At 33.2% G+C, this 144,179-nt stretch overlaps 4 protein-coding genes across 11 annotated transcripts in view; 1 reads left to right on the top strand and 3 right to left on the bottom strand.

Annotated features, from left to right (window-relative positions):
* LOC143067048 (galactoside alpha-(1,2)-fucosyltransferase 2-like) overlaps positions 1–15,246 on the bottom strand; it is a 17,827-nt gene extending 2,581 nt beyond the window's left edge. The window contains exons 1-3 of one of the 4 annotated variants that reach the window (XM_076240036.1): positions 12,862–12,972; positions 6,768–6,806; positions 1–2,352 (exon numbers count right to left, since the gene is read on the bottom strand). The exon at positions 1–2,352 is cut by the window's left edge and continues 2,581 nt beyond it. In XM_076240036.1, coding sequence (XP_076096151.1) covers positions 1,404–2,352; positions 6,768–6,806; positions 12,862–12,881 — 1,008 coding nt within the window. In that variant the 5' untranslated portion in view covers positions 12,882–12,972 and the 3' untranslated portion in view covers positions 1–1,403. Of the gene's footprint in view, positions 2,355–6,767; positions 6,807–12,861; positions 12,975–15,074; positions 15,091–15,127 lie in introns of those variants that run through there. The other 3 variants (XM_076240037.1, XM_076240039.1, XM_076240038.1) reach the window with 3 other exon arrangements.
* Positions 15,247–24,090: 8,844 nt separating this feature from the next.
* LOC143067046 (elongation factor G, mitochondrial-like) lies at positions 24,091–56,534 on the bottom strand. The gene is made up of 19 exons (XM_076240032.1): positions 56,380–56,534; positions 55,406–55,462; positions 53,519–53,641; positions 52,698–53,035; positions 51,796–51,912; positions 49,734–49,807; positions 49,258–49,334; positions 47,540–47,697; positions 46,346–46,427; positions 45,651–45,791; positions 41,646–41,747; positions 41,069–41,263; positions 40,305–40,387; positions 39,769–39,838; positions 38,273–38,365; positions 37,553–37,628; positions 34,873–34,941; positions 29,562–29,722; positions 24,091–25,069 (listed from the first exon to the last, which is right to left on the bottom strand). Exons 1-19 carry the CDS (start codon positions 56,446–56,448, stop codon positions 24,893–24,895), a joined length of 2,262 nt encoding a protein of 753 aa, XP_076096147.1. The 5' UTR covers positions 56,449–56,534; the 3' UTR covers positions 24,091–24,892.
* Positions 56,518–66,814, top strand: LOC143067047 (uncharacterized). Of its 3 annotated transcripts, none has more exons than XM_076240033.1 (2): positions 56,518–56,624; positions 65,033–66,814. In XM_076240033.1, the coding sequence occupies exon 2, from the start codon at positions 65,039–65,041 to the stop codon at positions 66,215–66,217; it is 1,179 nt and encodes a 392-aa protein (XP_076096148.1). In that variant the 5' UTR covers positions 56,518–56,624; positions 65,033–65,038; the 3' UTR covers positions 66,218–66,814. The 3 variants fall into 3 exon arrangements, with proteins under 3 accessions (XP_076096148.1, XP_076096149.1, XP_076096150.1); XM_076240034.1 differs by lacking the exon at positions 56,518–56,624 and adding an exon at positions 56,710–56,796; XM_076240035.1 differs by lacking the exon at positions 56,518–56,624 and adding an exon at positions 56,948–58,450.
* On the bottom strand, positions 64,306–122,308 carry LOC143067045 (uncharacterized). 3 transcript variants are annotated; one of them, XM_076240028.1, is made up of 29 exons: positions 121,973–122,308; positions 112,947–113,000; positions 112,278–112,331; positions 111,430–111,516; positions 111,018–111,038; positions 110,724–110,750; positions 110,179–110,225; positions 109,237–109,341; positions 108,571–108,626; positions 106,350–106,463; positions 103,941–104,013; positions 100,828–100,858; positions 98,307–98,411; positions 97,590–97,790; positions 96,799–96,900; positions 96,550–96,606; positions 95,854–95,948; positions 94,308–94,374; positions 90,552–90,704; positions 89,678–89,743; positions 87,987–88,091; positions 86,733–86,882; positions 85,860–85,943; positions 85,110–85,295; positions 83,997–84,251; positions 70,273–70,398; positions 68,910–69,099; positions 67,533–67,741; positions 64,306–64,853 (listed from the first exon to the last, which is right to left on the bottom strand). In XM_076240028.1, exons 1-29 carry the CDS (start codon positions 122,285–122,287, stop codon positions 64,710–64,712), a joined length of 3,279 nt encoding a protein of 1,092 aa, XP_076096143.1. In that variant the 5' UTR covers positions 122,288–122,308; the 3' UTR covers positions 64,306–64,709. The 3 variants fall into 3 exon arrangements, with proteins under 3 accessions (XP_076096143.1, XP_076096144.1, XP_076096145.1); XM_076240029.1 differs by having other exon boundaries at positions 112,283–112,331; positions 121,973–122,305; XM_076240030.1 differs by lacking the exons at positions 64,306–64,853; positions 67,533–67,741; positions 68,910–69,099; positions 70,273–70,398 and adding an exon at positions 71,546–71,688.
* Positions 122,309–144,179: the final 21,871 nt, after the last annotated feature.

The following is a 144,179-nucleotide window of genomic DNA, read 5'->3' as shown; positions in this document are numbered from 1 at the left end:
AATAAAATAAAAACAAAATTATATGTCTTATATATCAATATCAACATGATCATAAGTAAAAATAATACAAGCACAATATTATGAAAATTATATATACCAATAGTAGCACCATTTTTATCTTTAATTCATTTGTTCAAATAACATGTCAATGTGAAATTGTTGGCAGAATATTTTAAAACTAGAGGCTCCCAGGTGCCTTAATTGCTCACCTGGTAAAAATATGTAACATGTAAATCATTAGCATGGGTGGCAGTCGTCTTTTAAACACTCAGTTATTGTGATAAGGCGAGACACAGATCCCCTTAGTCAACATTTAAAAAAAAAGTTTTAGGTTATTTTAAGAAAATAAAATCTGTAATAATATCTATCATTGTAGTTCTTTTCTTGCTTATCCTTTTTTTTGCTATTTTACAGTTTTTCTTTATAAAAAATTGTATTCAATAAAACTGTCAAAAAAGGAAATAAATCAGCAATAGCTCAACACTTCCAAATTTCAGTTTTGTTGATTTATTTATAGATTTTATTTTGCTGATCACTTTGTTGGAAAATGATTTTTTTTCATACTTTTCAAGAAAATAACATTAAATCAATAAATGCAAAAATTCTGGAAAATTGCTAGTTACAGAGTCAATCCACTATTTTTTTTCAATTTATGATATATTTGTAGATCTTGGTTTGCTGCATATTTTTTTAAAACACTTTCTCTTTATCTTTTACAGATTTTAAAGCTAAATTAAAAAACCACTAGAACTTATAGTGATCCCTTCCCCCCTGAAAACAAATAAATACAATTCAAGGCTATTAAAGCAGAGATTCAGATTGAAGTTGTACTAGCTCAGTAAAGTCAGAGCATCATGACTCTAAAATATCCCCATCCCTCCCCCTTTTCCATACATCCTTGCTATGGGTCATTGGGCCTTTAATCTTGCAAACATATTAACTGTATGGGCAGATGAGCTTAAAGTAACTTTTCCCTTAATTTTTGAATCTCCACGCTCCAATGATTGACATAACAATTAAACAAGCCTAATCCTGACCAGTTACATTGTACCATACATACATGATATAAATAAAGTTAACATAATTTCTACTTTGTTTAATGTTAAGCTCGGAATGATCATTTGCTATATGTTCTGTTTTATATAAATTAAACTGAAGTGTATATCTCTGAAATGTCGTATGTTACAACCTTTAATGTTGCAGATTTTTTTATCCCCTCTTCTGTCATCCCTCAATACATGTGCTACAGTGTCAGCTACACCTATAGTTCAACAGGAATCTCAATACAAGTGCTACAGTGTCAGCTACACCTATAGTTCAACAGGAATCTCAATACACGTGCTACAGTGTCACCTACACCTATAGTTCAACAGGAATGGCACAAACTTACAGATAAGGAATGTTTATAATGGTACCCAGTTAGGTGGATAATAATCTGGTTTGTTTGTTGTGTTTCCCATGACAGTGTTTTCTCTTGGGTAACCATGGAAATAGATTACAGTCCCACCAGTAAGGTAACCAGCCCACCAAGAAAACGATCCGGCTGACATGATCATGTGATCCATACTGCCTAAAATAGCAAGATCTAAATACCCATTCAAACTGGCTGAGTAATATGGGGAATAATATATGTCTGGACCATCATCTAAGTTATCCATGCTCCAATGATAATCATTTGTGCATATGATAAATAAGACATCAGTGTACTTTCTCCTGAAGTAATTCATAGCCCTATAAAAGTAGGGAATATGAGGAACAGCATACCCTTTCCTATTCTGTCGCACTAGGTCACCCCGTCTTACATGTACTCCTATAGTCACTGCACGCTCTTTGTTCAGTTTTTTACGAGTATCTGCTAGGAATTCTTTTGCTTTGTTTGCGTACTGAGGTTTAAATATAAAATGTTTATGTAATAATTCTGCTTTTACATCGTCAAAGTATTTGAAAGACTGTAGATATCCCTGTATATATGACTTTTCTTTAGGATCCAGTTTAGTAAGTCTTGGAGTATAATAACCCGGTCTGTATTCTGTCAATATTCTACTATCTTTAAAGTCCGACTTTCTACCCATTTTTATAGGTAAATCAAAACAATCCCATAACCCAGTACCTTCAATTAACACTGGAGTTACATTGTTACGCTTAGCAATGCCTATCAATGTGGAATATTCAAACATATGGTTCCCTGTTCTTCCCCAGAAGGTAACAGTAGCAGCTCCTTCGTTTCTCCTCAAACTTGCCACTTCAACTGTGATTCCAGTACTTGTTGTTGGGGTTCTCAAACTGTACATAAGGAGAAGTCCTACTCCTATCAACAAACCACACAATAGTGTCCATTCTTTTATTCTTTTTCTGTAAAACAAAGAAAAACATAGTTAACAAACTTCACAAAAAAAATGCTGTTAAAAAATTACATCTCATGTTAAGAATAATTTTGTTTTGGGGTAAATTTGTCAATTAGTTTAGTGTCCATGTTGTACAAGTACTTACTAACACAGAAAGTTTAAACAAAATTATTTAATTCTCTTTGAGTAAGGAAAACAGAATATTTTTTGCTAAAATAAAGTCTCTGTAAATGTACTGACTCTAAGTATTGGTTGGCTTATTCTAGTAATGCCGGTTTGGCTCAGTATGCTCATATACAAGTTACTATTCTGTATGAACAAAAGGAGATGTACAGTAAACATACATGAGGGAATCATTACACCAATTAAAAGTGTGTAGGCTCTTAAGAGCTAATGTCGCTCACCTAGATCTATGAGTGTTTTCAATAATGGACACTGTCCAACATTGTAGACTAGAACAGTTCAGAATAAAAAATTCTGTTTTTGTTGATTCTGTATAGCTGATAATTTTTTTCAAATAAATTTGGCCATATAGATACAGAAGGGAAGGATTTTTGTAAAAGTTTAAGGAAAATGACAAAGGCAATGGACAATTCACCAATTTCATGCAACAAGTGATAAGAAAAGATTACTTGACCCTTTGAGCATGTTGAGCCAGGCAAGCTAGAAAATCAAAAGACATCCAATCCACTCTGGATAGGATTTCACCTGTGTTATAAGGTAATTGTATGGAAATGAGGCTACATGCAGGATATTCATAACATTATTTGTTTAATTCAAGGATTTGTAAAGTATACAAATCAGTTTAATTACAAAATAATTATAGACAGAAAAGAAAATCATTTTTTTTTATAAAATAATAGACTATGCATATACGAGAAAATTAGCAATAAATGATTTTATTCTACTCAACACTGAAAAATGTATCAATATATTTATATGTAATTGATAAAAAATATATACAATGTGTATGTATATAGTTTTATACCATTATTATTATACTGTCTTTGGTTATATAAGCGACATTTAGAAAAAAGGATTTGAAAAAAATGCAAGGCTACATCAGACACATATAAATATGTATATGTCTCTGGCTATATCAAAAGCTAAGTCATGTAAGTAGTTATATAAATCATGTTTGATAAGTGAAATTCACTTAAATTGATAAAAGATATATACAAACAGGTTTAATTATGAAGTTCTATACCTGTTCAAAATTGGCTGGATAAACTGTGTATAATATTAATAAATAATATAATTATCAAAGTGAAAAAGAATTAAAAAAAAAATGTGGCAAGATTACCAATGTACAACTCTTCAAAAGTGACCAAACGACACAGAAATCAACTGTAACAGCTATAGGTCACTGCAAAGCCTTTAACAATGAGTAAAGCATAGTCAGCAATAAAAGGCCCCAAAATCACAAATGTAAAACAATTCAAGTGAGTAAAACTAATGGCCTAACTAATGCTAAAAAAAAAGAACAAAAAACAAATATGTATAACACCATGTACATGTACAAAATGTATACTTGAAACAAAAAACAAATATGTATACCATCATGTACATGATGTACAAAATGTATACTTGAAGAGAATTTGGACATCAACCTTAGTACAGAATAAACCAAGCATAAAATACAGATCAGACTCCCTGCTTTTAACCGTCTTCTGAAAAAAAAGAACTTAAAAAGTATGAAACAAAACTCATTGAAGCTAAAAGATAAGAGTGACCATCTTTTTTATAAAGATTTATACTGCCTAAGAGGTACACCATAAGACCAAGGTGAACTTAAAATAACAGGGGAATTGTATCAAACATTGAATAATATGAATATTCTAATTATAAAATAATAACTAAAATAAAAAACATAAAATCAAACAAAACTAAATGTCTAAAAAACTCTACATATTAAATCATAAACATTACTGTAGCTGTTATTCTTTTTGAAACCAATACCATTTTAGCTTTTTTTTTGTATCAAAATATGATTTTTTTTATGTTTCTAAGAGTAATAATGATTTATTAAAATTCAAATAAAATTGATTTCTAAATGGTACTGATTGTGATTAAGCATGCACATCACTCATCAAGGAAATATATAAATATATAAAAAATGTAGCACAACAAGCATTTTCATATCAAAATTAATAACTTGTCGAATCAGTATTTAAAATATGTGATAATGCCCTCAAACCCCAATTTATAATTATGTTAACATGAACATGTATTTTTTTTTTTCTTGAAGAATTGTTTATCATTATTTAAAGTAAGGACAATTTATTTAAGATGTTGACACATGTCATGTTTATCAGGGCTCTTAACTGAAAATCATAGGGAAAAGTTGTGGCAGATCTAGGAGTGTTTTAAATATAATTAATATATCAAAGGGGCATACACTTTTTAAAATCATCTTTTGGAACTGATTTTCAAACTTGTCCAAGACATTGACCAAATACACTTGAGAGTGCTTACAATTTAATTTCTATAAATATAATAGAATTTTCTTTCTTTGGAACATAACTCTTGTCCCAGAATATGCTAATAGAAATCTTTAATATAAATGTCAAAACAATCCTGCCAGAAATCTGGGCTTGAGGGCACTTACAATAAAATTTTCTATATAATTACTATGTTCAAGGGACATAACTCTTTTAAAAACTGTTCATTTAAAATTATTTTTGAAAATTGTTCATGATTTCTGATATTAATGTTTGATATAACCAGGTGCTCCCCAGGGCGCAGCTTTATACGAATGCAGAGGTCCAACCCTAAACAGTTGGGGCAAGTATGGACACAACATTCAAGCTTGATACAGCTCTGCATTTGGATTGTGATAAAATTTTTGACATAATTTGAGTTTCGGACACAAAACAAATGCCAAGATCTTACAAATATATTGCGCAATATTGTGCAATTAAAGATTTCTTCTTCAAACTTTTCAAAAATTTGGAATTTGAGAAATTTGGGGAAAAAAAATGAAAACTACTACCACCCCTCCCTCTCCCCCCCCCTTTTTTTTGCAATTAGTCCAAAACCTGACATTTCTTTATACATAATTTACAAGTAGTGTAAGGGAGGAAAATCCAAACATACCCAACATTGTTTGATAAATATTTTTGAGTTACCTCCCTTACACTGCTTTTAAATTGTCTTAATTGTCCATTGACCAAAAACCTAATTTTCCCCTTTTTTTGCCCCTAATTCCAAAACATTTTGAGCCATAACCCCCAGAGTCAATACTAACCATCCCTTCATGGTATGGAAACTTGTGGTATAATTTCAGAGAGATTCATACACTTAAACACAAGTTATTGTTTGAAAACTACAAAAATGATTACTTTTGGGCCCCCTTTTTGGCCCCTAATTCCTAAACCTTTGAGACCATAACCCTCAAAATCAATCCAAACTTTTTACCTTTGGTATTAAACATTGTGGTACAATTTCAGAGATAGAGAAATACTATTACACAAGTTTATATCCTGAAAGTAGATAATACTTGTTTTGGACCCCTTTTGGCCCCTAATTGCAAAACGGTTTAGACCATTATCCCCAAAATCAATCCCAACCTTCCTTTTGAGGTATTGAATCTTTTTATTAAATTTCATAGAGATCCATTCACTTTAACTAAAGTTATTGTCCGGACACCAAATGTGTCTTCAGACAACACAGACACAGATGACGGTGACATCATACCATTATACGAAAGCAAATTGTTTTTGCGGTGTATAACAATCAGTTATATATATTGCAGAAATTGAACAAATAAGAGCACTTAAATGTACATGTATATAGCAATTTTATGTGGAAATTACAAGGGGCATTACTCTATTAAAATAGTTGATCAGCACTGATTTTTTTTAAATTGTCCAAAAGATTTCCAATGAGGAAAATTTCATAAAAATCAGGCATGAATTGTACACTTGATATAAAATAAGGAGATGTGGTATGATTGCCAATGAGACAACTATCCACCAAACTTCAAATAATATGAATGTAACCTTACAACCTTCAACAAAAAAAAAGCCCATACATTATGCTCGGCTATAACATGTATAAAAGGCCCCAACATGAAAAATATGAAACTTGTAATTCAATAGAGAAAACAAACGGTCTCATTCATAACAAAACAATTTATGAAAAACAAATATGACAGATATGAACCAATGACAACCACAAGTTTCATAAAACAATCCTGTATGATGTATCCTCATTAATGTTCCAAAATGGGTTTTCCTATCAGCAACACATATTTTTTTTAATTGTCATTAAGTGGCATCCTATATATGTATACATGTTCAGTTTATGGCAAATATATAAAATTGACTTGAATGATCATCATATTAAACTATTTTTACTTTGTATTTAAGATGAAATGCTTGTTGCTCAAATACTATGTGTATTGATGTGTAAAACACTCACTTATATACTATCCTATAGTAGGAATATTTTGTATACAATCTGAAATTAATAAAACATGCATAACAAAATAGTCAATAAAAATAGAAAGCAACTCCAGATCTTATGGAAAATAGTGTATTTCATATCAGAGTGTCTAAATATAAGAAATAGTGAACTAATATGATACATCAATATGTAACTTTTCATTCTAGCATTATATGTTATCATGAAACCTTTCAGTCATCTTCACTAGCCAAGGGTTACGATCCACTCCCGCTCTCTTCACGTGAAGAGAGCGGACGTGGATCGTAACCCTTGGCTAGCCAAGATGCCTTTCAGTCTACCATGTCAATTAATATAATTATATGTAATGCCATAGGTCTTAATCATTTATTATTAATGAGTTTGTGCCAATAAACATATTAGTATTTGTGTATACATTTACCACACAATACGAAATACGTAGAAAATGAGACAAAGAGCTCCATGTGAATCATTCAAAAATGTAAATGTGTGTGTTTGTACGTAGATCCCTATGTTTACAGAGCGCCACTCAAGAGCTGCGAGGGTACAGTGGAATCCTTGTATACACCCTATAGGGATTAATGGAAATGTGTCACTAACGTATTTACAAGGACAAATCTCAATTCCCACCTCAACACGAGGGAGTGCTAGGACACCGTGCAGAAACTGTTATTATTGTGGAGAAAGCCCAAGAACAGACTACTTGGAGAAAAACAACTGGCTGCACGGCTGGAACAGACAAACCGAAGAGATATTAGCAGATTGATCTCCAGGTCAAAGTCGGGAGCAACTTTGACCAACTGAGGCCCCCAAAGTACAGATTATAGTTTAAACCCAGGTCATGGTACCAGAGATGTGTGTGAGAGGGGATTGGAGGGGATCCTGATCACGAAATCCAGAAATCCAAAGGTTCCAAAATTTAAAGTAATTTAAATCCAACATCCCGAAATTCGACAAAAAGAATTCCCAGATCCCAAAAGGATCATTTCCAAAATCCAGAGATCCCAAGCTTAAAAACACTTGTTCCGGAAATCATGATAAAGGTCTGACCTCCCTCTGAGAGGATTAAAATCACCCAACTTCAGCAGAGTTCCCGAAATCTTTTTTTCCCTGGTGGTCCTTGAAAGAAAATCTGCTGGTCCTCACTATTAATTTCATTGAAAAATACTAAAATTGTGTCAGTCCTATGCAACATTTTGGTGGTAAAATACTGAGGACCACCACTTTTCGCGAACTCTGCGCCAAGTGGTTCTGATGAACATTTACTGACATTTTTTGCACCCCAAGTGAGAATCGAACTCGGGACCTTTAGCACTGTAGCCATGGGTCTTAAACACAATACTGTCATGTATTGTGTCCTTAACTTATGTATCAGAGTTACTCCCTTTTAGTTAGTCACCTGCACAGTTGTTGTTTAACTGACAGTTGAAGACAAAACTTCCCATGTCAACGGAACTTCTCAAGCCAAAAGCTTTTGGATCAAAACAAAAAGAACTAATGGAACGTCAAAAACATCAAAAACACTATTATGACAAAACTTTGAAACCGTTACTGAGTATTGCGCCAGGAGAAATTGTCCGCTTTAAGAAAGAAGATAAAAGTACTTGGGAACCAGCATTAGTTGACACAGAACACAGTGAACGTTCCTATGTGTTACGCGCCGAAAATGATAAACTTTATCGACGAAACCGAAAACACATCTTAAAAACCAACGAAAAAGTGTTTAACAAGGACAATTCACAAAATGACCTTGAGTTTCCAATGGTGGACAATTCAATCGACTGCGAACCGCCAACTGTTGTAAACCACAATCAGCAAGAAACACTAAACCAAGCTTCCACGCCGTCGGACCGAGCCGACAACTGTAACAAGATCTGGACGCATCTCAAGGAAACCTGCGTACCTCACAGAACACTTTGTGTGAAATACAAAAAACTGTTAATTTGTTCAATTCAGTAGTTAATAGTAGTTAGTTACATTTTTCTTAAATTTTCTAGTCAAAGAAAGACATTAATTTTACTAATAATTGATATTCAAATTGTTTAATTTAGTAAATAAGAAATAGACATCTTGAGAACGAACTTTAAAAACTTTAAAAAGGGAGATGTCATGTATTGTGTTCCATACTTATGTATCAGAGTTACTCCCCTTTAGTTATTAAAGCATTGTTAGTCAGCCATTGTTGTATTCTAGACGTACCCCACAAATACCACAAACTCACATATGACTCATATATGTCTCTGACAACCTTAACGGCTTATTATATATCCTTATACGAGGGTAGTAATGCCCTTCATCGTCAGGCGTCAAACGGTCATTTTCAACTACCGTTGGCGTCCAATGGGTTAAATTTTTACTGTGTTTCGTCAAACTATCCTGATCGTTACCGTCATTTTTGAAAAATTTCATCAAAATCAGTCAATTTTCTTTTCGAAAGAAAGTGTACATTTTATAGTTATGCACAACAAAAATACTGTTAAGGGCATCCGATACAGTTTCAAGGGAGTTAACTCTTGGCGCGACGTTAAGCGTTTGAATTCCTGCAAAACGTCACTTTTTGCAGGACGTAATGCGTGTAATGTTCCGTAATAAGAAACGTAATGTGGAAATTCGATGCTCCAATTTCTGTTTCTCCTGCATGCTAACTTCTACGCCATTAATATTAGTGCATTTCATTCTAACAGGATAACAGTCTAATAAAACAAATTACTGTTTCTTTGAGATCTTCAACAAAATATCGCGTATAGTGAGCAATCTGAAGACGACTGACCCTTTGGGTGCATGTCAATTATCATTTTTATTATTATTCATCATCCATGACATTTTATTGCAGCACAGGAAACCAATGATATTTTAAAACTAATACCGAAAATGTGGGTACACGCCGCTAATATAAACAATGATACAACTTTTCTAAAAGAACAAAGTTCTTATTTCTTCCACGTTGCACCTATTTTATCTAACAAAAGGCAATAGCCAACAACATGGTTCTTTTCAGTCATGATGGTCAAACGATTTGTTTAATTTTTGGTGAACATTTTGAGTTACAGGACTTTGTAACTTAAACAGGTTTTTTTCACAGTTCGCACTGTATCTCAAATACGATTTATGACTATTGCTTAAAAATTTACACACTTCTTAGTTATATTAATCTGAAGATCTGTATATACTTTTTGAGGATGTCTGAATGATTCAAAGTTGTGATTTTAGAGTTATTGAGTTTATGACAAAAAAGGGGTTTTCACATGTCGCGCCGTATCTCAGAAAGTATTATAAAACTTCACACAATTTTTAGTTAAATTATTAAATTAGATTCTTAAGATGTGTATACTTTTGCGTGATGATTCTTTAATTCATTTTTGAGTTCTTGAATTTTTATTGAGCTTTAATTTGGGAATCATATAAAACATGTTGTGATATACAAACTTCTTATTGAGCAAGAATAATGAATGAGTCAAGATATACTTAGAATGACTTCCTGTACAACCCCCGTGTTATTTTAAAAATATGTATTATGTTTTTTTCATAAGACGACGGCGTATAATGCACTCGTAGCGCAGCTGTTTATTTTGTTCTTTATATTTTTTTATAAATATGTTAGAGAAATGACGGAATGACAGCAAATACAATGCAATTTCCAATATAATCAATATTTCCAAATGGCATAACTCTTTCAAAGAATAGTTGATATGCACTGATTTTCGAGCGTGTCCATACGATATCAGTTTTATAGAAAGTTAGCAAGAATTGTACACTTGAAAAATTTAATTAACAAGAAGGACCGGAAGGACAGACAGAGGAATGGACTTGCGATATTTTATGTATGCGCTATATGGTGAAAAAATATATAGTTATTGACCAATAAAATTACGCTATGAGAGAAGGATTTTAATCGCAACTAATCCAATCGTTTTTGCCTAATCAAAAAATTTCAAAGTTATAGTTTCATTTTTTGGACAAAAGCATTCTTGAGCAAATTGAGGATTCTCCTTTATAAGATTTTGCTTTTGTTTTCTGACCACATAAAACAGAAGATGTGGTATAATTGCCAATGAGACAACTTTCAACAAGAGACAAACATGACACAGAAATTAATAACTATAGGTCACCGTACGGTCTTCAACAATGAGCAAATCCCATATCGCATAGTCAGCTATAAAGATCAAGAAATGACAATGTAAAACAATTCAAACGAGAAAAGTAACGGCCTAATTTATGTGCTGCAATTTATGTACAAAAAAAAAAAGTTTGCAGGATAATGCTGAGTTCACACGTAATTCGAATTCGATTCGCATTAACTAATTCGAATTAGTTTAATTCGCATTCGAAATGTTTTACGTACTAACGTAAATTCTAATTCGAATTGCAATGCGCGTTAAATTTGATTTACTGTCCAAACGACGTTAACTTTTAATTCGTATCAACAAAAGCGGATTTCTCAGTGATTAAAACGTGAATAAAAGGATTTTAAGGAATATTTGTAATGAATCAGCAGCCAACCAAACAAAACAATATAAATCTAGAGGTCAACATACGGTATGAAATAATATACGAGTGTGTACAGTAAATGTACAAGTTTTAAATTGCCGAGTCTTTAATTTTAAAAGCCGTAAAAATTATCAACAGTCCGTAATAACTTTTCTTGAGATGTTTCTCACTCAGACCACAAACAGAGAGGTATTTGTTATTCACGTGATTTATTTCCGGAAACAATATTACCAATTTATAGATAGTACTTTACAAGCAATATTTATACATCTGAAAAATGTCGCCGGTAATTTGCAGAGCTAACGTCGAAATTGTCTGCCAGCGACGTCGTGCACTTTAGCGCTAACGTTGAGGTTACAAAGGGGGGACGCAATTTTTAAGATAAATCGCGTTTATCATGGAATCAAGCACGGTGACCTATATTTTTTATTTGAGATTACGAAAAAGCATGACAAAATGCAGTTTATGCAGAAAAATGATAAAAATGACATTTTCAGAAACAGTTTATTTCCAATTTTTTAGGTTTAAAAAAATACCACTTTGAGGATCTGGTCCGCAATGACAAGCAAGGCTTGAATAATTGTATAGTTATTCGTGTAGCGATTTATTTTTTTCCTTTTTGTCACTTATCACAGCTTCAGATTGAACCCGATCTTAATAATTTACGACGAAAAATATCTGCTCCAAAAAATTTATAACATTGCCTAATTTTTTTACAAAATTGCACAAATCCCCAATTTTCAGCCTCAATTTTCTCGAAAACAAGCACGGTGACCTATGTTTTATTTTGTGTTTTATTTTATAACTCGCCAAGGCCTACAACATATTACAAAATTATAAAAATGACATTTTATCGAGAAACTGTATCGGATGCCCTTAACGTCATTAAAGAATTTTTACCTTGATTCGTAATGAAGGTACCCCCATTACCAGCCTCTGCTGATACATGATGATGTATATTAAGTTTAACCAGTACTGGTGTCAGTATGTATGTATGTATGTACTCGAGATTCCGCCAATGTAGACGCACCCCTTGATTGACTGCAAGGGTACAGCGGATCCATGTACACTCCCTAAGGATTAATGGAGATGTGTCCTTTACAATATTATCCCACCACCAGAACAATCCCCACCCGACACCGCCCAAGGGAGCGTGTAGGACACCGGGAAGTCTGTTATTATGGTGGAGGAAGCCGAAGTACTCGGAGAGAACCACCGGGCCACTCGGTGGAAACAGACAAACCAGAGAGATATCAGAAGATTGATCTCCTGGTCAAAGTAGGGGACAACTTTGACCAACCGAGGCCCCCAAAGTACCCATTCTAGTTTAAACTCCGGTGTGGGTACCAGAGATGTGTGTGAGAGGGTGAAAATTACCCTTCTGATGTACTGATATTTTTAGCACCCCGAGTGAGAATCGAACTCGGGACCTTCAGCACTGTAGCCATCGGTCTTAACCACTAGACCACGAACTCAGTGATATATCATGTCGGGTGTTGAAGATTGTCGGGTAAAGAGTTGTTCGCTCGTTATATTAGTCACTAAAAGATGTATTTTGCTTTTTTTTTTTAAATCATATTGGTGCAAATCTGAATTAATTAACCTTTTGCCAAACGAGATCATCGTCTTCTCTGTTTTTGGCGTTTTACATTTCTGCTTCTACTGGAAAGATGTTGTGAATCCAATAACAATCCTGCATACCACAAAGGTAAAATATTGGAAACCAGTCAGTATAAATCTAATTGTAAGGTCTATTCGGATCGGAAACGTAAAGCTTTTGAAGGAATTCAGTAAAAAAAGTAAAATCACAAAAAAACTGAACATAGAGGAAAATCTAATCGGAAAGTCCATAATCACATGGCAAAAACAAATAACAAAACACATCAAAAACGAATGGACAAGAACTGTCATATTCCTGACTTGGTACAGGCATTTTCAAATATAGAAAATGGTGGATTGAACCTGGTTTTATAGCGCTAACCCTCTCACTTCGATGACTGTCTCATCAAATTCCGTTATATTTAAAATGATGCGTAAACTAAAGAGACATAATAAATAAAATAGTCAAAATATTGGTACAGCAGTCATCATCGTGTAACAATTTTAAAAGGAACAATTTAACAGAACAACATCAGTACGCAGAATCTATACATCAAGACCATCATGTATTATTTGTGAAGTTCATACGGAATAGTTATCAACAAGGTCTTGGTACCTTCCCATGAACTTTTTTTTAGAAAAAGGACGAGACGTTCTTTGACGGCCCTGGTTCATCAACTGATTTAGATGATATAAGATGGTAAACAAAGTTCCCTTTTTTGTATACTATGCAGACGCTAAATAAAGCTTATGTATTTGTTATTATAGATTCTTAATAAATAAATTTAATTTGAGTTCTGTATTAAAATTAACAAACATTTTAAACATTATTGAAACTTTTCACAAAGAAAAAAAAAAACAAGAAAAAATGCCTATCGTGAGTAGTGTCAGATTAAACTTACTAAGAAACATGAAAATCCAAAATCAACACGGTCTAATTCTTTTAAAACACTGGCAAATTCAATAGCCTAAGCAGCAGTGAAACAAAAACAAAATATCAAAGTTGATCATTCGAACGCGTGTTTAAAAAAGAGAGAGACTGACTCAGGCTGAGACCATTATGTTAGACATTTTGGCAAAACTAAATATGGCACTAAAGGTGTCTCCCAAAATCAGAAAAAATAATAATAAGGGATATGGTTTCGTAATCAAATTGGTACATTTGAAGCGCTATTATGGATTTACTCAGTTCTCAACTGAAGAGTGTTAAAAAACTAAAAAATAAATAATTGATAGCCAAAGATACTGTATGCGAGCGGGTACATTATATGTTGGTAAACTATTCTCAGATACGAGTCAAAAGTTTAAATTTGTGGGCCATTTACAGAATTAACTATCATTATATGACACGGATATATTTTAAATACAATATATACCTAGTCATTGGTCATGATAAGCAAATGTGGTATGAGTGCCAATGAGACAAATCTCCATCCAAGACACAATTTGTAAAAGTAACTTCTATTCTGGTCAAAGTACGATCTTCAATCTTGACTGAGCCTTGGCTCACAACGAACATCAAGCTATAAAGGGCCCAAAAATGACTAGTGGAAAACAATGCAAACGGGAGGTAAACCAACGGTCTATATAAAAGACACGACGGCGGAAACGCTTATGAACCACTTCAACAAACGATCACCACTGAACATCAGTCTGTTGTTTCAATCAAAGTCAAAAACGCAAATCAAAGAAGTTTAAATACATTTGATTTACTTAAGGGCAAGGGTCAACTTGAATTTACTACGAGCATAAGCTTCATTACTGTCTATTCGTTCATGAATTTGCCCTTTTACATATCATTGTATAATTAGTGAGCCGGTCATATCAAAAATTATTTCTCAGTAATGATGGATGTTTTTGAACATATTTTTGGGCTCAAAGTTTCAAATAATTTTTGAATATGCTACATGTTTGTTGTTTCCACCTACAATTACTGACATTTTAGGGTTGGAAGTTACACTATTCGTTGGATTTCAAAAGAACCATTGGCGGATCCAGGAGGGGGGGGTTCCGGGGGTTGGAACCCCCCTTTTTGGACGATCAATGCTTTTGAATGGGAACATATAGTTGGAACCTCCCTTTTATTCTGGGTTGGGAACCCCCCTTTTTAAAATGGCTGGATCCGCCCCTGAGAACTATACCCAAATGAAAATAATAACAAAATGAATTGAAGTACCGTTTTAGATCTGGTACTATTCTAGAGTAATTTTCCTACAGGCATGTTTTAGTCTTGTTTTTCATCCGGTACTATTCTAGCGCAATTTTCCTACCTGCATGTTTTCGTCTTGTTTTTCTGTGCGATAAGCTGGTCTGGTAATATTACCATTTGCAACCTTGACCACCGCCTAACATGTAATAGAACCTGTATATATCCTCTTGTTTATATTAATGAAACTAATTTTACATCTAGTAAGTAATAATTATGTATGTCTACTTAATCTATAAACAGGATGTATATTTTAATACAAAATAGATCAAAATAGTCCGATTATCTGCACCATCGACCCGGCAACGTTAACGTCAAGTTTCAAACAGTTTTAGGCATATCCTTGATTATAAGCGATGGCGACGCTCCAAAAAGAATTTACTATTTAATATGTGTGCAGGGGCGAATCCAGAATTTAATTTTTGAGACCTTTTTGGGGCTAAGAAACATAAAATAAGTGTAATATGCACTTTTAAAACGGTTCCTGGCGTGGGGCATGTATATATTTTATAGTCGCTGTAAAGTGTTAGGGTTGGACATTTTTTATGCTGTATTCTCCCTATTAATTGTATATCAATAAAATGATAGTATGGATCCAGAGCTATGCACTGATATTTGATGTGGGAATTGTCAGTAAAAAATAGACATGGAAAATTCTCGCCGGTTTGTTGTAAGTTAAGTTACCATAACCTCACAGATTTCTAGTTGTAAACAAGATATACGCATGGCTATTCAATTAATTTACAATACGACCGACACGAGTTAAAAAAAAGACATACAAGCATTTTTTATCCAAATATTTGGTTGATATGTTTCACCCCAACAAATTTAAGGGAAGTGAGGGGTTCCAAATTAACCAAAGGCTACGAATGAGTCTGAAATGAAAACGAATTTATGAATGACGGATACAAATGGAGACATAAAGGCCACACCCATTAGACAGGTTGCAGTATGTTCTTGACTGAAAAATGTATTCAATATATCAGTTCGGCGATACAGGCATTCCGGTCAGACACACAAAAAAATACGCCCGTTTTTATTCATCATGTTCATTTAATGCTAAATAATTCTGTTGGAAATTTTCGTTTCTAATAGCAAAAAATTGGACAAGATTATTGTTTTCAATCCAGATACGGCCAGAATTTTTGTTTAAGGCAAAAATCAGAGGCATTTTTTTTCTCTCTCAAATATCTCAGATTTCGGAGTGCCTCCTCAATAAAATGGTTCGTACTTTAGACTTTAAATATATCTAGAGCGTATACTGACTGTGGATCATTTTTTAGCCATGTTATTTTAGAATAGGCTGGGGCGTTTGGGGTTATACATGTTTTCGTAGTTATTAAAATAATATTGCTGTGGGACTTTTTTTTCCTGAGAGTGTAATAGTCTACTTTCTGTTTGGTGGAATACTGAAATAGAGGTCAATATGTTCTTGGTGAATCCTGTGTCGCTCTGAAGGTACCATGATTGTCATCTTCAGCTGGGGGCTGTAACTTGGATTTCAAAATGACTGAGTGACGTGTTTTCGACCCACTGGTCAACTCCACCATGACCATAGCGAATCACATGACTTTGACACTCAGTAAATACCAGCGAAAAATATTTTTATAAGTAAAGAATTGTTGCATAAAAATTAAACGGCAAAGTTCACGAAGTCTAGTCTGGTTAATCATGATGATGTTACAAAAAAAAAGTCTAAGCAAAAAGGGGGGGCGTACGCCCTCTACGCACCCTCTGGATCCGCCACTGCTGTGTCAATGTTATAGAAGTCTCAGTGTCAACGAACAATTTAAGTTTGAATTCGAAATTTCACTCAGTTTGTGCATAACAGAAGTTGCTATTGTTTTAATAAAATTTTCTACACTTAATTTCCCTTTTTAGGCATTTACTTTTGCCTACAAAGTCCAAATAGTAAATATATTCTATTTATATGAAATCAAATATCAATAAATAACAACATACACATTTCCAAATAACCTTTTCCTTCGGAAAACTATTGGGGATTTTAAAGAAGTAGGTCCGGTAAGAACCGATTCTGGCCTCAAATTTCAGGTTCATCTAACGAAAGATTTTGGACACTTTTTAAACACTTAAGTGTCTATTTCAATTGATTCAATTAGTTTGTGTGAGGGATTTTAACTGATTTAGTCTTTAAAAACGCTCCGATTCAAGCTTAAATATGAAAAATCGATCAAATATGCCAAAAAAGTTACTTTTCAGATAGTTTTTGTCAAAAATGAAAGTGGCCGCATCCGTGTTCATCCTCAACCTTTATATATGTTATGTATAATCATCAAATACAACTTACATTTCAATATTATGAATGAACACGAATGCGGCCACTTTCAATTAAGACGGAAACCGTCTAAAATTTAACTAAAATGCTAAAATTGTGAACATTTCGGGAATTTAGCATGACTTAATGATGCTAGTACCCTATATATATATGCATTGTATTGTCAAAAAAAGCCCATATTTATGTAGAAGAATCATTTTACTTTCCAGTAAATAGTTAAAAGATTACATTTTCACAATTTTGTAAAACTGTTATATTTTGGGGCCAAAAAGGGGTCTTACTGAACCTACTCCTTTGACAAAAGAAAAACAGCAATTTTAAGTCTCAAAACATTCTACAAGTGATGGTTTTTTTTTTGTACCTAAAACAGTTTCACATTATGGATGTTGTTATAGTCACACCTACTACTTGTTTACAGAATATGATTGGGCTGATATAACCCATAAAAATATTTTACAGTGAATACTTAAAGTTTATGAATGTCTCGTTGGATCCATCTTGATTTTGTTGTCAAAAGTTCAAATTCAAGTTTCCATATGACACATCTTGTCTTATAATCCGTATGTATAACTTTTACAAAATTTGTTTTGGAAATGTCGTATTTGATGACAAAACGCGTTTTATTCTATAGTCTTAATAGGTCAGGGTGCCAGCAGGAATATATGTAACTCTTAAACAACAGCAATAATTTGTGTATATGATGCCTTTAACCATGTCTAAATTCACAATCACTTTAACCAGGAACATATATATTTTAGATATACTGTTCCCAGCTTTAACCATGTCTAATTTCACATTCACTTCGTTTGAGAATGCCTCTTAAAAAGATGGTCAGTAAAGTGCAAGGTCACAGTACCTAAGATGATGGTGATGGATACCCAGCTGATCTCCATCCAGTGGCAAATTAATATGCATACATTCAAGTCGAGAACATGTTTTGTAATATGAATATTAACCCTGCTTTGTACCAGACCGACACACTGTGCATAACAGAGAGCAACCATAACTTACTACTAGTAGTACTGTGGATGAAATATTTAATTCAAAAGGTAACACTGCCTTCTAATAAATGTAAACAGAAAGATATTTTAAACAAGTGTCAATATTGGATATGATTTCAAATCAGAAATTTAATTTTGCCGAGCTGTTTTAACTGAGTTGTTTTGGCAGCAAAAACTTGAAAAACGTTTAGAATTGTAGGACACCAAGTATCAAGTGACAGCAAAGGCTTTAACAGTGGACACAAGGGTTGTCTTCAGGACTAAATAATACTCCATTAATACTGAATCATGACAAGCCGCCAGATACAAAACGTCACAATTTTTTAAGATTCACAATACATGAATCTAATTTTAATTTTTAGCAATCAGATACAAAACGTGACTATTTCTAAGATTCACGATAAATGAATCTTATTTTAATTTGTAGCAATCAGATACAAAACGTGACAATTTCTAAGATTCACGATAAATGAATCTTATTTTAATTTGTAGCAATCAGATACAAAACGTGACTATTTCTAAGATTCACGATAAATGAATCTTATTTTAATTTGTAGCAATCAGATACAAAACGTGACTATTTCTAAGATTCACGATAAATGAATCTTATTTTAATTTGTAGCAATCAGATACAAAACGTGACTATTTCTAAGATTCACGATAAATGAATCTTATTTTAATTTGTAGCAATCAGATACAATCAAAGTGCTTGTAATCACTGAAGGGTAAAGATCAGTGGGCGTTAAACTTAAGTAATGCACGGCATTATTGCAACAATACAGCTATGGTTGAAGCTAGAATTCTGGACAATGGGAGATAACTATAATTTTTAAAGACGACTTTAACAATAACATATTTATATTATTAAAACAGATATTATATTCCTGAACCTTGCACAAGTTATGTAATTTTCTTGCCAGATGTAACATCGTTTTGTGACTTGAATATCTGAGAATATATTTACATTGATTTTCTGTAAATATTCATAAATTGGATGTATAGAATGTTATGATCAATTAAATGCACTATATTTCGTGTATCAAAAAGACAGTGATGAGCCTTGAAAGATTAAGATATCAAGTTAGTAACCATAGGGTTTTGATTGCATTCCATGCAATCTTTACCCAAAAATATTAACATCTGTTATAATAAACTGCAGGCACCAGGAAAAATTACTCTCAATCTTCTTGTGGAAGGGATGGCCTTATCTTCCAGCATGAAGCTGGAAATAGTTACCTCAGTGGCGAATCAATGGGGTTTCAGGGGTTGAAACCCCCATCGTTTTATGATCAATGCTTTTGAATTGGGACACATGGTTGGAATTCCTTTTTAAAATGGCTATATCCACCCCCTAGACCTATTTGAGTGGCTCATACCAACCACTTGTTTTACAAAGTAAATGGCTCACAACTTCTATTTTGGTATTTCACAATTTATCACAATAAGACATTTTTTGCCAAAAAAATAAATTCTGTTTGAAAAGTAGAGTAATGTAGTTTCTTTCAGGTCTTTTAAGTAATAAGAATGTCCTTTGATGCAAATTCTTGTATGGATATGCAAATTTTCCCGTACTCATTGTATTTTTCAACATTGTCTTCAACAGCAATGTACTAAGCTAAATCAGCAATGTAATAAGCTAAATATCAAGTCTTCAACAGCAATGTAATAAGCTTAATATCAAGTCTTCAACAGCAATGGAATGAGCTAAATATCATGTCTTCAACAGCAATGGACTGAGCTAAATACCATCTTTAAAAGAGCAATGGACTGAGCTAAATATCATGTCTTCAACAGCAATGGACTGAGCTAAATATCATGTATTAACAAGAGGCTGTCACAACGACAGCAAACCGGATTTATTAATATTTATTTGTGTCCTGGCAATATCACAAGAACCATTACTGATGAATGGTGAAAGTGAAAATCGTCAATATCAAATTTGACCTCCATTTTGTCATCAGTATCAACATATTAAAATTTGAAAAGCTTAGATTGAATGGTTCATGAGTAAATGCAACAACGTGAATGGAAACGCCATTTTACAATATTTCAAGAACCATAACGCCTGAACGGTAAAAGTCAAAATCGTCATTATTGAACTTGACCTCTATTTTGTCATCAGTAACGACATATAAAAATTTCAAAAGCTTTGGTTGAATGGTTCATGAGAAAATGCTCGGACACGACTGGAAACACCATTTTTCAATCTTTCAAGAACCATAACTCCTGAACGGTAAAAGTCAAAATCGTCATTATTTAACTTGACCTCTATTTTGTCATCAGTAACAACATATTAAAATTTGGGAAGCTTTGGTAGAACAGTTCATGCGTAAATGCACGGACACAACTGGAAACTCCATTTTTCAATCTTTCAAGAACCATAACTCCTGAACGGTAAAAGTCAAAATCGTCATTATTGAACTTGACCTCCATTTTGTCATCAGTAACAACATATTAAAATTTGGGAAGCTTTGGTAGAAAGTTCATGCGTAAATGCACGGACACAACTGGAAACTCCATTTTTCAATCTTTCAAGAACCATAACTCCTGAACGGTAAAAGTCAAAACCGCCATTATTGAACTTGACCTTCATTTAGTTGTCAGTAACAACATATTAAAATTTTAAAAGCTTTGGTTGAACGGTTCATGAGTTAATGCACGGACATTTGATTGCCGCCCGCCCGGCCGCCCGCCGTACATTCCCAAATCAATAACCGACATTTTTGTCACAAAACTCCGGTTAAAAATAGCTATGGACTGATCTAAATATGTCTTCAACAGCAATGGACTGAGCAAACTATCATCTTAAAAAAGAGCAATTGACTGAGCTAAATATCATGTCCTCAAAAGCAATGGACTGAGCTAAATATCATCTTTAAAAAGAGCAACGGACTGAGCTTACTACCATGTCATAAACAGCAATGGACTAAGCTAAATATCATATCTTCAACTGCAATGGACTGAGCTAAATATTATGTCTTCAACAGCAATGGACTTAGCTAAATATGTCTACAACAGCAATGGATTGACCTAAGGGTGCAATCAACAGTTTTTTTCTATGACGTCACATTTTGAGGGACCATGCATAAGTGACCCTTAGTGGTGGACTGATTAATAAAGATACTTGTATAAAACTAGATATCACTGGAATCAGAATGTTCTCTAGTTTATAATGAAATAAAAATAATGTGTACTTTTAATATATTAAAAATATTCCATCCAATGAACATGGGGGGAAAAAAGGTCTAATTTGAACATAAAAAACTTGAAACCAGGTCATGTGCACACCCATGAAGACAGGATCCATGCACATTTTACATAATCAAAACTGTATGAAATTTGTAGGTTTTTACCTGGCCTTTCAAAAAAATCTTGTTTCAGGGTACGGTTTCCTGCTCCGAAAAGAGCTACAGTGGCTGCAAATAAGTTTTCAATTTTCACTGCCAAAAAAACAGGATGTTTACAGTGTTGTCTCCCCTCAAAACATGTAAAGTTGATATAACTTTTAAAATTATTTCAATCATTCAACCTGTCATAATTGAAAGCTAATTAACTAATTTTTACAATCAAATACAAAAAACATGATACTTTTTCACCAATTGAGTAAATAAACAGGGGTTTCCCTCCATGGTTATTTTTAGTTGGGGAATAACGGGTGCTATAAACAGTTTCGTATAAAAAACTAGGGGTTATTCCCCAACTAAAAATAACCATGGAGGGAAACCCCTGTTTATTTACTCAATTGGTGAAAAAGTATCATGTTTTTTGTATTTGATTGTAATAATTAGTTAATTAGCTTTCAATTATGACAGGTTGAATGATTGAAATAATTTTTTAAATTATATCAACTTTACATGTTTTGAGGGGAGACAACACTGTAAACATCCTGTTTTTTTGGCAGTGAAAATTGAAAACTTATTTGCAGCCACTGTAGCTCTTTTCGGAGCAGGAAACCGTACCCTGAAACAAGATTTTTTTGAAAGGCCAGGTAAAAACCTACAAATTTCATACAGTTTTGATTATGTAAAATGTGCATGGATCCTGTCTTCATGGGTGTGCACATGACCTGGTTTCAAGTTTTTTATGTTCAAATTAGACCTTTTTTCCCCCCATGTTCATTGGATGGAATATTTTTAATATATTAAAAGTACACATTATTTTTATTTCATTATAAACTAGAGAACATTCTGATTCCAGTGATATCTAGTTTTATACAAGTATCTTTATTAATCAGTCCACCACTAAGGGTCACTTATGCATGGTCCCTCAAAATGTGACGTCATAGAAAAAAACTGTTTATTGCACCCTTAAAGGGACAACTATATATTATAGTGATGTTTTCGCCTAGAAATGTGTATGCGAATGGAGTAAAACAATTCTGAAAAATATTGTACGGCACGTATACTTTAATTTAAAAGCATCAGTTTGGTATATTTAATGCAAATATTACAGATTTGTACATAGCAACCAGAAATAAGAAAACCAGACTCTGCGCAAATATTGAAGTTTTTTTCATCTTTTTGTGACGTCATGATATTTTATTCAATCTCTCATATATTTGGAACCAAAAGTTGCACATGCATAGTGTAGATTTTTTCTACTTTGACCTGTACTTCTGATCAGTGTGACTTAAATTTTAATTCATTATAATATATATTTGGTACTTTTTAAAGTCATAAAGGTACAAGTGCCATTCCTAAGAAAAACACTATTTCCATATTTTTCTCAACTCAGCTATAACTTAGTTCACATAATAATAGGGACAAAATATATTTCAAGTAACTTTATTCATGCTTATTTCATAGTTTTTATTCTATTTATTCAAAAGAAACCCTATTTTATGATTTATTTTCTTTGTAAAACTGATGAAAATGGGATACAGGAAATGTTTGGAGTTTTCTGGTTAAACTGTTTGCCACTGGCCAATATGCCAGTACTACGCGACATGTAAAAAGAGCTGTATTTTCACTATTCATGGTCACAATCCTTAAAGTCAGACATAATTTTAATCGGTATAGTGTACAGATTCAGAAAAGCTAAGAAATTTTAATATATCGCATATAAAGTTTTGCCTAAATATCATGTCTTCCACAGCAATGGACTGAGCTAAATATCATGTCTTCAACAGCAATGGACTGAGCTATATATCATGTCTTCAACAGCAATGGACTGAGCTAAATATCATGTCTTAAATAGCAATTGACTGAGCTAAAAATCATGTGTTTAACAGCAATGGACTGAGCTAAATATCATCTTTATGTCATCGCCCAAAGAGCAATAGACTGAGTCAGCTACAGCAATGGACTGAGCTAATATCATGTCTTCAACAACAATGGACTAAGCTAAATATTATGTCTGTAACAACAAAGTATTGAGCTAAATATTATGTCTTTAACAGCAAGCATGGAGCTAAATATCATGTCTTCAACAGCAAAGTGTTGAGCTAAATATTATTATTTAAATTAATTGATATAAGTGGAATGGCTAAAGCATAATTTTAAGTTTATTATTTTTACAATTTAACATTCAAACATGTATAAGTTTCATGTGAGTAAAACTAATACATGTACTGAGGAATTGGGCATACCATTTTTTTCTGTTTGAAGGATATAAACTAAGTCTTAACTGTCTAATTAAAATTGATGAGATTTTGACAGGTAATAACTCCTCTGACCTTTCTTAGCAGATGTGATAATTATGATGACCAGTAGGTAATAGCAACAAACACCATTAAATAAATAAATAGTTTAATCATAAAACCACAGAGGAAAACTAATGACAATGAGAGTGATGAAATAAAAATATTGTTGTAAATACAATGTCTACACAATGAGAATGCAAAGAATGATCATATTTTAATAGAGCCTATACAACAAAAGTGTTTAGCTTCTTAATCTATATCAAATTCTACAACTGCAGATTATTTATTTTAGCTTTTTCTTCTTTTGACTCATTAAATGAAATACAATTTAAACATTAGAAATTCTTATTACATAATTAAACTGAGGAAACAAAGGTTATAAGTGACAAACATGTTGACCTGCTTAATCATTTTTTCAAAATAACTTAAAAACAACATTTTTCAGAATATGACCTATATATTTGTAACTATTATTAGTATTCAGAACCTCGTATCAGTCGTCTGACATACTCAATATTTATACCATATAATTTTAGTCATAAATCTCTCATAAACATGATTAAACTTTCCACATTGAACATATGTGATCAGTCCTAGATCTTTACGATACACATCATAATGACATACAAGCCATGATGACTATAAGATCATGTGTGGTCAGCTTTAATATATATTGTCATAAAAACCACACTTACACTGACCATGTGTCAGATCAACCGTGACTGGACAGTTCCGATGTAAAACCCACTCTGACTATGTCCTAGACCAACTGTGAGCAGTCAAACATTCTATCACAAAAACCATCATGACCGCATCTCAACAGAACAAAATCACTATTGTTTATCGTACTAACAAATTTGAAAATTATTTGATCCTAATTATAAATGTGTATCAATTTTTCTTTTTTGTTTTTGTTTTTTCTAGACTGTCCTGATAATCTTGTATAAGTGTTTCTTGTGTTTGTGGAGTAGCTGGACAATATTTACTGAATTCCATTACAAATTCTCCTTTACCCTGAGTCAATGATCTTAACTCCGTAGAAAATCCAAACATTTCATTTAAAGCAACCTGAAAAATATAAACAAAACAATATTATTTTTCTTTCTATTCAAAGCAACCTGAAAAATATAAACAAAACAATATTATTTTTCTTTCTATTCAAAGCAACCTAAAAAAATTATCAACAAAAGTTTCATCTTCCATGTATTCAAAGCAACCTATAAAACTCTAATCTTAAACAAAAAATAAATAAAACAATGTTCACTGACTACATGGCTACAATGTATCTCATAAAGATGTGTTATTACTTTTTTTTTTGTATTTTTCCTTTGGTCTAATTTTAGTTGTAATTTTTCATATCACATAACGCGCTTGTGTAGGAAAATATTGTCCATAACTAAAGGCACACATGCATAGGCCATAAAGCAATAAACAGATTATCAATGGTCTTTCAAACTTTAGGATGTTTCCCAGCCACATCTAATCTCAGGGTGTTTGCCCCTCCATAGTTGTAGCTGAGTACCACCCTCTCATTTGAAAAACAATCGATAATCTATATTCATGGGACTAATCAACCTTCAACAATGGCAGTTAATTATGTAAACAAAAAAAACTAATCTTAATGAGATACATATATAGCAAAAACCTGACCCTTAATTTGGATCAACAAAAGTAAAAATATTTAACAGCATAAGACAGCTTACTGGTACTAATCCTAAGATTATGTAAATTTTGAGTCATTTAAATAATGAAAATGAGGCTCATCATGACATAATTCTTGAATAGGCTGCTCACAAACTCAGCACATCTTACTGCACAATACACAGTATGAAGATTCAATTTATAAAATTGAAAAAGGAAATGAGGAATGATTTCAAGAGACAACAACCTGACCAAAGAGCAGAAAACAGGACAAGGCTACCAATGACGCACATATTACCTCACAATATAATTTACAGTATGAAAATTCAACTAAGCACATTTTACCTAACAGTGCAGAAAAATAATTCAACTAATTAGAAATAAGAAAATGTGGTATTATGCAGAGAATAAAATTCCACTAAGCCCATATAACCGTACAATACTGAGACTGGAAATTCCACTCACTTAAAGCCGATATAACCTCACAACACAGAGACTGAAAATTCAGCTAGGACAATATAACTTCACAACACAGAGACTGAAAATTTTACTAAGCCCATATAACCTCCCAATACACAGACAGAAAATTTTACTAAGCCCATATAACCTCACAACACACAAACTGAAAATTTTACTAAGCCCATATAACCTCTAAAAATTCCACTAAGCCCATATAACCTCACAACACAGAGACTGAAAATTCCACTAAGCCCATATAACCTCCCAATATTGAGACTGAAAATTCCCCAAGCCCATATAACCTCACATTCAGAGAAAATGTTACAGCTAAGCACATATTACCTCACAATACAGAGAATTATATTCAATAAAGCACAATTAACCTTGCAATACAAAAAACAAAATATAATATAAGAAGATTTTACCTCACAATAAAAAGAATAAAATTCAACTAAGGACAAAAGAGGGACAAAAGATACCAGAGGGACAGTCAAACTCATAAATCGAAAATAAACTGACAACACCATGGCTAAAAATGAAAAGGACAAACAGACAAACAATAGTACACATGACACAACATAGAAAACTAAAGAATAAACAATACCAACAACACCAAAAACTAGGGGTGTTCTCGGGTGCTCTGGAAGGGTAAGCAGATCCTGCTCCACATGTGGCACCCGTCAACAATTTACCTCACAATACAGAGAATAAAATTCAACTAGGGACATTTTACCTCACAATACAAAGAATAAAATTCAACTAAGGACATTTTACCTCATAATAAAAAGAATAAAATTCAACTAAAGGCATTTTACCTCACAATACAGAGAATAAAATTCAACTAGGGACAATTTACCTCACAATACAAAGAATAAAATTCAACTAAAGACATTTTACCTCATAATAAAAAGAATAAAATTCAACTAAAGGCATTTTACCTCACAATACAGAGAATAAATTCAACTAAGGGCAATTTACCTCACAATACAGAGAATAAAATTCAACTAGGGACAATTTACCTCACAATACAAAGAATAAAATTCAACTAAAGACATTTTACCTCATAATAAAAAGAATAAAAGTCAACTAAAGGCATTTTACCTCACAATACAGAGAATAAATTCAACTAAGGGCAATTTACCTCACAATACAGAGAATAAAATTCAACTAGGGACAATTTACCTCACAATACAAAAAATAAAATTCAACAAAGGACATTTTACCTCACAATACAGAGAATAAAATTCAACTAAGGACATTTTACCTCATAATAAAAAGAATAAAATTCAATTAAGGACAATTTACCTCACAATACAGAGAATAAAATTCAACTAAGGACATTTTACCTCACAATACAAAGAATAAAATTCAACTAAGGACATTTTACCTCATAATAAAAAGAATAAAATTCAACTAAAGGCATTTTACCTCACAATACAGAGAATAAAATTCAACTAGGGACAATTTACCTCACAATACAAAGAATAAAATTCAACTAAAGACATTTTACCTCATAATAAAAAGAATAAAATTCAACTAAAGGCATTTTACCACACAATACAGAGAATAAATTCAACTAAGGGCAATTTACCTCACAATACAGAGAATAAAATTCAACTAGGGACAATTTACCTCACAATACAAAGAATAAAATTCAACTAAAGACATTTTACCTCATAATAAAAAGAATAAAAGTCAACTAAAGGCATTTTACCTCACAATACAGAGAATAAATTCAACTAGGGACATTTTACCTCACAATTCAAAGAATAAAATTCAACTAAGGACATTTTACCTCATAATAAAAAGAATAAAATTCAACTAAAGGCATTTTACCTCACAATACAGAGAATAAAATTCAACTAGGGACAATTTACCTCACAATACAAAGAATAAAATTCAACTAAAGACATTTTACCTCATAATAAAAAGAATAAAATTCAACTAAAGGCATTTTACCTCACAATACAGAGAATAAATTCAACTAAGGGCAATTTACCTCACAATACAGAGAATAAAATTCAACTAGGGACAATTTACCTCACAATACAAAGAATAAAATTCAACTAAAGACATTTTACCTCATAATAAAAAGAATAAAAGTCAACTAAAGGCATTTTACCTCACAATACAGAGAATAAATTCAACTAAGGGCAATTTACCTCACAATACAGAGAATAAAATTCAACTAGGGACAATTTACCTCACAATACAAAAAATAAAATTCAACAAAGGACATTTTACCTCACAATACAGAGAATAAAATTCAACTAAGGACATTTTACCTCATAATAAAAAGAATAAAATTCAATTAAGGACAATTTACCTCACAATACAGAGAATAAAATTCAACTAAGGACATTTTACCTCACAATACAAAGAATAAAATTCAATTAAGGACAATTTACCTCACAATACAGAGAATAAAATTCAACTAAGGACATTTTACCTCACAATACAAAAAATAAAATTCAACTACGGACAATTTACCTTACAATAAAAAGGATAAAATTCAACTAAGGACAATTTACCTCACAATACAGAGAATACAAGAGGCTGTCACAACGACAGCAAACCGGATTTATTAACATTTATTTGTGTCCTGGCAATATCACAAGAACCATAACTGATGAATGCTGAAAGTGAAAATCGTCAATATCAAATTTGACCTCCATTTTGTAGTCAGTATCAACATATTAAAATTTGAAAAGCTTAGATTGAATGGTTCATTAGTAAATGCAACAACGTGAATGGAAACACCATTTTACGATCTTTCTAGAACCATAACTCCTGAACGGTAAAAGTCAAAATCGTCATTATTGAACTTGACCTCTATTTTGTCATCAGTAACAACATATAAAAATTTCAAAAGCTTTGGTTGAATGGTTTATGAAAAAATGCACGGACACGACTGGAAACACCATTTTTCAATCTTTCAAGAACCATAACTCCTGAACGGTAAAAGTCAAAATCGTCATTATTGAACTTGACCTCCATTTTGTCATCAGTAACAATATATTAAAATTTGGGAAGCTTTGGTAAAACAGTTCATGCGTAAATGCATGAACACGACTGGAAACTCCATTTTTCAATCTTTCAAGAACCATAACTCCTGAACGGTAAAAGTCAAAATCGCCATTATTGAACTTGACCTTCATTTAGTTGTCAGTAACAACATATCAAAATTTTAAAAGCTTTGGTTGAACGGTTCATGAGTGAATGCACGGACAACATTTGATTGCCGCCCGCCCGGCCGCCCGCCGTACATCCCCAAATCAATAACCGACATTTTTGTCACAAAAATCCGGTTAAAAATTCAACTAAAGGCATTTTACCTCACAATACAGAGAATAAAATTCAACTAAGGACAATTTACCCCACAATACAAAAAATAAAATTCAACTACGGACAATTTACCTCACAATACAAAGAATAAAAATCAACTATAAGCCCATCTTACCTCACAATACAGAGTAAAGTATCCTTCATTAGCATCTGTTCCTATGATAACACCATTCCTTTTAGTGATACACTGCATGGTTGGTCCTTGGTATTCTGCTGGACAGTTGACCTCAACTAACATAACAGGTTCTAGAACATTCCAAACACCCTCAGTAAAACCTATAAATAATGATACACAGAACTGAATCAAGTGTTTTCGATTAGTTTCCAATATTCTTGTTGTAAATGTTCTAAGTAATGCTAATACTCTAGATACAAAACTAAAATAAGAATAATTAGTATTGTACAAAGAAACATCTTATTTTATGACTGGAGTTCTCATATGTAAACCACAACCTTAAGATTTGAAGATTAAAAAAAAACACACTTCACAACAAGGGTCCAGAAACGGTCATATATGCCAGACATGACCGATTCTGAAATCCATTTGTCCTAAACGACAGATTTGAATTTGGGTCAAATTTTATATTTTTGCAGAAATAATTTCTGTCATTTTGTTGAGATCAGTTTTTCTTGAACCATTTTGAACTTGATTTTTGTTTTGTTATCCCTTTCCTGTAATAAAACTGCCACTCCAGTATAGTGTTATAATCCTGAGAGCTCTCCTAATAACTTTTGTAATGACTCAAAGGAATATTGGCTTATGGTCGCTAATCTCTACCTGTGTTTTTAATTCACACCTGACTATTGAACACAAGCTCAGAACTAAATTGTATATAAATTAAAATTCCATAACAACTGTCTTCATTATGTAATTACTTTTCAGCTAAAACAATGTCAATTCTGATTTAAACTGAAATTAAAACTTTAATTTAATTTACGTAGAAAAAAGTGTTTTTTTTTTTCACTTCTAACACACATGCTTTGTTTACTATGTAATACGCATGCGTGCAATTTTCTTCCACATATTAGACATATAGGAAATGAGTCTGGAATTGCTCGTTTTAGTACTGTCTCAAAACATCCGGTTATTAGTTTGTCTTCAAAATGGAAAGAAACATTAACGATGTCTGAGAAATTTCATTTACATACTCTTGTCTTCCCTTAACTGCTCTTGAACGATTCTAGGAAAAATGGTATGAAAATACGTGGTGTAAATGCAATGCAACAGTTAAAACAAGTTCATTGATACTATGAGCAATAATCAGCTGGTAATGTGATTTTTATAATCGTTTTTGAAAAAAGGGCACCAACTTTATAGTCATCACAAAATGACCGAAATTAGGTGAAAAAATTTCCGGATCCTTGCTGTACAATGCTCTTGCTGATTTTTTCTGACAAAGTTTTCTTCATTTTCAAAGTGTCATAAGACTTTTGAAAAGAATATAGGTCAATAGGACACCATGTACTGCTTGTACTATCCTATGTCTATGTTCAGTAAAATGAGAACCCATTGGTCAAATTTGCAATTTATCAAATAATTTATATAGGTCACCACATAATAACATGTATATCAAGTTTGGAGCAAACAACTTTAACCAAGAATTTAAGCCTGAAAATGTACAAATTTCCAGCTAACATAGTCTACTTTCATTGAATTGTGTAATTTGTGTCACATACACATACAACCATAATTTGACATAAACCAATAAAAAGTTCACTACAGAATTTATAGGTGTTCTAAGTTTCAAGTATATGTGACCACAACTTATGGTAAACTACCTTAACCTGATACTGGGCAGACTAAGTATATGTGACCACATCTTTATGGTAAACTACCTTAACCTGATACTGGGTAGACTAAGTATATGTGACCACATCTTTAGGGTAAACTACCTTAACCTGATACTGGGCAGACTAAGTATATGTGACCACATCTTTAGGGTAAACTACCTTAACCTGATACTGGGCAGACTAAGTATATGTGACCACATCTTTATGGTAAACTACCTTAACCTGATACTGGGTAGACTAAGTATATGTGACCACATCTTTAGGGTAAACTACCTTAACCTGATACTGGGCAGACTAAGTATATGTGACCACATCTTTAGGGTAAACTACCTTAACCTGATACTGGGCAGACTAAGTATATGTGACCACATCTTTATGGTAAACTACCTTAACCTGACCACATCTTTATGGTAAACTACCTTAACCTGATACTGGGTAGACTAAGTATATGTGACCACATCTTTATGGTAAACTACCTTAAGGCGAAGTGTACATAATTGCATGCCTCTAGCGGAATACCGGATTAAAAATGTTCGTTGTTAGTTACACAAGTTATCTCCCTTACTCCAAGAAAGGACACAGGAAAGAGAAACTACTTTCTGCGGTCTATAATGAATCCAACAAGCGCTGTTTTAAACCTCATAGAAATTATCTAAGTAACTCCATTTAGAAATCACAGCATTCTGTACGTTGTTCTGTGTGCAGCCTGACTTAAAAACTCTGTTTTTTTTGTTTTTTTTAGACGCGTAGGAGAAGGCATTTCGTGTTTATGATATCATCAGAAAGAAAAAAACACCTCACAACAAAATTATAAACAAATAAACAAATAAACATGTAACAATTTATCTTCTATTGATATCAAATTAATTAAAATAAAACTTGAATTGACCCAACAATATTGTTTTAAAAAAGCCGTAGTCTTGAACGAAAAACACAGTACTCAACGTAAAGTTTTATTTACAAATAATTAATGAAAGACGTGTGAATTTAATTGTTTAATTAAAAAGACGTTGAAATGTTCGTATTTTGTGCAATTGAAAATTTAAGGACATGATTTATATTCATATAAGATATCAGACGATACCAAGAGAATAATTTGACCACTAGTGCAATACTTACAAGTAGGAAGAACAAAGAAGGAAAACTAACAAAAAATAAACAAATTATGCCCCAAAAATTACTCAGTAACTTAAAAGTTGTCTCACTCTAACATTTATCTTAAAATAAGTAAAAATTATGTCATTCAACTCCCAGTTTTCAACTTTTTCTACATGTGCAGAAAATAAACAGGGTGTCTTCTATTCCGTCCGCAATTTATGGGAAAACTAAATCTAAATTTAGAACCATATTGAAATTGAAAGTACACAGGTAAGATAAAATATAAAATGTCATTTCTTCTTTCACAAATTCCAATTTGGAAGAGATATATAGCGAAATCTGTTTTCTTTTATTGTGCCTGTGTGCATCATTCAAAATTAGAGAATGTAATTTTGAAGTATCAAGTCTCAATTCAAGATTATGAATGAATTGAATATAGAATTACGGGAGGGGGGGGTAAGGACCTTTATCAGAACTCCAGGATCGGGTGTTTTTCAGCTCGGGATTTTGGGATCCGAGAATTCTATTTCCGAATTTCGGGTAGTCGGGATTTAAATTTTTTTAATTCGGGACCTCAGGATTTCGTGTTTTTAAGCCCGGGATTTCGGGATCTGGATCCCTCCTTCCCTCCTCCCTCTATTATGGTTAAAGAAAAGAGGTCAAGGAAGTTTTGTGATACTTGTAACTGCAATTTAATATTTAATGGAATGATAGGTGAAATGTGTTCAGACTATTACATTTCGATTTTTTAAAAATTTTACCCAAGTTTACTGCAAGGGGTGTTTAACGACCTCGATGATTATCCATGAGGATCTCGCAGCCGGTCAGCTCTAGGTTTTCACCTAGTTCATGATCATACAAGAGTTGAGAAGACTGTGGTTTACTAGTCTTATAATATGAGACTTTGGAGTTAATATAAATTACATTCAACGTTTTTCATCGAATATTTCAAAGCTTTTTGACTATCTATGTTGACACCCCCCCGCCCCCAATTGATTGGATAAAATGAATGGATTGCGGCCCCTATTTCAAACTGAAGTCCTATAAACTGACTGGTATTCGAATTTGTTAAAAGAAATAATTGGTATCTCTGTCTCATATTGATTCAATACCGTAATGCCGAAAAACAAACATTTGTTTCCGCGAATTTCCTATAGCTAGAAATATATTCCTGAGTTTCAATTTGAGTAACTCGAATAATTCAGGCCCTTTCCATGTCCGATTTTCTCCCACACAAGAAATGTAGCATTTGTACATCAGCTGAATAATACGACTGAATTATTCGGGTTAAAATTTATGTAAATCCCGAATGCACATAAAAGTAAAGATCCAGCCCGACTTTCGGAAAAGGACTGTTGTAGATTTCAGATTGATTTCCAGAAATAAAAATCATACAAAAATGTTTCACGCAAATATTCGTCTTCAGACGTGTAAAGTTATACAACAGTTACTAGCCGGTCTGGATTGGGATAAAAAGAAGCGCATGCAATGCAAAAAATATATAATGTCGTGGCCCAGGGATGTGTTGAATTATAGAGATGCTTATGTGGCACAAAGATAAGATTAATTTACCCAAATGTACTAAGAATTACCACACAACTAAAATTTACTTAGATATTGATTTGTTATCCTGTGCCAGACAGATGGCTGATATTCTGAGAAGAGACCTTGATGAAATGAAGTTTTATGGGAACAAAGATTTTGAAAACATGTCGCAGTGTTTCGATTTTAACAAAAATAAGGCACCAAGGTCGAAAATAGTTCTAGTTCATAATGAAGAAAATGTCAACTATTTTCTAGCTTGGCGATCTACGCATGCACCCGAATAAAATAAACAAATACAATACAATAGTACACAAAACGTAACATAAAGAACTAAAGACCGAGCAACACGAACTCCAACAAAACGGTATATATTTCATACAAGTATAGAACTATATGAAGTGTCGTAACTGTTGCAGCGACGTCAATAACGTTGTCGCTGTCGTTGTTTTTTGTTTTTTTACACTCAAGATTCAACTTTAACAGGGTATAGCTTGAAAAGTAGCACGGTTGCTAAGGACTTTCTTTGCACCAATCGATTCCTCAGACATTTTAGAATCGTCTCATAAATTGAAAAAAAAATCGATTGTCTAATATAATAGAAAATCTTGGAAATGTAATAATTCCTGCCGAATTTCACGATTTTCCCTATATATCCTTTGTAATTTTGATGTATGATGCTGTTAACTTCAACAGCTCGTATTTCAAAAACGAAAACGGTTACCCCCTTTTTTTATTTCATTTTCCGATTTATTTTTACAAGCAGAATCTACATGTAAAATTTAAAAAAAATCCATTGTGTAGTTTAATTACGTATACTTCGCCTTAAGCTGATAATGGGTAGACTAACAAAACATGTAGGACCAGAAAACATAATACTGTTGTTGCAAAGCATAACAAAGAATGCCAGTAATAGATGGTTTCACATATTCTAACAAACACCTGCAATATGAAGAAGGGAGAGCAAGACTGAACTATTTATATCATGTACTTACATTCCTGAGTAGCATAATATGCAGCTTGTTCAAAGGACCAGTCACTGGAATCAACAATGTGATGGGCTCCTAAAATGTAAAGTACACAATTGTGATAACAGTGTCTGACTATTGGAGTCATTGTATGTAATGTAAAGTACACAATTGTGATAACATTGTCTGACTATTGGAGTCATGGTATATAATGTAAAGTACACAATTGTGATAACAGTGTCTGACTATTGGAGTCATTGTATGTAATGTAAAGTACACAATTGTGATAACATTGTCTGACTATTGGAGTCATGGTATATAATGTAAAGTACACAATTGTGATAACAGTGTCTGACTATTGGAGTCATTGTATATAATGTAAAGTACACAATTGTGTTAACAGTGTCTGACTATTGGAGTCATTGTATTAATGTAAAGTACACAATTGTGTTAACAGTGTCTGACTATTGGAGTCATTGTATATAATGTAAAGTACACAATTGTGTTAACAGTGTCTGACTATTGGAGTCATTGTATGTAATGTAAAGTACACAATTGTGATAACAGTGTCTGACTATTGGAGTCATTGTATGTAATGTAAAGTACACAATTGTGATAACATTGTCTGACTATTGGAGTCATTGTATGTAATGTAAAGTACACAATTGTGATAACAGTGTCTGACTATTGGAGTCATTGTATGTAATGTAAAGTACACAATTGTGATAACAGTGTCTGACTATTGGAGTCATTGTATGTAATGTAAAGTACACAATTGTGATAACAGTGTCTGACTATTGGAGTCATTGTATGTAATGTAAAGTACACAATTGTGATAACAGTGTCTGACTATTGGAGTCATTGTATTAATGTAAAGTACACAATTGTGTTAACAGTGTCTGACTATTGGAGTCATTGTATGTAATGTAAAGTACACAATTGTGATAACAGTGTCTGACTATTGGAATCATTGTATGTAATGTAAAGTACACAATTGTGATAACAGTGTCTGACTATTGGAGTCATTGTATGTAATGTAAAGTACACAATTGTGATAACATTGTCTGACTATTGGAGTCATTGTATTAATGTAAAGTACACAATTGTGTTAACAGTGTCTGACTATTGGAGTCATTGTATGTAATGTAAAGTACACAATTGTGATAACAGTGTCTGACTATTGGAGTCATTGTATTAATGTAAAGTACACAATTGTGTTAACAGTGTCTGACTATTGGAATCATTGTATGTAATGTAAAGTACACAATTGTGATAACATTGTCTGACTATTGGAGTCATTGTATGTAATGTAAAGTACACAATTGTGATAACATTGTCTGACTATTGGAGTCATTGTATTAATGTAAAGTACACAATTGTGATAACAGTGTCTGACTATTGGAGTCATTGTATGTAATGTAAAGTACACAATTGTGATAACATTGTCTGACTACTGGAGTCATTGTATGTAATGTAAAGTACACAATTGTGATAACATTGTCTGACTATTGGAATCATTGTATGTAATGTAAAGTACACAATTGTGATAACATTGTCTGACTATTGGAATCATTGTATTAATGTAAAGTACACAATTGTGATAACAGTGTCTGACTATTGGAGTCATTGTATGTAATGTAAAGTACACAATTGTGATAACATTGTCTGACTACTGGAGTCATTGTATGTAATGTAAAGTACACAATTGTGATAACATTGTCTGACTATTGGAGTCATTGTATGTAATGTAAAGTACACAATTGTGATAACATTGTCTGACTATTGGAGTCATTGTATGTAATGTAAAGTACACAATTGTGATAACAGTGTCTGACTATTGGAGTCATTGTATGTAATGTAAAGTACACAATTGTGATAACAGTGTCTGACTATTGGAATCATTGTATGTAATGTAAAGTACACAATTGTGATAACAGTGTCTGACTATTGGAGTCATTGTATTAATGTAAAGTACACAATTGTGATAACAGTGTCTGACTATTGGAGTCATTGTATGTAATGTAAAGTACACAATTGTGATAACAGTGTCTGACTATTGGAGTCATTGTATGTAATGTAAAGTACACAATTGTGTTAACAGTGTCTGACTATTGGAGTCATTGTATATAATGTAAAGTACACAATTGTGATGACATTGTCTGACTATTGGAGTCATTGTATGTAATGTAAAGTACACAATTGTGATAACAGTGTCTGACTATTGGAGTCATTGTATGTAATGTAAAGTACACAATTGTGATGACATTGTCTGACTATTGGAGTCATGGTATATAATGTAAAGTACACAATTGTGATAACAGTGTCTGACTATTGGAGTCATTGTATGTAATGTAAAGTACACAATTGTGATAACAGTGTCTGACTATTGGAGTCATTGTATGTAATGTAAAGTACACAATTGTGTTAACAGTGTCTGACTATTGGAGTCATTGTATGTAATGTAAAGTACACAATTGTGATAACAGTGTATATAGAGTAAAGTACAGAATTGTTTCAATTAGGAACCAGTTTCTTGTATGTTGTAGACTGATATCTAAGAGTATAATTTTGTACACTTTGTCCATATCTGTAAATTATGAAACATTACTGTTATAACCCTTTCAAACTAATTATGCTGTGATATTAAGTGATTGACTAGAGAAAAATTTCTGATGTCTTCCAATACAACATACAATAAATAACTAACCATCCGTTAAGGTGAACTTTGCACCAGCCACTTTATTTCCTGTCAGAAAGCCTTTCTCACATGCTCTAAGGAAACCCTACAAATAAACAAATCTTTGTTTCAAGTAAAGTGAAAAGACATCAAATGGCATTTTTTTGGCATGTTAAATTTTTAAAACATCAAAACTGTAAATCGATCACTATTTTTAAAATGCTCAAAAGACATTATTATGTTAGAAATCAAATATAATTGCGTGCTTCTAACAGTGTTATTTTTGAAGAATAGTTTAAATGCAAGAATAACTAAGATTTCATATCTACTTTGAGCAATACTCATCCAGTCCAAAAGATATTTTAGCACAGAATGTCTTTATAATATAAATTTAGTGAGTATTGCAAGTTTTTTAATTATTAATTCTAATAGTGTGACTGTGAGAGAATCTCATGCAATAGAAAATCATATTCTGATATCTGATGCATTTATCTGTATGAATCTTTTCCTAAAACTGCAATAATTAATAATGCATTATGTCCATTGTTCAAAAATTACAATGATAAATGCATGCAACATTTCTGAACTTACAGTATACAAAATTGTGGATGAGTTTAAAATACCTCTTTAATTAAGAATTTTGCACATGTTTTAATTTGATGTATATCTTCCATATTTGACATGGTGCTTTATTCCTGTTAAATATGAAGTCTAACATGTAGTATTCTTACATTGAATATTGATACATACCCGTTTTATAGAGGAAATAAAATTCTTTGGAACATTAGTGCCCACAGTCTTGTCTAAAAATTCTAGTTTAGTGTTTGCCTCTGGTGGCAAGGGCTGAAAAAAATATAATAACTTTTAAAACAAGCATTCTGCGAGTATTGCCTGAAAATATGTTGTCCCCTACCAGTTAAAAACTCATTGTACTGAATATAATGCTGACTTGATCTATAACTTGTCATGGTTAACGAATATCAAGTCAATATCTTCAAGCATGATAGAAAAAAAATATGGAAAATTAAATATTTGAGTGAATTTTCAAAGTCTAAGAAACATAACTCTGCACAAGGCATCAGACATGAACAAAATATAAACCTGATCTGTAACTTGTCCCATTTAAACAAAATACCAAGTATATATCTTCAAGCTCTAAGAAAAAAGTGTGGAACTGTCGGACTGACAGATGGACAGCCAGACAGAATGCAAACCTAAAGTCTCCTTCAACTTCTTCCATAGGAATTTAATAAGAATTCAAGAAGCTCTAGGAGAACAAAATCAGTTTAAGGTAAATCTGATGTATCTTTACAACATGCATGAACCTTATCCACCGTGTATCATCGTACAGCGGATATAGGTACTAACCAAGCGGGCGTGAGCGATTTTGATCTTACACGGTAACGAAAAATCTTTGTTTTGTTCACATAATATCAATGTGTACTTCAATCTAAACATAACTGCTGTTTTAAGAAATGATTTGGTCGTAGGTTGATGATTAGAAATGTCTCATTATTTTCCCAAATTAAGAGGGATTACTAAAAGCATGTGCAAATACTTGTAAAAGAAGTTGGCCCTTGTCTCATCCAATATAATTCTATACTCATTGCAACTCTTTTTCTGATAGAAGGTCAATGTGTGTGGGTAATAAGTATAGCTGTTTCAATAAATTGGCATTGAAATCTTTCATACATATGTTATTTTTTTATATTTTATCCCTAAAGAAGCGTTGTGTACGGTGTTTAGCTGACCACATAAATCCTTATGTACGGTGCATAGTTAAGTTGTTGTACACCGTACACAAAAACTTTATTTTCATACTCGTTTATTACCCAAACAAGGAATTAGTAATCACAGGTAGGTTTATGATTAGTAACCATTACTTTTGCCTTGTATAAGGTTTCTTTCAGATAAAACATGTAAATGTCTCAACAACTGTATCGAAATTGAAAGTGGGTGTTGACTTTCACAACTATTTGCGCATGAACAAGTTAATTGTTCTTATTTGAATATCAAAGTTGTTTTATGAATAGGAAAAATTCGATGCAAAAATTATTTGGGAGCAGGAATTTCAAATGTTGAGAAATGTACATTGAATATTGATAAAGCAAAACAAAGATATTCAATTACAAACTTTGAAAGATTGGTAAACAGACATTTAATTAGAGGTCTTTGGATAGTCACAGAAATTCCTCTCTTTACCACTTTTGGCGAAGAAAAAAAGCCTCCAATGGTACAATAATTACCTCCATAAAACCTATAACTCTACCATACTCCCCTCTGCCTCCTGATTGCTTCTTATGCTGGTAATCAAACCTAAAAAAAATTGTTTAACAAAGAATTCATGTATACATAGTTAGATTGGAAGGGGCCAGGTGGAAAAAAGGTTCAATTATACATGTTCAATCTTCAGATGACAGATTAATAAAAAATTTCTATTCAGTATTCAAAACTAGATTTTCCAGTTTGTTGCATGAAATAAATACTATCATATGGAAACTACAGACAATGGAATCTGATCCAGCTTTTAAAATCATAAATAACTTTAAATTTCTAGGAATAAAAAGTCACCTTGTTCTCCATACTTTCTTTTCGTACCTTTATGAGCCTATATCCATTATAAAATTAATTGTTTTGTGGACAAAATTGCTCTTTCAAAATTTCCATTTGGAAGCCTCCATGGGGGAAATCCCCTGCAAATAGTGACAGTTGGCAGGTATGAAGTCTGAATCTTAAACCTTTTAAGTTCACCTAAACTATTGAAATAAGTTTATCTACTTACGCCATTTTATCTACCACAGATTCTCTGAATGCTACCTTTGGTTTTCCAAGTGACACTTTACAATTATATTCTCTTTCTAATCTCTACAAATAGTCAAAAAAATACTAAAGCTATTCTAAAAAGGCGCTCAAGAACTCAAAAATTAACCATCTTATCCATGTCTAAACATCTATATGGGACCTGGAGTCAAGAAATAGGCTGAAAAATGAAAAGATGCTCTTCTTTTTCTTTGTAAACAAAGCACTGTTCTTTCTTGAGCTTTGTAAGCAAAAGAATGTTTTAATTCCAATAAAACATTGGGTGCATGTGTTTGGTGGCAGAGTAAAAATTGCAACATCATATGCATTTTGCCAGAGATCAAATTGAACATTTTTGTCGGTGTTGTTCACTAGGATATTTAAAATTATCTTTTTAAATGAAAGTCTTCATGTATTTGTTCTTTTCTAGTGCAATACAAATGGTACCATTACTGTTATAACTACAACTTGGTCCATTCCTTTGCTGGTGGACAGTTAGTTATCAAGTGTATCACAATAAATTCAGAACATTGCTTAACTATTGTAGACCTTACTTTTAACCTAGTGGGGACACTTCTATAAGAAACACAAATTTCAAGCTTTAGTTATATAAAAAAAAGACTAGTGAAATATATTCTGAACCATTGGTACCAAGTCATAGTTATCCTTTACTTGTTTGTATACTAAAACTGGCTTAAAATCACTTAATGTAAAACCTACTCAAGACTATAACCTTAAGTTCTTTACCTGTGCATAAATATCCAGGTGAAGTTCTCCCATACCAGAACATATAGTTTCCTTGGCCTCATCATCCCAGAACACATGATATGTGGGATCTTCTCTACTAAATCTATTTATACCTTTAGAAAAGTTCTCTATATCTTTACTGTTAACTGGTTTTATGGACATTGATATAACTGGATCAGGTACAAACATAGATTCCTGTAATAACAAACATGTTCAAAACGGTAAAACCATGTAAAATCCTGTTAAAATTCCATTTATAACAAATATAATCATGTTACAAAATATTTTTTTGTTTTATCAAACCAGTTCCGTAATTCTTTAATAGATTGAGTTCTGTTTTAGTACAGCAGTATATTTCTTCACTAATCATTCTGTTCCTTTACTTTTATGTGTTTTCCAGTCCATAACATGTATGACATGTAATATATCAGATCCCAACCCTTAAAATAATTCAAACTACAAGTCATTTAACCTCTAAAGTGTTAGATTAAGCAGACCAACATTTTACATGATAAATAACTTTTGCGCATTTAAAACACACACACCTTTATATTAAATGGAGATTAAGTTAGCTTACCAGTGAAAGGTTAGAAGTTCCTTTAGATAAAAATGTGTCACCCCCAGCACATTCAACACCAAATAAAGCTACGATATCTCCAGCATAGGCCTCAGTTATATCCTAAAACAAACATTGTATACTTTAAACAGTCTCATACAGTGATACTGTTGGCTTTTATCAAAACTACCTCTAACCTTTTTTATTGGGAAAATATGCGTCATTTTCATCAAATTGAAAAATTTAAAATAAACCATAAGTTTGACTGAAACTTCAATTTACAGACCCATTTTAAAGAGTCAAACCCTGCTTTAAAATAAGACCCCATTTTGTCAGTAATGATACATAAATAGACCCTCAAATGTGCACATATAGTTATTTTAGGCATGAAAAATGTTTAAATGAGTGTTTTTCAGTTTGTATTCATGCACAATTACTACTGAGACTGCACTGTTTGGGAAAAAAGTTGTCTTTTTGGGAATAATTTTAAGCCTTTTTTTTCATATTGGGATTCTTCTCCAGGGGAAAAAGCCATTATTCTCCACTAATTTAAGGCAAACAATATCACTGTCATATATACATTTTTAAGTATTTTCAGATCTGTACTTTTTTGTTGTAAGTATGTATATGTACCCTATCATGTCCACTGTGTTTTTGTTGTAAGTATGTATATATACCCTATCATGTCCACTGTGTTTTTGTTGTAAGTATGTATATATACCCTATCATGTCCACTGTGTTTTTGATGTAAGTATTTATATATATACCCTATCATGTCCACTGTTTGTTTGTTTGATGTAAGTATGTATATATACCCTATCATGTCCACTGTGTTTTTGTTTGTTGTAAGTATGTATATATACCCTATCATGTCCACTGTTTGTTTGTTGTAAGTATTTATATATATACCCTATCATGTCCACTGTGTTTTTGTTGTAAGTATGTATATATACCCTATCACGTCCAGTCTGTGTTTTTGTTTGATGTATTTACTTTGTATCAATCTGATGAGTTTAGGCCATTTCAACCAATTTTACATTTTGTCCATAATTCAGGAGCCTGTAATTCAGTGGTTGTTGTTTGTTGCTTTATATCATATTTGTTTTTTGTTTATTATTATGTACTACTACATTGTATAGTTGTTAATTTGTGTGTCATTTGGTCTCTAGTGGATAGTTGTGGTCTCATTGGCAATCAATTGTGTACTACTACATTGTATAGTTGTTAATTTGTGTGTCATTTGGTCTCTAGTGGATAGTTGTGGTCTCATTGGCAATCAATTGTGTACTACTACATTGTATAGTTGTTAATTTATGTGTCATTTGGTCTCTAGTGGATAGTTGTGATCTCATTGGCAATCAATTGTGTACTACTACATTGTATAGTTGTTAATTTGTGTGTCATTTGGTCTCTAGTGGATAGTTGTGGTCTCATTGGCAATCAATTGTGTACTACTACATTGTATAGTTGTTAATTTATGTGTCATTTGGTCTCTAGTGGATAGTTGTGGTCTCATTGGCAATCAATTATGTACTACTACATTGTATAGTTGTTAATTTGTGTGTCATTTGGTCTCTAGTGGATAGTTGTGGTCTCATTGGCAATCAATTGTGTACTACTACATTGTATAGTTGTTAATTTGTGTGTCATTTGGTCTCTAGTGGATAGTTGTGGTCTCATTGGCAATCAATTGTGTACTACTACATTGTATAGTTGTTAATTTGTGTGTCATTTGGTCTCTAGTGGATAGTTGTGGTCTCATTGGCAATCAATTGTGTACTACTACATTGTATAGTTGTTAATTTGTGTGTCATTTGGTCTCTAGTGGATAGTTGTGGTCTCATTGGCAATCAATTGTGTACTACTACATTGTATAGTTGTTAATTTGTGTGTCATTTGGTCTCTAGTGGATAGTTGTGGTCTCATTGGCAATCATACCACATCTACATTGTATAGTTGTTAATTTGTGTGTCATTTGGTCTCTAGTGGATAGTTGTGATCTCATTGGCAATCAATTATGTACTACTACATTGTATAGTTGTTAATTTGTGTGTCATTTGGTCTCTAGTGGATAGTTGTGGTCTCATTGGCAATCAATTATGTACTACTACATTGTATAGTTGTTAATTTGTGTGTCATTTGGTCTCTAGTGGATAGTTGTGGTCTCATTGGCAATCAATTGTGTACTACTACATTGTATAGTTGTTAATTTGTGTGTCATTTGGTCTCTAGTGGATAGTTGTGGTCTCATTGGCAATCATACCACATCTACATTGTATAGTTGTTAATTTGTGTGTCATTTGGTCTCTAGTGGATAGTTGTGATCTCATTGGCAATCAATTATGTACTACTACATTGTATAGTTGTTAATTTGTGTGTCATTTGGTCTCTAGTGGATAGTTGTGATCTCATTGGCAATCATACCACATCTACATTGTATAGTTGTTAATTTGTGTGTCATTTGGTCTCTAGTGGATAGTTGTGATCTCATTGGCAATCATACAACATCTACTTATTTTAATTTGAATTTGCACTGAGTACCCAAATTGCACCTATTTAGCAAAAATAGCAGCAGAAATCTTACAAGATTTCCTAGACTAAACAATTTGTATTTTTATGATTTGATAATATGCACATCCATCAACATAGATAAAACTATTTAGATATGCACAAAACATTCACAGTATTTATCAAGGAATGAAGTGTTTACTGAAAAGGCAAAATGTACTGAAACGCCAACTTTTTAAAATGAGCAAATACAATATGTTGCAAGTATCCATTTAAAAAAAAACGAAGAGCAAGCATGGTCGAATATCCAATTGTTCAAAATATTTGAAGAAATTAATTAAAAGCTCTGTTATTAGACTTCTGACGATGCGAATTTATGCATAGATGCAATTTGGGTACTCCTCATTTGCGAATCATTTATGGTTTGGAGGTAAGTTTAGACCAATTTTTCTATGATTCCATATGGATTAAAAATCTAATTGGTGTTTCTTTATAATAAAGAAGGATACGGCTACAAAATAAACACAGAATGGACATTTTTGTCATTATCATTAAAAAACGTAGGTGAAAAAACTGTCAAAAAAAGTGCAATTTAGGTACCGTCACGTTAAGCATATTGTTGTAAATACATGCAGAACAGATTTATTTATATTTCTAATAGTAAAACATTTGTTTATTATAATACATGGATAGAAACCTATGTACCAGATTATTTATTTGATGATCTGTCAGAATCTTACTATTGTATTTATTTTGTAGGGTATTTTCTATTTATAATTGTTATAATCCTGAGTTCGTCCAGAAATAAAAAGAACCACCTCTAACGAAAAGTACTGTGTTTTATAAGCCCTAGATAATGCTACTACATAGTAATAAAATAAGGTTGTTAAATTTTCATGTTTATAAGTAAGGAGTAGGTCCATTAAAACCCCTTTTTTGCCCCAAAATACAGCAGTTTTACAAAATTGTTAAAATGTAAATTTTTAGTTATTTATTGGAAAGTTGAATGCTTCTGCTACATAAATATTGACTACTAGCATCATTTAGTCATGCTAAATTACTGAAATCGTCACAATTTTATCATTTTAGTTAAATTTTAGGCGGTTTCCGTCTTAAACAAAAGTGGCCGCATTTGTGTTCATTCTTAAAATTGAAATGTTAGTTGTATTTGATGATAATACATAACGTATATAAAGGTTGAGGATGAACACGGATGCGGCCACTTTCATTTTTGACAAAAACCATCTGAAAAAAGACATTTTTGGGCATATTTCGATAGATTTTTCATATTTGAGCTTGAATCACAGCGATTTTAATGATTAAATCAGTTAAACTCTTTCACATTAACTAATTGAATCAACTGAAATAGACACTTTCAGATGAACTTGAAATTTGAGGCCAAAATCAGCCCTTACCAGACCTACTCCTTTAAGCTTTGTAGCAGATATTGACTTTAATAATTCAATAAAGGAGAAATCTCTTATGAGAGGATTTCTTGAACGGATAAATTTTACATACCTCCATCTCATCTGCATTCATCCTGACTAAACGGGAAACTTTAGTCTTTTTATTTGTTCGTGCATTTATAATGACATCACTTCCTTTCTTGATTCCACCTTGATAACATCTCATATATGTCAACTGTCCATACTTCCCAGCCTAAAATAAAAGATCATATTAGTCATCTGGTCAAATATAGGTCATATAAGTTAACTGATCAAGTACCAGCTGAAAATATTTCCCTAAAAATCATTCCCTAAAAATCATTCTGTTTAACCACCTCCTTCTGAAAATCTTATTTTTATGAAGGGTAATTAATGTTACAAGAGATGAAATATGGTTTTAAGAAACAATGTATATTTCAACAGGAAAATGTGTCCATGGGACACCTGACCCAGCTCAAACAATCACATTTCTATGTTCAGCAAACTAAGAAATCTGGATAAAAAAACTAAATTTGCAAATTTTAAAAAAGTTCAAATCTTGATGCATTAGGTCACTATAACTCCATGGTCAATTACATTAAACCAAAACTTAAATTTGACAGGGAGTAACAAACAAATGGGTAAACTAAACAAAATCAGAAAGCAATGTGAAAAACTATTGTAGCTAAGTGTATAAAAAGATTTAAACAATCACAAGACATTCATGATAACCAAAACTTTAATGTTTGCAGGCTGTTTTATATAATTCTACACCATATTTGATCTTACTTCAAGTTTAAATGCTAAACCAATAAATGGTTTGTCCTGGTTCCTATCTGGACTCATTAATATCTTCTCTGGATTTTCTATTCTACAATATAAAATGACAAGTATTAAATACTCAGTTTTACAGTTCTTTTTTTATTCTGGTTCAACTTAATATTTTTGTCATTTTTTTTGGTGCACAAAAATCGTAATTTTTCAAAACTTACCTAAATTCTATAAAACCATGCTACTTTTTACATCATACTTTACAAAATATCTTTTTGATTTTAACCTTTTCTTGGTAATATGGGGCACCTTTTCCAACTCTCTTGACATTTAACATAACTAGAGTAATAAGATCCCATATATTTGTCATAATTAATTGTTTATTCTGTTACTACTGTTCTCTGCTGTCTTCTGCTTGTTATGTTTTACATATATCTTTGTTTGTCATGTATTGTATATACCTTTGTTTGCCATAGCATGTATATCGTTCTTGCAAATAAAGTATTCATTCATTATTACTTCATTCAAAGATAGATTAAGTTACATAATTATCTCCCCCTAGTTATCACACGATAATAGATCTTTTATATAAAATTACATGTTTTCAACAACTGTATGTCAAAAATCATTTATGTTAATTCACAATTTAGTATAAAAGTTGTAAAAACATAAAATACTGATATATAAACTATTAAAAAGCAATGAAATTGTTGTTTCTTCACTTTGGTGTATTAAGTTGGAATTTGGAGTCATGAATTAATTTTTCGAATTCCTCCTTTTCCATCTAAAAATCATCTAGATATGACAATATTGAGTCAATATTGTACCAGGAATAATAAATAGTTAAATTTATAAAAAAAAAAACAATTTCTTTCCAAACCTTTTTTTTTTTGTATTTCAAGTTATATTGGACATATATGGCTAATGCCCATAATTAACTTGTGATTGAGTAAAACCAAGTGTATCTTCAAATATATAAATCAAGAAACATATCGCATCATGTTGTTTGAATAATTTATTTGGACATTTATTAACAATGAAAATGTCTCCAAAAACATAACAAATGAAAGACTGGGAAATTTCAATTTCAGATAATATTTTCTATCCTATGAATCAGGTCAACCTTACCAGACCACATTTCAATATCTCAATTGCCTTTGACTAAAACAAACATTTTCTTATAATTTTTCACTAAGATTTATAAAGCCTTACCCTTTTGAATTATCCAAACAAAAGTTGTTTACTTCCGATGGGTTAGGTAAGTAGCTCACAACAGCATCTAACGCGGGCTGTACTCCTTTGTTCTTCAAAGCTGTCCCGACAAGTACCGGTGTAAAATCTCTTTTTATACATGCACGTCTAACTGCAGCCTACAAAATAATAAAAGATAATGTGAGGCATATTATTACAATATTATTGATGTTTATTTGTACATCTTAGTGAAAATATAAAAACATTCATTGGAAAAGAAAGATAATGTTAGTAACACACAAATTCCATAGGGTTGATTGAGGAAATTATTAAGCGGTAGAATAGAATAAGAATTATCTGCCCTTGCTACTGTATCGTATGCACTTTAGAAGGTGCTTGTAGCCATCATTAACTGTATACAAGGTGGTTAATAAAGTGGTAGAATTAGGATTATCTGCCCTTGCTACTGTATAGTATGCCCTTCAGCAGGTGCTTGTAGCCATCATTAACTGTATACAGGGTGGTTAATATTGTGGTAGAATAGAATTAGGATTATCTGCCCTTGCTTCTGTATAGTATGCCCTTCAGCAGGTGCTTGTGGCCATCATTAACTGTATACAGGGTGGTTAATAAAGTGGTAGAATAGAATTAGGATTATCTGCCCTTGCTTCTGTATAGTATGCCCTTCAGCAGGTGCTTGTGGCCATCATTAACTGTATACAGAGTGGTTAATAAAGTGGTAGAATTAGGATTATCTGCCCTTACTTCTGTATAGTATGCCCTTCAGCAGGTGCTTGTGGCCATCATTAACTGTATACAGGGTGGTTAATAAAGTGGTAGAATAGAATTAGGATTATCTGCCCTTGCTACTGTATAGTATGCCCTTCAGCAGGTGCTTGTGGCCATCATAAACTGTATACAGGGTGGTTAATAAAGTGGTAGAATTAGGATTATCTGCCCTTGCTTCTGTATAGTATGCCCTTCAGCAGGTGCTTGTGGCCATCATTGACTGTATACAGGGTGGTTAATAAAGTGATAGAATTAGGATTATCTGCCCTTGCTACTGTATCGTATGCCCTTTTAGAAGGTGCTTGAAGCCATCATTAACTGTATACAGAGTGGTGTGGATATCTGTATTATTTTTATTATTTCTGTCAATATGGGATGAAGAACTGATATATAAGAGCTGTTTCTTTCCATATAGTTTTCTAAAGTGCATGTAAGAATGCCATGTCATAAATTTGTACAGCATACCCCTTGTTTTCAATAATAAAACTTGTGTAACAATTTCATAAACTAATAATTGTTGATAATTCATGCACTTTTACTAGCAAACTGACCTAAGGCCAAATTAATTAAAATTTGAGACCCTCAACATATTCCTGTCACAATTCACAATAACTACTTATCCAGATTTACATTGATCTTCCTTCTTAACGTCATAAAATCTCAATATGTTACATGTAGTGTTTTGTTTATTTAAATTTGTTATGGCAACAATTTGAGTCATCTCTACTTGTTTTGAACAACCTCATTCACAGAAATTGTATAAGCCATGACCAAATGTGTACTTTAGCAAACATCACAATTTTGTTTGTTTTTATCAAACATTTTAATCAAGTTTATATCATACTGTTTTTTTAAAAGAAGAGACTGCACTTTTGTGGACGTCTAGATTCAAATATATTTTTTTTGTGAAGATGAGTACTTAGCAATGGTAACATAGATAGTGCACTTACATGAAGCTCATCCTCAGTTGGTTGTCGCTCTTCCAGAAAGATTTCTGCTAAATGTTCATCGACATTTACTACATGTTCTAAAATGAATGAGATGTGGAAGTAGAAAAAAAAGTGTCATGTATGTACACATACAATTTCTGATCTCTGTTTTTATATCTGCCCGACATGCCTCGTGAATACTCATCCTTTATGTTATTACCTATCTGTCAAACTATGTCAAGTAATATTATGCTGGAATATAAATATTTTATTTCATTCTTTTTTTTTTCATTTGTCAAAAATTATTTATTCATTGAACCATGAAAATAAGATCAAAAACAACTGGCATAATTATCATATAAAAATAAGATGCATTGAGACAACTTTCCATGAGAGATCTAATGACACAGACATACGTTAATAAAGCTTTCAGCAACAGCCTCTGAGACAAAGGTTATTTAGGTACTCCCAGTATAACCCAATCTTTAAATATTTACCTATCATTTCTTGTCTTCTATCTTCAGCTTCCTGTCGGAATTCTGAAGGAATTTCATTCTCCCTTATTGTTAAGCTAAAAAAACATCAATAAAATAAAAAATACTGTAATGAAAAGCTTCTAATCGCACAATTTTGAATGAAAACTGAATATTAAATTTCATAATAATTCCTTCATATGAGCTGATAGAAATCAACCTTGTGCAAGTGTGCGTATATTTATACATATGTATAAGATAGAAATCAACCTTGTGCAAGTGTGCGCATGTTTATACATATGTATAAGATAGAAATCAACCTTGTGAAAGTGTGTGTATGTTTATACATATGTATAAGATAGAAATCAACCTTGTGCAAGTGTGTGTATGTTTATACATATGTATAAGATAGAAATCAACCTTATACAAGTGTGTGTATGTTTATACATATGTATAAGATAGAAATCAACCTTGTGCAAGTGTGCATATGTTTATACATATGTATAAGATAGAAATCAACCTTGTGCAAGTGTGCATATGTTTATACATATGTATAAGATAGAAATCAACCTTATACAAGTGTGTGTATGTTTATACATATGTATAAGATAGAAATCAACCTTGTGCAAGTGTGCGTATGTTTATACATATGTATAAGATAGAAATCAACCTTGTGCAAGTGTGCGTATGTTTATACATATGTATAAGATAGAAATCAACCTTATACAAGTGTGTGTATGTTTATACATATGTATAAGATAGAAATCCACCTTGTGAAAGTGTGCGTATGTTTATACATATGTATAAGATAGAAATCCACCTTATGCAAGTGTGTGTATGTTTATACATATGTATAGGATAGAAATCAACCTTGTGCAAGTGTGTGTATGTTTATACATATGTATAAGATAGAAATCAACCTTGTACAAGTGTGCGTATGTTTATACATATATGTATAAGACTTTGTTTAATTTTGGAACGTTTAAAAACAATTCAAAGATGAATTTTTGTCTGATATTTAGGGTTCTCATATCAACACAGCTATCTCATATTAAAAGTTACATTGCGATTTTTTCAACCCGACAAAAGGTTAAGATGTTTTGATATTCATTTGCATTTATAGGTAGATTTCGAGATCGGACGCAGCTCATATGACACTTCTATAATGTCATGAAACAAATAAATTGCTAGATGTAAGAGGGATTAAATATAAATTTTATTATTTCATTGAAAATGATATAATATTTCATGCATGGTTGTCTATTCTACATGACATGCATGTAACTAATGCTAAATCAGAAAAGTAAGAAAGTTTTATGTCAAACAATGATTTTAAGATCTGATATCAAACATATAGTCAGTTTATTTGAGGTCTGGAGCTGGCATGTCAGTTAACTGCTGGTAGTCTGTTGTTATTTATGTATTATTGTCATTTTATTTATTTTCTTTTGTTACATCTTTTGACATCGGACTCGGACTTCTCTTGAACTGAATTTTAATGTGCGTATTGTTATGCGTTTACTTTTTTACATTGGCTAGAGGTAAAGGGGGAGGGTTGAGATCTCATAAACATGTTTAAACCCGCCGCAATTTTGCGCCTGTCCCAAGTCAGGAGCCTCTGGCCTTTGTTAGTCTTGTATGATTTTTAATTTTAGTTTCTTGCGTATAATTCGGAGTTTAGTATGACGTCCATTATCACTGTACTAGTATACATATGTTTAGGGGCCAGCTGAAGGACACCTACGGGTGCGGGAATTCTCGCTACATTGAAGACCCATTGGTGGCCTTCGGCTGTTGTCTGCTCTATGGTCGGGTTGTTGTCGCTTTGACACATTCCCCATTTCCTTTCTCAATTTTATGTTCTTCTAAAACGAACACTTTCTCTCACCCATGAGGTTCTTCAAAATACAAAGCTTTTCCATGAATGAGATCTATAATTCCTTCTTTTACTTACCCATGAGGTTCGTCAAAATATAAAGCTTTTCTATGAATGAGAGCTATAATTCCTTTTTTTACCTACCCAAGAGGTTCGTCAAAATATAAAGCTTTTCTATGAAAGAGATCTATAATTCCTTTTTTTACCTACCCATGAGGTTCGTCAAAATATAAAGCTTTTCTATGAATGAGATCTATAATTCCTTCACAATCAGATTCCACGCCTATTGGTATCTGTAATAATGCTGCATTATGGTTTAATTTAGATCTGAAAATAAATAATAAGATAGAATAGATTTATATTTTAATAGTTGTTAATGGTGTATTGATGAATGAATACAAACATTTTTTTGCAAAAGTATATGATTTATAATTATCTTTCTTTGCTTGAAATTACATGTATCAAGATTATATAAACAGATAGATCTAATGTTTTTTCCTTATGACCACACCAATTTAATTTCTTGTTCTACAGATTTTTCCACTTAAAAAAACAAATTGATAAGCCAGTGAGCAATTTTAAAATTTTAAAAGAGAAAATTTGCTAATGTTTTAGGCAAAGCTAAGGCAAGTGGTTATAAATCTTTTTTTATTTTGATTTGTTCATATTTTTTAAAAAGGTTTGCATTATCTCCCCTTAATTTTCTAAAAAAATTTACTTGTATAGCATTCTTATTTTTACAATCTCTAAAATTCTCAAGTTTTGAGAGGTTAAAAACATGCCTTTCACAATTTTTCTCTGGTTAGCTTATAATTTTTTACTTGAGTTCAATATTTCACAGAAACTTATTGAGCAATGATCTTATATAACGGCGTAATTATATAAGTATATTAATATTTACTTTTTTAATGTAAGTTAATAAAAAAAAACCTTGTACAAGTAGTATGATTGCTCTTGAAATTTATATGTTTTTGTCAGCTATGAAAATTGAAACCAAAGAAAATAAATGTATCCCCAAGAGTACAACCTGTAAAGTTACAGGTGTGGGTATCAATTTTTTTTGTGACTAAACACATTTAGGTTACCCATTACTTATGAAATGTATTACTCACTTTAATTGTGATAGTACTCTATACGGATTAGCTCCAAGCCTGTCTAATTTATTAATAAATGCTATACATGGCACATTATATCGTTTCATTTGTCTATTAACTGTCATTGTTTGTGTCTGAACTCCACCCACGGCACATAGCACTAATATAGCACCGTCTAACACATGTAATGCTCGCTCTACTTCTACTGTGAAATCTACATGTCCTGGAGTGTCAATTATATTTATATTTGTCCCTTTCCAACTGACATAAGTAGCTGCTGACTGGATAGTGATACCTCGCTGACGTTCTAATTCCATAAAATCCATTTTAGCTCCCACTTTATCTTTACCTCTAACCTAAATAATAATTACATTTTTTGTTATGATAAAATATCAATTGCCTTTACATTGGATCCTAGGAGATTATAAACAAGTTGTTCACTGTCCTACTTGAACTTTTGACAATATTGTTTTGTCTATTTTTAGCAACAGTGGAACTAGAAGTTCTAATGTGTTTATTGTTCTACTGAAATATGCTTCTCAATGAAATCCTACATGGCCTATGGCTGGTACACCTTTTTTTAATGAAAGATTCTCCTTTTTTATTTATGTATGACCTGAATTGGTAAATGCTAACCTTAAAATAATTAAACATACAACAGAAATACTTTGTAATCCAAGATTTTCATTTATATTCAATCCATTTTCTTAAAAAAGATCTGTCATACCTAAAGTTAAAGTAAGAAAACATTACTGCAATGGTTACTTCTGTTTTTGGTCAACATTCATATCATACCATTTTGAATTACTTTTTTACATCTCTCTTATGATAATAGTTACCTCATGCATTTCAGCAAGTTTTCCTGAGTAAAATAATAATCTCTCTGTTAATGTTGTTTTACCAGAGTCAATATGAGCCGAGATTCCAATGTTACGAATTTTCCTGACATCTTGTTCAACTTCCTGCAAGAGTCAGAAAGAAACATATAGCATAGAAATAAAATAATACTTTAAAACTACTAACAAACAATTTGTTCTTTTGGTTTTTATTTCTAAACTTAAAGAACTGTAGTTAATTTGGGGAACCATTTCAAATTTACCATTTGGCATGTTTGGAACTTTAGGAAAAATTTAAACACTAAAATTGAGAATTGAAATGGGGAATGTGTCAAAGAGACAACAACCCGACCATAGAAAAAACAACAGCAGAAGGTCACCAACAGGTCTTCAATGTAGCGAGACATTCCCGCACCCTGAGGCGTCCTTCAGCTGGCTCCTAAACAAATATATACTAGTTCAGTGATAATGAACGCCATACTAATTTCCAAATTGTACACAAGAAACTAAAATTAAAAAAATACAAGACTAACAAAGGCCAGAGGCTCCTGACTTGGGACAGGCGCAAAAATGCGGCGGGGTTAAACATGTTTATGAGATCTCAACCCTCCCCCTATACCTCTAGCCAATGTAGAAAAGTAAATGCATAACAATACGCACACTTAAAATTCAATTCAAGAGAAGTCCGAGTCTGATGTCAGAAGATGTAACCAAAGAAAATAAACAAAATGACAATAATACATAAATAACAACAGACTACTAGCAGTTAACTGACATGCCAGCTCCAGACTTCAATTAAACTGATTGAAAGATTAAGTCTTCATCATATGAATATCAGGTACAAACCCTCATGTTAGGGGTTTAGTATCATACCATCATAATATATATGAGAAGAACATAACCCGTGTCATGCCAACAACTGTTTTTTTAAGTGTTTAGTTCCGATGCAAAGATCCCATAAGTGAATCAATATTAACGCCAAAATAAGCAATCTTTAGTGACCTGACAACAGTATCGTAACTATATCCCTTCTTGATAAGTCTATTTAAAGGTTTTGTTAGTTTCTGAGGTGAATACTGACATTTTTGTGCTTTATAAAGAATATTTCCATAAAAAATTGGATGTGAAATACCTGAACGTATAAGAAGTCTGCATGTTGAGCTATATTTACGAATGATGTCCTTATACCGATGATAAAATTTAGTAAATGTTTCGACTAGTTTGTGATATCGAAAACCTGTACATATGATTGATAGGCATGATAAGTACATGTATTAAATTAGTATGGCGTTCATTATCACTGAACTAGTATATATTTGTTTAGGGGCCAGCTGAAGGACGCCTCCGGGTGAGGGAATTTCTTGCTACATTGAAGACCTGTTGGTGACCTTCTGCTGTTGTTTTTTCTATGGTCAGGTTGTTGTTTCTTTGAGACATTCCCATTCTCCATTTTATGTATATTAAAAAAAAGAAAATTATTTTCTAAGAACAAGAACAAAGATTCTAAATGCTGATTTCAAGGTTATTCAAACAAGTAAAAATTTGTAATATTAAACAGACGTTCCTCACACTGAAACTCTAACAGAAAACCAAAAAATAATTAGGCATGTATGTGCCTGCTTCTTCAATCATGGAATGTGTTTGATGGTTGAAAATATAGTAAGAAACTATATAAATCAAAATTTAATATATGGTTGTAAAAAATGAAAAATGTCTTTTTAAGAGGCTTATCATTTAAAATAAGTATAACACATTCCCCATTTCCTTTCTCAATTTTATTTTATCTTATAAACTTTGTCTGGAAAAGCTTTTTATATTCTGAAATAAATGTCAAAAACCTTATATATGTAACTCAAGAATTGTGTAAGAGATTCATCATAGTATACTTACTCCAATTTTCCTTGCATTGGGACCAGTTGAATAAAATGCACAACAAATAGGTCTAAACTGAAATAGAAAGTGAATATATTATATATACATTTACATGTATTATAAACATCAAAGAAAACAAATCGTTTGTCGTTTACTAATGTGATTTTTTTTCTAAAATGAAGCACTAAAAAATAAAATGTATACTGTCTTTTAGACAATAAAAAATTGACTGATTTCGACAAATCATGATAAACATGTTAAAAAAATAACAAAAATAAGAGTAATGATAATTATTAGAGACCTCAAATGAATCTGAGGATAAGGATATTTTGATGGATCACTGTAAAATTTAACTAATCTGACGTTAACATTACCCAAAAATCATTTGACACCTGACATTACATTAAAGCCATTACTACATCCTCATATAATATACAAAAATGTACGAGGGTGGTAATCGGGGAACCTTCATGATGAATGACGGTAAAAATTCTTGCCAAATGATGTTAAAAGTAATTTTTGATGCATGACGATAAAATGTGCACTTTCTTTCAGATGATCAAAAAATCAATTGATTTTGACAAATCACATTAATTTTTTTTCCCAAAATAACAGTAACGATAGTCATTTGAGAGCTCTGACTAATCACGATAAGGATATTTTGACGAATCACTGTAACATTTTAATCAATTTGATGCTAACGGTAGCTGGAAAATGGTTGTTTGATGGCTGACGGTAAAGGGCATTACTTCCACACTCACTCACTGACTCAGAAGAAACCCAAGATCTTACGTAATTGTTCCTTTCATGTATAATTTCGTTTTCTGGAAATCTTATTTTCACTTATTCATTAGTTGTGAGAAAATCAGTTCTTTTTTGTTCTCACGAAGTAAATGCAGTCACAACATAAACTGCTTATAAACATTAAATGTGTGTAACCCTCCCCCTTTTTATATCATGTTACGTAAAGTTCAGTCCTTGTTCACTATTACCTGACTACTCAGCAAAGATCTATTATACTGAGTTCTGATGATGCTTGATGATAACCGAAATATAGTCATTATTTTTGTTTACTTTTGACAGTTCATCATTTAAAAAAATATTCAATGTCAAACACCGAATCCATGTGGCGGATATACCTTCTGCGCATGCGACTTAAACAGAAAGTGAAAGTAGAAGAAACGATAAATATTGGAGTAAAATAAATGTTTTAAAATCAAAATCATCAGTTGGATCAGTAAGTATAGAAACAGTCTTTGTGAGAATAAAGCAGCTAAAGTTTTCAAATTACAAACCTTTTATTGGATATCTTATAAACGGAAATGTCCTTGAACTCCTCGGACAAATTATCATTTGACAATAAAAAACTAAAACACGGAACTCAAATTTTCTAAATAATATAGTATCAGGTATGATTACACACAACTAACATCAGCTGTTTAATTGAACCATGCTTAAAAAAAATGAATCAGCAATGTTTATTACCTTAAGATTAAAATGGTAAACTTGCAAATTTTTATCTTATAGTTGAAGATGAATTAACACAAAATTGATATGTTGATTTTAAAAGAGCCCGGGTAATGGCCTTTACTGGCTCAGTTGTCAAACGTTTATTTACATAAAGTCAACGGTTAGCATTAAAATTTTACCATGATTCGTCGAAATATCCATATAGTGAGTGATTTGTCAAAGGTCTCTAATAATTATAGATAACGTTATTTTTGGAAAAGGATTAATGTGATTCAAATCAATATGGCAAACACCTTTGCTGGCATGGAAGGATATAAACTACAGCCAAAAAAAAAGCGTCGCTATTAACATCAAACCTAAGCCAACAAAGAAAGAGATGCTACTGGAAGAATATACATTGAATGAAGCTATTATGCCAAGAGTTGACTCAGCTATGCATTTAGGAATAATCCGAACGAACTCTTTGAAGCAAAATATCATAGCAAATATTGAGGAGAATATAAAAAAATCAAGAAGAAGTGCTTATGCTCTACTTGGCAGTGGCTTCCATGGTGAAAATGGACTGGATATGGAAACTATAATACACCTGTTTAAAATCTACATCTTGCCGGTGTTATTATATGGAATGGATCTACTAACACCACAATCTCTGGATCTAGAGAAATTGGAAAAATTTCAAAAGAAAATGCTCAAGCAACTGATGTCACTACCAACTAATACACCAGATCCGGCAATTAACATCTTGACGGGAATACTACCAGTAGAAGCGCAAATACACTTAAAGGTCATGACCCTATTCATAAATGTATGTACCCAACCCAACGAAAGTTTAGAAAAACAACTAGCAAGGAGGCAATTGTGCATCAAGTCAATGAATAGAAACAGCTGGTTTATTCAAGTAAAAACAATCGTGCTAAAATACGACCTAGGAAATGCAAGTGAGTGGCTAGATATTCAGATGAAAAAGGATGAACTGTTAAATAAAGCTAAAAAAGGTATCAATGCCTACTGGATTGAACGAACAACATCTCTAGCTAAGCTCTATACCGGCCTTCGATACCTTAACAGTGATATATTCATGCCAGGAAAAATACATCCAATATTGCGAATCAAGCACCAATCTCCAAGAGACAGCAAGAGAGTACCTACCAAGATCAAACTATTAACTGGAACTTATATTCTACAACCTCTAAGATATAAGATATACAAAGAAGGAACTAAAGATCATTGTATAGCCTGTGACTGTAAAGAAGAGACATTAGAACATTTGCTTATAGAATGTGAAGCGTGGAATTACCTGCGAGATCCAATATTACAAACAATTAAGAACCTACTAACCACAAATGGGAATGTGCGAGTAGAAGATCTCACATGTGAAATGACAATTCAAGTATTAATGGACATTACAAAAATACAAAAGATATACAGAATCACATCTGACCTGATATCTCAAATACATGTAGAATTCCAATCAACATGATCAAGAAGACTTAAGTGTTCCTCATACACAACCCACAATATCAACTGGTGATGAAAGACCAAGCAAAGAAAAAGGCTGCCTGAGAGTGGAGGCAAGGATGGGAGGACAGCAATGTAAAATTTAAACAAAACATTTAAAAAATTTAGTCTACTTAATACTATTTTTAACAGTATAATCCTCATTAAATCTTAAGAGTTTCAGTTCATCAAATATTCTGTGAATTAACTGTAAATAGTTGTAAAAACATCATCTTTCTAATTGTTCTCATAATACACAGTGAATAAATTAGTGTCAAATTATCTTTAAAGATATAAAGGCGAATTCCTAAAGGTCAAAGACCAAAATCTTGTCTTTTCTCATTTTGTAAATTATCTAAAAAGTGAATTATCTAAAAAGTGAATATGTGACCTAATCTGTAAATGTTATCATATTTAATATTGATCAGTAAACCAAAAATAAAAAAATATATGAAAAATAACTGCTAAAAGTAAAAATCATAATTTTTCCTTTAATTGCATGTTAAAAGTCTTAAAAACTGTAAACTTCCCATGTAAAAGTCAAAATAAAACCTGTAAACCTCCTTTATAAAAACACATAAAGGTTTAAAAAATGTATATAGTGTATATAATGTTGTTGTGTAACGATTGTTAATTTATTCTTCATTTATTTTTTATGCCCCACCTACGATATTATGCCCCACCTATGATAGTAGAGGGGCATTATGTTTTCTGGTCTGTGCGTCCGTCCATCTGTCCGTCTGTTCGTTCGTTTGTTCGTTCGTCCGTCTGTCCCGCTTCAGGTTAAAGTTTTTGGTCAAGGTAGTTTTTGATGAAGTTGAAGTCCAATCAACTTGAAACTTAGTATACATGTGCCCTATGATATGATCTTTCTAATTTAAATGCCAAATTATAGTTTTGACCCCAATTTTACGGTTCTCTGAACATAGAAAATGATAGTGCAAATTTCAGGTTAAAGTTTTTGGTCAAGGTAGTTTTTGATGAAGTTGAAGTCCAATCAACTTGAAACTTAGTATACATGTGCCCTATGATGTGATCTTTCTAATTTAAATGCAAAATTATAGTTTTGACCCCAATTTTACGGTTCACTGAACATAGAAAATGATAGTGCAAATTTCAGGTTAAAGTTTTTGGTCAAGGTAGTTTTTGATAAAGTAGAAGTCCAATCAACTTGAAACTTAGTATACATGTTTCCTTTGATAAGATCATTCTAATTTTAATGCCAAATTAGAGAATTTATTCCAATTTCACGGTCCACTAAACATAGAAAATGATAGTGTGAGTGGGGAATCCGTGTACTGTGGACACATTCTTGTTTGGTGGTGGAACTGTTCGACATACAAAGTATGGTTACCCTATAAAGGGTGTAAAGATCCAGCATCCAATAATATTTGATATAATATATATAAATAATTCTATTTTATCATGCATTACATCGTTAAAAAGCATCATTTGAATCAAGGATTTGTATACTATACCATATATCTACAAATCCTTGTTTGAATACATAAGTTAATTATATAAAGTTTTTCCAACATTCTATGACTGATGTTTTGATAAGTTTTCTTTTCAATTAATTAATAACTTTTACCAAGTACATAGTTAAAATTGAGAATGGAAATGGGGAATGTGTCAAAGAGACAACAACCCGACCATAGAACAAACAACAGCAGAAGGTCACCAACAGGTCTTCAGTTAATATGTTTGTTGTTTTAACTCAACAGTAGTCAGTATAAAGGTAAACAATGAAGCCCATACCCAAACTGTTGTTTAACAATGAGACAATTAGAACTAGAGGCTCTAAAGAGCCTGTGTCGCTCACCTTGGTATATGTGAATATTAAACAAAGGAAGCAGATGGATTCATGACAAAATTGTGTTTTGGTGATGGTGATGTGTTTGTACATCTTACTTTACTGAACATTCTTGCTGCTTTCAATTATCTCTATCTATAATGATCTTGGCCCAGTAGTTTCAGTGGAAAATGTTAGTAAAAATTTACAAATTTTATGAAAATTGTTAAAAATTGACTATAAAGGACAATAACTCCTTAGGGGGTCAACTGACCATTTTGGTCATGTTGACTTATTTTTAGGTCTTACTTTGCTGTACATTATTGCTGTTTACAGTTTATCTCTATCTATAATAATATTCAAGATAATAACAAAAAACGTCAAAATTTCCTTAAAATTACCAATTTAGGGGCAGCAACCCAACAACCGGTTGTCGGATCTGAAAATTTCAGGGCAGATAGATCTTGACATGATAAACAATTTCACTCCGTCAGATTTGCTCTAAATGCTTTAATTTTTGAGTTATAAGCCAAAAACTGCATTTTACCCCTATGTTCTATATTTAGCTGTGGCGGCCATCTTGGTTGGATGGCCGGGTCACCGGACACATTTTTTAAACTACATACCCCAAAGATGATTGTGGCCAAGTTTGGATTAATTTAGCCCAGTAGTTTCAGAGGAGAAGATTTTTGTAAAAGATTACTAAGATTTACGAAAAATTGTTAAAAATTGACTATAAAGGGCAATAACTCCTTAGGGGGTCAACTGACCATTTTGGTCATGTTTGACTTATTTTTAGGTCTTACTTTGCTGTACATTATTGCTGTTTACAGTTTATCTCTATCTATAATAATATTCAAGATAATAACCAAAAACAGCAAAATTTCCATAAAATTACCAATTCAGGGGCAGCAACCCATCAACGGGTTGTCCCATTCATCTGAAAATTTCAGGGCAGATAGATCTTGACCTGATAAACAATTTACCCCATGACAGATTTGCTCTAAATGCTTTAATTTTTGAGTTATAAGCCAAAAACTGCATTTTACCCCTATGTTCTATTTTTAGCCATGGCGGCCATCTTGGTTGGTTGGCCGGGTCACCGGACACATTTTTTAAACTAGACACCCCAATGATGATTGTGGCCAAGTTTGATTAAATTTGGCCTAGTAGTTTCAGAGGAGAAGATTTTTGTAAAAGTTAACGACGACGGACGACGACGGACGACGCCGGACGCAAAGTGATGGGAAAAGCTCACTTGGCCCTTCGGGCCAGGTGAGCTAAAAATGAAACGAAAAATTATGTGTCCCTTTCAACAAGGATTTGTATAGTCTAACTGTACAAATCCTAAAATAATTAGCACATTTTAAGGTGGTTTTTTTTTTCTTCAGGAAAGTTTAAAACAGCATTAAACCAACAATATTGCAAAGTGCTCAACTGGTTAAAAAAATGCATAAAAAATATGCAAAACCTCATATAAATAATTTAAAATACACATTTAGTTGAGAGAAAGAAAATATATACATAAACCCCCAAAAATGTGAATGATATTAAGTGAATATTTCTGGACAATCTCTTCCTTATTTAACTCTTTCTGCTGAAAACTGAAAAAAATTCTGGCAACCCCTTTCTAATTTTTACTCTTTTTGCTTAAAATACTGTTAAAAATATATATTAAACAAATTTAACATGGGTGCCGAATTGACTATATCAGGTGCCGATTTAACCAGGTGCCAATTTGACTATTCTGGGTGCCGATTTGACATACTGGGTGCCGATTTGACTAGAATTCATTAATAAAGCATCACATTTTTAAAGAGTGCCATTTTACAGATAGACTTTAATAGCTTTTAAGGGCCTTTTATAGGTGACTATGCAGTATGGGCTTTGTTCATTGTTGAAGGCTGTACAGTGACCCATATCTGTTAATTCCTGTGTCATTTGGTCTTGTGTGGAGAGTTGTTTCATTGGCAATCATACCACATCTTCTTTTTTTATATTCATTGAAACGCATATCAAGCAGCTGTTGACAAGTCTTGTCATGTATTCCAACTAACATTTCATGTGAACTACCTTGTTTTATTGGAATTAATTCTTATAATGTGGCTTTGTTGACATATGTTTTAGCCAAAGAAGGGCCAGAATGTCATATTAGAATTTTAACAAAAGTACTGTATCATGAGCATAACGAAAAGTGAAGATAACTATTTAATAAAGGAAATATACTATCCTTTGTTTATGATTGACATGGTCCATTGTACTGGGCCTTGCTAGCTATTGCCATCACTTGGCATCAACTGTCATCAAAATTCTTCCTTAACATCAATAAAACTTTTGGTGAATGATCCTTAGCATTAGGGTAACTTTTACAAGTTAGTGTGAGTGTAAAATGCATGAATTACCTTAAAAATCTTGAAAATCATAACAGATAGAGAAAATCTGACTGGGACAGAAATGCTCAGAATGTCAAGGGACATTTCACCATAAGTATCAGAAGACTTGTTATTGCCACAAAAATGATTACTTTTGGTAAATTTTCCTGTTTTTGCCAATACTAGATAGGTAGTTACTGCAAATGGCTATAAAAGACCCACAAAAATTCTAAAATGACTAAACCCATTTGATGACTCAATAGGTGTTTTACTCCTTCTGACATTTTATGACAAACTTTTATGTTTTTGCTAATTATCTCATGAAATATAAAAACCAAATTGATTTCATTTTCTGTTGCAGGTATATTCAAAAAAATTCACAATGTGAGGCAGAGGGATTACTTTAATAATCTTGTATGCAGAAGCCTTATGTTACCAAGTTTCCATCTTTTTTAAAATGTCCATTGTCCTTGACCTCACTCCCATTGTGCAGCGATCACTTCAAGCAATAATATTTTTTTGGTCATGTGAAACTGCAGTATTATTAGTAGTAGAATAATTTGATTTGGTTATTGGATCCTTGCAAGGTCTACATCACTGTCAAAAAGGGTTCACCTGACCTAAACCTCATTTTATAGCTCTTGTCAAAATTTTGTGGTCAATAGATAGGAAGATGAAGTATGAGGGCCAATGTATCTCAGATACTATAAACAATAGTGCCACTGTATTGGGTATATGGTGTGATTCCAAAGGTTTGGCACAATATTGTCATGATGGATCATTGGTCAACATTCAGTTTATTAAGCGAAAGGTCAACTATATTTAATATAAGGAATGATTTTAAGGTGTTCATGTGTGAGGCATAGTTTATTTGACCTTTACCTCATTTACATGGTTTGTTGGTCAATGTTAAGTTTTTATGGGTGTCCGTTTAACAGCTCCTATAATCAATGGGTCAACTTTAGTTTGTAAATTGAATGATTGCATGGTGTATATGTTGTAAGGTAGACTTCATTTGACTTTCACCTCTTAACTTTTAACTGTTTTTGTAATTAGGTCTTTTCCTCTGATGATATCAGCAATAGGTTAACTTTTTGGAACTTTTGGTTCTAAATGCTCTTCAACTTTGTACTTGTTTTGGCTGTTAAACTTTTTTCATCAGAGTGTCACTGGTTAATCTTGTGTGGACTAAACGCTTGTCTGGCATATTAAATTTTAAACCTGGTACCTTTTGTTAGCTATTATTCGTGTGTTTCTCTGTTCTATATGGTCTTCCATTTATTTGTATTGAAGACCTGTCATGTAATGTTGTCATTTTAATTTTATATTTAACATTGCCATGAAAGTGGGAGGTTCAGCAAGCCACAAAACCAGGTTCAACCCACGATTTTTTTGTTATTAAATGTCCTGAACCAAGTCAGGAGAATGACCATTGTTATATTATAGTTCGTTTCTGTGTGTGTTACATTTTAATGTTGCGTTTCTGTTGTGTCGTAGTTCTCCTCTTATATTTGATGTCTTTCCCTCAGTTTTAGTTTGTTACCCCGATTGTTTTTTTTCTCAATTTTGGTGTATAACTATGATTGTACGTTATACATGTCTGTCTGGTAGGGTTCATTTGACCTTGACCTCATTTATATGAATCATTGATATGTTAAATTTTTGTGAAGTTTGTTGTAAATTTTCATATATCAGACTTATATATTCACAGATATTTATCTGACGATTTGTCATTCGTTCTTCACATTTACTATTATATTAATGATTAAAATAATAAGAAGAAAATCTAACAAACAGCATTTTTATTGTTGTACATATTTGATAAATCAACAATAAATTAATGATAATAAATAACAAAATTCAAATGCACCAAGTTTGTTCTTTAAATAAAATTTAGACTTGGCTGAAATCTTTAAATGCACTTGTAAAATCAAGGGCACAATGATAACAAAAATGATATGATTTAGATACTAGCCTGCAATTTCATGAAACTAAGCAAAAAATACATTGAAGACTATTATTCAAAACTGTGAATAAAGTTTAAACCATATATCATTAACCATAAACCATAAATAGGCTCATCCTTGAAAAAGGCAATTACTCAACATGTCACTTTGTTCTGAGCAAGAGTAAATTGCACTTGATTTAATTGATAAAACAATAAAAACAATTATTTCTTGTCCTGTGTTCTTCATCCAAATGAGAAATCTTTGATACTTGGCAACGTGACGCTCCTTTCTACTGGTTGTTGTCGTTGTTTTCTCTGTGTCACATGTTTATTGAATGGTTTAGCTACTGATTTTACAATCTCCTCTGATTTCTTTTTAACAAGCTCCTGTAATATAAAGATGGAAGTAAGTTTATGTAGATTGTAGAGTTTCATGTTACTGAATACTTTTAGATTCATGCTATGCACATATTTATAGTACATTGGCTGTTGTTTATGTATGGAGTCAATTGGAATAATGATAAACAGTATAACCTTAATTTTAAAATCTTATTTTGTATTTTCAGTGAAGAATGGGATCATTGCCATCTAGAGATACTACAAAATCAAACCTCCGAGCAGAAGTTTTAACAGCAATTAAACAGGATGATATAAACTTCCTGTCTTCAATGAAAGACAGTTCAGAAGAATCTGATCAATACCGTCAGACATTCCCGCCATTCCTTCTCCATTACGCAGCACAACATGGTCGAGTAGAATGGGTTAAATACCTTATAGAACAAAACTTCAATGTCAATAGTTTAACTGAAGGTAAAGAGACACCATTGCATTCATGTGTGCGTGCACAGCATAATGGAGTTCAATGTGCAAAGATAATTCTGGAAGAAAAATCTGACATAAATGCACAGAATGTTTGGGGGCATTCTCCTATAATGGAGGCCGTTGTTCAGTTTAAGTTTGAAATGGTAGATTATTTACTGTCCGAGGGAGCAGATGTACAACTACCAGATGACAATAAAACTACACCATTACATGTGTGTGCAAGTTATGGAAATATAGGTTACCTGAAAAAGCTGTTAGACAGAGGTGCAGATCAAAATGCACAGGATGGACGAGGACGCACTCCTTTGTATTTTGCAATAAATGGAAACCACAAAAGAGTTATTGAATTCTTCATTCAAAATGGCTGTAATGTTAATTTATATGATTCAAACTTTGGATCTCCTTTACAAAAAGCTATTACAATGTCAAACATAGATTTAGTTGAGCAATTACTGAAAGTAGGAGCCAATACATCTATGTACAATATTTCAAGGATGAGTAACGTGAAACTGTCCTTATCTGAACTGGCCCTTCATACTGTACAAGTGTCAGTAGAATTAGTTGGTCCAACAGAAGATGAAGAAGGGGATCTGTATGGACCTGCTGCCAAGGCTTTCAGGCATATTCAATGTTTCAAATTGCTATTAATTGCCCATGGATTACCTGTACCCAAAGATATCAGAGACCGTATCAGACAAATTATTCAAAAATGTAAAGTGGAAAGGTTAAAGATGGAACTTCTCAAAGTACAGACACTTGCAAATAGTATGGCACAATTATCTGCCAAAAGACCAGTTGACAGTCTTCAAAATTTATCTCGACTTCAGTGTAGAATATATTTAATGAGATCTAAAAGAAATGTAATCTGGGCTTGTGATCAAATGGATGTACCACATATACTGAAAAATATTCTCACTTTTAAACTGTAAAAAGACAATGATTAAGAACAATAAAAGTTCATTTGTTCTGTGGCTTGATTAAATTGTGAATAAGAGGAAGCAAAATATGCAAATAGGTTCATAAATTAGGACAGGCACATGTTTGATTAGTTTAACTAATTTTTAAAGATCTCAACCCTAGGCCTTGAACAGTGAAAATTCAAAGGGTACATGGTTTGAGGGGGGGGGGGATTATCCTAGTCACAGTGTCTTGAACAATCAATCATCAATAGTACCTACCATACAAAAATTTGTATATCAAAAAATACAGAATATGTATTTATACTGTATTATTGACTTACTCATTCAATTTGTTTGTGTAAGTTTTGACTTACTCAAATTGTTTGTGTATATTTCGACTTACACAAGTATGTTTGTGTATATTTCGACTTACAGAAGAATGTTTGTGTATATTCAGACTTACAGAAGTATGTTTGTGTATATTTCGACTAACTGAAGTATGTTTGTGTGTATTTCGAGTAACTGAAGTTGTATGTGTATATTTTGACTAACTTAGTATGTTTGTGTATATTTTGACTTATTCAAGTTGTTTGTGTATATTAAATTAAAGTTGTCTCCCTTCTACTATGACTTCTTTCAGATTTATCAATAGACCTGTAATAAAATGTTTTATGGTTGCCTCTTTCACAATTTTATGATTTTCTGTAGATTTCTGTGCAATCTCTTTTCAAGCGTTCTTCCTTCCTTAAAAACTTTATAAATTTCGAAATTTCCAATTGAAAGCCTCCATGGGAGAAATCTTCTGCAAATAGTGACAGTTGGCAGGTATGAAAAGTACTAGAATTTTTGTCCATTAATTATGTCCTTATAATGTAATCATTCCACACATTTTATGTACAAAACCAATAGTATTTTGTGCATAAATTATCTCCCTTATAATTTAATTATTTTCTCCACGTTTTGTGTACAAAAGCACTAGTATTTAAGACTATTAATTGTCTCCCTTATAACTTAATCATTTCTCTAATTTTATATCAAAAGCATTAGTATTTTTGCCCAAAAGTTAACTCCCTTATTTACATAACTATTACCTTGTTTTAGTGTACAAAATTAATAGCAATTTTGTCCATTATCTCCTTTACAACTTAATACTTCCTCAACATTTTGTGTACAAAAACAATGTTTTTTTGTCCATAATTTATCTCCTTAATGAAATCCTTCAGATTTTTGTGCAAAAAGCATTATGTTTTTCCATGAATTATCTCCCTTACTTACTGTTGCGACATCCTCTAGATATTTGTACACAAAAGCATTATGTTTGTTCAAGAGTTTCTCTCTTACTTACTGTTGTGACATCCTCTAGATTTTTGTGTAGATCAGCTATAGTATATTCCCCCAGTTGTTTTTCTATCTCTTCCTGTTCATGATGTAGTTTTTCCTGCTCTTCTAACATTCTCTTTCCTTCCTTCATGTGCTCTATCATTGTCTTCTTAACTAATGGTTTGTGTGGTTCAGAAATGTGACCTAGAGGCTTCTTTCTTATCCAACTATCTTCTGATTAAAAAGACAAAATAATTGATAAATTGACTTAAACAAATAATGGTATTCCCTGTTATGATTACCAAACTGTTTTTATGTACAATGTAAACTGTTAATTATCATGATTTTGATTATTTGATTATTTTTAAATGCATTTCTTTCAGACAATAAATAAAAATTAAAAAAATCCAACCTGTGCTTTCTCAATAAAATGTTTACAGTGTGTTGTACTACTTTTGATTCAAATTATATCAAACTTATAGAAAACTTCATCGGCTTTAACTCAAAATATGGACAATCTTATGTTAAGGTGGTACCTAACACTACAGGGAGATAACTCTGTAAAGTCAACTGAACGTTTTAATTACATTGTGTTGTAAAAGAAATATTAAGCTTCTCAATGATCAAAATTGGTGTTTGTCAAATTGCTATATAATCAGTGTAATTTTTCTGAAAAAAAACGGTTGGTTCAAATTTTTTGAAATTTTTATATTTTTGTTAAAGGGTCAAAGTAAATACTTTGACAAAATTTTATGAAAATTAAACAAGCCAAATTAATTTTAATGAAAGTGTTGGGTACCACCTTAAGGGGGTCTTGAAATCTTTTGACAGCTTCCGTTGCTAATTTTTAACCTTTTTCAGCTGGACCAAATCACTACTTTACTTTAAAATTCATGACCCAAATTTTTTTTTTAGTGTAATTTTACCCCCTTACTTGCTATTTGAGGCATAAAACATGGAGAAATAAATTTGGAAGGGGAATAAAAAAATTGGCAAGTAACACACGGTCAACACTAGGGACTATATTCGTGATCAGTAAAAATTCAAAGGACGATAATTTTGGTCTCAGACCATTAGTGATTTTAATCTACGGCCAAATAAAAAAATATGTGTGTTTCTTATTTCCCTACGTACCCTTTATTTTAAGCTTAGAAATGGCCTACCTTCAAGTTTTTTTTGTGGTCATTTTTCAATAAGCACTGTTAAAGTCAGTTTTTCTCTCCCGTAGACTCAATGTAAAAAGAAATACCTACCTACCTACCTTATATTTTTCAAAGAGGATAATAGGAAACACACATATTATTTTATTTGGTCTAACCATCAAGTAATCTTTATGGCGTGTGCTTTATAAAGATATTTTACTGTTGTTACCATTTTATCATTTATAAGTCTGTCACCTTACCATCCAAATCATCCTTATATTTGTCATAATATGTTGGATCTTGCATTTCATAATCCAGTGAGGTTAACTTAATAAGTCCTTTCTTTGGTAACTTTGTTGTTGGTATTCTTGTTTCTTCACGATTGAGACCTGCTGTCCGACGTTCTCTTAGTATTTCACTGTTATTGGCAGACAGTAAAATTTGGGAATTCTGGAAAAAAGAAAAAAGTTTATTGACATGCACTTTATGTTATTAGCTATGGAATAGTCACTTCTCTTGGAATATGACCACTTGCATATTAGATGTCAAACAAAACATCATGTTGATATTCCCTTTATAGACACTATGATTTGATTATGTATCTTAAATATACATGTAGTTTTTTTACATTTTGAGAAAACAGGACTTAACTATGTATCTCTTATGTCAGTTGTGACTGAAAAAGTGTGTCTTTTCATATAAACAATGATTAAACATGTAGAATGTCAGATTTATACAACATGAATAAAAGCTGTAGGTTATAATTTAATTACACAGCAATCCAACATCACAGACAAGCAGAATACATATAAGAGAATATATGTATTCCTGTTCCTGTTGTTCAGTGGTTGTCGTTTGTTGGTGTGGTTCATGGGTGTTTTTTATGTAGATTAGACTGTTGTTTTTTATGTATTTTTATGTAGATTAGACAGTTGTTTTTTATGTAGATTAGACAGATGTATTTTATGTAGATTAGACAGTTGTTTTTTATGTAGATTAGACAGTTGTTTTTTATGTAGATTAGACTGTTGTTTTTTATGTAGATTAGACAGTTGTTTTTTATGTAGATTAGATAGATGTCTTTTATGTAGATTAGACAGTTGTTTTTTATGTAGATTAGACAGTTGTTTTTTATGTAGATTAGACCGTTCTTTTTCCTGTTTGAGTTGTTTTACACTAGTTATTTTGGGGCCATTTATAGGTTGGTGTTTGGTGTGAGCCCAGGCTCTGTGTTGAAGGTCATACTTAGAACTAGATTTGTTAACTTTTTCTACATTGAGACTAAGATGGACCAATGAACCATAATAATGGGGTTGTAGGTCAGATGTCTGACCCAGGATCCGAAAAAAAGTTCACACAATTTTGGTAATTTTAAGATGACTCAAAAGTCATTAGCCAATAATTCCCTAACACATTGCTATGGTTATTACGAAGGCTCTCAGGATTATTATTCTATACTACAAGTGGCAGTTTTATAACAGGAAAGAGATTAAAAAACCCTAACAAGTGCAAAATGGAAATAGAAACTTGATCTCAATGAAATGACCGAAATTGCTGAAAACAAGTTTAAGTCCTTAGTACTTCACTGTAATATAAGAGGCTGTACCTCTGGAATAGACTTACCTCCCTTGGCATATAATGACTAGAGGTATGTGAGACATCAGACTGAACACTATGTACATCCACTTCAGATTTAGACCTATGGATACCTAGCACCATTACAGCATTGTTAAGTGCTGCTTTGTGACCCTAAAAAATAAAAAAGTTCATTTATTAGTCTCAATAAAAACTTTTTAAAACTTAATATACCAGTAAAAATGTAAATACTCCTAGACTTGCTACAGACAAAACCGAAATTCGTATGTTTTTTAATAATCATTATAGTGCAAATTATTTTTGTCTGAGTGGTTAGACCTCAACTATCAAAGGTTTCAACCAAACCAGTAAAAGATATTGCTCTCTCTTAACACGGGTCAGCCATTTAGTGTCCCCTTCCAACGGACCATACCACACAAATGGTGTCAAGGGAGAGTCAAAAATGCAGTCCGTTAAATTTTCTCCTCAGAACAGGGTTTGAACCAGGAACCTTTGTGTTTGTAGTCTGATGTGCTAACCACTAAACCACTGCTCTCACTATATTATTGTTAACAATCCCAGTCTCCAACCAAGCCTGCCATATAAATATGATAAATCAGTGATTACTATTTTATTTTCTGATGAGCATTCATAAGGATCATTTTTTTTTAAAGAAGTGGACATAACTCATTATTTCCTAATAAGAAACTGATTTGTCAAGTATATATAGTAGTCATTGAAAGGTTCATCAGTTAGAGAACAGAACATGAAATATAAACTCCTAATCAATAACCATTCCCTTTTTATAGAAGCCTAATTTTGTGTAGAACTAAAATATTATGATGTATTCGATGGTTAAGGACACAATTGGTAAACACTGAACAATAAATATGAGGCTAAACAATCAATTGAATGATGACATTTAAAGAATTAGTATTGTATATTGAAAATTGCCCCATCAGCTTAGGATTTGACCAGTGCAAGTGCAGTAATACTTGTGAAGTAGAGCATATGTTTAATATTGACATGCAACTTTACAGCTGAGCAGTGTTGAAAAAATTATAAGAAGCAAATGATGTAATACCTCAAGATCCATTTGTCTAACAACATGATAAGAACAAGCTTCCACCATCCTTCTATCATGCCGATGTGGTTTACTCACTGCAGTTTGACAGCGTCTATTCCAATATCGCTGATTGTTATATAATGTATTAGTTTTACGTACGTTAGCGCTTTGTGTTGATAACGCTGATTTAGGTTTTGAAAGACACATTGTTGTCAATGACTTAGGGTTTGATATACTCATATTTATTCTTTTTATCATTAATCCCTTGTTTATAAATGGATACTGCTAATTAACATTACACTGACAAACTGTGGTCAACAAAAACACAAGTATTAAATTTTTCTTCTCAACCATCCACAAGTATACTGGTAACTTGTATTAAAATCCATTTTGCATACCTGAAAAATTTAAATATTGTTTTCATTGTAACCTTTGCTATAGCTTACTTATACAATATTAATTACATATGAGGGGAAAATCATTGTCTTTATTTATACCTTTAAAGGTGTCTCAATGATTTGTCTTACATAGAAAATCTATTAGTAACAGTTAAATGCATCTGTCGATATGTTAACTATACTGCATGAAGACATTGTAAGTCATAAATAAACTTTCATAAGGACATTTTTTAAAGTATTTTACATGCTTGCTAACAATAGTATTTCTATTAACATAGTCAAGAATGTTCTTACATACAAATTAATTCTATTTCTAGTTAAAAATGTCCAATTCTTGTCTTTTTATTAATCTATTTATCTTTTCCTAACAAAACCCTCCCCCAGGTTTACATCTTATTTATCAAATTTGAAACATAATCTTTAGGAGAAGGAAATACAAGCCAATTAAGAATGTTTCTGAATTGTACCACATCTTCAACCCAGCTTTACAGATTAAAAGAGAGATTTTGTTTTGAATCTTGAACTTTATTAAAGGATTTGTAGAGTATTTGGTGCAAATGATACCAATACCCGAATTAAAATAACTTACTTCAGAAATGCATTGATATTTAAATACTAATTGTTAACGATTTTTAAGCTACTTGATTAAATGAAATACTTCATTGCTATCATACCCAAGTATATGTGTATATGTTTTATGGTAAATCAATATATCAATTGGAGAGAAAATTATTAATAACAATGTTATAACTTACTTAGGAATTATTTATTATCTTGCAAGACCAATTAGCTTAATTACATTATATAGTTTTATCCATTACTTATTTGATATTCAGCAATCTTGTACAACTTGGACTGAAAATGTAAACTTTTAGTAAGGTTTTGGTTGGTTTTTATACCAGACAGAATATTTTAATAAAAGAAAAAAAAAAAAAAAATGGCTAAAAAATCTGTCACATGAACTTCCAGTACTTCCAGAAAATTATAAACTATCTTCTCCAAATATCAGCATCGGAAACTTTACAAACTCTTTAAAACGATAATTTAATCAGGATGACAGTGATTTAATCTAGTTATTAGTATGTCCCCCCCACCCCCCCCCCCACCCCACCATGTCACATGCTTTATATAAACTTGTTGATTTTTTTCCTCTTTTCTTTCTGTTAGTGTCTCATGAGTATTATTATTTTGTCTCAAACTTGCAAGAAAACCTTAACCATTCAATTGCATTTTTATAATTCTCTTCTCCTCCCAAAAAATTATTATATTAAATATAAAAGAAATCTAAATAACTAAATAACTATTTACCTTCCAATGTAATTAACACTAGACAACGGGTGCAATAAATCTGGTATAATAATAACAATTATTCCTCAGACAATACATGGATGACAAATAATTTGATCAGTGATGACAGACCAATACAATGGTTTTAAATACCCCCGAAACCCTAAACGGCTGAAGACCACAAGATAATCTAGTCTATTTTTCCAATAACAATATGGTCTACCGTAACATAAAGGAGAAGATTAATCCTGATTGGCACTTCTATTATAGGGATCATGAAAATCATTCACAATTTAAAATTCTGTTGAAGCAGGCAACTGCACGATAATGTATGATATATATTCAATTTAAATAGGATCACAAAAAAGAATCTAAAACAAATTGAAATTCTACTTCAATAAAATTCTGATAATATAACCTATTAAAATCATCAGATAGGATAGGTAGGGTAGGTAACATACATAATTTCAGAAGAACGAAACAAAGTTAAGTGTCACTGCTGTTTGTACCAAAGTTTCCTCGTTTGTCTCATTTGTTAACTTTTAAGACATTTTGGTTTATTGTGAATAGTTGTTCCAATTTGGCAATCATACCACATCTTCTTATTTTCAAAATGAGTTAAATATTAGTTGGCCTTGATACATGTAAAATGAGATGTATTTTGTGTAATAAAAATCACTGGATACACTTACACTTTAAAGATGCTTTTCCTTTCCTCTCCTTTCATTTCATGCAAACATTTTTTTAAATTTCATTTCACCAACTTGACAGAGTTCAATAGTTCATCATACTTAAGTTTTAAATCTATTATGGTATAAACAAACCGATTATAGAATTTTCGTACTTATATAATTCTTAAAACAAATTTGCTGTTTTATAAAGTATGGAAAAAAGGCAGGTTAAGATACGTGAACATTGAAAAAAGACATATATTCTTTTATATAATTTACTAGATTATACAATTGGATAATGAAATAACATCATGTTTCACTTCTCCTAATATCTTTTATACATTAGAACTTAATCCTTTTTTACTTACTCCTCAAATTGGAAGAGTAAAAATAGAACTAGATATAGATCCCCCCCCCCCCTCTTATTGCCAAAATCAACTTTGAACTTTGTCATTTTCATTTTCACTTTTATATTTTATTTCATGCGACGTTAAGCAAGCAACAATCAATCAATCAGATTTTATTTTTAACATCATTGGAGGTCTGTCTCATATTAGAAGTATTATATATTGACTTTTATTTTACTTCCATGGTCTCATTGACTTATAACCTTCATATCCAAAAAGGTTCTTGTAACTGTGTTCCATGATAATTCAATAATAATTGACATTTTCAGCTAGCCCACACTTGCCCTTTGAGTTACATGGACGAAAAAGATGTTTTACTTGTAATTTTATTGCAGAAATGTATTTTCAAATGCTTTCTTTTTGTCTTAAATAATTTAAATTTAAAAATATATATGAAGAACTAAATAAGAAATATAGCAATTCAAAAGAAAAATCTATGTTTAATTCAAATACACCTACCTTTAAAATGAAAATAGTCTTTTACAATATGACACAGAACAGATCTATTATACATCACTTCTACCAAATGAATAAAGCCTCAATCAATTTTTAATAGGAGACTAACATTCTATTATGTTTGAAATATTGTCAGAATTTATACAATATATTCCATTTCCGCTGAGAAAACACCGAGATTAAACTTTCATAATTCCTATATTTGCATTCACAATCAATTCAGTTCTTTTTATTTCCAATTATAAAGTAAAATATTCAGTTGCTGAAGAATCAAATAAAATATTAAACAGAACTTTATTTGGCAAGTTTCAAAAGAAATTTCAATGCTTAACATTTACTTTCTTTTGATTTCCACAGAATGTATTTAAAAATCACGTTGTTAAATAATACAATAGTTTCTGACGACTAAGTATTCTACAGGTGTAAACAATCTTTACCGATAATTCCTTAAAGGCCAATCAGAGGTAATTAATATACCTACGTTATATCAAGGTGTTAATTTTACCTCCAATATTAAACAAGATTTGTTGAGTAAAATCATATTGATTTCAAACATCGATATATTCAGAAAAAATAAAGACATCAATCTTTAAGAAACTCTGTGAACCTGTTGATCTTCTAAAAAGATGTCATTTTATAATATGATTATAGATTAATGACAATTCCCTGTAATTACTGGTTTTATAGATATAATTTATATATCATTAAACTATTCAAAAGAGATCAAATCATTTCTCGTTTCAATCTTTTTTAAAAGAGGCATCAACCTTAAAAGATTTTATTATATAAATTCAATTGGAAATGTGTTCTCTTTGCATCCGATTCATATAGTTTAGTCCCACATATATTAAATTCTTTTCATGTTCACATATGGAGGAAATATCTTAAATATTCTAACAAGAGCATTTACAATTTCCTTTAGATATTTAGCATCATTCCAGAAAGTCATCTTACACTAAAATTGTAGAAATTGTATAATATATAGTACTTATTTCATAAAGGTTCCTTTCAACTTAAATTTGTCATTGGTAAAACTGTTCATTTTTTTCAAGCATTCAAAGTGTGAAAATATGTTAAAAAGTTAATGGGTACAGTCAGAGACATGTATACTAAAGAGATTAGCGACTTGTAAATCTCGCTGACTTCACGCGTGTAAACTCGTACCCAGCATCCTCTAATCATATGATAACGAGATTAGCGGTAGTCTAGGCAATCGATAATAATCACTCGGAACACCCTGTTGTTTTTCTTTGTATGAAGGACCAGGACAAAGACCACAGGCACTTGTTTCTATCCATTGGAAGAACCGGCACTATCAACGTATATTTTCTTCCAATGGATAGAAACAAGTGCCTGTGACAAAGACTTTCAGAATTAAAATCTTGTATTGTAAACAAATTCGCAGGTGAATAATAATGACACTGTTTACATGTAGCATCAATCGGTCTGTTAATTAGGGGGTCCCATGATTATAGGTGTGTATGTGGAAAATTATTATCTTTGCAAGAAATAACTGTGTAATGTCGAAGATGTCAGCAAGCGAAATTTCCCCTTTTAAAATTAACTTTCAATCATCTCAATATTTATATCTATATTAAAATTGATGCTTGGTGGTTGTTGTGATATTCACGATGTCCAAGACAGATTTTTTATTATTGGACGACAATGACACTGACCCAATTGTAGATAGTGACGACTTTGTTCTAGCGACAGGTGTGCACACCCCCCCCCCCCCCCCCCCAAAAAAGGTCAAGGAAATTGACAAGAGTTTAAGTGCAGATGTTACTGCTATACTTTGGTTACAAATGTCCTGACTTTGACAAGATTCTGAAATCTATCTCTGGGTTCCTTGGACACACTTCAAGACAACATGGAAAACAATTGAAATGTAATTTAGGCGAAAATGTTATTTTTTTTCTTCATCCTTTTAACAAGGATGTATTTGTTTAAAAAAAAAAGGATATGCAAAAGTGCATGTCCTTTAAAAGTATTTAAGGTCCTGTCCATGCATGCTATGTTAATTTTGTAATACTTCCCTAAGAAAAACTTTAAGAATCATCAATTCCGCCAAGATTGAATAATTATTTATATGAAAACAAAATGTCAAAGTGGCTTGGTACTTAATTTAAATGGCTTCGTGGTGCATATATGACTTATTAAGCATAACAACTTGACAAGATATGTCGGGCTACTTTACACTGTGATAAAAAGTTTCAAGTTTTAACACCAGGGGTTCACACTACCTTGTTTATGATGTTAATAATTAATCTAGAAAGACTTCATCAATTTGTTAACAACAGGTGACATTTCTGCATGTCCAAGTGGTTTAATTACATGAGTTACTAACTTATTAAGAGGAAGAATCATACAGCTACTGATAACCTAACATGTTTGATGTTTACTTCGTGTACCTTACAGGATGTTTACTTATTAATAGGTGTCAAATTATAAACAGTTTTATTACCATGATCAAGATTTTTAATTAGCAACATTAAAACCTGTATCAATGGAGCTTAACAACAAGAACATTAGCATGTGTTTAGTAATTTAATTATCATTGCTTTAATTTTCAAGTAAAAGAACATTATGACTCTGAAGCCATTTTGAGACCATTCAAGTAGTTTTGTTATCCAACGATCATTTTATTCAGGATTATCCTAGTCCAACTATAATAGAAGAAACCGTTTTATAGACCTTATATGTCATTGTTTAAACAAACACAACCTCGAAATATTGCTTAGTTTTATTTATTTTTGTTCCAAAAGTCGGGAGCCTTATCGAGTACTGAATCTAAAATTTGGGCTTCTTGAATCGGGATATAAATTCGCCTATAATTTTATTAACTATTACTAAAGAAAGCTTAAAATTATAAATAAACTATGCCACTTCATAAATTTAAGTTATTTTTAATTGAATTGTGTTGATATAGATTGTATTTTATTATAATTTGGTTGTTTTCTGTACGTTAAAGCTGTTTGTAAATAATCAATAATGGCGGATTGTTTGGGGAATTTTCTACTCTCGAGAAATCTCGTGCACACGCGTGAAGTTGACCGCTGGTCAATAGCCGTAACGATAAGTTGCCAATCTCTGTATTTATATGTCTCTGGTACAGTTCATTATTTTATATTTGATAGAAAATAAAATAACATATGCTTATTAAATGCCATCTGTTCAAAAACATTTTTTTTTAAATGTATTCAGTTCTTCAAGTATATTGAAATTCAATAGTCAAAAATTTTAATTCCATTTGTCTCTTGAAATTATAACAAAGTGTCAAGACTTGCATTGTTTGAAATTAAAGGTAAAAAAAACATGTATCGATTTTAATAGATAAAATGTAATGTAACACGCTAAAATTTTACTATTTCTAAAGTACAAAAATATTTTAATTTCTTTTATTTGGCCGTGGTATCTCTAATATCATCTTTTATATTAAAATAAAGCTCAGAATTTATCTATTAACCCAACTCTGTTGTAATGTTGATCTGATAAGCTGCTCCAACACTTCATAAAATTAATCCTCAAGTGACATCCAGGAGCAGAATGGGCAAAGTAAACACAAAAGTTTAAATTAAAGTCTACTTCTGTACTCCTACCAATTTATACCACAGCCTTAGCATGTCAAAAGCTTAATCGTCTGGATCATAACATGCTTTCAATTATAAAAAAATCTAAAGAAAGTGTGCTAAATTTATTGAATCCCCATTCTTGAATTTCTTCCATTCAAAAATAAGAAAAATATATTTTATTGTTTTTCCAAATGAATAAATGGGGAATGTGTCCATGGGACACAGATGATGCCCCGCCTGTCTATCATATAAAGTAATATAAAATGGACATAACTGAAAAATGGTTGAGGCAAACTTAAGTTAAAGAACGGAAAATTCAGCAATTTTTTCACTTGTAAAGGGGCATAACTCTAGAGCGGCTAAAGTGACACTTCCAAAGTTCAAATTTGATCTGTATTTTGTGGTAATAAGCATTGTGTATAAATTTCATAGCACTTGGTTGAGGCAATCTAAAGATAGATAATGGAAATGAAATAATCAGCATCTTTTCTGTTTGTAAACAGACATAACTCTAGAACAATAAAAGTGACATCCCAAAAATTCAAACTTGATCTGTATTTATTGGTAATAAGCATTGAGTATAAGTTTCATTACATTTGGTTGAGGCAAACTAAGTTAGTAAACGGAAACCAACTTTGGGACGTACAGACAGACAGACATTTGTACAGATGGACAAGGATTAAACTTAATGCCCCTCCACTATGGCTAGGGCATAAAAAAAACAAGATCCTTATCCTAACATATACAGTGAACACAGAAATTTGATTCAAACATGATCTTCAAACCTAAATATACACCAAACAAAATGCTTGAGAGGGACGTAGAATAAAGGTAGCATAAAGTCAAAGTTAAACATAACGATCTATTAGTATAAAATTCATTACATTATTTGCCTACATTACCAGCTTTATATTTTAGTAAAGGGCCATCCATAGTTTTGGTTTGGATATTAAGAGAGTCCAATTAAGGATAATCAGAAGTATTCCTTTATTAAGATACAGATTAACTCAGTCAAAATACCCTTAAAATCCTTTTGGTCCATTACTTCAAGCTATTCTACAGTTTCATTCAATAACATTATGAATTACTGTATTAGTATACACCAGTCTTACATTCAGGGATGCAGGTATCATAGCTCATCAAAACAAAAGGTACAATAATGGTTTTAACAAATATACTAAAACGTTTTAAATTTTCATAAAAGTCATCAATTTTAATAAAAATTTAAACATGACAGATTGAATTATTTACCATGATCTTGTTCACAATTGTCTGACATTTTCAGTCTGATAAACCCTTAATTATTTTTAAGTAGAAAATGTTAATCATATAATCATTCAACTTATTGGTAAAGGTCAATAACAAAACTTTGATTGATTGCATGCTGCTACATGACAGTAACCCACCAACTATTCCAATGATGATATTGATGTAACAATTTGAACCAGTAACATAGACATTGTTTCTCCTTCAATATATCCTTGACGGTTAGTATATTTGTTAATCCCTGTTCTTACAAATCAACATCTATAGAACTTCATTTCTGATTACACTTTTTATTCCATGTCACTAAATCCCAATAATAAATTGATGATGTAATATTAATCTTGAGTATTTTATCAAGTTAAAGGTTTAAAATAAAAGTTTTCAAAGATGTATGTTAGTATTCCTTTCTCATTGACATTCATAGTAAACCACCAAATTAGCTTGGGTTGAATAAAATTAAGTCATTTATTACCAAAGTAAGATTAACTTTACCCATTGCTAGACATTTTTTGCATGCATTATACTTTTACCTGAAGAACTTTTCATTCAAGCAGTTAAAAGGGCAACAACTTGTTTAAAACTGTGTGACTTTTAGCCTTTCTTATCTCTGTGACAGACATACAGGTGTTATGTGATAACTCTATGCATTATAAATCATTTATGGTGACTAAAGCTAACCCAAACTTTTCTAGTGCTCAAAAAATTTGAAAGAATTTTTGTATGCTATCTTACTGATTTGAAGTTTTGCTTTCTACTTTGAGCCTTGTATTTTTTTTATTAATATTTTCATACAGAGAATGAAGAATAGCAATCATACTAAGGCCTCCAGTAGGGCTTTTTAAAATGCCTTAGGTCACCAGGTCACTATTTAACAAATTGAATTAAATCCTGTCAGTAATGTTTGCTAGATTTCATTGTGATGTCATGTTATTGTTATCTATAACGCCTTAATTAAGGTAGGGTTTACGATTAACAATACACAACACAACCCATTCATCTTCATTGGTGCCATGACACAGGAATTACGAACTCACCAAATATTAAGTCCTAACCATTGGAAATACCTAGTAAAAAATGGTGACAGTAAAATGAACTGTATGTGCCCAAGGGGTTGAAGTCATAAAACTTTGCTCAGTGCTTGGAGCACAGAAATCATGCTCGAAACATGAAATCCAGCATTTTAATTGGTTGATTTTGAAGTATGAGCTCAAAAAAATGTCTCAAAAGTTTTATGACTTCAAGGCCAGGAGGAATCTGTTTATGTATGACTGCTCAAATTAACAACTATTACAAGATTGACTTGCAGAAGTGTTAAAGTATAATTTTTCACTTTCTGTTTAATTATTGAATAGAAAGTTTTAAAGTATCTTGTCAGAGACCTCAACTGTTTTCTTAATTAATTTTGTGACCCAATAGATCAAAATATTTATATTTCAAAGTTCAAACTTGATTATTTTTCACTTTTGCATAAAATATCATTTTCTGTAACTCAAAAATGTTTCGTACTACGCTTATGTAAAAATCCTTTTGTGGTGCTGCCGCTATCCTTGTTATGTATGAAGATGTTATTATTGAATAGAATGTTGTGTTATAAGACATATAATCATAATAATATCTTACATGTGCTTGTTTCTGCAGCTATTCCATTACTTTTTCCTTTTAACTTTCAGCCTTATTCATTTCCAATGTGTTTTTGTTAAATAAAGATTTCCTACCTGTATTTATTCTAAAAACCAGGATCTCCGATTGGACAGAGATTAAAAAAAAATGTATGCTACTTTTATCACGGAATTGATCTTTTTTAAAAAGGGAAGCATGCATCTTTCAAAAGTTGCATTTTACTGAGTTATCAAGTTGTATACACATACTGCATTATTTTGTAATCAACACTGTATCATTTTCATAATCCAAAAAGTATCATGAAAATCTCCTTACATGTTAATGAGGCCTTTAAATCTTTAATCCATAATAACACCTATCAACAGTGACTATCATGATAAAAGTCTGTTTATTGCTGGTCTTCATCTGGTTGGTGACAATATTTTATGTTAAATGATTCACTTCTTTTCTAATAAAGAAGTATACAAACATGGTCCAATACAAATTACTTACAAGATATATAATCTTAAGGACTTGTTAACAACTATATACTAAACACATAAGTACTCTTAAGCTGTTCTAACAGATTACTATAAATTATGTATATCACTTATGCTCGAGTTTAAAAAACCAATATACAAAGTGAACAGATTAATCATGAAAATCAGACATATCACTTAAATCTTGATTGTTATACATACTAGATGATAAAACAACTTGTCAGTTTCAGCTTTATAAACTCCACTATTTCTTTTCAGTATATCTTGTTTCATGATAGTATTTTTTAGTTGTCACAATTCGTCCACACCACAAAAAATTATAAATTCAGATAAAACAATGACTACATAAATAGTAACATTAAAGTAGTTTGTGATATGTCCAGTTGCAAATATTTCATGTATATTCATGATTTATGAGAAAAAATCACTAATGACAGTTTTAATCTGTATAAGATCTTTTAATCCAAAACAGATATATACAGTTTACTTTTTACTTACATCACAAGAAATTCCATGAGTTATAAACCCCAAATTTACGACCACATAAAGTCAAAATGTATCAGTATTTGAAAAATAAATTTAATCCCTGATAAACTATCTATAAAATGCTAATCAAAAGCCATCAATTATACCTTATATGATTCAAATTGTAGAGTAATTTAAAGGATTTGTAAATATCATTGATTTGGGAGCCAAAATAGTATAAAGAAAAAGTAAACATTTTCAAAGATAAATCAATAGTACAGTGTAAATAGTCATAAAGTGAAATTCAATCTCTTAAATTTAATTTTATACAGCAAACATTTCATACAACTGTTTTGATTACAGTGCAAAGAGCACATTGACAATTGTTATCTCTAATCAATAATTCTAACAGGGTATTATGCACTAAGCCCATATCAGAAAAAATATCATACCAATATAGATTGACATATTTTCATTTTTAATTCTAAATACACATTTTCAGACCTTACTGGGTTTATGAAATGTTTGTAGTCTAACATGTAAAATTTCTCATAGATAAAGTATTTGATGGCAAGGGATAGTTGAACACTTATAATGCAATATTTATAAAACTAAAACATAATGTTCAAAATTGGATAAATCTAGAATTATAGTGCAAACTTTTTTCCTTTTAATGGTTGAGGACTTTAACCATAACATAGACATTTACTATCATGGGCAGATCCAGGGGGACCCCTCCTTTTGTGGGAAAAATTTGGTTGATTATATAGAGATACACTGAAACATGACTGGAGAAGCCCCCCCCCCTTTAGGTCAGTCAGCAGCACACCCCCCCTCCCCTTATGAGAAGTTCTGAATCTGCCACTGGCTATTATACTAGGTACTATGAGAATGCTAACAAAACAGTATTCTGGTCTTATTACTTCCAATTGCAAGTTCATTTGACAACAATTAAAGATTCATATGACTTGAAATATTTCACTTAATGCACACATTCCTATGGTAAAATGACTTTTTTTAAGATCTATTTGAAATTCTATTAGGACTAAAACCAAGTAGCAGAATATAATAGATGGACAGAGGAACACAATATTGGGAGTAAAAGTAAATTTCTTTGACATCTTTATTAATCACTAGTTTCTGGATCTTTTTAGGTCTTTAGTAAGCAGTTTCTGGCATACTAAAGATTTATACTTTAATAGACTGTTACTATTTAGAAATAGGTAACGTTTGGCCTATGTTTCTAGAAATAGGTAACATGTGGCCGATGTTTCTAGAAATAGGTAACAACATTTGGCCAATGTTTCTCCAACTTTTGACAGCACACAACAATAAATATTGCATTGTAATGTCAGTTCATAATTTTTGAGATGTCAGGAACAGTAATGATGGACAATAATGGCAGACAAAGAAAATATACTTGTATGGTATTAAATACAAACTCTGAAATTGAACAAAGATATTCATGCATGAAAAATTGGTCAGCTGGGTCTTTTCTGTATACAGTAATGAAACAAAAAAGAATGTGTTGTCATGCTAGGCATACCTTGATTCACTCATTATTGAAAGTAAAATAAAACAGGCAGTGGGGGTCTAACAAATCCAAAAGGCACACACAATTAACAAATCGTTTCTGCTAGGCTGCTGACCAAATTCAAATCATTCTATTTAGAAGAACTTGATATTAGTGTAACACAAAATTTTCAGTTGATTTAATATATTGAAGAGTTCAAAATATCGGCAAACAGGAAGTTGGTCTCTGACAGATCGATAAAGTGCCTTCAGATAACAACTCATCATTGAAAAGCTGCTGATAATATAAAGTCATTCTGTCATACAGTTGTACTTGAGAAACAGATGACAGAATTATTTATGAAATAACAAATGGATGGACAGATGGATGGACCATTGGATGGAAGAAAAGATGTGGACTATTGGATGGAAGAACAGATGGACTGACTTTCTTTTAGAGTGGGGTATTATATTTTGTTGTAACATCATAACATTGTAATTGGTGTATTAACCAATCACCCATGATAAATTGACCTCTGCAGTGAGGTTCCCAGAGTGAACAAATAACAGTACCTCTGACATGTCTGATGCCAAACTCGTTGTTGATGCGGCTTTCCACACCCCTCCCTCAGTTAAGCTTGTACGTGGTTTCTGTGACTTGAGACTTTGTTGTAGTGCAGCATAAGTAGCTTTTAGATCTGGTAATTGTCCATTTTTTGCCATGTGTAGGGCAGATAGAGGTAGTTTTCCAGCCATGACAGCTTGTCTGATGGATCTCTGGTACTGGTAGTTTTTGAAGGCTCTGTAGATCAGTTCATAATCTTCATGCTGCAAAAAAACAAATGAAAGAAATGAGTTTTTAACTTAAAAATATAATATCAGATAAAAAAGAAATAGTATCTAAAGGAAATTTTTTTACGCATAAATATAAAAGAGTGAAATTGATGTAAAGGAAGCAAATCACTGTAGTTTGAAATATAAAGAGCTTGTGTCCCTCACCTGCATGTTCAACAATAGTCTTTTTTTTTTGTCAAGATCATCATGAAAGGGCAATAACACTAAAAAGAGTAAACTGACAATTTCAGTCATGTTGACATATTTGAAGGTCTTGTCTTGATGATTATTTTTGCTCCTATCTATCTATTCTAGTTTACATGATGTAAAGCAAAAATGAAAAAAAAATGGTAAAAATTGTCATCAAAGAACAATAACAGCAGGTATATTTCAAGATTCGCAATGTTTCTGCCCCTGTCATATTTTCTCTATTCATAGGGTTTTTAAGATAATAGACAAATCTTGCATTATACCATATATGTTCTATTTCTAGACATGCCTACCATCATGGTTAACAGCTGTGTCATATAAAAATTCTTTTTAAAACTAGATACCTCCATTATGATTGTGGCAAAGATTGGTCAAATTTGTTCCAGTAGTTTCAGAGTAGATGATTTTTGTAAAAATGAACAACCACAACGACAGACAATAGACACCAGGTGATGAGAAAAGCTCACTTGATCCATCTGAACTGAATCATCCCTGACTATAGTATTTTTAATGAAGTCCTTTTGCTCTAATGATTATAATGACTTCACAAAAAACAAGATAATTTGAACATCTGTTAGAAACCATTATTATACATATTTTGTATGACATCAAATTCTTCAGACAAATAGAAATTTTAAATACTTGTAAGGTAAGTGACCCCGACAGAAGGTCGTATGCATCCTTTAGACATCCAATAGCTTTCTGTCCCAAGAAGAATGCCTGACTTCTTTTCTGTCTTCCTTCTACACTCTTTGTATCGTCTGTTTTTGTCCTTTTCACATCTTTCTTGTCAAAAGCAAATGGCTGCATTGCTGTAAATTTGGCATCCTTGCAAAGAATTAAAGAAGAGAATACAAATACTCTTCTGAAGTTGAATAGGAACTGTTGGATCCATACATAATATTGATATAATGTCCATATCTATCATAGGAACTGTTGGATCCATACATAACATTGATATAATGTCCATATCTATCATAGGAACTGTTGGATCCATACATAACATTGATATAATGTCCATATCTATCATACTGTAAACTTAAAGTTTGCTCAACAACAATGTACAGAAAAATCATAGTCTAACATATATATAGTTATATATGAATGATTTACAATTCTAAAATATTATCATATAATTTCGATGAAGAAAAAAAAATGTCTACCAGTACATGTCAATAATTCAAATTTATTTATTATGTTACAAAGAAGTTTAACCATGTTAACATTTCTGTTCCTTTAAATAAATTTCTCACCAAATATTGCATTCTTATTTCACAAAGATAATTATGTACATGAAATATTTGATACTAGTGTTAATATACAATAGCTATATAGTAAACTGCAGAAAGATAGAAAAGTACTATTCCCTTAATTACACAGATAATGACTTACTACAGGTGTACCATTCTGATCTATAAATATCATGTCTGCTACATGCTTGATGAATTGTAGAATTTCCTGCATCAACTGACTCATCTGTAATAAGAAGCAAAAATACCACGTTTATCTCCCTTTATTTAAGTCTGAAAACTTTACCAAATCTTACTAAATATAGGATGAAATTTGAACAGGATTTTTTAAATTTTGTAACATAAGCTAGTATACATTTTTTGAAAGTAATTTAAGATGACATAAATGGGGAATGTTTCCATGGGACACAGATGATGCCTCTGCTTGCATATGACTCTAAAAGGGAAATAACTCAAGAATTGTGAAAAAGTGAAGCTACCCAAATTTGAACTTGATTTGAGTTTTGTGATAATAAGCTTTCTTTATAAGTTTCACATTTAGTTAATAAAGTATTTTGAATACATTTAGTTAAGGCAAACTTAATTAAGAGAAAGCAAAACAAAGAATTCAGCAATTTTTCTATTTGTAAAGGGGCATAACTCTAGAAAAAAGTAGTAAAAGTGACACCACCAAAATTCAAATTCGATCTGTGTTTTCTGGTAATAAGCATTGTGAATTAAGTTTCATAATATTTAGTTGAGACAAACTAAATTGAGAGAACAAATACAAAATATTCAGTATTTTTTCCGTTTGTAAAGGGACTTAACCCTGAAAAGGTAAAAGTGACACCACCAAAATTCAATATTGATCTGTATTTTTGTCATAGTTGAGACAAACTAAAATTCAGCAATTTTTCCATTTGAAAAGGGGCATAACTCTGCTACAGCAGAGGCATAAAAATATCAGACTTTATAGTGTACTTGTTTTACAAAGATAACACTCAGTAAAATGTAAGATAATAAAGTTCTAACTTACACGCCCCTGTAGATCCCCAAGTTTCCATAATTTTTCTTCCCTCACAGAGGTTGCCTCAGGCATATCTAATTCATAGGGTAAATCTTCCTCCATTTGCAATGTAGTGATAATATTTCCATTTGGTAATGGTGGCAGTTTACAAACTTTTTTCTGAAATTAATCAAAGTACATTGTTCCATACATTTACTACAATTTGTAAACTAGAATGTTTTACCTGTGCTCATACTTCTGACTTTAAAATACCAAGAACACAACAAAAAATGTTCATCATTTCAAGCTTAAACCATTTTGAGATCAATCTACTCTTTTACACCACACATTGTATTTATAAATAAAAGGAGAAAGTGATTGAGGACAGGAATGCCCCCACTCAAGCTTTACATTTGTTCAAGTTAAAATAGGGCAAGCTATAAAACAGTAAATGACTCACTTCACTTAAGCGAAAGAGCAGAAACTGATAAACTGCATTTGCATTTTTTTCCAGTTATAAAGGGGCATTGTTCTAGAATAGTTGATGACATCTTGCTAAAATTTAAACTCTGCATGCTGTGGTTCTTACCATGCTGTGGTTCTTACTGTTGTGTATAAATTTTATGAAATTTGGATGCGGAAAACTTAAGTGAAAATGAAATTTTTGGAAGGTATAAAGGGGCCTAACTCTAGAATGGTGAGTGACTCACTACCCAAACTCTAACTCTGTCTGAGAGTTTTAGTTTTTGTCATTTTGTTTGAATTTCATAAAATTTAGATGAAAAAAACTTTAGTCAGTACAGGAAAAAACAAAGGATCGACAGAAGAATTAATTGTTGTCTTTGGCAGGGAAATACAAATAAAACAAAGTGACACTTCCAAAAGCTGGCCTTGGTGAATATGGGGCTGATCATTGCATCAACCTAATCAATCTGACTAATTTTCTTTTAGTTTGGTCTTTCTTATGAGGTGGTCTTTTTATTTGTGTTTTTTGTTTTACACTCTTAATCTTGCTTTCCTTTAGTTTGGCCTACCTTATGAGAAGGTCTTCTTTGTTTGAAGCCTCTGTGTTTTACACTCTCAATCTAATTTTCCTTTAGTTTGGCGTACCTTATGAGGAGGTATTTTAATAGGTCTTCTTTGTTTGAAGCCTCTGTGTTTTATACTCTCAATCTAATTTTTCTTTAATTTTGCCTACCTTATTAGGAGATCTTTTATAGGTCTGCTTTGTTGGTGCCTCTGTGTTTTACACTCTCAATCTAATTATCCTTTAGTTTGGCCTACCTTATGAGGAGGTCTTTTTATAGGTCTTCTTTGTTTGAAGCCTCTGTGTTTTACACTCTCAACCTCAACTATTTCCTGAACTTCTTCCTCTGGCTCAGACTCTTCCTGCAGAATGAAATCGGATATATCATATATCACTGTGCATTATTTCTGGACATTCCATTTTGGACCAATTAGTTAACTGGGTATAAAACATAAAGATTGGGGATGAATAAATTCTTCATTGTTTATCCTCATATTTCATTTATATTTCTATGTTTCGTTTAACCTTATCTGTTGTCAAAAGTGATGAGATTATACATCCAATAGACAGCTGCGCCATGAGCACATGATACACCCTTCGTCTTGTGTAAAAGTTTTATGCAATAATCATAAAGTTTCTGAGATACAGCGCAAGATGTGAAAAACATTTTTTTTACAAAAAACTCAAAAATTCTAAAATAGCATTTTGAATCATCACCAAAAAATATACATATCTTTAGATTAATATAACTAAGAAGTGTGTAAAGTTTTAAGCAATAGTCAATAATTGTTTTTATGATACAATGCAACATGTGAAAACCCCCCTCTTTTTTACAAAAAACTCCATAATAAAATTTTGAATCATCACCAAAAAGTATACAGATCTTTAGATTAATATAACTAAAAAGTGTGTAAGCTTTAAGCAATACTCATAAATCGTTTATGAGATATGGCGACTCCCCCCCCCCCCTTTTTTACAAAAAAACTCAATAACTCTAAAACAAAATTTTGAATCATCACCAAAAAGTATACAGATCTTTGGATTAATATAATTAAGAAGTGAGTGAAGTTTAAAGCAATAATCAGAAATCAATTTTGAGATGCAGGGCGACATGTGAAAAATACACACCCCTGTTTTAGTTATAAAGTCTTGTAACTCAAAAAATTTAAATCCTATTTTCACCAAAAAGTATACAGATCGTTTGACCATCATAAGAACCAACTATGTTAAGTTTCATGAAATTTGGATAAGCCGTTCTCAAGTGAGGGTCGACATGTGGACGCTGGACAAATGGACAGACAGACGGATGAATAGACAGATGCCGGACATTTGTATACCAAAAAATATACCGTCAAAATTTTGACGGGCGTATAAAAACTCAAAATAACTTGAATTCTGTTGTTTACAATCACTGTCACTCAAATCCACCATTCTGTAAATATGAATTGAAAGAGCAATGGATAAAATAATGCTTCAAAGGATGTTTCATATTTATATCAAACCTGACATCAAATTACAAGAGGTTGTTATTTGTAGTACCCTAGAACTTAAGGCTTAAAACAGACTCTACTCACCTGGATATGAATGCACTTTCTGCAATGACCATGCACCATCCAACATTATAGATCTCTCTTTTATTTTAGATCTGGTCTTGTTTCTAATATTGCTGTTAACAGTTTTTCACTTTGTTAATTAGTTTTCGCACAACACATTCAAAAGCTAAAAGTTGTATTTTAAGGGAAATAATTCATCCAAGGAGTCACCTGACAATTTCTGCAATGCTGGCTATTTGTGAATAATGTTGTGTCAGTGCATTTTCAATCAAAATGTATAATCTACAGCTTCTATTATAAATGGTCAACTTCTTACTTAAATAGTGATGGTACAATGATTCACCACAATACATTACCTCTGCCTGATGGTACAATGATTCTCCACGATACATTACCTCTGCCTCCTCTTCCTCTTCCTTTACTTTATCAGTCGGGGTTGGAGGAGGGACGGATGGCTTCTTCTAAAAATTATAATCTTTCCACATCATACATTATACAGTATTGTTCATTTAAATCAAGTTATCAGAGAAATTACAAAATTGAAGTAAGCCTACAAATGTACTTAAAATTGTTATAACATAGCTTAGATGAATATTATTGATCATGTAAAAAATTATTCCACATTGTGAAATTCTTTCCCATACAGTATACTGTTTACCAATTTTCTCTTATACTTTAATCAATCTATTTTTGAATCTATATAAGTGTGTAGAAGTTTCATATAAGAGAAAATACAAGTTTAACATATTCATAACAACATCAGTAATCTTAAGTTCTGGTACACACCTGTGGTTCATATGCCAGCTGTAACCTTAACTCAGAGATCTCTTTATAAGCCTCACTAAGCTTAAGTTCTGGTACACACCTGTGGTTCATAAGCCAGCTGTAACCTTAACTCAGAGATCTCTTTATAAGCCTCACTAAGCTTAAGTTCTGGTACACACCTGTGGTTCATATGCCAGCTCTAACCTTAACTCAGAGATCTCTTTATAAGCCTCACTAAGCTGAAGTTCTGCAACATACCTGTGGTTCATATGCCAGCTGTAACCTTAACTCAGAGATCTCTTTATAAGACTCACTAAGCCTAAGTTCAGTTTATACAAACCTGTGGTTCATAAGCCAGCTGTAACCTTAACTCAGAGATCTCTTTATAAGACTCACTAAGCCTAAGTTCAGTTTATACAAACCTGTGGTTCATAAGCCAGCTGTAACCTTAACTCAGAGATCTCTTTATAAGCCTCACTAAGCTTAAGTTCAGTTTATATTTACCTGTGGTTCATAAGCCAGCTGTAACCTTAACTCAGAGATCTCTTTATAAGCCTCACTGAGCTTAAGTTCTGTATCAGCTAGACTTTTCTGGAAGTAAGTCAACCTGTTCTTTAACTTATTTATTTCTTCCTCTTTATTGCTACCAACAGACACCTGAAAATATATTTATAGATCATTACAACATTTCACTATATATCTTTATAACCTAAAATTCAGTTGTTATTTATAAATAATATCTTAGCATTATATTCATATAAAAATCTATCAATGGTTGCAAATCTTTTATATAATCTGTAAAACTAATTCTTTATAACTCAGGGCTGTTAAGAGCTTGATATATTTTCAGGGTTTTATTCAGCACATAAAAATAGAACCCTACTTTAAAGTAAATGAATTACACAGACTGTTAAAGATGTTAAAGTTTTTTACCGGATAACTAACACAGTATGGTGCAAATTTAATCAAAATACACCATTAAAATGTTTTATAAAACTTAGTTCAACAAAAATTATAAAAATGCATAAGATTTTGTGCTACCAAGTGAGAGTTTTCTGTAAAATGGACTCAGAGGTTGCATCTCAAGGTGTCATTGTGACAATTTCCATAACTCCTGTGAAAATTGTTGATTCAAACTGACCACATTGCATGGTCAAGAGTATATTTAACAAATAATACTACAAAGCTTTGTGTCAAACTATCTCTAGAGGACTGGTGTGTTTTAGGTGGAAGGATAGGAACAGTAACCATATCCCATGTAGAGTGATGTTTGATGAACACAAATTAAATCAGTCAGAAATTCTTTTAAGGATTATGTTAAAATTTAACAAGAGCTGTCAGAATGACAGTAAACTGGATTTTTTAACATTTATTTGTGTCCTGGCATTTATCAATATCACAAAGACCAAAATTTCTAAATGGTATAAAAAGTTACAATCATCTATATCAAACTTGACCTCCATTTTTTCATCAGTAACAACATATTTAAATTTTAAAAGCTTTGGTTGAATGGTTCATGGGTAAATGCATGGATACAATTGGAAACACCATTTTTCAATCTTTCAAGAAATATTACTCCTGAACGGTAAAATTCAAAATCATCATTATTGAACTTGACCTCTATTTTGTTGTCAATAACAACATATTAAATTTTTAAAAGCTTTGGTTGAACGGTTCATGAGTAAATGCAAGGACAACATTTGACTGTTGTCGCTAGGCAACCCATCCAACCGCTCTCCCGCTGTACATCAATAACCAATTAACTTGGTGATTCCGGTTAAAAAGCAGATTGTTGTTACTTTATCATATGGTACAAAAATCAATTCGTTTTGGCCCCAAAATGACTTTTAAAATGTATATATCATTGAAAAAGCTCCAAATTATTAGAATTTAATTCAATAATATAATTTAATTCAGTTTTTGTAATTATATAACATGGTATGCCGAATAATGATTTAAATTGACGGTGTGTTAGATTCATTTTATAATGGTCACTTTCATATGCTAATTAGTTTAGCCTGCGAAATGTTAGTCGTGCAATTTACCTAGTGTGGCTTGGTCATTTGGATTCAAACCTTACACGGAGCTTGACCAAAGCTATAGAATTTACCCTCCCTCCCATTTTCCCATTATGAATATTTTCTGCTGCTTTTCATTTATCGTTTCAGTTTTGAAAGAATGATTATAGAACCAGCTTCATGGCATATATAACAGACTAAACAGCTTCATGGTATATATAACAGACTAAGTTTGGAGCTTTTATGAATTGTGGATGGACTGGCAAAATTTACTTTAAGCTGCTATGGACTACCCAGTGGCTCCTGATATAACTTTGTTACTGCTGGATTGCCCTTCAGTAATTCAATCGTCGTCAAGTTTTGATTTACAAGTTGGTTGTGTTTCTTTGTTGCAATAAATGCCATGACAAATTTACAGCCAAATAAATCCTAATTTCTCTAATGATTTTGATTTACAGTTTATTTGTAAGATTCATTACATCATGAGGTCAAACAATGATAATACAAATTTAAATAATACAAGTACACCTACATTTTATCTAGCCCCTCCCCCTTTCAATGTATGTGTGCGTGTATATGTATATACAACTCGTCTTAAACATCAACCCAACAATGTTAGATCTGTAAATTTGCTTTCGCAAATTTTTTGTTCTTCCCTCGTCGGGATTCGAACCCATGCTACTGAGATATCGTGACACCTAATCGCCTGCACTGTAGCTGTCCCGCTAGACCACACGACCACCTGGGCTTCAAAATAAAGCTTTCAGTGGCCGTGTGTTACCTTTCCTCGTCAGTTTTAATCTAGCAGTGTACTACAGTACATGATATATAAGGCATGGAGATGTTATTGTTACAGATCAGCTCAATTATCTATAGTAAAAGATCCTACAAATTAATGCAAGATACAGTCACAGAATATAATTATATTAATAAGTACGTCTGAGTCAGTGACAACTCTACAACAGATTTATCCATCGGATCACCATCGGATCACCAGCAATGAGCGGGACGGCTACAGTGTAGGCAATTAGGTGTCACGATATCTCAGTAGCATGGGTTCGAATCCCGGCGAGGGAAGAACAAAAAATTTGCGAAAGCAAATTTACAGATCTAACATTGTTGGGTTGATGTTTAAGACGAGTTGTATATACATAATGTACACAGCCATGTATCACCATCATTGCTGGTAATCCGATGGATAAATCTGTTGTAGAGTTGTCACTGACTCAGACGTACTTATATATATATGTATATATACAATAACTCTCTTTGGTGCAAAAAATGCCTTTTTTTGGCATTAAAATTAAAATATCTTTTAAACTCATCCGTGACCTATATTTTTTATTTTTATTTTCAAAGAAGCTGTACTTAAATAAACTATTGTAAAATTTGAGCGATTTCTGTAATTTAGTTTTTTTTTAATTTGGATATTTCCTTTATTTCTGCTATTAGTTAAACAGAAAAAAAGTACCTTTACAAAAATGTATGCTTCTTTCAAAGGCAGATTGTCAGCGTAAATGAAGGGTGACCCCATTTTTTTATTTCGTTTTTCTATTAAGTATAAGATAAAGTTAGTATATAGAAAAATATAGCAAAATCCTATATAAGGAAAAAAATTGATTAAGACCTGCATGCCCCCTTAATCCTTAATTACCTCTTATGATTACAAATGCAGGATAACACACATTTTACTTTGAATATTCAATTATGAAGTAAAGAGATATATAAAAAAACAATAATGAATGAAATATAATATAATAAAATAAAATGAATGTTTTGAATAAATAAAAATGAAGAAAAAAAACAAGAATGTGTCCCCAGTACACAGATGCCCCATCCGCACAATCATTTTCCATGTTCAGTGGACCGTGAAAATAGTGGAAAATCTCTAATTTGGCATTGAAATTAGAAAGATCACATCATAGGGAAAATGTATACTTAGTTTCAAGTTGATTGGACTTCAAATTCATCATAAACTACCTCAACCAAAAACTTTAACCTGAAGCGGGACGAACAGACAAACAGACGACTGGATGAACGGTGCAACAGACAGACAGATGGACGGACGATGAACAGACGCACAGACCAGAAAACATAATGCCCATAAATTTGGTATAAGAATTAAAATTTAAAAATCAACATACTGTCTATAGTTGTGTATAATCCGCACCCCTTGTCCCAACTACATATTAGGGGTAAAATGTGCAGACTATACACACTTCCAAATACAGTACATACTTACTACAGGAGACACAGGGCTATTTTCTGATTGTTTACATCTTGGACATTTCATCTGTATAGGTTCTAAACTGAAAAAAAAAAACAAAAAACAATACATTTAAAATTGTTTTGTTGTGTTCACAATAATTCTCATGAATTGTCTGACTTTTTAACAAAGATAAATTGATCTTCCAGAAGAAGTCTAACTTAAAATTCAACTCAATTTGAGCATGTTAGTGTTACTCTACTTCTTAGAAAAACAACCTTTAAATTGCACCAAATTCTACCTATAGTTACAGCCACAAGATTACTTTTTTAATTAGAGATTGGATAGAGATTGGATTGTTCAATTTTTATCAACATGTTTAAGGTGGTACCTTACACTACAAGAAGATAACTCTGTAAAATCAGCAAAACATTTTAATCACATTGTATTGTTAAGAAAATATTAAGCCTCTCAATGATCAAAATTAGTGTTTGTCAAACTGCTATGCATCCAACCAATTTTTTTCGAGAAAGTGATTGATTCATTTGTTTTAACCCTTTCAACACTACACACAAAAAAAAATAGAAAAATGGCTGCTGCTGCTGCATTTTTTTTGTAATCATTCATTAGAACAGTATATTTCTTTTCAGACTGCTGTATTTTTTTATTATAAGAAATACAGAGACAGTTATTGAATAAAAATGCTCAGGAGAGCATGACCTGTAATGTTAGGCAATTATTTCAGTAAAATTTTTATCAGGTTACCTGCATTTTCAGGTAATTAACAGGTAAAAGGTGTAATTTATTACATTTTGTGTTGAATTTTGAATAAAAACTACTTTTAGTCTTCATTAATTTTGTTGTTTTATCTGCCATATAATATAGAAGACACCAGTTGCTCGATTCCGTAGTGTATTGCACTATACACAACGTATTATATAATCGTGGCTCAAATAATTGGCTCCGTCCTGAAAATTTTCAGTCAACCTCCGTTTTCCCCCTTTTTCTACGTCTCGTAATGATCGATCAAATCATATTTCCCACACGAATTAAATGTAATAAACACATTGAGATAACAAGAAACCTTTTAACTAATCATCATTGTCAGTTTCGGCATAGAAATGCTGAAATATTTCCATATTTACAGCTTCTTTTCCGATTTCCGCCATTTGCATTTGTCAAAATATTTGTTTTTATTTTCCTTCTACTGCATGATTTCACTATAAAAATTGCTGGGATTTCAAGCGCAAATGAGACCTTGTATATCATCGATTCATACGAGAAAAAATGAGAGAGGACCCGAATGAAAACCGAATGGTTTAAGAGTCCTGATGAAAAATCCATTGTCATCGCGGCATATGCCGCGAATAGCAGTGGCGGACAACCTACGTCATCTAGGCATAAGCCGTGTTTAGTGCTGAAAGGGTTAAGATTTTTATTTATATTTTTTTCAAAGGGTTAGATTGAAATATCATAAAATCCTGTCTCAAAATTCTCATTTAAAAACATGTCAATATCATTAGTTACTGTCCAGAGTCTCTTCGTTAACCAATTATATATGTGTTAATATTATTACACAAACCTTCTACAAGCATATTTCTCCAGTTCTAACTCTATATCAGCAATCTTGTCTGTCAAAACATCATTTTCATCTCTAAGTGTTACAACCTGGCTGGTCTAAACAAAATAATTACAAATACTGAATTTAAAGTTTCATCTGTTGTATCTATACTTGCCTATAAGTCAGGAATTAAAAAGTGTTAGTTGAAAATAAATGACTAGAATACAGTCTGTATTCTGTTTGCTCTTTGTTAACTGGCATTTTCTGCCAATTTGTGTTAAATTTCCCACTGTTTCTGTTTTCAGTATTGATTTTCATGGTCAGGTGGTTTGTATATCATCCCATGAGAAGGTCTGGATCAAATTAACTTTATCCTAGTCTGAAACCATTGCACAGCCCTTTTATGTGATATCAATTCTTAGTTTTGATGATTAATAAAACAAAAAGCCTATCAACAGCTTACTTTGTTAAAATGTTTTGTACCCGATAACTGCTATTTTAGCCATCTAATTCATTTATAGATAGGTAATCCACATTTGTAGAGTTTTTTTTCATTCCAAAATGTTCTCTTAAACCTTATATACACACTAAAACTGTTAGGAAATAAAATTTAATTTCAATGTTAAGACTGGAACAGAGAGTGAAAACCATTTGTAATGTGGATAAATTACCAACTATGCCTTCCAGTATAATCTATAATTTGTCCGTATTAATTACCTGTTCTTTCAGGGAATCTTCTAAGTTTATCTCTTGATTTTGCAGCCTTTTCACTTCCTACAATTAAAAGTAATAGTACAGAGGATCAAAAATAATTCAAATATTCAAAAATAGATATAATACACACATGAACTTTCAGATGAACGTGTTAAATAATGTTATTTTGATTTTGTTCCTCTAAGCTAGCTAATTTTCAATTAATGAGTGCCAATGAGACAAATCTTTATCAATAAGCCTGTATTTACAAACCTGTGCCAGAATCTTAAGAGCCTCTCTCTGATCCCGGATACATGACCTCAACAAGGTTGCATCACTGCTCGTTTCATGCACAGGTACATCACCATCAAGGAACTGAAACAAATAAGAACATTGTGTTACCACAAATCTTTTTATATCCTTTTCAGACAGAACCTTTTAAAAAACAAAAAATCACATACCTCACCCAACTTCTCTCTAAAAAAACACCAGTTTCTTAACATTTATTTCCCAATAATTTCAGTCTCTATTTGACAACTGTGACAATAATATTAAAACTGCTGATCAGGAAATCAGTATGGATCTATCCTCCATGTGACTATATACCAAAGTTCAAATTCATGTTATCATTCTTGAACCATTGATACCAGATGATTTGACAAATCAATATGATGTATTATCTCTTTAAATTGGACCAGATATCCAAAATTAGTTAAGTCATATTCTAAAGTCTGATTATCTTCATTTCAATGCCTGGGCCCATGTCACTTAATGTTTGTATTACTAAATGTTGACTTCATACCTGCCAAGTTTTCAAAATGCCCATGGGGGTTTTGCGTGCAAGATGGCAGCCATACTCCAAAAAAACCTTTAAGGGGGCCTTCAAATACAGTGTAATGTTGTTTTTTGGCTTCTTCATACTTTTATAAGCCTCAATTTATTGTAAAATTGATTGTTTGTTAAAATTGTGGACATAATTGCTCTTTAAAAATTTCAATTTGGGAGCCTCCATGGGGGAATTAAATCCACTGCAAATAGTGACAGTTGGCAGGTATGTGACTTACCTCCCCTATGACACCTGATAAAGTCAGCTTGAGTTTTCTCCCTTTGTCAGTTGAATCAGATTTGTCTGCTTTTGTAGAAGCTGGCTTGACAACATCCTTTACTCCTTGGACCATCACTGCTGATTTCTTGACCATTAATGTAGGTGGGGTGAGCACTGCAGCATTCTTGCCTTTTTCTTGTGTCGACTGCTTCTTTAATGTCTAATTTAATTAAAGAAGATCACATGTTATGTCTGAATATAAATTGTTGACAGAGAGATATGTTTTCCCTATATTGATTTACCATTAGAGTGCATGCATCTTAAACTGACCTTATCACAAACACAAACATGTAAATTATTTCAGTTTCAATAGACCATGACTAAGGGGCATATCCAAATAATCTTGTGGAAATAAGATGTGGCAATGCATATATAATTTCATACAAATATCATTGACTTCATATTTAACTTCCCCTAAACTGACCTATTCACAAGCTTGACATATTTTTGAAGCTGCCAGAAACTGCACGGTTATTTTTTGTAAGACAAGAAGGAACTGGAGGCTCAAAGAAGATGTCTACCTAGTATGTAAATTGAAAGCTAGCTTACATCAACATATATAAACAATTCACCAAAGTTTCATGCAAATCAGTTAAATATTTTTTAGTTATTGTTTGACTACATACTTGATAACGTTTTATTGAAATACTGAACAGTTTAAGAGTACTTTTCATACCTTAGTAGCTTTATCAAGGTCACTTTTTAATCTGATAACTTTTTCTTGAAGTTCTCTTAAATTCATGTTTAGTTCTGTATTCTCATCTGATAACTGAGCTGTAACCTAAAAATAATTACAAAAAAAGAAAACAGAAAGACAGTACAATAATAATAATGTAATTACAAGATTAATTATACTGTACATTATAAATGTATTTCTCAAAGTTGTACAAAATCGAACATGTAAAATGTTATTTGTTTATAGTTAACACGTGTTTGGTTAATTATAGTAAGGTTGGTTCAATTGGGATATTGAGTTCATGCACGAGTGAACCTAGGTGGTTTTAAGTCATTCGAGTCATTGCAGTCAAAGTGTACAGTATCATTTTTGCAAAATAAATACTATTATTAATCATATTATTTTTTTTCAGATTTGTGGACCACAAGTAAGGGGAAACCAGTACAAGCTGCTTAATAGCTATATATATATAGAGATTAATACATGGTCTTTTCCATATCTGCCCGGGTATCATCCCAAGACGTAGTCGAGGTGCTGATATGGGTCGAGGGATGATACCCGGGCCGATATGGAAGAGACCATGTATTAATCGCTGATATACTTCTGACAATTGTTTTATGTATGGCAAATTAACAAATAACATAACTAAAACAATCAAAAACTTTATATAAAAGTTAAAAAATGAATCCAACAAATACACTATAATTGCCCAACAATAACATCACTACCTCCATATTTATTTATGTTACTATTTCCTATGGAGGCATTTTGAAACATTGAAAATTTGGAAGAGTTTTATGATCATTATTACTCCATGTTTGTTGTACTATAAAATGATTCATAATTGTCAATGGCATTTGTTAGCAAGTACTAAACTATCCCCACAAAAGTTCCCGTAAATTTTTATGTCGTCGTAAATAATATCTGATGTCACAATGGAAAAGTAAACAACCGATACCGGAAAAAACGGAAGTAACTAGCACGAGAGGCACTATTATGGGTTTTGTGCACAAAAGGCCCCTGATATGGGTTATCAGCAAGGGTGGGAAATTATGGCTTGTGTACTTCCGCTCATTACACATATGCAAAAGCTATCATATCAATGCTAAGTATATGATAAATATATACATGTATTATATGAACTTTCAACAATATTATACTCATATTTATAATAAAATGTGCGCTTGTCTCTGCAAGTGGCGTCTCCCATGTAAGAGTTTGTGGTTATTTGATAAATATTTTATGTTCATTTGAGTTTAGGAATTAGAATTTAAAAATAATATTACTTTCCTGTGAAATATTGTTAGTTGGTTCAAAATTAGCTTTCAATTTCATTGTAAAACATCATGTATAAACTTCTAAGCTTTATCTAACTTTACCTTTACTTGAAATAAAATAACAAATTTCTGCATTATAAAAAAACAAATGTCAACAATTTTCTTATCTATTATATTGCAATAAAATATTCTGATTAGATCACATTTTTTTAGGATAATTGCCTTGAAATAGGACTCTACCATGAATATTAATAGACAAATCAAGCCATACTCAGTGTTTTGGGAAACTTTTTTCTGATTTACCACAGAGCACTGGTCTTACAATCAAAGACAAAATATTTTATACATTACCACAATAATTGTCCTGTCTATCATTCTACAAAATTCTTAGAACAAAAGGCAGTTAACATCAATACAAAATATACAAATAAATATAAGTTACTGTAAATTCACAAATTATTGCAATGTTTTTATTATTGCGAAAAATGCGACAGAGCTGTAAACGCATTAATTTGAACACGCATTTTGAAATATTTTATATAAACTAAACAGGATTTTACTCAAAATCGTAGAAAAATAAAATCGCATTTAAGTCTAAAATGACAAAATCGCAATAATAAATGCACACAATAATTTCTGAATTTACAGTACTCAAGACCAATATTTATCCAGACTACTTTTTGATCTAGCTTTTAAATGTTTCATCTGTTTCCTGATGGCTGTTCAAATAAGATGTACTGCTGTATGTTTTAGTTGTTATAAAATATTGACATTTCATCATTTTGTGGAGATAGTCATCATTTCGGTGAAATATCTCTTTTGACAAGTCTGATTCCCATTGTTTAAACATTTTGCTGATTCTTACATGTAGCATGTAATGGCAAGATCCAACAAATAACCAACTGTTGAAGAATTTTTTAACAAGTTTAAATCTTGATAATATAAAAGAGGTTTGCTGTCAATCTGTGAACGTTTACAGAAACTTTAAAGCTTTTTTTTAGGTTCACCTTGAAATGAAGAACAGCAATTGTGCAATTTATTTATATTTTTTTTGTTCAGTGCGTGTATGGCTTATAAGTTTACATGTCATGTCAATTTATTTATGTTTTCTGTTTTATCAATAGTATAATTGGGCATCGTAAGCCTATCTGGCTGGTTATAATGTAATATTGTACTTATATGTATCTATTGTATATATACAAGTTGCACAATAATAAACCATTCATTCATTCACAGGTACTTACCTTTTTCTCCCTTTTTATATCTGCTTGTAGACTGAAATGTTTAATAGGTAAAAATTCAACAGGCTTCAGGTATCAAACACATTTCTATAAAAAATTCCCAGTATACAATGTCTATATTTGATATGTCTCATTTCATATACAAGACCTTCTATCTGTAAATTTCCCATGCATAATTTACATAAATTTATTACAACAAAGGTTGCCAAACCCTTAGTCAAAGCTGACCTAATTTAGTTTACTAAACTATTCTGTTGAGGGTGCTTTTGGTTTTATGCTCCCAAATGTTTGGTTTTTTTAGTTTCCATACATTTGGTCTCCAGATTTTCACAGAAACTCATGTCACAAAAACAGTATCATACATATTATTTTTACAATATTCAGTAAGTTTCAAAGTACATAACTTATTTTAAATACTATTTTTTATGCATACTATGGGAAATGTTTGATCTTTATTGAGGACCACTATTTCTAGTTATTTTACATGATCTTTATTGAGGACCACTATTTCTAGTTATTTTACATGATCTTTATTGAGGACCACTATTTCTAGGTATTTTACATGATCTTTATTGAGGACCACTATTTCTAGTTATTTTACATGATCTTTATTGAGGACCACTATTTCTAGTTATTTTACATGATCTTTGTTGAGGACCTCTATTTTACATGATCTTTATTGAGGACCACTATTTCTAGGTATTTTACATGATCTTTATTGAGGACCACTATTTCTAGTTATTTTACATGATCTTTATTGAGGACAACTATTTCTACTTATTTTACATGATCTTTAATGAGGACCACTATTTCTAGTTATTTTACGTGGTCTTTATTGAGGACCACTATTTCTAGTTATTTTAAATGATCTTTATTGAGGACCACTATTTCTAGTTATTTTACATGATCTTTATTGAGGACCACTATTTCTAGGTATTTTACATGATCTTTATTGAGGACCACTATTTCTAGTTATTTGATCTTTATTGAGGACCACTATTTCTAGTTATTTTACATGATCTTTATTGAGGACCACTATTTCTAGTTATTTTACATGATCTTTATTGAGGACCACTATTTCTAGTTATTTTACATGATCTTTATTGAGGACCACTATTTCTAGTTATTTTATATGATCTTTATTGAGGACCACTATTTCTAGTTATTTTACATGATCTTTATTGAGGACCACTATTTCTAGGTATTTTACATGATCTTTATTGAGGACCACTATTTCTAGTTATTTTACATGATCTTTATTGAGGACCACTATTTCTAGTTATTTTATATGATCTTTATTGAGGACCACTATTTCTAGTTATTTTACATGATCTTTATTGAGGACCACTATTTCTAGGTATTTTACATGATCTTTATTGAGGACCACTATTTCTAGTTATTTTACATGATCTTTATTGAGGACCACTATTTCTAGGTATTTTACATGATCTTTATTGAGGACCACTATTTCTAGTTATTTTACATGATCTTTATTGAGGACCAATATTTCTAGGTATTTTACATGATCTTTATTGAGGACCACTATTTCTAGGTATTTTACATGATCTTTATTGAGGACCACTATTTCTAGTTATTTTACATGATCTTTATTGAGGACCACTATTTCTAGGTATTTTACATTATCTTTATTGAGGACCACTATTTCTAGGTACCCCGTATTTTACATGATCTTTATTGAGGACCACTATTTCTAGTTATTTTACATGATCTTTATTGAGGACCACTATTTCTAGTTATTTTACATGATCTTTATTGAGGACCACTATTTCCATTTATTTTACATGATCTTTATTGAGGACCACTATTTCTAGTTATTTTACATGATCTTTATTGAGGACCACTATTTCCATTTATTTTACATGATCTTTATTGAGGACCACTATTTCTAGTTATTTTACATGATCTTTATTGAGGACCACTATTTCTAGTTATTTTACATGATCTTTATTGAGGACCACTATTTCTAGTTATTTTACATGATCTTTATTGAGGACCACTATTTCTAGTTATTTTACATGATCTTTATTGAGGACCACTATTTCTAGTTATTTGATCTTTATTGAGGACCACTATTTCTAGTTATTTTACATGATCTTTATTGAGGACCACTATTTCTAGTTATTTTACATGATCTTTATTGAGGACCACTATTTCTAGGTATTTTACATGATCTTTATTGAGGACCACTATTTCTAGTTATTTGATCTTTATTGAGGACCACTATTTCTAGTTATTTTACATGATCTTTATTGAGGACCACTATTTCTAGTTATTTTACATGATCTTTATTGAGGACCACTATTTCTAGGTATTTTACATGATCTTTATTGAGGACCACTATTTCTAGTTATTTGATCTTTATTGAGGACCACTATTTCTAGTTATTTTACATGATCTTTATTGAGGACCACTATTTCTAGTTATTTTACATGATCTTTATTGAGGACCACTATTTCTAGGTATTTTATATGATCTTTATTGAGGACCACTATTTCTAGTTATTTTACATGATCTTTATTGAGGACCACTATTTCTAGTTATTTTACATGGTCTTTATTGAGGACCACTTTTTCTAGTTATTTTACATGATCTTTATTGAGGACCACTATTTCTACTTATTTTACATGGTCTTTATTGAGGACCACTATTTCTAGGTATTTTACATGATCTTTATTGAGGACCACTATTTCTAGGTTATATTTCCTGGGTTGTATACTTATGGAATGATCTTCATGGAAGCTCCCTACGTTTCCTTTTTTGCACACTTAAGGAAATTTTTGATCTTCATGGAAGACCCAATTCTTTTTTTGTAAATGAAGAAACTGGTTGACTAACAAGGAGGACCTTTATTTTCTGGGGTTTTTTTTTGCATGTTTTGGGAAATGGTTAACAGCCTAGTAAGACATCTATTTCCTGTTTTAATGTTTACTTTGGGAAGTGGTTGACCCTAATGGAAAACCTTTTTTCTCTCTTTTAAATCTGACATCTCTACAAATAATTGTGGCTACTTTAAAAACAATTTTTTGTTTCTTTTCATTTTTCTCTTTGTATTTGTTTCTAATTCATTTTGAATCTAATACATTTCCTATACTTACCTCTTAACCTGTTTTTGCTGCTTTTCTAAATTTTTCATCAGCTCTTTCAAATGTTCTCCAAGATACATCAACTCTATGAAAATAATAAGAATTTGATTCAATAGTTCAAGTGCAAGTCAAGTATTGAATGCCAATAACAGCTGCGCCCTGAGCCCATGATACGGCCGATGTCTTGTGTGGAAGTTTCATGCAATAATCATAAATAGTTTCTGAGAAAGTTTTAAGCAATAACCATATATTCTTTTTGAGATACGGCAGGACATGTGAAACCCCACCCCCCTCTTTTTTTTTTTTACATAAAACTAAATATAACTTAAATAAAATTTTGAATCAAAACCAAAAAATATATAGATCTTTAGATTAATATAACAAAGAAGTGTGTAAAGTTTTAAACAATAATCATAAATCGTTTTTGAGATATAGCGCACAATGTAAACAAAAACTCCCCCTTTTTTACAAAATACTCAATAACTCAAAAATTAAATTTTGAATCATCACCAAAAAGTATACAAATCTTAAGATTAATATAACTAAGAAGTGTGTTAAGTTTGAAGCAATTATCAAAAATTGTTTTTGAGAAACAGTGCGACATGTGAAAAAAACACACCCATGTTTTAGTTACAAAGTGCCGTAACTCAAAAAGTTTTAGTCTTATTTTCATCAAAAAGTATACAGATCATTTGACCATCATAAGAAACAACTATATTAAGTTTCATGAAATTTGGATAAGTCATTCTCAAGTTACGGGGCGACATGTTTACGCCAGACAGACAGACGGAGGGACAGACAGACGGACGGACACCAGACATTTGTATTAACAGAGTATTATCAATAGATGACCAAAGAATGAGTGTAATATCCAAACAATATTAAAAAGCATCATTCAAATATTTGCTTGATGCAGTTACTTGAGACATATTGTAACGTTTGTGGGTCATCGTAAATTCCCCTTTTTCTATTTTTAGATACTATATATAACTATAGTTGTCCGGTCACTTTTTCGCGGGGATCGTTTATCTCGTGCTTGAACTCAATGTCCAGACTTGGATATTTAAACCTCGTCAGGGCAGTATTTCTTTAGATTGGGGAAAACTTTCGTACTGGTAAGTTGTACATTTAAATTTCATTTTATTTTGTATTTTGATGTTTGACTTAAATATTTATCTCTTCTCATTTGATATATTCTTTTCGGTCTTGTAGTCAAACAGTTCTAAAATATTAAATTACGTTTCCGTTCCAGAATAAATAGAGGGAATTGTACACTAGCTAGAGATTTTATGATTTCGGGTTTATAAAGAGATGGAGTTCATTTTGATAGCGATATTTAAACAGATGGTTAATCCGAGGGGTATTTTGGAGTAACGGTCGTCAATCTACGGAATTGTTCGTGCCTTACTCTGAAATAGAATTTTGTATTATCGCATGTTTTGGTTTTGGATCTTGAACTGGTCAATGATATTGAAAAACGTTTTCAGACATTGCTCTGGTTGGATTGAAAATTAAACAGGTATAGAGAAATGCGATGTTTTTTTTTACTGGATCGATTTTTGTTCCCTAGTCATAGAATAATGAGGTTCATGATCTAGTCTAACAAAGTCGGTGGGAACCAGTGGGTATAATTTCTTTTGTCTCGGAAGGTTGACGTCACAACTTGATTGATTGGATAAAATTTTAGTGAAAGACGACTAGTGTACAGCTCTCAATATTTTAAGAATACAGACACCTCAAAATTCTAGTATCATATTATTTCATTCCATTAGATAGCACTAAGGCCAAACGCTTCTTTGAATTGGTAAACTTGTAATGGGTATTTTTCACCGCATCGTTTGTTCAAAAAAAGGGGAAGTTCGAAAATGTATTGAAATTCTGAATTGATATTTTCACATGGATATACCACGATATTTATGTATTTATATTGTCTTTGTCTATTAAATATGAAACTGTTTTATGAATTTTGGTCATTTGTTATATGAGCAAATACATTGCTTGGCAAATCGTCATCACTGTCATATTTTAGGTTTCGTATACCTGTCACTTATTGAATTTATTGTTTCGTTGTATTGTCAGTATGCTGTCAGAAGTCCTGGAGCGAAAGCACAGGCCGAACCCTCTCTACCAGTAACGTAAACGGCTGAGCTAGCGGGGTATAATGTAATGAGACAGATTATGAATGAAAAATACGTTTACACACGAAAACCCATTTACGTTGCAATATGTAGTGATTTTGTGACATTGATACAACATACTCATTTCTTGTCCAATTATTGTAGAAATTATACATGATGAATGCATAAAGTAGTAGTGACTTTAATCAAAGTGATTCTAGATAAACACCTTATCATGGAACATAATCATGGAACATAACCACGGAACATAATCATGAAACATAATCATCAAAATACACTGTACCTTCATTTCCTTCCAAGCGTACTTGATTTAACATAGAAACAATTTGGTCAGCAGCATTTTTCCATGGAACTGGATCTGTATCTCCTCCTCCAGCAGGACTAGCCTGGACACTTACTGTCAATTAAAGCACTTAAATATTCCATCATTATACATGCTTTAAATTCGATTATGAAAGTTTTTTTTGAAAGATTTAAAATAAGAATAATAATAATAACCAATACAATAGCAAGTCCAATAAAAAAGGACCCATAACATAATACATTGATAGTCATAAAATGTCTCCAACTTTTCACTATAAATATTTGTCAATACCATCCAATGATAAATTTAAATCATTAGGAGTATCAACGGTTATAACCATGATAAAAATTCGTAAGGGTTCCACGGAACCCGGTGTCTCGCCTACTTTTTCTGTTAATCGCAGACTCAACAAAAATGAGGAAAAACATCAATCAAAATTTCCCTCACGATACTGTCACGATACACGATTGAAAGAAACTTCCAAGTTTGGTAAAAAAAATCCAGGATAATTTATGAATCTAATAAATGTTTTATAAACTTTAACTGCAGACTGTATGTAATGTTAACTGGAAGAAAAACTAAGTCCATTTATAAGTAAAATACGGAAAAAGTGATTTTTTTTTTTTACAAAATTTACTTCTGAATAATATCTTATGATCAGAAATAAGCTTTTGTCTAAGTTTGGTAAAAATCCATGATAGTTTAAGAACATTATAAAAATTTTAAAAACTTAAACCACAGAGTGAATGTTTTGTTTCTGGCAAAAAAACTAACTAAGTCCATTTATAAGTAAAATACGGAAAAGTGGAAATTTATTTTTACAAAATTTTCTTCTTGATACTATCTTATGATCATAAACAAGCTTCTGTCCAAGTTTGGTACAAATCCTTGATAGTTTATGAAAGTTATTAAAATTTTAAAAACTTTAACCACAGAGTGAATGTAATGTTTCCTCGCAGAAAAACTAAGTCCATTTATAAGTAAAATACGGAAAAGTGGAAATTTATTTTCACAACATTTTCTTCTTGTTACTATCTTATGATCATAAACAAGCTTCTGTCCTAGTTTGGTACATATCAAGGATAGTTTATGAAAGTTATTAAAATTTTAAAAACTTTAACCACAGAGTGAATGTAATGTTTCCTCGCAGAAAAACTAAGTCCATTTATAAGTAAAATACGGAAAAAATGGAATTTTATTTTTACAAAATTTACTTCTGGATACTTTCTTATGATCATAAACAAGCTTCTGTCCAAGTTTGGTAGAAATTCAGTATAGTTTAAGAAAGTTATTAAAATTTCAAAAACTTTAACCACAGAGTGAATATTTGTTGACGCCGCCGACGACGCCGACGACGACGGAATGTAGGATCGCTTAGTCTCGCTTTTTCGACTAAAGTCGAAGGCTCGACAAAAATCTTCTGGACAATAAGCAATCACTAAATGCAGCTAAAATCTCTCTTTCTTTACAACTAATTGATCTATTTACATTGATACAGGAGTTATTGTAGTGAACAGAAACCTCAAAGTTTGTTATTTTGAAATGTATAAAGGGTAATATCTAACTTATAAACAACAAACTGTGAAAACAGTTCAAATCAACCTGTTTGCAGTTCCTAGCTTTATGTTACAATATTTTAATGAGAAGAAACCTTAGGATTAATACTTTTTTCACCATTAATAAGGGTCACATATCTAAAACAAAGTAATGTGTGAAATATGTCAAACTATACATTGATCTGTGTTCATTAGTTCTAAACATTCTTTTTTAAATTTCAAAGGATCTCATTTTTAAAGAATATTCCAGTTCAGTATTTCAAGATTTGTGTGTTTCCTTGTAAAACATGAAAGAAGATATCTCTGAAATGACAACTGTTTGTATAAACCAATATTTAATTTAAGGTTGTTAACAACTTATTAATTTCTAATGATTTTGGAGGGAAAGATCAGAAAGAAATCATAATATTTACAATGTCTCTGACAAGACATTAATCCAAGCATAGAGAAATGAGTACATTTTACAAGTTTAAATCAGTTTACATATTATACTGTATGCCTCTGACAAGACAAATCGAGTATAGATAAATGAGTATAAGTTTAATTCAATTTACATTTTATACTCCCCATTTTATAAGTTTAACTCAATTTACATATTATACTCACCATTTTTTAAGTTTAACTTAATTTACATATAAACTCACCATGTTGCATTACCTTGACATTGCTAACCATGTCCATTTCTAATTTCTTTTTCTCCCTGTTAAAGAAACAGTCATTATCAACACACTAAAATAATACATCTTACTTATGATATTTTAGAAGAAAGGTATGAATCTTACTAAAATATCTACTCACAGCACCATCAACATACAGTCATCCGACCTGATACATATAGAATAATAGGTAGCTTTGTTTTTGATACTGACTATATCATGTGGAATATCTAGACGAGCCCGTTAGGGCGAGTTAAGATATTCCACATGATACAGTCAGTATCAAAAACGAAACTACCTATTATTCTGTTTATCGGTAATTATGACGTCACACAATGTATTTCCTAATATTTTCAGTGATACAGCCAGTACGTTGATACTCGAAAATATTAGGCAGTAACATCAAAGGGAAAATATACGAATTACCGATAAAGTAATACATTGTATCAATAAACCTCTAATCTCAATTTCACACTAAAATATCATGCAATCAATAAAAATAAAGAAATAAACTGCTTCAAATAATGTTTTTATGATTTCAAAAATATTTTCAGCAGTATTTTTCTTCTTGATTTTAACCAAGAAAGAATGTGTCACTATAAACCAAAATATATAAAATGATCATTTTTGTTTCTAATCATGATACCAACTTACTTCTCTAAGGCCAGGAGTTTCTTAGGATCTAAGTTACCCATCTTGAGATGTCGCTGCACACGTTTCATTTTCTCAAAAGTAATGATGGTGGCATTGAAACTTTTACTGTAAATATACATGTCATTATCATATACAGTAGAAATACAAATATACAATTCATTATTATATACAGTAGAAATACAAATATACAATTCATTATTATATACAGTAGAAATACAAATATACAATTCATTATCATATACAGTAGAAATACAAATATACAATTCATTATTATATACAGTAGAAATACAAATATAAAATTCATTATTATATACAGTAGAAATACAAATATAAAATTCATTATTATATATAGTAAAAATACAAATATAGTAGAAATACAAATATAAAATTCATTATTATATACAGTAGAAATACAAATATAAAATTCATTATTATATACAGTAAAAATACAAATATAAAATTCATTATTATATACAGTAGAAATTCATTATTATATACAATAGAAATACAGATATAAAATTCATTATTATATACAGTAGAAATACAGATATAAAATTCATTATTATATACAGTAGAAATACTCCGATATTGTAAATAGACATTCATTAATTTTCCAAGTTATAAAGGGGCATAACTCTAAAAAGATAATTGACTTTCTGTCCTTTGATCGCTGTCTTTGAGTTTTGGTTCTTATGATTGTGTATGAACTTCATTAAATTTGGAACAGAAAACTTAAGTGTGAGCGTGGAAACAAAACACTTAATGCTCTGTTTTTACCCTACCATATAATTTCAAACATACAAATTGAATAATTTTACACTCCAACTACAATATTGAATATGCTTCCCTTTTTGTGACAACTGATAAAGTCAATGTAGTATTTTTCAATGTGTAAGCATCAATACAATTATTGATCAGATAGCTATGTTACTTAGTACTTACTCTAGTTCAGTCTCTTCCTCCTTATTCATAGATACATCAAGTTCTTCCTACAATAAATATTCATCTCCATTAATTTCTCTGTTATTTTATAGCAAGTACAGAATGAAATATTACATTTTTGGTATTAAACATGTGTTCTTCGGTTGCTGTCTTTCTGTTTATATCCATAAATTCATACCAACAAATTTCATCAAATAGCAATTATATTAAAAAGCATTTGTGACAATCATCATAATCATATAAAAAAGATACCTTAATTTCAGCACACGGTTTTCCTGTTTTACTTGTTTATAGGATTGCTGTGTCATTGATGTAACTTTAACATTTACTTTTATTCAAATGTAGTTTAGAGTCAACCTTAAGAGCATTGGGTCTTCAGAAGTTCCATTGCATATCAATGCATATGAATTATAATTACATTTGCAGAATAAAATGATTTCTGATATGAAAATGAATAACGATGGAATGAAAAAAAGGAACAGAAGTTATATAACATTATTTGCAATAAAATATATATTCCATGATTTTAACTTAGATATACTTACCAACTCTGAATGATCTGCTGAAAACCACTGAAAAATAATATCATTTAAATAATAAACATGATAAATAAAACATTTATTTGATAAACATGATTAAAATACAACATTTATTTCATATACTTAAAATGTTATTTATTATTTAACTTTGCACAACAGAGTATTCATTAATCAATTTCATTGCCACATATTTATTTCCATTCGAAATTACAGAAAAATATCACAATACAGGAAGTGGGACCAAAAAAGGGTTATCAGCTCAGAATAAACACTGTTATTATATTGGTGAAGTTTACTTACATCAGCTAACTGGTACAAAAGCTACAAAAAGACAGAACATATCAGATGTATTTACTGATAAATAGAGAACATAAACAAAACATTTTATTTAATTTCAAAAGTTACTTTGTCTTTGTAGAATAGAAAAATATCAAACTGAAAAGCAAACTTAATGATCAACATTTTAATACTTTGAAGAAACATTGAAGCATTGAAAGTTTATCTTTTTAACAAGAAAAATATTGTTATCAAAATTTACTTGAAATTGAATCATGCACTTTTAATGGTATTTATCTATTTTAAGTGTGTGTGTATGAGTGTGATATGTAAAAACATCAAAGTATGTTGACAATTTTTGTTTTTTTTTCTTCTGGCAGCATATTACATTGATTATAGAATTATCAGCGATATATACTATACTGTTTGTACTTACTTCATCTCTCTCATTAATTGCACCAATGGTATTCTCTGTTACCTCCTGATCATATTGGCCTAACAATGCTTCTATTGTCTCCTTCATCTGAAACAAAAAAAATCTAATATCTGACAGGGATAGTACTGTCATGCATAAAAATGATTCTGTTGAGATCCTTATTTACAATAACAGATATTAATAGAAACTAAACATAGCCATAAAAAAAAGATTGGTTTACTGAGTTCACCAATAGAAATTTGTTAGTGAGATGCTGATTACTGAGGCTTTGATTAATATTGTTGCTTACGTTGATTCAATAAGTTAAGGCAACATCCGTTGCACTGAAGAAAAAGTATATAAAGTAATCCTCATTAAAGGGTTATGGGTCGATAAAAAGTAAAATCACAAAAATACTTAACTCCGAGGAAAATTCAATCAGAAAGTCCCTTATCACATGGCAAAATCAAATAACAAAACACATCAAAAATGAATGGACACCAACTGTCAACCAAAAATAAGATAACCAAAACATGTTTGTACTCAATGTACTTAACAACTTAACTACCAATTTAAGGAACTTCAGTGGCAAGCATGTTTATTTCTTATTTAAAATATATGACATAAAACAAGTCATAATGATTGCCTGGGCAATTGCTTATTTAAGCCCATGTTGTCTTTTTTTTCACCAAAATTGTCCAAGCAAATTCTAAAAAAAATCAATTATTTACATCTTTGTCATGTGGTCTTACATGAATAGTTGTCTTGCTGGTTATCATACCATATTTGCATGTTGTTTTTTTTTTATTTTTATTTTATCTGCATTTCTACAGAGATGCAATTGTCTAAATATGTGTATGATTACATACCTCACCTTGTTGCATATTCTTTAACTTGTTTCTTGTATTTTTCACAACTCCATCCTGAAAAAACAGCTACAGATAATGAAATAATTATTAGATAATAAGAATATCTAATACCACATGCCCCCCTCATAGAGAGGATGAGCTTTTTATAATGCCCTGCTGGTATAATTTTTTCTATCATTAGGAAGTGCCACAAGAAATGAGATCTTATAAAACTTCATATAAATACATTTTAAAAGATCCACTCCCTAACAAATGTCTCCCATTTCAATTTTAACTGATTATTGAGTTCATCTGATGTTTAACAGGGCAAAAAAACAGCATACAAATTTTAAGTGTAACTGATTATAAAAGTTGCCATCATGGAGACAAGAAAGTTTTTATGAACTCCTAAAACTGTTGCTATACAAGACAAAGGTCATACCAACATGTTAGTGACAACAAATCAATAAAGCAAATACAGTTGATCTATCAATAATAGTAATACTAAGAGGCAGACAACTTCCTTTAAATGGTAGTTGCAATTATTAAAGTCTATATCTCACCATTACCATAGAAAAAGTAATACAGATTTCTTTATTTTCATGCAGGCAAGACAATCAATTAAATGCTACAAAAAGCAAACCATATATAAATGTGTGTATATAGTAACATGAGTACTTTAACTCTTACCCTTTTCTGTACTTCTTTCTCATAGTCGTTCAGAGTATCATACTCAAACAGAGTCTGTAACATAAATAAATAGTATTACTGACAATAACAGATAAAACATGAGTTATAAACAATAACATTTCTGAAAATAAAACATAAAACAGAAATAGCATTACTGACATGACTGACAATAAAACATAGTATTACTGACATAAATCAAAAAATGTAAAAAGCAGCCATAACTGACAATAGAACAGAAATTGTAAACAATATCATTACTGACATGACTGACAAGAAAACATAAATGTAAACAATAGCATTACTGACATAAAACAAAAAACATAAAATGTAGTATAACTAGCATAACTGCATAAGTAGCATAACTGACAATAGATTACACATTGTAAACAATAGCATTAATGACAATAAAGCATAAAATTTAAAGAATAACATAACTGACAATAAAACATAAAATGTAAACAAATGTGTAACTGACAATAAAACAAAATGTAAAAAATGGCATTACTGACAACAAAACATAAAACATAAAAAGTAAACAATATCATTACTGACAATAAAACATTGTCATAAACATAAAATATTAACATCTATAATGGTTTACTTTTGTAATTTGAGATTTGGATGGAGAGTTGTCTCAATTGGCAATCATACCCCATCTCTAAGTTGTGTCTAAATCGCATTAGTGGCATAAAACATACAATACAATATGTAAACAATAGCATTACTGACAATAAAACATAATAATAATGTGTAAACAATAATGTTACTGACAATAAAACACAGTAATAATACATTATAAACATGTAAACAATAGCATTACTAACAATAAAACATATTATTGTATAGCAATATAATATTTCCCACAGAACGTAACCAAAAGTTAGCGTGCAATAAATTCTAATATTGCACTAGTGCAATAAATCTTCAAAATTCATGACGTCATCAACGTTTAATTCTTAGTTTAAACCAATTTTTACTTTCAAATATTATATTGCTATACAATAAAAGGGTTATTGCATGAATATTGGGGAATATTGTCCCTCGTAGAACATATATTGCACTCGCAAGCTCGTGCAATATAAAATTCTACTCGGGACAATATTCCCCAATATTCATGCAATAACCCTATAGTACATATTAGGTAAACAATAATGTTACTGACAATAAAACATAGTAATAATACATTATAAACATGTAAACAATAGCATTACTAACAATAAAACATAGTACATATTAGGTAAACAATAGCATTACTGACAATAAAACATAGTACATATTAGGTAAACAATAATGTTACTGACAATAAAACATAGTAATAATACATTATTATAGTATTAATGAATGGGTGTTTTTATAATGGCCCTGTTATATGTCCAAGGTCTGTTATAATGGTCGAGGAAGTCTGTAATGGCCCGAGGCAACGCCGAGGGCCATTACAGACATCCGAGGCCATTATTACTGACCGAGGACATATAACAGAGCCATTATAAAAACACCCATTTCTTAATACATTTATTAACCAACTGAATAAAAGTGTATGTGTTAATATACCAAATATCCAAGATATTAAGTTGACAGAAGTTATGTGTTGAAAAACAGGAGGAACAGTGATCCCTATATATGGTTCTTTAATGTTGGTTGCTGGTTACTAAATTAAATAAAATACAAAAAAGTATTATACTCTTTACAACTTAATTTTATTAACTTTATTAAAAACCCTAACTGTGCTTTACACAGACAAACCAGGCATTAATACAGGGCCATTACAGAAAAACTGGGCCATTACAGAAAAAACAGGGCCATGACAGAAAAACAGGGCCATTACAGAAAAACAGGGCCATTACAGAAAAAACAGGGCCATTACAGAAAAACAGGGCCATTACAGAAAATATGTTATTTTTAATAACCAGTCTTTTTTGGCAATAATGTACTTAGTTGGTTAATAAAAACATGTAAACAATAGCATTACTAACAATAAAACATAGTACATATTAGGTAAACAAAAGCACTACTGACAATAAAACATAGTACATATTAGGTAAACAAAAGCACTACTGACAATAAAATATAGTACATATTAGGTAAACAAAAGCACTACTGACAATAAAACATAGTACATATTAGGTAAACAATAACATTACTGACAATAAAACATAGTACATATTAGGTAAACAATAGCACTACTGACAATAAAACATAGACTTTTTAGTACATATTAGGTAAACAAAAGCACTACTGACAATAAAACATAGTACATATTAGGTAAACAAAAGCACTACTGACAATAAAACATAGTACATATTAGGTAAACAAAAGCACTACTGACAATAAACATAGTACATATTAGGTAAACAATAGCATTACTGACAATAAAACATAGTACATATTAGGTAAACAAAAGCACTACTGACAATAAAACATAGTACATATTAGGTAAACAAAAGCACTACTGACAATAAAACATAGTACATATAAGGTAAACAATAGCACTACTGACAATAAAACATAGTACATATTAGGTAAACAAAAGCACTACTGACAATAAAACGTAGACTTTTTAGTACATATTAGGCAGCAACCATTTGATTTTCTGGGGGGGGGCTATGGTTTTTTTTTCTGTACAAACTTTTTTTTTCGCCTGTGGCGAAAAACAATCTATTTTTTTCGCGACAAGTCGAAAACAATTTTTTTCTTTCAATTTTAGCATTACATATGGTGGCAGCTGAGGGTGAAATAAACAATTTTTTTTTCTCAGAATCAAAGACAAATTATTTTTTTCTCCAAAAACTCCCAAAAAAACCATAGCAAATTTATCTTTGCTATTCATTAAATTAGAGAAGCTCATAGTATTTTTAATTTTACAAATATCTGCAGGCAAAAATTTCAGCCTTTCAGCATTAAAGAAAGTACAATCATATATATAATGAAATTCATCTCCTAACACATTGCTGTTACATAAATCACATATTCTTTCTGATCTATCAATGCTATAAAATCTACCACATTCAATAGGTAACCTATGACTACTGCATCTATATTTACACAAATTAATTCTAAGATCAAAAGCAGGGGCGGATGCAGGAATTTTCGAAAGGGGGGGTGCTAACCCAGGGCAAAGGGTGGGGTGCAAAACATATGTCCCGATACAAATGCATTGATCGGCAAAAATAAAGGGGGGGGGGTGCGCACCCCCGGAACCCCCCCCCCCCCCCCTGGATCCGCCACTGAAAAGGCAATGTAGTTAAATAATCTTCAAAACCAAACTCAGACTTATACATTCTATAATTTAAACATTTTGAGGTATTAAAGATAAGATAAGATAAGATAAATTTTATTTTCCAAATTAGGTCCCCAGGGGGGCATATACACATAACATATATGATTGATACAACATACAGTATTTTACATATAACATTGTAAAATAAACTATTGAAATAGTCATACAGGTATTATTTGTTAAATAAAAAAGTATTTGAGAGTTGCTACTCCAGAGATGTGGCAAACCCCATTTATTTATTTACTTTTTTTTCTCACTTGATTTTATAATATTTTTTTGCTGAAAATGACATTGTATAAATTTAAAATATAAAAAAAAATGATTGTTTAGCTGCAACAGACACCAAGGGACGATGCTCTAGGATTGTGATCTTAAAAGCTCTAACGATCCTCCTCGTATCTGATGCAGAAAAACAAACACAAATGAAAAAAGTTTATGTTTATTCACAGCAAATAACATATACTGCAGTAAACAGGTATTGAGAATAGTGTAGGTTTCCCTACTGCAACAGACACCAAGGGGCGGTACTCAAGGAGCTGTGGTATTTACACAGTCCTCCTCGTGTCTGAAGCAGACAAGAAAGCCACATAATTAACAATTTTTCGAAATAAATTTACATGCAGCAGTGAGAATAGACTTATCTTCTGTGTTCATAAGCCATATCAGTTTATCTCTTGCGTTAAGAGTTAAAAAGTTGGGGCAACTTTTAGTTATCTCTTGAAATAGATGATTGCGGTCATCATTAAATTTAACACATTGGAATAAAAAATGATATTCATCCTCCACATCTCCGGAGTTACAACGAGTACAAGTTCTGTCATTTAGGAGAGTACCCTGATACCTTCCAGACTCAATTCTTAAGTGGTGTGATGAAATTCTGAGCTTTGTTAAGCTTCCTCTCTGTTCAAAATTCCCAATAATGGAAAGATATTTTTCTCTTCCAAAAACTGATTTAAATGTAACATAAGTTCTAAGTTTACCATCTGAATGCTTTACCAAATCAGTGTTCCACAAGTCTATAAAATATGATTTTAATATTTTTTTTATATTAGCTTTGAAGCTATTAATTTTTGGTAATGGTGAAGATAGATGATTGATGTCTGGGATCATTTCAAGAATTGACTTCATAGAGCCATACCAAGATGGTTTTTTTGAGTGAGAAAGATTCTGTGATGTTACATAAGCATCTTTAAGAAGAGAAAATTGGGAATCAAGATTTTCCAAGCGATACCAGTAATTTAACATGGATTTAATCACATTATAATATAGTGGGAATCGTCCTAGCTCGGATAAAATTCCAAAATTCATGGATTTTTTATGAACACCTAAAACCAGTTTACAAAATTTTATATGTAGTCGCTCACATTTTAAACTGGAATAGATTTTTTCAAATGGTAAAGTTCCATTTCTGAATCTTGCTGAGAATGGATTAAAAGTTCCCCATATTTCAGACCCATATAGGAGTATTGGTTTTATGGTATGATCAAATACATGTAAGCTGGTACTTATGCTTGGATTAAGTGATAATAAATTCTTGTACAATTTATAATAAGCCTTCAAGGACTTTTTATACAGTTCATTCTGAGCATATGAAAATGACCCTGATGCACTAAAGTGCAAACCAAGATATTTATAATTATTAACACTCTCAATCAACATATTTTCATAAGTAAATTTTTCACAAATGTGTCTGCCTGCTTTGTTGAATATCAGAACCTTTGTTTTGGTGTGATTTACACTTAAACACCAATCTTTACAATATTTTTCTAGGATGTTTAGTCTTGTTTGCAATCCTTTAGCAGATGTTGATAAAAGGACCAAATCATCTGCATATAATAAGCAATTAACTGGTTTCTCATTAAGTATAACAGGGTCTTCACTTTCTTTTAAATACTCTGGCAAGTCATTTATAAATAACTTAAATAGATTGGGACTTAAATTGTCCCCTTGTTTAACTCCAAGTTTTATTTGGAAAAAATCTGTTACTCTGGATTGAATTTTAACACAAGATTTACTTGATTCATACATGTGTTTAATAACATTATAAAATGAAGTACCCACGCCCGCAGATAGTAGTTTCAACTTAATACCAGTATGAATGACTGTGTCGAAAGCTTTCTGAAAATCCACAAAGCAGGCATAAACCCTTCCATCCTTTGAATTACAATATTTATCAAAAATACATTTAATAATAAACATGTGATCTGAAGTTCTAGCTTTTTTTGTAAAACCTAATTGACATTCATGAATTAATTTATGTTTCAATAAAAAATCATCAAACCTACTATTTAGAACACTATTAAACACTTTTCCAATGGCACTGGTCACTGTGATTCCTCTATAATTGTTAGGATTTGTAATGTCACTAGATTTGTGAATTGTTGAGATGTAACCATCACTCCAGCACTTGGGATAAATTCCAGAAGAAAGACAAGTGTTAAAAAGTTTTTTAAGAATAGGTAATAGAATTGATTGACCATGTTTTAACATATTGTTTGATATGTTATCCATCCCTGGACTTTTGTTAGGTTTTAGTTTAGCTAAAGCTTTTGATATTTCAGTGTCTTTTATGGAAATATCAAGCTCATTAAAGCATTTTACTGTCTCTAATTTATCTAGCTGTTTTTGTAATTCTTCCAGGCGTGCCTTGAATTTGTCCTGTAAAGTATTCAGATTTTGAAAATGTGAAAACCATGTAGATGAATCAATTGTAGAATAATTTTCATCATGTTTTTTGGTGTCCTTCAAGTCATTTATAAGGTTCCAGTACAGTTTTGGATTGTCTGCGTGTAAATTTTCTAATTGATTAAGCAAGGATTGTTTGTATTGTCTGTATGTTTGTTTCCTTGTTTTATTGTACTGACGATAAAGTTTGTAAAAATGATTTTTAACAAGTGGGTCTTTTGGATGCTTTGAGTATATTTTCCCATAATTTAAAAGATGCATTCTCATATTTTTTAGGTCCTTGTTAAACCACTTTTTGTGTTTTTTATGTTTTTTACTGTTTATTTTTGGTCTTTTTAAAGATTTGCAAGCAGCTAAGTGTATAATATTACTTAGCTCTTGACATGTGTCATCAACTGATATTTGTGAGTTGTGTGTTGTCTTATCGTTTAAATTGTGTAATTGGGTTTGAATGTCAGCAGAGCCCAGTGCCATTAGAAAGTTATTAGCCGAATCATCATCCCATCTAAAATTAGGTGACAAGGGGTGTGTATTTTTGTCTTGAAATAGATTTTCTTGCTTATATGTAGCAAGTATTTCCCATTCTAGTTTACAATGAGTATCTGACAATGTTGGTATAAAATCTGAGACCTTAAAATACAAGATTTGGTCCAGGATACTCTCCGACAGAATAACATAATCAACAGTACTAGACCCGTTTGGTGTATGACATGTATATGTACCAAACTTTAATATCTGAGCCTTCCATTCATTTACAAACAAATTGTGGTCACACCTAACAGCTGCTGATCTTGATTTCCCGCCATAATTATCTCCCCTTTTAATACTAGAATCTTAGATTTGTTATGCGGCGACTGCAATACAAGTGCAGGCCCGTAGCCAGGAATTTCCTAGGGGGGGTTCGTTGGACTCATGAACTCGACTTTAACAGTCACAATTTGAACAAAACGTTGACTTTAACAGTGCTTATTTGATTTCAAGGGGGGGGGGGGGGTCGTCCCTGGCTACGGGTATGAAGTGATAGAATCTGATAGGTTTAGCTAGGTTTAGCTAGCTATCACGAAAGCCAGATTTAATCCACCATTTTCTACCTAAGAAAATGCCTGTACAAAGTCAGGAATATGACGGTTGTCCATACAGTTGTCCCTACAGTTGTCCCTACAGTTGTCCAGTATCCATTTGTTTGATGTGTTTGCATGAACTTTTTATTTTTTTTTTATGCCCCAACTACGATAGTAGAGGGGCATTATGTTTTCTGGTCTGTGCCTCCGTTCGTTCGTCCGTCTGTGTGTCCGTCTGTGCGTCCGTCCGTCTGTGCGTCCGTTCGCTTCAGGTTAAAGTTTTTGGTCGAGGTAGTTTTTGATGAAGCTGAAGTCCAATCAACTTGAAACTTGATACACATGTTCCCCATGATATGATCTTTCTTATTTTAATGCCAAATTATAGTTTTGACCCCAATTTCATGGTTCACTGAACATAGAAAATGATAGTGCAAAGTTCAGGTTAAAGTTTTTGGTCAAGGTAGTTTTTGATGAAGTTAAAGTTACATCAACTTGAAACTTAGTACACATGTTCCCTATGATATGATCTTTCTAATTTTAATTCCAAATTAAAGTTTTGACCCCAATTTCATGGTCCACTGAACATAGAAAATGATAGTGCGAGTGGGGCATCCGTATACTATGGACACATTCTTGTTTCATATGATTTGATTACAGCCTGTTTTAAATTTTCCTCGGAGATCAGTATTTTTTGTTTTTTGGCTTTTTCTAGGAATTTTGTATAATCATTACTTTGTTGTTAAAACCACAAAAAAAAATCATCAGTTTAATTTATTTTACTCCAAGCCATCATAGCTTTAAAAATTGTTCCACCTCACAGCAATGTGTGCAGCGTTTTTTAATACGACAATATGTCGCATTTTTAATGTGTTATTTTAAATTTATATTTATTTATAAGAAATGATCTAAAAATGCAATTAAAAAAAATGGCAATTTTGAAAAAAATACCCGAAAAAAGAGAAATAACATTCTAAACCAAATTTAAATGTTACTGGTATCTGTGATGACGTTACGAAAGTATATATGTCTCTGGTGTAACAATTCTAGCTGGACAGTGGCATCAGAAGCATTTTAAATTAGGGTTGGAATGTTTTTTCCTTTTTATGCCCCATTTATGAGTATTATGTTTTCTGGTCGGTGCGTTCGTTCGTCCGTCCACCCGCCCGTTCGTCCGTTCGTCTGTCCCGCTTCAGGTTAAAGTTTTTGATCCAGGTTAAAGTTTTTGGTCGAGGTAGTTTTTGATGAAGTTGAAGTCCAATCAACTTGAAACTTAGTACACATGTTCCCTATGATATGAACTTTCTAATTTTTATACCAAATTAGAGATATAACCCCATTTTCACGGTCCACTGAACATAGAAAATGATAGTGCGGATGAGACATTCGTGTACTTGGGACACATTCTTGTTTCAATTGTTATGATTTACGTTTTGGCTTTCGGCCGGATAGTTTTTGTTCTACTAGACTTGTTTTTACAAATATTAACAAACTTTTAGATACAATAACATAATGTTCTCCAAAAGAAAAATAATATATAATTGAATTATATGTACGGAAAAGTTGTTGGAAAGTATGAAATTGTTAAAAAAAATTATTATCAATAAGACTTTTTAACATTAAAACTCTACAAGGTTTAGTCAACTCTGATATCTTATTATCTGAAAATTAAAACAGACACATAGAAAAACTATAATGAAACTATATGAACTATTGGATTATCGATATGTATTATCAGATGTCCACTACTATAATGGACCTCTGGAACTATGAATTAGTCAAATGACGGTAACATTCTGCTTCAGAAGGAACCTGTCTGACCATACAGTTGCCGATTCTTAACATTGCCTACATCTTCTATTGTTTTGTTAGACTCTTGGCGGTTGTTACCCATTCGTATGATGTGTTTGAGCCTTTGATTTTGCCCTTTGATTAGGGACTTTCCTTTTTTTTCCCTCGGAGTTCAGTATTTTTGTGATTTTACTTTTTTTTGTATACCTACTAACCTTGTGAAGTCTGCCAGTTACATCTGCTAGTTGGTCTTTGAGGAGATCTTGCTTTCTCTTACGGTTATCATATAATGGTATATACATCCCCATTGAAATCATTGGTGATTCAGTTTGGTCATGCTCAAATTTCGTAGTGCCGTATGATGAGTTGGTTATCATTTTCGGAGGTTCAAGCATACTCATGTCTAAATACGGCTTATCGTTTATCTTTGAACCTCTCCGTTTGCTTGAAGCAATGTTGGCAGCAGTGTATTTCACTGGCTTTGCTTTTCCAGTTGGTTTGGCTTTTGGAGCGGTCTTCCATACCGACATTTTACTGGAAAACAAAGTTACTATCACGTGATTAGCACAAACGTCTCCAACGTCACAATATGCATATATACCGTAGCCTTACAAGTCTTACATATAAGAAGATGTGGTATGAGTTCCACTGAGACAACTCTGCATCCAAGTCACAATTTGTAAAAGTAAACTATTATAGGTGAAAGTACGGTATGCTCTTGCATCTAATTTCCCGGTTTGATTTTTAAGACTATGATTTTGCCCAGTTAAGGTAGATCATAAGTAAATATTTTTTGAGACAGAATTTTCTTATACTTTGCCAAAATGAAGATTTTACTATGCTCTTTTCAAAAATATAATAAAAAGTATGGGTTACCGTGCTATTTTTTAAGCTATGAGTCGTTGAAAATTGCCTAAATTTGTTTAGATTGTTCATGGAAAAACACATCTGTGTGCATAAAAAAAATCTATGAGATAGAATTTTGAAATAAATTGTGAAAAGATATATAGGTTTTGTAATATATTTAAAGAAAATGAAAAGAAAAAATGGTGTCACCGAAACTTGTTTTCTTGCTACAAGTAAAAAGAACAAATTTCCCTATCAGTCCAGTATAAAAAAAATCTAAAAGAGTTATCCCTTAAGGTAAAACGGTAGTATTTAATTTTCCCAGCATTAGGTTGGCCTTTTGTGTACCCAAGACAGGGCGTAGGAAGTCAACTTAAGAGTGCTTTGATTGGATGTAAGGGTACAATATATTTTTTATTTATCTATGAATAACTGCAGTGTGTATATTTACAATATAAATTTTGAAACCTATTGAAATATTTTCTAGAGAATTATTCGAAAAGACTTGCAAAATTTCATAAATTTGGTGCAAAATGACGGTGGGCATGGATAACATAAACAAGCTCCGTTGGAAGTTGGTCATGATACTATTTGGCTTTAATTTTTAAAACACAATGATAAAGTACTAACACAACATATAACTGTTTTATCCAGGTTTTTATCTTAAAAAGTGGTAAATTTAGAAAATGTTAATATTGTCGCCTTTGGCAGAACAAATAGTACCGTTTTCCCTTAAATGGCTCATTTGAAAAAAATATTCTAAAAGCATAGATTTCCGGGAGTGTGCTAAATGCCGAAAGTTGTTACAACAAAGCATACATCTACTGGTATGAATTTGTTGCCCTGTTCCTGTGCTACAAGTCGATATCAATTTTTTATATGTGGCCCAAATATTATGCCCGCAACGTCTGTCAACCTAAGGTGTGCGTGTTTACGATAACGTTAACAAAATGACACCTCCGCTAACGCTATTGGGTCTAATCGTTTTCTCCGTTTTTTCAAAAATACCGGCGAGTTTATCGGCTGGGCGCAACTTTAGCGTTATTAGTTAGTTGCCCTGGCAGTTTGCTAACTTTCTGCCGCTATTTATAGGGGGTCGCATGTATAGTTTGTCCACAATTCATTAAACGGAAGTGACTTTCCAGACTGTCATAGATTTCCGGGAGTGTGCTAAATGCCGAAAGTTGTTACAACAAAGCATACATCTACTGGTATGAATTTGTTGCCCTGTTCCTGTGCTACAAGTCGATATCAATTTTTTATATGTGGCCCAAATATTATGCCCGCAACGTCTGTCAACCTAAGGTGTGCGTGTTTACGATAACGTTAACAAAATGACACCTCCGCTAACGCTATTGGGTCTAATCGTTTTCTCCGTTTTTTCAAAAATACCGGCGAGTTTATCGGCTGGGCGCAACTTTAGCGTTATTAGTTAGTTGCCCTGGCAGTTTGCTAACTTTCTGCCGCTATTTATAGGGGGTCGCATGTATAGTTTGTCCACAATTCATTAAACGGAAGTGACTTTCCAGACTGTCATAGATTTCCGGGAGTGTGCTAAATGCCGAAAGTTGTTACAACAAAGCATACATCTACTGGTATGAATTTGTTGCCCTGTTCCTGTGCTACAAGTCGATATCAATTTTTTATATGTGGCCCAAATATTATGCCCGCAACGTCTGTCAACCTAAGGTGTGCGTGTTTACGATAACGTTAACAAAATGACACCTCCGCTAACGCTATTGGGTCTAATCGTTTTCTCCGTTTTTTCAAAAATACCGGCGAGTTTATCGGCTGGGCGCAACTTTAGCGTTATTAGTTAGTTGCCCTGGCAGTTTGCTAACTTTCTGCCGCTATTTATAGGGGGTCGCATGTATAGTTTGTCCACAATTCATTAAACGGAAGTGACTTTCCAGACTGTCATAGATTTCCGGGAGTGTGCTAAATGCCGAAAGTTGTTACAACAAAGCATACATCTACTGGTATGAATTTGTTGCCCTGTTCCTGTGCTACAAGTCGATATCAATTTTTTATATGTGGCCCAAATATTATGCCCGCAACGTCTGTCAACCTAAGGTGTGCGTGTTTACGATAACGTTAACAAAATGACACCTCCGCTAACGCTATTGGGTCTAATCGTTTTCTCCGTTTTTTCAAAAATACCGGCGAGTTTATCGGCTGGGCGCAACTTTAGCGTTATTAGTTAGTTGCCCTGGCAGTTTGCTAACTTTCTGCCGCTATTTATAGGGGGTCGCATGTATAGTTTGTCCACAATTCATTAAACGGAAGTGACTTTCCAGACTGTCATAGATTTCCGGGAGTGTGCTAAATGCCGAAAGTTGTTACAACAAAGCATACATCTACTGGTATGAATTTGTTGCCCTGTTCCTGTGCTACAAGTCGATATCAATTTTTTATATGTGGCCCAAATATTATGCCCGCAACGTCTGTCAACCTAAGGTGTGCGTGTTTACGATAACGTTAACAAAATGACACCTCCGCTAACGCTATTGGGTCTAATCGTTTTCTCCGTTTTTTCAAAAATACCGGCGAGTTTATCGGCTGGGCGCAACTTTAGCGTTATTAGTTAGTTGCCCTGGCAGTTTGCTAACTTTCTGCCGCTATTTATAGGGGGTCGCATGTATAGTTTGTCCACAATTCATTAAACGGAAGTGACTTTCCAGACTGTCATAGATTTCCGGGAGTGTGCTAAATGCCGAAAGTTGTTACAACAAAGCATACATCTACTGGTATGAATTTGTTGCCCTGTTCCTGTGCTACAAGTCGATATCAATTTTTTATATGTGGCCCAAATATTATGCCCGCAACGTCTGTCAACCTAAGGTGTGCGTGTTTACGATAACGTTAACAAAATGACACCTCCGCTAACGCTATTGGGTCTAATCGTTTTCTCCGTTTTTTCAAAAATACCGGCGAGTTTATCGGCTGGGCGCAACTTTAGCGTTATTAGTTAGTTGCCCTGGCAGTTTGCTAACTTTCTGCCGCTATTTATAGGGGGTCGCATGTATAGTTTGTCCACAATTCATTAAACGGAAGTGACTTTCCAGACTGTCATAGATTTCCGGGAGTGTGCTAAATGCCGAAAGTTGTTACAACAAAGCATACATCTACTGGTATGAATTTGTTGCCCTGTTCCTGTGCTACAAGTCGATATCAATTTTTTATATGTGGCCCAAATATTATGCCCGCAACGTCTGTCAACCTAAGGTGTGCGTGTTTACGATAACGTTAACAAAATGACACCTCCGCTAACGCTATTGGGTCTAATCGTTTTCTCCGTTTTTTCAAAAATACCGGCGAGTTTATCGGCTGGGCGCAACTTTAGCGTTATTAGTTAGTTGCCCTGGCAGTTTGCTAACTTTCTGCCGCTATTTATAGGGGGTCGCATGTATAGTTTGTCCACAATTCATTAAACGGAAGTGACTTTCCAGACTGTCATAGATTTCCGGGAGTGTGCTAAATGCCGAAAGTTGTTACAACAAAGCATACATCTACTGGTATGAATTTGTTGCCCTGTTCCTGTGCTACAAGTCGATATCAATTTTTTATATGTGGCCCAAATATTATGCCCGCAACGTCTGTCAACCTAAGGTGTGCGTGTTTACGATAACGTTAACAAAATGACACCTCCGCTAACGCTATTGGGTCTAATCGTTTTCTCCGTTTTTTCAAAAATACCGGCGAGTTTATCGGCTGGGCGCAACTTTAGCGTTATTAGTTAGTTGCCCTGGCAGTTTGCTAACTTTCTGCCGCTATTTATAGGGGGTCGCATGTATAGTTTGTCCACAATTCATTAAACGGAAGTGACTTTCCAGACTGTCATAGATTTCCGGGAGTGTGCTAAATGCCGAAAGTTGTTACAACAAAGCATACATCTACTGGTATGAATTTGTTGCCCTGTTCCTGTGCTACAAGTCGATATCAATTTTTTATATGTGGCCCAAATATTATGCCCGCAACGTCTGTCAACCTAAGGTGTGCGTGTTTACGATAACGTTAACAAAATGACACCTCCGCTAACGCTATTGGGTCTAATCGTTTTCTCCGTTTTTTCAAAAATACCGGCGAGTTTATCGGCTGGGCGCAACTTTAGCGTTATTAGTTAGTTGCCCTGGCAGTTTGCTAACTTTCTGCCGCTATTTATAGGGGGTCGCATGTATAGTTTGTCCACAATTCATTAAACGGAAGTGACTTTCCAGACTGTCATAGATTTCCGGGAGTGTGCTAAATGCCGAAAGTTGTTACAACAAAGCATACATCTACTGGTATGAATTTGTTGCCCTGTTCCTGTGCTACAAGTCGATATCAATTTTTTATATGTGGCCCAAATATTATGCCCGCAACGTCTGTCAACCTAAGGTGTGCGTGTTTACGATAACGTTAACAAAATGACACCTCCGCTAACGCTATTGGGTCTAATCGTTTTCTCCGTTTTTTCAAAAATACCGGCGAGTTTATCGGCTGGGCGCAACTTTAGCGTTATTAGTTAGTTGCCCTGGCAGTTTGCTAACTTTCTGCCGCTATTTATAGGGGGTCGCATGTATAGTTTGTCCACAATTCATTAAACGGAAGTGACTTTCCAGACTGTCATAGATTTCCGGGAGTGTGCTAAATGCCGAAAGTTGTTACAACAAAGCATACATCTACTGGTATGAATTTGTTGCCCTGTTCCTGTGCTACAAGTCGATATCAATTTTTTATATGTGGCCCAAATATTATGCCCGCAACGTCTGTCAACCTAAGGTGTGCGTGTTTACGATAACGTTAACAAAATGACACCTCCGCTAACGCTATTGGGTCTAATCGTTTTCTCCGTTTTTTCAAAAATACCGGCGAGTTTATCGGCTGGGCGCAACTTTAGCGTTATTAGTTAGTTGCCCTGGCAGTTTGCTAACTTTCTGCCGCTATTTATAGGGGGTCGCATGTATAGTTTGTCCACAATTCATTAAACGGAAGTGACTTTCCAGACTGTCATAGATTTCCGGGAGTGTGCTAAATGCCGAAAGTTGTTACAACAAAGCATACATCTACTGGTATGAATTTGTTGCCCTGTTCCTGTGCTACAAGTCGATATCAATTTTTTATATGTGGCCCAAATATTATGCCCGCAACGTCTGTCAACCTAAGGTGTGCGTGTTTACGATAACGTTAACAAAATGACACCTCCGCTAACGCTATTGGGTCTAATCGTTTTCTCCGTTTTTTCAAAAATACCGGCGAGTTTATCGGCTGGGCGCAACTTTAGCGTTATTAGTTAGTTGCCCTGGCAGTTTGCTAACTTTCTGCCGCTATTTATAGGGGGTCGCATGTATAGTTTGTCCACAATTCATTAAACGGAAGTGACTTTCCAGACTGTCATAGATTTCCGGGAGTGTGCTAAATGCCGAAAGTTGTTACAACAAAGCATACATCTACTGGTATGAATTTGTTGCCCTGTTCCTGTGCTACAAGTCGATATCAATTTTTTATATGTGGCCCAAATATTATGCCCGCAACGTCTGTCAACCTAAGGTGTGCGTGTTTACGATAACGTTAACAAAATGACACCTCCGCTAACGCTATTGGGTCTAATCGTTTTCTCCGTTTTTTCAAAAATACCGGCGAGTTTATCGGCTGGGCGCAACTTTAGCGTTATTAGTTAGTTGCCCTGGCAGTTTGCTAACTTTCTGCCGCTATTTATAGGGGGTCGCATGTATAGTTTGTCCACAATTCATTAAACGGAAGTGACTTTCCAGACTGTCATAGATTTCCGGGAGTGTGCTAAATGCCGAAAGTTGTTACAACAAAGCATACATCTACTGGTATGAATTTGTTGCCCTGTTCCTGTGCTACAAGTCGATATCAATTTTTTATATGTGGCCCAAATATTATGCCCGCAACGTCTGTCAACCTAAGGTGTGCGTGTTTACGATAACGTTAACAAAATGACACCTCCGCTAACGCTATTGGGTCTAATCGTTTTCTCCGTTTTTTCAAAAATACCGGCGAGTTTATCGGCTGGGCGCAACTTTAGCGTTATTAGTTAGTTGCCCTGGCAGTTTGCTAACTTTCTGCCGCTATTTATAGGGGGTCGCATGTATAGTTTGTCCACAATTCATTAAACGGAAGTGACTTTCCAGACTGTCATAGATTTCCGGGAGTGTGCTAAATGCCGAAAGTTGTTACAACAAAGCATACATCTACTGGTATGAATTTGTTGCCCTGTTCCTGTGCTACAAGTCGATATCAATTTTTTATATGTGGCCCAAATATTATGCCCGCAACGTCTGTCAACCTAAGGTGTGCGTGTTTACGATAACGTTAACAAAATGACACCTCCGCTAACGCTATTGGGTCTAATCGTTTTCTCCGTTTTTTCAAAAATACCGGCGAGTTTATCGGCTGGGCGCAACTTTAGCGTTATTAGTTAGTTGCCCTGGCAGTTTGCTAACTTTCTGCCGCTATTTATAGGGGGTCGCATGTATAGTTTGTCCACAATTCATTAAACGGAAGTGACTTTCCAGACTGTCATAGATTTCCGGGAGTGTGCTAAATGCCGAAAGTTGTTACAACAAAGCATACATCTACTGGTATGAATTTGTTGCCCTGTTCCTGTGCTACAAGTCGATATCAATTTTTTATATGTGGCCCAAATATTATGCCCGCAACGTCTGTCAACCTAAGGTGTGCGTGTTTACGATAACGTTAACAAAATGACACCTCCGCTAACGCTATTGGGTCTAATCGTTTTCTCCGTTTTTTCAAAAATACCGGCGAGTTTATCGGCTGGGCGCAACTTTAGCGTTATTAGTTAGTTGCCCTGGCAGTTTGCTAACTTTCTGCCGCTATTTATAGGGGGTCGCATGTATAGTTTGTCCACAATTCATTAAACGGAAGTGACTTTCCAGACTGTCATAGATTTCCGGGAGTGTGCTAAATGCCGAAAGTTGTTACAACAAAGCATACATCTACTGGTATGAATTTGTTGCCCTGTTCCTGTGCTACAAGTCGATATCAATTTTTTATATGTGGCCCAAATATTATGCCCGCAACGTCTGTCAACCTAAGGTGTGCGTGTTTACGATAACGTTAACAAAATGACACCTCCGCTAACGCTATTGGGTCTAATCGTTTTCTCCGTTTTTTCAAAAATACCGGCGAGTTTATCGGCTGGGCGCAACTTTAGCGTTATTAGTTAGTTGCCCTGGCAGTTTGCTAACTTTCTGCCGCTATTTATAGGGGGTCGCATGTATAGTTTGTCCACAATTCATTAAACGGAAGTGACTTTCCAGACTGTCATAGATTTCCGGGAGTGTGCTAAATGCCGAAAGTTGTTACAACAAAGCATACATCTACTGGTATGAATTTGTTGCCCTGTTCCTGTGCTACAAGTCGATATCAATTTTTTATATGTGGCCCAAATATTATGCCCGCAACGTCTGTCAACCTAAGGTGTGCGTGTTTACGATAACGTTAACAAAATGACACCTCCGCTAACGCTATTGGGTCTAATCGTTTTCTCCGTTTTTTCAAAAATACCGGCGAGTTTATCGGCTGGGCGCAACTTTAGCGTTATTAGTTAGTTGCCCTGGCAGTTTGCTAACTTTCTGCCGCTATTTATAGGGGGTCGCATGTATAGTTTGTCCACAATTCATTAAACGGAAGTGACTTTCCAGACTGTCATAGATTTCCGGGAGTGTGCTAAATGCCGAAAGTTGTTACAACAAAGCATACATCTACTGGTATGAATTTGTTGCCCTGTTCCTGTGCTACAAGTCGATATCAATTTTTTATATGTGGCCCAAATATTATGCCCGCAACGTCTGTCAACCTAAGGTGTGCGTGTTTACGATAACGTTAACAAAATGACACCTCCGCTAACGCTATTGGGTCTAATCGTTTTCTCCGTTTTTTCAAAAATACCGGCGAGTTTATCGGCTGGGCGCAACTTTAGCGTTATTAGTTAGTTGCCCTGGCAGTTTGCTAACTTTCTGCCGCTATTTATAGGGGGTCGCATGTATAGTTTGTCCACAATTCATTAAACGGAAGTGACTTTCCAGACTGTCATAGATTTCCGGGAGTGTGCTAAATGCCGAAAGTTGTTACAACAAAGCATACATCTACTGGTATGAATTTGTTGCCCTGTTCCTGTGCTACAAGTCGATATCAATTTTTTATATGTGGCCCAAATATTATGCCCGCAACGTCTGTCAACCTAAGGTGTGCGTGTTTACGATAACGTTAACAAAATGACACCTCCGCTAACGCTATTGGGTCTAATCGTTTTCTCCGTTTTTTCAAAAATACCGGCGAGTTTATCGGCTGGGCGCAACTTTAGCGTTATTAGTTAGTTGCCCTGGCAGTTTGCTAACTTTCTGCCGCTATTTATAGGGGGTCGCATGTATAGTTTGTCCACAATTCATTAAACGGAAGTGACTTTCCAGACTGTCATAGATTTCCGGGAGTGTGCTAAATGCCGAAAGTTGTTACAACAAAGCATACATCTACTGGTATGAATTTGTTGCCCTGTTCCTGTGCTACAAGTCGATATCAATTTTTTATATGTGGCCCAAATATTATGCCCGCAACGTCTGTCAACCTAAGGTGTGCGTGTTTACGATAACGTTAACAAAATGACACCTCCGCTAACGCTATTGGGTCTAATCGTTTTCTCCGTTTTTTCAAAAATACCGGCGAGTTTATCGGCTGGGCGCAACTTTAGCGTTATTAGTTAGTTGCCCTGGCAGTTTGCTAACTTTCTGCCGCTATTTATAGGGGGTCGCATGTATAGTTTGTCCACAATTCATTAAACGGAAGTGACTTTCCAGACTGTCATAGATTTCCGGGAGTGTGCTAAATGCCGAAAGTTGTTACAACAAAGCATACATCTACTGGTATGAATTTGTTGCCCTGTTCCTGTGCTACAAGTCGATATCAATTTTTTATATGTGGCCCAAATATTATGCCCGCAACGTCTGTCAACCTAAGGTGTGCGTGTTTACGATAACGTTAACAAAATGACACCTCCGCTAACGCTATTGGGTCTAATCGTTTTCTCCGTTTTTTCAAAAATACCGGCGAGTTTATCGGCTGGGCGCAACTTTAGCGTTATTAGTTAGTTGCCCTGGCAGTTTGCTAACTTTCTGCCGCTATTTATAGGGGGTCGCATGTATAGTTTGTCCACAATTCATTAAACGGAAGTGACTTTCCAGACTGTCATAGATTTCCGGGAGTGTGCTAAATGCCGAAAGTTGTTACAACAAAGCATACATCTACTGGTATGAATTTGTTGCCCTGTTCCTGTGCTACAAGTCGATATCAATTTTTTATATGTGGCCCAAATATTATGCCCGCAACGTCTGTCAACCTAAGGTGTGCGTGTTTACGATAACGTTAACAAAATGACACCTCCGCTAACGCTATTGGGTCTAATCGTTTTCTCCGTTTTTTCAAAAATACCGGCGAGTTTATCGGCTGGGCGCAACTTTAGCGTTATTAGTTAGTTGCCCTGGCAGTTTGCTAACTTTCTGCCGCTATTTATAGGGGGTCGCATGTATAGTTTGTCCACAATTCATTAAACGGAAGTGACTTTCCAGACTGTCATAGATTTCCGGGAGTGTGCTAAATGCCGAAAGTTGTTACAACAAAGCATACATCTACTGGTATGAATTTGTTGCCCTGTTCCTGTGCTACAAGTCGATATCAATTTTTTATATGTGGCCCAAATATTATGCCCGCAACGTCTGTCAACCTAAGGTGTGCGTGTTTACGATAACGTTAACAAAATGACACCTCCGCTAACGCTATTGGGTCTAATCGTTTTCTCCGTTTTTTCAAAAATACCGGCGAGTTTATCGGCTGGGCGCAACTTTAGCGTTATTAGTTAGTTGCCCTGGCAGTTTGCTAACTTTCTGCCGCTATTTATAGGGGGTCGCATGTATAGTTTGTCCACAATTCATTAAACGGAAGTGACTTTCCAGACTGTCATAGATTTCCGGGAGTGTGCTAAATGCCGAAAGTTGTTACAACAAAGCATACATCTACTGGTATGAATTTGTTGCCCTGTTCCTGTGCTACAAGTCGATATCAATTTTTTATATGTGGCCCAAATATTATGCCCGCAACGTCTGTCAACCTAAGGTGTGCGTGTTTACGATAACGTTAACAAAATGACACCTCCGCTAACGCTATTGGGTCTAATCGTTTTCTCCGTTTTTTCAAAAATACCGGCGAGTTTATCGGCTGGGCGCAACTTTAGCGTTATTAGTTAGTTGCCCTGGCAGTTTGCTAACTTTCTGCCGCTATTTATAGGGGGTCGCATGTATAGTTTGTCCACAATTCATTAAACGGAAGTGACTTTCCAGACTGTCATAGATTTCCGGGAGTGTGCTAAATGCCGAAAGTTGTTACAACAAAGCATACATCTACTGGTATGAATTTGTTGCCCTGTTCCTGTGCTACAAGTCGATATCAATTTTTTATATGTGGCCCAAATATTATGCCCGCAACGTCTGTCAACCTAAGGTGTGCGTGTTTACGATAACGTTAACAAAATGACACCTCCGCTAACGCTATTGGGTCTAATCGTTTTCTCCGTTTTTTCAAAAATACCGGCGAGTTTATCGGCTGGGCGCAACTTTAGCGTTATTAGTTAGTTGCCCTGGCAGTTTGCTAACTTTCTGCCGCTATTTATAGGGGGTCGCATGTATAGTTTGTCCACAATTCATTAAACGGAAGTGACTTTCCAGACTGTCATAGATTTCCGGGAGTGTGCTAAATGCCGAAAGTTGTTACAACAAAGCATACATCTACTGGTATGAATTTGTTGCCCTGTTCCTGTGCTACAAGTCGATATCAATTTTTTATATGTGGCCCAAATATTATGCCCGCAACGTCTGTCAACCTAAGGTGTGCGTGTTTACGATAACGTTAACAAAATGACACCTCCGCTAACGCTATTGGGTCTAATCGTTTTCTCCGTTTTTTCAAAAATACCGGCGAGTTTATCGGCTGGGCGCAACTTTAGCGTTATTAGTTAGTTGCCCTGGCAGTTTGCTAACTTTCTGCCGCTATTTATAGGGGGTCGCATGTATAGTTTGTCCACAATTCATTAAACGGAAGTGACTTTCCAGACTGTCATAGATTTCCGGGAGTGTGCTAAATGCCGAAAGTTGTTACAACAAAGCATACATCTACTGGTATGAATTTGTTGCCCTGTTCCTGTGCTACAAGTCGATATCAATTTTTTATATGTGGCCCAAATATTATGCCCGCAACGTCTGTCAACCTAAGGTGTGCGTGTTTACGATAACGTTAACAAAATGACACCTCCGCTAACGCTATTGGGTCTAATCGTTTTCTCCGTTTTTTCAAAAATACCGGCGAGTTTATCGGCTGGGCGCAACTTTAGCGTTATTAGTTAGTTGCCCTGGCAGTTTGCTAACTTTCTGCCGCTATTTATAGGGGGTCGCATGTATAGTTTGTCCACAATTCATTAAACGGAAGTGACTTTCCAGACTGTCATAGATTTCCGGGAGTGTGCTAAATGCCGAAAGTTGTTACAACAAAGCATACATCTACTGGTATGAATTTGTTGCCCTGTTCCTGTGCTACAAGTCGATATCAATTTTTTATATGTGGCCCAAATATTATGCCCGCAACGTCTGTCAACCTAAGGTGTGCGTGTTTACGATAACGTTAACAAAATGACACCTCCGCTAACGCTATTGGGTCTAATCGTTTTCTCCGTTTTTTCAAAAATACCGGCGAGTTTATCGGCTGGGCGCAACTTTAGCGTTATTAGTTAGTTGCCCTGGCAGTTTGCTAACTTTCTGCCGCTATTTATAGGGGGTCGCATGTATAGTTTGTCCACAATTCATTAAACGGAAGTGACTTTCCAGACTGTCATAGATTTCCGGGAGTGTGCTAAATGCCGAAAGTTGTTACAACAAAGCATACATCTACTGGTATGAATTTGTTGCCCTGTTCCTGTGCTACAAGTCGATATCAATTTTTTATATGTGGCCCAAATATTATGCCCGCAACGTCTGTCAACCTAAGGTGTGCGTGTTTACGATAACGTTAACAAAATGACACCTCCGCTAACGCTATTGGGTCTAATCGTTTTCTCCGTTTTTTCAAAAATACCGGCGAGTTTATCGGCTGGGCGCAACTTTAGCGTTATTAGTTAGTTGCCCTGGCAGTTTGCTAACTTTCTGCCGCTATTTATAGGGGGTCGCATGTATAGTTTGTCCACAATTCATTAAACGGAAGTGACTTTCCAGACTGTCATAGATTTCCGGGAGTGTGCTAAATGCCGAAAGTTGTTACAACAAAGCATACATCTACTGGTATGAATTTGTTGCCCTGTTCCTGTGCTACAAGTCGATATCAATTTTTTATATGTGGCCCAAATATTATGCCCGCAACGTCTGTCAACCTAAGGTGTGCGTGTTTACGATAACGTTAACAAAATGACACCTCCGCTAACGCTATTGGGTCTAATCGTTTTCTCCGTTTTTTCAAAAATACCGGCGAGTTTATCGGCTGGGCGCAACTTTAGCGTTATTAGTTAGTTGCCCTGGCAGTTTGCTAACTTTCTGCCGCTATTTATAGGGGGTCGCATGTATAGTTTGTCCACAATTCATTAAACGGAAGTGACTTTCCAGACTGTCATAGATTTCCGGGAGTGTGCTAAATGCCGAAAGTTGTTACAACAAAGCATACATCTACTGGTATGAATTTGTTGCCCTGTTCCTGTGCTACAAGTCGATATCAATTTTTTATATGTGGCCCAAATATTATGCCCGCAACGTCTGTCAACCTAAGGTGTGCGTGTTTACGATAACGTTAACAAAATGACACCTCCGCTAACGCTATTGGGTCTAATCGTTTTCTCCGTTTTTTCAAAAATACCGGCGAGTTTATCGGCTGGGCGCAACTTTAGCGTTATTAGTTAGTTGCCCTGGCAGTTTGCTAACTTTCTGCCGCTATTTATAGGGGGTCGCATGTATAGTTTGTCCACAATTCATTAAACGGAAGTGACTTTCCAGACTGTCATAGATTTCCGGGAGTGTGCTAAATGCCGAAAGTTGTTACAACAAAGCATACATCTACTGGTATGAATTTGTTGCCCTGTTCCTGTGCTACAAGTCGATATCAATTTTTTATATGTGGCCCAAATATTATGCCCGCAACGTCTGTCAACCTAAGGTGTGCGTGTTTACGATAACGTTAACAAAATGACACCTCCGCTAACGCTATTGGGTCTAATCGTTTTCTCCGTTTTTTCAAAAATACCGGCGAGTTTATCGGCTGGGCGCAACTTTAGCGTTATTAGTTAGTTGCCCTGGCAGTTTGCTAACTTTCTGCCGCTATTTATAGGGGGTCGCATGTATAGTTTGTCCACAATTCATTAAACGGAAGTGACTTTCCAGACTGTCATAGATTTCCGGGAGTGTGCTAAATGCCGAAAGTTGTTACAACAAAGCATACATCTACTGGTATGAATTTGTTGCCCTGTTCCTGTGCTACAAGTCGATATCAATTTTTTATATGTGGCCCAAATATTATGCCCGCAACGTCTGTCAACCTAAGGTGTGCGTGTTTACGATAACGTTAACAAAATGACACCTCCGCTAACGCTATTGGGTCTAATCGTTTTCTCCGTTTTTTCAAAAATACCGGCGAGTTTATCGGCTGGGCGCAACTTTAGCGTTATTAGTTAGTTGCCCTGGCAGTTTGCTAACTTTCTGCCGCTATTTATAGGGGGTCGCATGTATAGTTTGTCCACAATTCATTAAACGGAAGTGACTTTCCAGACTGTCATAGATTTCCGGGAGTGTGCTAAATGCCGAAAGTTGTTACAACAAAGCATACATCTACTGGTATGAATTTGTTGCCCTGTTCCTGTGCTACAAGTCGATATCAATTTTTTATATGTGGCCCAAATATTATGCCCGCAACGTCTGTCAACCTAAGGTGTGCGTGTTTACGATAACGTTAACAAAATGACACCTCCGCTAACGCTATTGGGTCTAATCGTTTTCTCCGTTTTTTCAAAAATACCGGCGAGTTTATCGGCTGGGCGCAACTTTAGCGTTATTAGTTAGTTGCCCTGGCAGTTTGCTAACTTTCTGCCGCTATTTATAGGGGGTCGCATGTATAGTTTGTCCACAATTCATTAAACGGAAGTGACTTTCCAGACTGTCATAGATTTCCGGGAGTGTGCTAAATGCCGAAAGTTGTTACAACAAAGCATACATCTACTGGTATGAATTTGTTGCCCTGTTCCTGTGCTACAAGTCGATATCAATTTTTTATATGTGGCCCAAATATTATGCCCGCAACGTCTGTCAACCTAAGGTGTGCGTGTTTACGATAACGTTAACAAAATGACACCTCCGCTAACGCTATTGGGTCTAATCGTTTTCTCCGTTTTTTCAAAAATACCGGCGAGTTTATCGGCTGGGCGCAACTTTAGCGTTATTAGTTAGTTGCCCTGGCAGTTTGCTAACTTTCTGCCGCTATTTATAGGGGGTCGCATGTATAGTTTGTCCACAATTCATTAAACGGAAGTGACTTTCCAGACTGTCATAGATTTCCGGGAGTGTGCTAAATGCCGAAAGTTGTTACAACAAAGCATACATCTACTGGTATGAATTTGTTGCCCTGTTCCTGTGCTACAAGTCGATATCAATTTTTTATATGTGGCCCAAATATTATGCCCGCAACGTCTGTCAACCTAAGGTGTGCGTGTTTACGATAACGTTAACAAAATGACACCTCCGCTAACGCTATTGGGTCTAATCGTTTTCTCCGTTTTTTCAAAAATACCGGCGAGTTTATCGGCTGGGCGCAACTTTAGCGTTATTAGTTAGTTGCCCTGGCAGTTTGCTAACTTTCTGCCGCTATTTATAGGGGGTCGCATGTATAGTTTGTCCACAATTCATTAAACGGAAGTGACTTTCCAGACTGTCATAGATTTCCGGGAGTGTGCTAAATGCCGAAAGTTGTTACAACAAAGCATACATCTACTGGTATGAATTTGTTGCCCTGTTCCTGTGCTACAAGTCGATATCAATTTTTTATATGTGGCCCAAATATTATGCCCGCAACGTCTGTCAACCTAAGGTGTGCGTGTTTACGATAACGTTAACAAAATGACACCTCCGCTAACGCTATTGGGTCTAATCGTTTTCTCCGTTTTTTCAAAAATACCGGCGAGTTTATCGGCTGGGCGCAACTTTAGCGTTATTAGTTAGTTGCCCTGGCAGTTTGCTAACTTTCTGCCGCTATTTATAGGGGGTCGCATGTATAGTTTGTCCACAATTCATTAAACGGAAGTGACTTTCCAGACTGTCATAGATTTCCGGGAGTGTGCTAAATGCCGAAAGTTGTTACAACAAAGCATACATCTACTGGTATGAATTTGTTGCCCTGTTCCTGTGCTACAAGTCGATATCAATTTTTTATATGTGGCCCAAATATTATGCCCGCAACGTCTGTCAACCTAAGGTGTGCGTGTTTACGATAACGTTAACAAAATGACACCTCCGCTAACGCTATTGGGTCTAATCGTTTTCTCCGTTTTTTCAAAAATACCGGCGAGTTTATCGGCTGGGCGCAACTTTAGCGTTATTAGTTAGTTGCCCTGGCAGTTTGCTAACTTTCTGCCGCTATTTATAGGGGGTCGCATGTATAGTTTGTCCACAATTCATTAAACGGAAGTGACTTTCCAGACTGTCATAGATTTCCGGGAGTGTGCTAAATGCCGAAAGTTGTTACAACAAAGCATACATCTACTGGTATGAATTTGTTGCCCTGTTCCTGTGCTACAAGTCGATATCAATTTTTTATATGTGGCCCAAATATTATGCCCGCAACGTCTGTCAACCTAAGGTGTGCGTGTTTACGATAACGTTAACAAAATGACACCTCCGCTAACGCTATTGGGTCTAATCGTTTTCTCCGTTTTTTCAAAAATACCGGCGAGTTTATCGGCTGGGCGCAACTTTAGCGTTATTAGTTAGTTGCCCTGGCAGTTTGCTAACTTTCTGCCGCTATTTATAGGGGGTCGCATGTATAGTTTGTCCACAATTCATTAAACGGAAGTGACTTTCCAGACTGTCATAGATTTCCGGGAGTGTGCTAAATGCCGAAAGTTGTTACAACAAAGCATACATCTACTGGTATGAATTTGTTGCCCTGTTCCTGTGCTACAAGTCGATATCAATTTTTTATATGTGGCCCAAATATTATGCCCGCAACGTCTGTCAACCTAAGGTGTGCGTGTTTACGATAACGTTAACAAAATGACACCTCCGCTAACGCTATTGGGTCTAATCGTTTTCTCCGTTTTTTCAAAAATACCGGCGAGTTTATCGGCTGGGCGCAACTTTAGCGTTATTAGTTAGTTGCCCTGGCAGTTTGCTAACTTTCTGCCGCTATTTATAGGGGGTCGCATGTATAGTTTGTCCACAATTCATTAAACGGAAGTGACTTTCCAGACTGTCATAGATTTCCGGGAGTGTGCTAAATGCCGAAAGTTGTTACAACAAAGCATACATCTACTGGTATGAATTTGTTGCCCTGTTCCTGTGCTACAAGTCGATATCAATTTTTTATATGTGGCCCAAATATTATGCCCGCAACGTCTGTCAACCTAAGGTGTGCGTGTTTACGATAACGTTAACAAAATGACACCTCCGCTAACGCTATTGGGTCTAATCGTTTTCTCCGTTTTTTCAAAAATACCGGCGAGTTTATCGGCTGGGCGCAACTTTAGCGTTATTAGTTAGTTGCCCTGGCAGTTTGCTAACTTTCTGCCGCTATTTATAGGGGGTCGCATGTATAGTTTGTCCACAATTCATTAAACGGAAGTGACTTTCCAGACTGTCATAGATTTCCGGGAGTGTGCTAAATGCCGAAAGTTGTTACAACAAAGCATACATCTACTGGTATGAATTTGTTGCCCTGTTCCTGTGCTACAAGTCGATATCAATTTTTTATATGTGGCCCAAATATTATGCCCGCAACGTCTGTCAACCTAAGGTGTGCGTGTTTACGATAACGTTAACAAAATGACACCTCCGCTAACGCTATTGGGTCTAATCGTTTTCTCCGTTTTTTCAAAAATACCGGCGAGTTTATCGGCTGGGCGCAACTTTAGCGTTATTAGTTAGTTGCCCTGGCAGTTTGCTAACTTTCTGCCGCTATTTATAGGGGGTCGCATGTATAGTTTGTCCACAATTCATTAAACGGAAGTGACTTTCCAGACTGTCATAGATTTCCGGGAGTGTGCTAAATGCCGAAAGTTGTTACAACAAAGCATACATCTACTGGTATGAATTTGTTGCCCTGTTCCTGTGCTACAAGTCGATATCAATTTTTTATATGTGGCCCAAATATTATGCCCGCAACGTCTGTCAACCTAAGGTGTGCGTGTTTACGATAACGTTAACAAAATGACACCTCCGCTAACGCTATTGGGTCTAATCGTTTTCTCCGTTTTTTCAAAAATACCGGCGAGTTTATCGGCTGGGCGCAACTTTAGCGTTATTAGTTAGTTGCCCTGGCAGTTTGCTAACTTTCTGCCGCTATTTATAGGGGGTCGCATGTATAGTTTGTCCACAATTCATTAAACGGAAGTGACTTTCCAGACTGTCATAGATTTCCGGGAGTGTGCTAAATGCCGAAAGTTGTTACAACAAAGCATACATCTACTGGTATGAATTTGTTGCCCTGTTCCTGTGCTACAAGTCGATATCAATTTTTTATATGTGGCCCAAATATTATGCCCGCAACGTCTGTCAACCTAAGGTGTGCGTGTTTACGATAACGTTAACAAAATGACACCTCCGCTAACGCTATTGGGTCTAATCGTTTTCTCCGTTTTTTCAAAAATACCGGCGAGTTTATCGGCTGGGCGCAACTTTAGCGTTATTAGTTAGTTGCCCTGGCAGTTTGCTAACTTTCTGCCGCTATTTATAGGGGGTCGCATGTATAGTTTGTCCACAATTCATTAAACGGAAGTGACTTTCCAGACTGTCATAGATTTCCGGGAGTGTGCTAAATGCCGAAAGTTGTTACAACAAAGCATACATCTACTGGTATGAATTTGTTGCCCTGTTCCTGTGCTACAAGTCGATATCAATTTTTTATATGTGGCCCAAATATTATGCCCGCAACGTCTGTCAACCTAAGGTGTGCGTGTTTACGATAACGTTAACAAAATGACACCTCCGCTAACGCTATTGGGTCTAATCGTTTTCTCCGTTTTTTCAAAAATACCGGCGAGTTTATCGGCTGGGCGCAACTTTAGCGTTATTAGTTAGTTGCCCTGGCAGTTTGCTAACTTTCTGCCGCTATTTATAGGGGGTCGCATGTATAGTTTGTCCACAATTCATTAAACGGAAGTGACTTTCCAGACTGTCATAGATTTCCGGGAGTGTGCTAAATGCCGAAAGTTGTTACAACAAAGCATACATCTACTGGTATGAATTTGTTGCCCTGTTCCTGTGCTACAAGTCGATATCAATTTTTTATATGTGGCCCAAATATTATGCCCGCAACGTCTGTCAACCTAAGGTGTGCGTGTTTACGATAACGTTAACAAAATGACACCTCCGCTAACGCTATTGGGTCTAATCGTTTTCTCCGTTTTTTCAAAAATACCGGCGAGTTTATCGGCTGGGCGCAACTTTAGCGTTATTAGTTAGTTGCCCTGGCAGTTTGCTAACTTTCTGCCGCTATTTATAGGGGGTCGCATGTATAGTTTGTCCACAATTCATTAAACGGAAGTGACTTTCCAGACTGTCATAGATTTCCGGGAGTGTGCTAAATGCCGAAAGTTGTTACAACAAAGCATACATCTACTGGTATGAATTTGTTGCCCTGTTCCTGTGCTACAAGTCGATATCAATTTTTTATATGTGGCCCAAATATTATGCCCGCAACGTCTGTCAACCTAAGGTGTGCGTGTTTACGATAACGTTAACAAAATGACACCTCCGCTAACGCTATTGGGTCTAATCGTTTTCTCCGTTTTTTCAAAAATACCGGCGAGTTTATCGGCTGGGCGCAACTTTAGCGTTATTAGTTAGTTGCCCTGGCAGTTTGCTAACTTTCTGCCGCTATTTATAGGGGGTCGCATGTATAGTTTGTCCACAATTCATTAAACGGAAGTGACTTTCCAGACTGTCATAGATTTCCGGGAGTGTGCTAAATGCCGAAAGTTGTTACAACAAAGCATACATCTACTGGTATGAATTTGTTGCCCTGTTCCTGTGCTACAAGTCGATATCAATTTTTTATATGTGGCCCAAATATTATGCCCGCAACGTCTGTCAACCTAAGGTGTGCGTGTTTACGATAACGTTAACAAAATGACACCTCCGCTAACGCTATTGGGTCTAATCGTTTTCTCCGTTTTTTCAAAAATACCGGCGAGTTTATCGGCTGGGCGCAACTTTAGCGTTATTAGTTAGTTGCCCTGGCAGTTTGCTAACTTTCTGCCGCTATTTATAGGGGGTCGCATGTATAGTTTGTCCACAATTCATTAAACGGAAGTGACTTTCCAGACTGTCATAGATTTCCGGGAGTGTGCTAAATGCCGAAAGTTGTTACAACAAAGCATACATCTACTGGTATGAATTTGTTGCCCTGTTCCTGTGCTACAAGTCGATATCAATTTTTTATATGTGGCCCAAATATTATGCCCGCAACGTCTGTCAACCTAAGGTGTGCGTGTTTACGATAACGTTAACAAAATGACACCTCCGCTAACGCTATTGGGTCTAATCGTTTTCTCCGTTTTTTCAAAAATACCGGCGAGTTTATCGGCTGGGCGCAACTTTAGCGTTATTAGTTAGTTGCCCTGGCAGTTTGCTAACTTTCTGCCGCTATTTATAGGGGGTCGCATGTATAGTTTGTCCACAATTCATTAAACGGAAGTGACTTTCCAGACTGTCATAGATTTCCGGGAGTGTGCTAAATGCCGAAAGTTGTTACAACAAAGCATACATCTACTGGTATGAATTTGTTGCCCTGTTCCTGTGCTACAAGTCGATATCAATTTTTTATATGTGGCCCAAATATTATGCCCGCAACGTCTGTCAACCTAAGGTGTGCGTGTTTACGATAACGTTAACAAAATGACACCTCCGCTAACGCTATTGGGTCTAATCGTTTTCTCCGTTTTTTCAAAAATACCGGCGAGTTTATCGGCTGGGCGCAACTTTAGCGTTATTAGTTAGTTGCCCTGGCAGTTTGCTAACTTTCTGCCGCTATTTATAGGGGGTCGCATGTATAGTTTGTCCACAATTCATTAAACGGAAGTGACTTTCCAGACTGTCATAGATTTCCGGGAGTGTGCTAAATGCCGAAAGTTGTTACAACAAAGCATACATCTACTGGTATGAATTTGTTGCCCTGTTCCTGTGCTACAAGTCGATATCAATTTTTTATATGTGGCCCAAATATTATGCCCGCAACGTCTGTCAACCTAAGGTGTGCGTGTTTACGATAACGTTAACAAAATGACACCTCCGCTAACGCTATTGGGTCTAATCGTTTTCTCCGTTTTTTCAAAAATACCGGCGAGTTTATCGGCTGGGCGCAACTTTAGCGTTATTAGTTAGTTGCCCTGGCAGTTTGCTAACTTTCTGCCGCTATTTATAGGGGGTCGCATGTATAGTTTGTCCACAATTCATTAAACGGAAGTGACTTTCCAGACTGTCATAGATTTCCGGGAGTGTGCTAAATGCCGAAAGTTGTTACAACAAAGCATACATCTACTGGTATGAATTTGTTGCCCTGTTCCTGTGCTACAAGTCGATATCAATTTTTTATATGTGGCCCAAATATTATGCCCGCAACGTCTGTCAACCTAAGGTGTGCGTGTTTACGATAACGTTAACAAAATGACACCTCCGCTAACGCTATTGGGTCTAATCGTTTTCTCCGTTTTTTCAAAAATACCGGCGAGTTTATCGGCTGGGCGCAACTTTAGCGTTATTAGTTAGTTGCCCTGGCAGTTTGCTAACTTTCTGCCGCTATTTATAGGGGGTCGCATGTATAGTTTGTCCACAATTCATTAAACGGAAGTGACTTTCCAGACTGTCATAGATTTCCGGGAGTGTGCTAAATGCCGAAAGTTGTTACAACAAAGCATACATCTACTGGTATGAATTTGTTGCCCTGTTCCTGTGCTACAAGTCGATATCAATTTTTTATATGTGGCCCAAATATTATGCCCGCAACGTCTGTCAACCTAAGGTGTGCGTGTTTACGATAACGTTAACAAAATGACACCTCCGCTAACGCTATTGGGTCTAATCGTTTTCTCCGTTTTTTCAAAAATACCGGCGAGTTTATCGGCTGGGCGCAACTTTAGCGTTATTAGTTAGTTGCCCTGGCAGTTTGCTAACTTTCTGCCGCTATTTATAGGGGGTCGCATGTATAGTTTGTCCACAATTCATTAAACGGAAGTGACTTTCCAGACTGTCATAGATTTCCGGGAGTGTGCTAAATGCCGAAAGTTGTTACAACAAAGCATACATCTACTGGTATGAATTTGTT

Source organism: Mytilus galloprovincialis, chromosome 3 (assembly GCF_965363235.1).
Source record: "Mytilus galloprovincialis chromosome 3, xbMytGall1.hap1.1, whole genome shotgun sequence".
NCBI lineage: Eukaryota > Metazoa > Mollusca > Bivalvia > Mytilida > Mytilidae > Mytilus > Mytilus galloprovincialis.
This window is presented reverse-complemented; position numbering and strand designations above follow the sequence as displayed.

Coding starts and splice junctions, on each gene's coding strand:
- LOC143067046 (XM_076240032.1), bottom strand. CDS start 56,448: ATGACTATATTTCGGTTATCATCAAGCATCATCAGAACTCAGTATAAT. Junction 47,698..49,257: donor CAACTGAGGATGAGCTTCAT/GTAAGTGCACTA, acceptor ATTATTTTGTAG/GCTGCAGTTAGACGTGCATG. Junction 34,942..37,552: donor AAAGTTCACCTTAACGGATG/GTTAGTTATTTA, acceptor TTTACATTTTAG/GAGCCCATCACATTGTTGAT.
- LOC143067047 (XM_076240033.1), top strand. CDS start 65,039: ATGGGATCATTGCCATCTAGAGATACTACAAAATCAAACCTCCGAGCA.
- LOC143067045 (XM_076240028.1), bottom strand. CDS start 122,287: ATGTCGGTATGGAAGACCGCTCCAAAAGCCAAACCAACTGGAAAAGCA. Junction 111,517..112,277: donor AGAATATGCAACAAGGTGAG/GTATGTAATCAT, acceptor TTTTTGTTTCAG/ATGAAGGAGACAATAGAAGC. Junction 89,744..90,551: donor AGCTGGCTTATGAACCACAG/GTAAATATAAAC, acceptor TATAATTTTTAG/AAGAAGCCATCCGTCCCTCC.